General features: G+C 45.3%; 1 protein-coding gene across 1 annotated transcript; it reads left to right on the top strand.

The window, feature by feature from the left end:
• Window positions 1-72,859: 72,859 nt before the first annotated feature.
• On the top strand, window positions 72,860-74,632 carry LOC147751396 (uncharacterized). Its single transcript, XM_086933194.1, has one exon. The coding sequence runs from the start codon at window positions 72,860-72,862 to the stop codon at window positions 74,630-74,632; it is 1,773 nt and encodes a 590-aa protein (XP_086789320.1).
• The last annotated feature ends 69,547 nt before the right edge of the window (window positions 74,633-144,179 follow it).

Consider the following 144,179-nt stretch of genomic DNA (forward strand, 5'->3'; position numbering starts at 1 on the left):
ATTAATCACTTTCAGGGTAAACACATTACGTTTGTCATTCAATGTGGAATGCACGCTCTTACAGTTTTTTGAAGTGTTCACGGGTTCGGGCTCTCTGGGCACAAGATACGCGTGATAATCCCTTAGTTGCACTCACAACTCATTGCGCGTATATCTGGAACATAAAGGCATAAAATGACTACGGCAATTACACTCTGCGGCCAGCCGGTTTAATACTACTGCTGCCGGAGGAGTCTGTGCGCTTCTGTCAGCGCAGGCTGGGTTTCCGAAGGTGGCTCCAGTTCACGAGTCTTGGGACCGTCGAACGGGCTGCCGGAGGGGCCAAAACACCTGCGTGCACAGTTCAAAATGAGGCCGCATCACAGTTCCACAACAACGCGGCAACTTCAGGGGAAGGGACGGCCCACCTCACTTCGGCGGCGCCGGTAAGCGCTCCAGTCAGTATGGCACTTCTCCCAAGGGCAAAGGGGGGTTCCAGGGGCTCCGCGATCCTCCCTCTGGGCTCACTCACGGGGGGGCTCCCGCCCACACACCAGCTCCCAAGTCACTCGGGCCGGGCAGAGACAGTAATCTCGCCTAAATGAAGGCCAGCCTTTCCCCGCCCCAGCGCAGCCCCTCACCTTCTATCCACAAACAGTGCGTTGACGACGGTGGGTTCGGAGACGTCCGAACGCCCGCCAGGAGGCACTTAGGTTGAAGGGGGCACTTTTAAGAGTTGCAGTCGCGATCTCACCACTGGGGGGCGGGGAGGCTCTAACTATGGCCAAAGTCTCTGAGGGGCAATTGGGCACTCGCTGACCAGGCGCTGAAGGCAAGAGGTCACTGCTCACGCTTCTGACTGGAACGCCAGTCAGGGTCCACGCCAGCAACCTCTGCTGCTCTTCTGCCTGCGCTATCAGCTGCCTCAGGGGGTTAACAGGGCAGGTGTCAATCTGGGGTCAAGTCCTCTTCTTCTGGTGTTCTTTGATCATTCACAAAATGGCCGCCAGGGACTGGGCCTTTTATAGCCAGTGCCCTAGGATGCCAGCACGAGCCAGAAGGTTCTAGAACCTTCCCTGGCTATGTCAATGACATGGCCCTTTCAAGGTATCTTTTTGGTCATTAGGAGCCACCGTACTGGTCTTCCTAAGGCAGCCATTTTGTGTACTTGTTACTCCTGAGGGGATTCCTGTCAGGTTTGCAGGTTACACAAAGTGTGCCAAAACCTTCAAAGGGTCAGAGGTCAGAGGGGCTCCAATGGGAGTCACTCTCATAGGGGACAATGGTTTCCACCATTTTAGGGTTGACAACCCCAGTTTGTTATGCCACCGGTTCCGTCAGGCGCCTTGTACATAGGTGCCAGAAACTTGGTGAGCAACTGGGCATCAAGGAGCATCTAGCCCCATGGGACAAGACACAAAAAGGTCCTGGTAGACAAAGAAAAAGCGACAAATTTTAGGAGGCACGGGGGAACAAAATAAATCATAGTGTGAGGGGACTCTCAGAAGCAGACAGGTCTAACACCCGTCCCCCCCAGCTGAAAGTGGGGAGAGCTACCCAACCCTCTTGGGAGTTCTCAACACTAAGGCGGAAATACCTGGAGAGACCGTCTGCATTGGGGTGGTCAGCTCCGGGCCGATGTTCCACCCAAAAGTCCATTCCCTGTAGGGAGATAGACCACCTCAACAGTTTTCTGACCTCCTCCGCGGACTCCGGGTCCACCACTGCAGGTGGCCTATCCATCTCACGGGGCACGGACATCGAGGCAGGCTCCTCCTGTCCTCGAGGCGCTATATCAACAACAACGGGGTGGGCCATTGTTCCAGGCTCCAACCCACGCGACTTCTCCTCCTGAGCAGTCGCAGACCTGGTACTCACACAGGCCCAATCAGGTGTACCCAGCATCTCAGAATGAGTCCGGTATTCCACCTCCTTCCAAGCATTGTGCTCCATATCATTGCCCAGCAAACCATCGACTTGCACGGCGGGGCTTACGGTGACTCAAAGTGGACCTGCAACCCCTCCCCACTCAAAGGGAACCTCGGCCACAGGATAGTGACCCATTCTGCCGTCAGCCATTGCGGCTGGATGAAGTACGCCTGGCATCACCTGCTCCGAGGACACCAGATGACTCCTTACCATAGTCATACTGGCTCCTGTATCTCTCAGAGCTTCCCCTCTATGGCCATTGATGGTGATCCACTGCCCATACTTGGTAGTATTCGCGGGCACCTGGATCTTTGGAACTATCTCCCAATCACCCAGGGACACTATGGTGACTCCCGCCCACTCCCTTCCCTTACTTAAGGACATCTCCTCCCCGAGCGCTACACTAGCGACTCCCGGGGCCTTTCCTCCAGTTGGAGGGGGTGGTCTCTTTGGGCATTTCGGGTCTCCTTTGTAATGTCCAATGCCACCGCACTCAAAGCAATGGACAACCCTTGGCTGCTGACTCTGGCCAGGGTTAGGGTTCTTCTGCAGGTTAGCCTTAGAGTTGGAAAAGGTGTTTTTCCCCTTAAAGTTATTTTGGGGGCCTTTGGAGAACTCTTTCTTATTATCTCCCCCCTCTTTCCTCTGCGGAGCGCCCTGTCCGGACTTCTGAGAATCTCCTCCAGTCCCCTTCGTGGACACTCGGGTACTCGCCCAAATGTCCGCCTCCTCAGCAAGCTTACCAGGTGTTGCCTCAGCTCAGGAAGACATTTCTTGAGTAGATGCTCCTTGAGGATTAAGTCATACAACCCTTGATAGTCCTCCACCTCACTACCTTGGACCCACCCTTCCAGGGCTTTCTTGGCAAAATCCAGGAAGTCAACCCAATTTTGTGAGCTCATCTTGTGGCTGCCCCTAAACCTTTGCCGGATTTTCTCCGGGGTCAACCCAAACTTTCTAATGAGCGCCACCTTCATGGCGGGTAGTCTACCTGTTCCTCCCGGTCTAGGGCCAATAGGGCATCCCTTCCTGTCGGAGGCATGTACCGGTACAATCCACCACCCCAGTGCTTCTCATGGATACCATGGGCTCTTAAGGAGACCTCATAGGCTGCCAGCCACTTGGCTATGTCGTCCCCAGCGGAATAACTGGCGACCACGTCCTTTGGTAAATGGGGCCTGGGATCCCTGGCAATTTCCTTGGACTCGACACCCCCTGGAGTATTATTAATGGTCTTGAGGTCGAGTTCTCGTAGCTTGATCTCATGTTCCATTTTCCTCCCTTCCATCTCCAGCTTGGCCAACTCCCACCTTAACTGTCTTTCCTCCCTCCTGTCAGCTAACTCGGTTTCTGATAACCCTCTTGATGATACACTACTGCCCTCCCGTGAGGCTACCTTGGGGCTGATTGACATCTCACCCACCCCCGAGGGACATTCTGTAATCATCTCAATGACAGTTTCCCTGTCTGATTCCTCCTCCTCCACCGTTCCCTCCGTGTGCGCTTCCACCCAGGCTCGCAGACTAGTACGGAGCTCCTCTCTCTTGGCTCCTCGCCTAACGAACACTCCCCTTTCCTGACAGAACTCCTTGAGCTGTGCCACAGTATAGGTCTCCAGCTCTGACATTTTGAATTCCATTGTTGTAAGTTGAAAGTGTGGACAACCACCCCGAAGTAGGTTCTAAGGATAGGAACTCTCTGAGGGTCACCTCCGCCCACCTCCAGGAAAGAATTTAGAAAAAGCAAAATCGCAGAATTAGAAGGCCGCTGGGAGAATACTCCGGGTGTGTACCCGTGATGCACACTGAATTATTATGAGGTTCACAACAGCACGGCTCGTGATCCCACCCACTGAGCACCAATTTTATGTTGGACCTGCGATGGGCAAGCCCAGCACAAAGGGGGGTAGCTTGGCTTGAGTGACAAGGCAGTAGAAGGCTGTTGTGTTAAGCCGGCTATGACCAAATAATAACTCCCTGCACACCACACAAAAAGAAGGACACCACACCACTGTTATAGAAAAATACGTTTCGTTTATGTAAAAGTTCTCTGGGTTTGAAGGAAGTTCACTTAGGTAATCACATTCACATTTCGTACATGGGTTTGATTAGCTGTGTACTGGTTTCTCAGGAATAAATAGTTGGACTCTAATAAATAAATATTCTGGATAAATATCAGGATTCAATACATTAGAATAAATATCAGCAATGACTGGAATAAATATCAGCAATGACTGGAATAAATATCAGCAATGACTGGAATAAATATCAACAATGACTGGACTAAATATCAGCGATGCAGTACAGTTTCCTAGCAGGTTAGATACTGATCGTTTCACATAAATATCACAGGGTCATTCTGGTCATTCTGGTATCGCTGCCACCAATTAATCACTTTCAGGGTAAACACATTACGTTTGTCATTCAATGTGGAATGCACGCTCTTACAGTTTTTTGAAGTGTTCACGGGTTCGGGCTCTCTGGGCACAAGATACGCGTGATAATCCCTTAGTTGCACTCACAACTCATTGCGCGTATATCTGGAACATAAAGGCATAAAATGACTACGGCAATTACACTCTGCGGCCAGCCGGTTTAATACTACTGCTGCCGGAGGAGTCTGTGCGCTTCTGTCAGCGCAGGCTGGGTTTCCGAAGGTGGCTCCAGTTCACGAGTCTTGGGACCGTCGAACGGGCTGCCGGAGGGGCCAAAACACCTGCGTGCACAGTTCAAAATGAGGCCGCATCACAGTTCCACAACAACGCGGCAACTTCAGGGGAAGGGACGGCCCACCTCACTTCGGCGGCGCCGGTAAGCGCTCCAGTCAGTATGGCACTTCTCCCAAGGGCAAAGGGGGGTTCCAGGGGCTCCGCGATCCTCCCTCTGGGCTCACTCACGGGGGGGCTCCCGCCCACACACCAGCTCCCAAGTCACTCGGGCCGGGCAGAGACAGTAATCTCGCCCAAATGAAGGCCAGCCTTTCCCCGCCCCAGCGCAGCCCCTCACCTTCTATCCACAAACAGTGCGTTGACGACGGTGGGTTCGGAGACGTCCGAACGCCCGCCAGGAGGCACTTAAGTTGAAGGGGGCACTTTTAAGAGTTGCAGTCGCGATCTCACCACTGGGGGGCGGGGAGGCTCTAACTATGGCCAAAGTCTCTGAGGGGCAATTGGGCACTCGCTGACCAGGCGCTGAAGGCAAGAGGTCACTGCTCACACTTCTGACTGGAACGCCAGTCAGGGTCCACGCCAGCAACCTCTGCTGCTCTTCTGCCTGCGCTATCAGCTGCCTCAGGGGGTTAACAGGGCAGGTGTCAATCTGGGGTCAAGTCCTCTTCTTCTGGTGTTCTTTGATCATTCACAAAATGGCCGCCAGGGACTGGGCCTTTTATAGCCAGTGCCCTAGGATGCCAGCACGAGCCAGAAGGTTCTAGAACCTTCCCTGGCTATGTCAATGACATGTCCCTTTCAAGGTATCTTTTTGGTCATTAGGAGCCACCGTACTGGTCTTCCTAAGGCAGCCATTTTGTGTACTTGTTACTCCTGAGGGGATTCCTGTCAGGTTTGCAGGTTACACAAAGTGTGCCAAAACCTTCAAAGGGTCAGAGGTCAGAGGGGCTCCAATGGGAGTCACTCTCATAGGGGACAATGGTTTCCACCATTTTAGGGTTGACAACCCCAGTTTGTTATGCCACCGGTTCCGTCAGGCGCCTTGTACATAGGTGCCAGGAACTTGGTGAGCAACTGGGCATCAAGGAGCATCTAGCCCCATGGGACAAGACACAAAAAGGTCCTGGTAGACAAAGAAAAAGCGACAAATTTTAGGAGGCACGGGGGAACAAAATAAATCATACTGTCCACTGCAATCGACCTGCAAAAGAGAAAGAGGTCAAGGTTAGACTGATCAGTATCTCTTTTCAGCATCAAGTAAGTGCAAACCCTTTTATTACCTGAAAGAACTTTATTGGCGATTTCTGGATTCATGTAAAGACATGTAAAGACAATTTAGAACAAGATATCTCCCACGAACTTTGTGGTTCAAACCCTTTGTTAGAATACTTTGTGGAACTTTTTGAAATAAACATTGTTTTACTTTTTTAAGAATCGAACAGAGGAAACCATTGGCAGCACGGCAAACAGTAACTTGCACAAATTACCTGCTGTATTTTGATGTAAAAGTACAGTATTTGTTTTATAAAAAGTCTGGAAATGTGTGAAAAGTGAGTTTGCTATTAAGAATTTAGGCTTTAGTTATATTAAGGTGAATGTTAGACCTTGGTAATTCTGATAATGATATTCGTTTGATTTTACAGAAGTTTTACAGTAATAGAAAGCACTTCCCAGAACAGTAACACATTCCAAACCTGGAAGCTTGAGACCAGGATCCAAGAGGTACTTTTAGAAGAGAATTTCTAATAAGGTTAAGGTTTAGTCAGGAACGCATTTAGGGATAGGTTGCACTTATCTGTTCTTTGTTTATGTTTCATTAGGCACCAGTTTCTACAGAAGTCAGAGAGGGCTGCAGATTTTAGCAGCTCTTCTACAGAGGAAACGCAAGAAAGGTGTTGTCTCTCTTTTTTTATTTTATCCACTTCCCCCCTTCCCTTGAGCTTCTGGTTCTTAGTGGACTGTTTTAAAACTAGTGTGCTGGAACAAGCAGTTTCAGGGTGGGGTCGGACTGTCTTCAACCTCCATCAGAACTGAACAGAAACTCAGGTGAGCTGGGCTTTGACAGAAAGGTACTGGCTGTACAAAAAAACTTTATATTTACCCTGGATCCTCTACAAGACAGAAATGTAAATGTATTGCGATTTATATAGCGCACGTATCACCCGAAGACATCAAGGCGCTTGCCTTGGGAACCCGTCCTGATATTCCCCTGTGAGATAAACCCCAGCAGGGTATCCACAAGGTGAAAGCCAGGCATCCCGCCGCGAGGGGCCATAGTGGAGATTAAGCAAGCTATTGCCCAGAATCGCAGAGTGTGAACCCATGAGTCGAGTAGGCACCGGAACGAGAATTATCGAGTTCGTGGAATTTTTGAGCCCAAGACCCGCCGAGGCGGGGAATTGAACCCTGGTCCAGGACCAATCCCAGCTTCTAGGTCTGCCGCCTCTAACCCCTGAGCCACACTCCTCCACAGAAAGGAAAGAAAAATACCACATTTACAACCCCCTTGCACAGTTTTTTTTAATAAAAAGAGGCCCCGGGGGAGAGGTGGTCCCTGGAACTCCTGGGGGCCATGAGGCCCCGCAAACATATAGTTAAAGCCCCGGGGGGGGTAGCGTTCCCTGCGCAGGGGGGACACTCTGGACCCCCTTATGAAAAATATTGCCCCCGGGATTTGGCCCCACGTAGGCTAATTAACAATTAAGCAGTCTTTTTTTTTTTTTTTCTTTTTCGTCCAAAACGCGTACCCCGCGATTTTAAAAAAAAAAATCCGCGTGACGTCATGTACAGCGCCCCTTACGCGTACGGCGCGAAAGTTTCTAATTGTTCAAAAGCATATATTTATATATTTAATGTACATATTAAGGGAATACATTATCTGGGATAATCATGAAAATTGTTTTTTAAAACTTTAAATAACCATATATTACTTTTAAAAGCAATTACGGAAATCGTGGACGTACGTCGTAAGAGCAAAGATGGTTTGAAGAGTTATACATTTCATAAAACGATATTATACTGCACGCTAAAGGAGAAAAGTCAGCACAATTATTGACCCCTCTCCCAACATTTAAAAGCCCCTGGGGGAGGCGGTAAATTAATCAAGACTGAATACGTTAGTACAGCCTACTGTGCTTAGGCTACCAGGAAAAAACAACAACAGTACAAGGCCCAGATTTCCATTGTAGTGATTTCTTAGTTTCAGGTCTAGTTGTCAGATCCGCACACACACTCCCTCATGGCTCGTATACAACCACACCACACCCATCCAGCACATTCGTCACTACACATGTGACCCTATGTATAAAAAAGACGAAAAGCACGTGTTGTACGCCATTTTAGAGTTGTTCCCAAAGTACCGAACAAGGGGCCCACTACTACATGCGTGGCCTCTTTGGTCAGTGAGTTAGTAGTGCTCGAAGCACTGAGCGGGTGAAGAACCTGCGATGATGATGGTGGGAGCACAAGTATGTCGTTAGCCATAGAGATATCAAGACTCGGCTGCACATATGAGACTTCTTTGTTGGAGATCGAGACTACATCATGCAGAAGGTGTCTTTTCCACAAAACGGCGAGCAGTGAAGCTTGAGTACGCATCAGAGGGAGTCAGGGTTGTAGCAGGCTAGATACAAAAATGCAGCTTAGTATTTTAGATGAACGCACTCCTATGTAGTGTATTAATTTACATGTATACATTTTTTTCCCAATAGCAGGAACGTTTTTATAATCGCTGAAATGTCCGGAATATTACCAATACAAACAGTTCATAGAAATGTGTGAAGGAACGTGTATAAAAGCGCGATGTTATCTAACTCCAAATTAATATAGTAACAATTACCAATCATAACATCTTTCTTTTATTATCTTTTACATGTAGAGCTTCAAGATGGATTCTGTACGGCACATTGTGAAAAATACCGGTGACAAAAAGGTGAGCTGCGAGTATTGTTTTCAATCACTCTCTTATTTCCTCTCTCGTTTCATAAATAAATTACACACAATGTTATCTTCCTTTTTATCTTACAGGTTGTGTTTTACAAATTGACGACACCCCCCCAAAAGAAACTTACAAAGCTCTACATTTGTGTATTCTGCGATGATGCGTGGCCATTGTAACAAGGACTGAAAAGCCTGTTTCGACAAGTGGCGCTCCCTGCTTGAATGACGGAAATAGCACAAGGTGAGCAAAGAAGCTTGTTTCCGAAAGAACGACAAGTTATCTGTGAAAGGAGAGAATGTGTAGTATTCAGCAGGCAGGCAAACACACATTGGGCTTACAGGGCTTCAGCTAGGATGAGGTAGCTTCCTGGGCCCACACAGTCGCACCAAAGCACTTCACAGGTCTTTTAAAGACATTTTGCTTGTTAATGAGGCTTTGATGTCCCTCCCGCTCACAGCCCATGCAGCTCCACTCTTCTTTTTGCTTGAAGTTAAGCCCCCCCCAAATTTTATTTCTAGCCCCCCCGATATTTTTAACTGTGGTTACGCCTCTGGCTTCAGGCACCCCCCCCCCTGTCATGTGTGTCTCTCCCACGTTTTGTTGTCCTTTTTTCTCTCTTTCTCTTTCTTACACTCTCACATTGTTTCTCTTTCTTTTTTAAAGTTTTGGACGCTGCTATCTCCAGTCTGCTGTATAGAACCTTGAGTTGAAGTGGTGAACTCTCTTGGTTACAGTGAAGGCTTTTTTGACACGTAGAGCACCCTCTTTCAATCAAGCCAATGTTACTAGGTGAGCAAAGAATTTTGTTTCCGAAAAAACAACAAATTATTTGTGAAAGGAGAGAGTGGGTCGTCTGCAGCAGCTTGACAGTGTAGAAATGTGTATAATTACCACCGAGCAGTGACAACAGATAGGAAACAACAGTCTGAGAAACAGATCTACAAGCTTATTGCGCCACTTTTGTGTCACTTTTAACATGGGAAAAGTGGCGCAAGGAGCTTGTAAATCTGCGTCTGACTTTTCAAGAAAAAATCTCAACTCCAGACTGTGTGAGCCAATGGGGTGCAAGAGTCTAGGTTCGCAATATTAAGAACTCACATTAAAATTCCCTTTTGTCAGGAGTTTCGCAACTCAGTTTATGGGGATTAATCAAATGTCCTTTTCTTTGCTTCACCAAACATCCTTCAGAACCAATCACAGCATATATACCATTATTGATGTTTTCTGTAATATTCCGTTGAAAAATATAGTTTTGCAGCACTTCATAGAGACAAATATTCTCAAGATGATGACTTCTATTTGGATAATATGTATCCAACATATTTGTTTTCACAATATCTGTACTTTCTGGCTCTTTTTCAGCTAAATATTCAATTTCTTGTGCAGATTTAAGTACTCAATTTCGTGTTGCAGCAAGACCTAGACTCACCCAAATGATTCTTCTAGATTTGGAGTATAGACTTTCAGATGATAAGCGATTCAAACATTCATACGTTCCAATTTCCCGATGAGATAACATCTTCAAACTGTACCTATATAATTTCCTATTTAGACTCTTCTCGTGGAAAATCTCTTCCCACATTTCTTCCAATTCCGTCTTTTCTGATTTTGTTATGTAGGATGTTACATATCGAGCAAGTAGAGGGAGCACTCTGAAGTAGCACATCCGTGGACACCACAAGGGAGGCAAAAGGTGAGCTATGAGTATTTTCTCCTTTATTAATTGCTCCATCTATAACTTTCTCTCACAGTTTTAATGTTGTTTTCTATCTCTTTCTCTCTCTGTGACATTATTTCTCTTTCTCTTTTAAAGTTATAGACACTGCTGTCTACTTTGACGTGTAGAAGCAGAGTTAAATTGAAGTTGTGAACTCTGGTGGCCGCAGTATTTATACAAGGTAAGCACAGCGGCCTAGATATACAATGCCTCCATTGCAATGCATTAGAAATAAATCAGCGTATTTGCAATCCCGTTGTGCCACTTTTGTGTCAGTAACGCAGTAGGCACTTCCATATAGACACCACTTGAACGCGGGACTATTACAGAAGTGAAATGTACTTGGCACACTCATAGTGTTACCTTCACTTGTAATGCTTCACCTTATTTAGTCACATCTACATAACTTTAAACACTAATTTTCTTTTTTGTTTTGCAGATTACCTATCCTACGTCTTTTGGAGTCCACAACACAATTTGTTTATAATACTGTTTTATTCAAGTTATTTTTCTAGTTGTTTATTATATTATCTTTAAGTTACGTTTGCAGTTCTTGTTGATTTAATAAAAGTTAATTAAAAAACTATATACTTGTTTTTTTTGGGGGGGGTCACAGTTCACAACAAAAATAACATTTATAATTTGAAGTACTATAGTAAGATGATTGTCAGTAGGGATTAAAAGTACTGGCTGTACAATAAGTTATATGTCTCTGGTTGGACTACAACATAGAAAGGAAATCAAAGTAAAACAAAACAATGTGTACCACATTTACAAACCTCTTGCGACATTGTCGTGTGCAAACCTACCCCCCTACAAAATAACTGTGTGGGCCTCAATGACGCCCCTCAAACCACAAAAGCAACCACCCCCCAGAGATTTCTATATTGTGTGAGGGAGGCTGCGTGGCCCACCGCCTGATGCCCTGGAGTCCGCCACGCCCAGACCCGGTTCCTGCAGTGTCCTGGGGGGAAATAGCCATTACAACGTGGTCATAACCATGCATGACCGTCACCACAAATTCATTACCACGCCTATGGCTTTACCACGCATGCTTTTACAACTACTATACATTTACCACGCATGATAAAGACATAAGCACGGTAATGGCTTTGAGGTGACGATCACACGTTGTAATGGCTCTGCCTTATGTGCTTCAAATTAGTTTTAGTTTTTAGGTATGCGTGTGAAAAAGCACATTGTAAATCATAAGTTCTTATATAGCGCCTTTCACCGCAAAGTCTCAAGGCGCTTGCTTTGGGAACCTGTCCTGGCCTTTTCCTGCGAGATTACCCCTACTGGGCATTCCCAAGGTGAAGACCAGGCATCCCATCGCAGTGGGGCCGTAGTGGAGATTAAGCAAGCTATTGCCCAGAGTTGCAGAGTGTGAACCAACGATTCGAGTAGGCACCGAGGTGAGAATTATCGAGTCCGTGGACATTTTGAGCTCAAGGCCCTGCCGCGTCTGGGATTGAACCCTGGTCCCAGGTCTGACCTCTGCATCAGGGACTGCCTCCTCTAACCGGTGAGCCACACTTCTCCACGTCTGATAAAATCGGAGGCCAAGGACAAACACCGTGGTGTCTGTGGCAGGAAATCTCATGGATCACAGAGAAGATAGGCGGGGGATAAATTGAAAGTAGCAGTTATAATAAAAATAACGGAGAAAAACTACTAAAATGGCAGAGGACGGAGTAAGTAATTAATGTTTTGCACCTCGGCAATACGATTCAAATAAATATAGATAGAATATGATTATTAATATATTACAAAAGTATAGCAGCGGATGAGGCACACGATCCAGCAGAATTTAATTCTTGAAAAGAGGAGAGATTTGCTTGGCGAACTTGAAGAAAAACAAAGAAGCATGCGCTTGGAAATGAGGCTGAGCATGCGTAGAGAGTACAACTGGTGCACAAAAAAAACGGAAAGTTTACATACTATCATAGAAATATAGCTCTTTTTTTGACCAGTAAAGTTAGTTCTGAAAAGAACTGTTTTTATGAGCCCCAAAGCCCTCACGGTCCCAGACGGCTCCCCGCGTCCTTCGGGAGCCGGCATTGCTTTTCGTCACCCCTGGCACTGCAGAAGGCGGCACTGTAGGCACCTCGGGACACTGCAGAAGCCGTCCCTGAAAGGTGGTGGTCCCCAGGGCCATCAAAGGCTCCAGAAAGGGGGCCGTGCGGCCTCAATCCCAACATTCAAAAGCCCTGAGGGGTGGTAGTCCCCAGGGCTGGGTGGTCCATCCCCCCTATTTTCTGTATTAGAGCCCCAGGGAGGTGGCGGTCCCCGGGCGTGTGTGAGGGACTTGAAACCCCCCACAAACAGTTTTTTTTAAATAAAAAGAGGCCCAAGGGACTTGCTAATCCCGGGGCTTCGGGGGGGCCATGAGCCCCCTCGCATACCTATAGTTAAAGCCCCGGGGATGGCGATCCCCGGGGCAGAGGGACCTCTCCCCCCATTATGAAAAAGAAATTGGCCCCGATATTTGACCCCCCGGGGGCTAATTAACAATAAAGCGGTCTTTTTTTCCCCTAAAACAAGTACCACGCGATTTTTTTTAAAAAAGGGGTCTAACGATCCATGTGGGACCCCCTGAGCAGGCCTAGAGGGTCAGGATGTTTCTACCCTGCCCCCTTTCCTTATTTTTCAACTTTATTTTACTGTTTTCTTGTGACTCGTTTCTTCCGAGGCACAAGTTGGCTGCCAACACTTCCTGGTTTGGAGTGTTGACAGACAGTTGACATCCTATCAACATGCAGCTCCTTCTCATATTTGTACGGATTTCCGTACGCGTACAGTACTTCGTCTCTAGATATCACCATCTGCGAACCGAACTCTACCTCTTTGCCAAATTTGGTGTAATTGCGTTCAGCCGTTTGGGCTGTAGCCCTGGCTAAAGGTCCCTACTGAAAACTGCATGGGAAAATCACGTTTTAGGACCCCCTTTTTTCTCGGCCCCCACTTGACGAATCACCCCCAAACTTTCAGGGAAGGAGCGGAGTGGAGCAGACCATTTTCTTGGAGAAATTTGTGAAGATTCGTCCGCCGGCGCCAAACTTATTCCAAATAGAATGTTGTGGATTTCCTATGGAAACTAGGTCCTAACTATAACTACCCATCTGGCGACCGCCAGTAGGTAATATATATATAAAACACAACACATCAAAACAACAGTAATGTACATTAAAAAGTTATAAAATTATCCATTTTAAAACAGGTTTAAAATTCATATAAAACACAGTCATCTAATTAGACAAATTAAGGCTATGTAAACACAGTCATTTTCATGGGCTAGATTACACATCTGACATTTATCCGTAGTAGCCAATCATCACAGTCTGGAATAGTCGAGAAATATCCCCCTCTGAACATGTGAACACAACCTTTGTTACACACTCAGACTAGAGCCCTATAGTCTTTTATTCAGTTGCAGGTTTCCCACATGCTCATCGCTGAATTCCTTTCCCCAACATCTATCTATTGCTGTTACAAAAATATATCTATTAAAATATCAGTAAATGAGAAAACTTAAAAAGAGCAAGTCAGCACAATATGGGAGCACAGTGAATTATACAGTGAATTACAGACCTTTGAGAACAATACTAATTTAAGACATTAATCAACAAAGCACAATGAGTGTGCTCATTTAAATATATATGAATATAATATAATATTTATTTAGTAAATTTAATTCCTATTGTATGTCACAATATACAATGAAATTTCACAATAGGAAGTATGCCTAGGAACCAGATTGAATGTACATGCAAGTAACATTAATGCATACATTGAAGAAGCATTATCGTTATCCGATGCACATATAGATCATTTACAGCTAAGAACGATATCCCTAACATCTAAATAGACAATATAGCACACATCTGTGAATTGCAGGTATATAGTGCACTAACATTAATTACACTGTGCAGACAGTCCAGCGATCCCTTATTGATTTACAGTGGCAAAAGCAGATATTACTTCCGCTCTATTTGTGGTTGTGTGGGTGAGCAGTTAGTCTTATCAGAGGGTAGTGATAAGTCTTTGTTTTTCTCACAGATGAATTATGCTTCTTGGTCCCGGAGCACCACTGGTCGAGACATATTTTTGGAGGGAAGCAAGTTAGCTACCTTTTCATATCTTGGTGTCCTTTTTAGCTATAATGATATTTGGACCCAAGCAATCGCCCAGAAAAAAACATCTTTTAATAGGTACACCAGTGCCATGGCCAGCTTTACTAAGAGATAAGGGAGGAAACCCCCCAGTGAACTCATACATATATACAAGGCACAGTGCATTTCTGCTGCGGTATATGGGGCTGGGGTTTGGGGCATTTCTACTCCCTCTTCCTTGCAAACAGTAGAAAATTATTTTTTTCGTTATATTCCTAATGTTCCACCTGGTACGTCTTCTTTTGTCTGCCACGAGGAGTTGGGCCTTTCGTATATTACGGATCCTATTAAACTTGAGCCCATACTTCTTGGGCACAGGATTTAGGTTAGTGACCAGACCCAATTAAATCGTGATATCCTGTATGATTGTATGAAGCTAGATGGAGCATTGAAAATTCCTTCGCTCAGGTATATATTTCAGTTTGTCAAAGACCTTGGCCATCCTGAGTATTATTAAAAACCAAATTCAAGGGGAGGAGCCAAGATGGCGACGGGTGAAGACGTGTAGGCTCCCGGCTCCTACAGCTGCCTTTCCTCCGCGCTGATTATCCTGCACCTAATCCTGTAATTCTGGTGGCGAAATGCGCGCCACGCTGTGCTGACTCGTCTCGACTTTCCCGGGTCTCCCAACTCGCCCGGCAGCCGGAGTAAACCGAGTGATGACATCGATCCTGGCCCCGGGACAACGCCACCGCCCGTCCCCGAGTCTGTACGGCTGAGAGGCGGCTGACCTGTCTGGGATTCGCCGATACTGTGGAGTGGTATTCTCCTCCCGACTCGGACCCATTGTCGCGCAGCCTGCCGAGGAACGCCGCGACCAGCGCCCTACGAGCTGTAACCCCTCAGGAGACATTTCGGCAGAGCGTCTTTGTCTGCGGCCGGTGGAGAGGGAGAAGGAATGCACGGCCATGTTGGGATGTGGTTTACTGTCTGCCCCCTCGGCCTGGTGTGCGGCCGGTAGCTCCGCAGTCCCCCGTGTTGACGGTCCGACCTTCCTTGCCTGTACGCGCTTGGAGCCCTGTATCGCAGCTGCACCGCGCTACGCTCGCATTTAGGTAGCGTTGTGCCTCGACCACTGGGATGGGGTCTGCTGCCTTGGAGAATGGGGGCGAGCACCCGTCCCTGTCTGCCGGTGATGGTGCCCGAAGGGAACTGGGGGCCAGTTTGCTCCTTCCTCTCCGGGAACGGGACTGCGGGAAGCCCCAACCACCGCTTTCTTACAAGACTATCCTGGCCGCCCTGACCGAATTTAGGTCGGAATTGAGGGTGGGTTTTCGAGCGCTGAGTACTAGTCTCGACACAATGGCGGCCGATCTACGGAGGGACCGTACAGTGGATGGCCAGCTGCCCATGGGACTATCCACATTTGAGCCTATGAGGGGTGCAGTGTTGCTCTGTATTGGAGGAGAATCCGTGACTTTCCCTGTTTTAGTGGAAGCCTGCCACCGGCCGACCAGTGAATGTGTTCGTGATACTTTGTTTCCTTTGTCTCCGGCGCTTAACACTCTACCGCCTGCAACTATGTTATTGCCTCATGCCTGTGACTCACAACAGCTGGCCCCTTCGGCGGATTTCCTATTGTTGCCTTCAGCCTGCGCTCCGGAGACCACGTATACCCCGGAAGGACTTGGGAACTTGATTGCTCAGGACGGAGGATTTATTGGTGACGTTCGATGGCCATTTTGTGGGACTACTTTATTCTCCTTCAATATGCGGCCATTTTGGTCCTTGGTCGGGGTGGGGGTGGGCTTTCTTTGTGTGCCTCGTTCTGGGGTCTGTACTAGGTCGGGTCAGGGCTAAATGCTTCTTACGCAGTCGGTTGCTTGGCGGGTTGGACCGGGACTGGGATTGATATATATTTGTTTCAGTCGCACACGATACATTGATTTTCCCCTAACTGCTTTTGTATTAATGTCTGATTTTCAGCTGTCGCGAATTGAGTGGGGATGGTGTTCTTGGTTGAGGGGCTGGGACTGTTTGGATTGGCTCCTCCTCCCGTTTCCTTGGTAGTTTTTGGGGAGTTGCGGATTAGAATGGTCTGGTCTCACTCTCTATATTTCAGAGTTTCTATTCTTTCTTTTCTTCCTTTACTTTTTCTACATTTCGGGTTCTTTATGGGGCGACAGGCACATTGTCGGGGGGGGTAGGCCGTAGCCTCCGCATTGGTGTAGGGTGGGGGGGTAGATTTTACTTCTTTATTTAGTTTCTATGGGCCTTTTTTTCATTTCTCTGCGCTTTCTTGTACTGTTTTCTTTCTGGGTCTGTGATAGAGGTTGGTAGGGAGTGGGTGGCGCTGGGAGTGGCACGAGCTTAGTTCCTGTCGTCTGCTTGCCTTTCTATTGTATTGCTATTCTGTTGGGGTACTTCATGCAATTGTTGCTATTATACTTGCTGCCTACTCATGTGGATACTACAGTACGGGCTCGGATCTCCTTTGTACCTATCCTTTATTGACTTTTGTTTAATTCGGCAAAACCGAAAAAAATTAACCTTTATTTCTCCTTCCCCCTGGCGACATAATTTTCAGTGTAAATGTTCTTAATTGTTGCTATATCGCCTGATGCCATTGGGGGGACCGTATTGTTGACGCCTGCGCTCAAACGTTATGTGGCCGGCCAGACGGTTGTAGGCCCGTATTTGTATTTCTGCACCATGCGCAATAAAGGTTTTCAAAAATTAAAAAAAAAAAAAAAAAAAAACAAATTCAATGACCCAAATATCAAGGAAATCTTTGAAGAAAGACTGTTTGGATATATTGGGATGTACTAGATTAGCCGTTGAAGCCCCCAAACCCACAGTCATTTATCATCAGTTAAGGCTTACAACCTTCGCCATGGAACCGTATTTAAATTTCGTTTCCAAGGGCCATGATATAATGTTATTAACGAGATTCCGATTAGGAATAGTCCATAGAATTTTGTCTATTCCGTTAATGAATGATTGGTCAGTGTATGTGTGACTTTACATCGGAACACTACCATTCATTTACTTTTCTTCTGTAAGTTCTTTAATGAACTAAGGAAATTTTGGATACTTCCCATTTTAAGGTTTTTTTTGGCCTAAGGCAATGTCGTCCAGTCCTCGTGGGACTGCAATATTTAGAGAACGAACTTGTGGCTTGGAAGGTTTCTAGTTTTCTGAAGAAAGCTGTGTGGCTGAGGAAAAGTATGTCTTTTGAACCCTGATGGGTATTTTCCTTTTAAACTTATTTGAATAAATATTTTAAAATGTATTATTCTATCATCCTTTTTAAATCTGTATTTTTATACTGTGACTTATTTATTTTTTAGAATTTTATGTCTGCTTTTATGATTATATGTATATGATCTAATAAAGCTTTATTTGATTTGATTTACTCACAGAGGCAATAAATGAGGCGCACATTCTAGAATAAATCCAAGAACAATTTTCACAGATAATAAAAAAATTATGTAATTTTTCAGACCACGATATTCCTTCTACAGTAAGCACCTTGAAAGTTATGAATTCTTAGAGTTCACAAAATCAATCACATTTCTGCCTAATTGTGCACCATTGAAATCAATGGGGAAACTTGTTCAGTCGACTTTTAAGGTTCACCTCTTGGATTTGGGTAGTTAGCAGGGCCAGGTCCAATGTTCCACCAGTGGATTTATTGAGAATATCTCAGATTCGGCTGGAGCAGGGTGCTGAGGTCATCCTTACGGCTGCCAGTCAGGCTGGGTGGACAGCAGATAGGTCAGCCGGGTAGCATGTGTCAAGATGTCCACACTGGCAGGAGCAGGCAACTTGGAGAGCCGGTTATGTGGCAGCTGGGTCACTCATGAGATGGGTCTCACGGGTCTCGACGTCACTCAATGGGTGCTTGCTTCTTCGGCAGTTGGAGTCCAGGGAGACTTGGACTTGGTGCAGGCTGCAGGTGGTCCGGTACCCGGGGTATTGGTGATGTCCCCAAACTTGGTGGTGGGGGGGGGGCAGACCTGACCCATCGGACTGGTTAACCACTTTTGGTCTGGGTGCTGCATCGGAGAGGCCGGGGAGCGGCAAGTCTATAAGTCTGAAGTCATCGGTTCAGTGCCTGTTGGAGCAGGGATGTTCTTTGTCAATTTGTCAAAGACTGGAGGTGATCCATAGTCCTCACAGTACTAAGGTGAGGCAGCACACTGTGATTGTCGAGTCATTCGGACAGCAGGCAGGGTTTGGCACCATTTTCTCTGTAGCAGGGCTTGAGTTCTCGGGCAGCAGATCTTCTTGGTCTGTTTCTTCATTGTGTCCATCGAATCTAAGGTTCAATGTCCAGGTATGTTACCTAAATACTTAATGTAGGGACGTTAAATGAACAGACCGTTAATAGTCAATGGGCTACCTACCTTTAGGGTGTCTGCACCTTCGAAGTGACCACTTCCTGTGGGTAAGGTCATTATCCTAGATCTGCTAGGTTATTTTCCCACTTTTCAAAAGTAGTGTGTATATTGCCTGCCAAGCATTAGTGGGTGGTGTGGTGCTGGCTGAATGTGGACACTCCCCCTCATATAACTAATATACCCGCCTGTCCTCTCACCAAATTTGGAGCAGGACAAGGGGGGTTGGCACCCCCCTAGTATCTGGGGAAGCCTGGGTTGCTGGTCAAAGGTGGCATTGGCTTTAGAGCTTCCCACTCTGTAAGACCTTTCTGGCCTGGGGGAAATGTGAGGCACCTCTGCCCACAACAGGCTTTCTTTCAGGCTTCAAAGAGCTCAGGCCCTCACCCCATTAGATCAGAAACATGTCTGGTGGTGGCAGGCTGGCTATGACTGGTCATAGACCACACCAGTGCTTGATCAGTTTACTGGGGCCCTCTAAAGGGTTTCATTTGCGCATTTATCAATAAATCTAACACTGACATCAGTGAGGATTTATTAAGATTTGATGTTTGGTACCAAACATCTTAGCGTGCAGTGAAGCCATCATGTAGCTAGGAAACTCATAATGACAAGTATCCAGACTTTATGCCTTCCTCTTCATCCCTTCCCTGTGCACCTATATCCAAGATTTGCATGCTCAGAATATGTAGAGTTATATCTGCTCATGCAGATATGAACACACACGGATATAGTGCACCCTGCCTTAGGGCTGTAAGGTCTGCAGTAGGGGCAACTTACCTGTACCTCATGCTGTTTATGGGGACATGGCACACATGGCGGTATGCCATGTCGGCTATTCCATTTTCTCTGCACCAAGACACGTAGCCTGCAATGGCACTTTGTATTGTCTCAGTGAGGGGTCTAAGGGGTAGCACAATTGGTGCTGCAGCCCCTGGAGAACTACTTGCCCTAGGTACCATGGGTACCATAAACTGGGGGGGTTCAAGGGTTTGCTGAAGTTGTACCAATCTTGGTACAGTTTTGGGAAAGAGATCTGACACTGGGAACCTTGTTAGCAGGGACTCAAGTGCACTTGAAGTTCAAAATCACATCAGGCATCCAGCAAAATGTGGGGGCTAACTTTCATACAACTGCCAAGGGGTTCGGTGGCTCTCCCCACTTTCAGCTGGAGGGGACACTTGTTAGACCTGACAGCCTTAGGGTGGTCTTTCCTCAACTTCTTGCCTGCCCGCTCCATTTCCTTTCCTAATTTTTGCTGGTTTTTTGAACTTTTTGCACAATAGCACTGCTGACCAGTGATAAAGTTCTTGTGCTCTCTCTCCTAAATATGGTAACATTGGCTTAAAGCCCAATTGGCATATTCAATATTCAATTTACATATAAGTCCCTAGTAAAGTGCACTACATGTACACAGGGCCTGCAAATTAAATGCTAATAGTGGGCTTGCAGCACTCATTGTGTCACCCAGTTAAGTAGCGCTCTAACCATGGCTCATACCTGCCATGGCAGAGCCTGTGTGTGCAATTTTAAACTGCCACTTCAACCCGGCATAGCAAGGCAGCCGCCTTACCAGGTCTAAACGTTCCCTTTTTTTACTTATGTAACCCCTAAAGTAGGCCCTACCTAGCCCCATGTCGGGATGCAATTGTATTTAAATGGCAGGACCTGTACTTTTAAGTTTTACATGTCCTGGAAGTGAAACACTCCTAATTTCTTTTTTCACTACTACAAGGCCCATCTCTCCTATAGGATAACATTGGTATTGCCTTATTACATCTTCACATGAAATTCCTGATTGCGAAGAGATAGACTTTTCAAGTTTAGTGTCATTGGACTCCGAATCTAAAATCCCAATTTATGGTAAAGTTGGTTTTAAATTACAGTTTCTCAAATGGCACTTTTAGAAAGTTGCCATTTACTTTCCTTAAACATTTGGTTAACGCCTGTCCTTTTTCAGTCTGGGGTGGGTGATAGCTGGGCTTTGTGTATTTCCGCTAGACAGCCACAGAAAAGGGATCTTAGGTGGATCTTGATGGGCTTCCCTGTGAGATGGGAGGAAGGAGCTGGGTACAGCTTCACACTTACGTCTGAAAGGTCTCTGTCCTGTTCCCACACAGGGCTGTATACCCCAGTAGTGATATTCAACAAAGGGATTCTACCATTATCTACATAAACATATATATATGTGTATAAGTGTGCGCTTCATCTTACTTAGGGTGTTTTAAATGATGGTGTTTGGAAAAACAAAAGACCTTCTCTTATTTGTAGGAAGGGCAATGTTAAAAAAAATTAAAATACCCCTCACACACTGAAACCTGATTGTGTCATGCTTCATCATTGGAGTATTCCCGCCCCTCCATGGGACGGGGCATGCTACTACCTACGTAGAAGCCGGAGCACTTCATTTAGTGATTGGTGTTTATGTGTAGTGCTGGGATCGTCAAATATGTGTCATGATTTAAAAAATTCCCTGGCTAGTGGAAATAATACACTTCATTAACTTATCAAGCTGAGAATAGTAAAAATGGGGAGGTGTAGATGGTGTACTTTAATGGGTCACTTGCTACAAGGCCAACATGTTTCAGATGCCATCCCCTTGGCTTTCTTCCTCAGGACCGGGACGATGCCGGTTTCACCTCACTGGTTGATATTGTAACTGTACATATGCCTACTGGTCACAAGTACTCTTCTCTGTACCCTAATAGGGCAGTTGAAACAATATACCATTAGTATATCCTGTAAAACAACCTGAAAAGAAAAACATAGTGGTAAAAAATGGCTTATATCAGTCAGTCAGTCAGTCAGTCAAATTAACTTTATTCGATTTGTTAAAATCATACAAAGTACATAAAAACAGTATTATTTACAATTTAAAAAGGAATTAAACAGTTTCATTTTTGAGCAAGTTAATGAGACGAAAAATCGGTACGTTAAAATATTTAAGAAACACATTATGTACATCAGATTTCCAAATTCATGCCCCTTCTGGCTCTGGTTGCTGCCACAAGGAAATTGGCCATGGCGAAAGTGATACAGATGTTACCCAGTGATTTTAAATATACCATGGCTGGTCTCACCTGGGAGAAGCCCGCTTCTCTTAAGACTGGTAACAGATATTTTTTCCTTTGGTCGGAGAAGAAATCGCAAAACATAACAAAATGTAAACTGTCCTGAACAGAGAAATTGTCACAAGTGCAAGGGGGAGCTAACTCAGGTTTCATCCAGGTATTAAAGTGGCCCAAATAAAAATGAATAGTGTTAAATCTGAATTTTGTTAGCAAAAATCTATGGAACGGATTAGTGACAAAACATAAATAGGGTTCAATTGCAGGTGACTGAAGTGACAAATAATGCATTCGAACAGATGGTTTTGATAATTCGACTTCTTCTCGCAACATGTATGCCCTAAACATAAACTGTTTTTTTATAAGACTCACATCCTGCTTTGTGATACACGAGGGGGAGGTGAATAAATCTGGACGTCCTAGTTCATTAAAAGATTTGTGCAAATACGCCATCCATGGTATCTTGTGACTGTACTCTAAACTCATCACATCCCTCATGATCGTGTGATTTAACAGAAGTTCAGGGTTTAACCAGGTCTTAAGCCAGTATATTAATGGGGCCAATCTCAGTTTGTCCTGGATGTAATCCAAACCAAGTTCTGTATGAATGGAGAAAACTGGGGAGGATTGGGGGAGGGACAGGACTGAGCGTAAAAAACTATTTTCGGCTACCTGGATTTCTTCTAGTCGTGCGTAACCCCATAGGGAGGCACCATACAGAGCCACGGGAAGGGATTTACTGTTGTAAACCTGGATGATTGCCTTCATGGGTCTATGTCCCAGCCTTTTAGCAAAACTTAAGATGGCCCTAGATGTTCTTGTAACCGCTAGGCTTTTTGCACGTATCTGTGGGCCCCAGGTGCCCCTGCTATCAAAAAGCACTCCCAGGTATGGAAACACGGGAACTCCTGACACAATCTCCCCTTTACAAAAGAAGGTTTTGGTTCCTCTCTTGCCACTTTTCCCTTGTGTCCCTACAACCATGGTGTGCGATTTGGATGCATTAACCTTCAGGTCCAACCGGTCCATAAAAGTCCCAAAAGCATCCAACAGTTTTTGGAGACATACCCCTGTGCGTGCAATGAGTACAGCATCGTCCGCGTATAGGAGAGCAGGGATCTTAACTTCTCCTACACGCGGTACGTCATATGCTGCCTCGAGTAAATGCTTGCCTAGGTCATTTATATAGATAGTAAACAACAGGGGGGCCAATATGCATCCCTGCCTAACGCCCCGTAGAGATCTAAAACTTGACGTGCATCTTCCCTCTTTGGTTACTCTTACAGCAGCGAATAAATCCTGATGCATGGAAGCTATAAAAGCCACCAAGTCGGCGTCGATTCCCATATTAGTTAGGATTTCCCAAAGTTTCGATCTGTTGACCAAGTCGAAGGCCGAGGAGAGGTCCATAAATGCTAAATACAAGGTCCCCTCCTTGGCCACCGTATACTTAGAAATCAGAAGGTGCAGGTTTGAGCACTGTTCTAGCGTGCCCCTTTTTTCCCTAAAGCCATACTGTATGTCAGCCAGGCCACCGCAATCCTCCAGGCTATCTCTTAATCTCACTAAAAGGACTCTGCCCAGGATCTTAATAGCAGAGTCCAGGAGAGAAAGGGGCCGGTAGCACCCTGGGTCATCCCTTCTGCCCTTTTTAAATATATTTACAAAAGGGGGTGGTGATGAACAGAGTGTCTGAATTGAGCAGACCACTCTTACCCAGTCCAAAGATCAGGGCTTGATCCATCACCGTTATTTATCTCACTGCCCCATCCCAGCTCAGAACCTGGCTATATGCAAATCAGTCTGTCCCTGGCCCAGTGCATCATGGGAACAGGGCAGACTAAACTACCAAGCCAATTCTTTACCAGAAAGGAGACAAGCTACCGGGGACCGGTTTCTGGCATTTCAGCCTCTTCGGCCTGGCTTGCTTGAATCCTGATGGAGCAGTGAGAAAGGGACTCATGTCTGAGTATACCCTGCCACACCTATAGTGGCCAAAATCGATTTACAAAAGGGGGTGGTGATGAACAGAGTGTCTGAATTGAGCAGACCACTCTTACCCAGTCCAAAGATCAGGGCTTGATCCATCACCGTTATTTATCTCACTGCCCCATCCCAGCTCAGAACCTGGCTATATGCAAATCAGTCTGTCCCTGGCCCAGTGCATCATGGGAACAGGGCAGACTAAACTACCAAGCCAATTCTTTACCAGAAAGGAGACAAGCTACCGGGGACCGGTTTCTGGCATTTCAGCCTCTTCGGCCTGGCTTGCTTGAATCCTGATGGAGCAGTGAGAAAGGGACTCATGTCTGAGTATACCCTGCCACACCTATAGTGGCCAAAATCGATTTACAAAAGGGGGTGGTGATGAACAGAGTGTCTGAATTGAGCAGACCACTCTTACCCAGTCCAAAGATCAGGGCTTGATCCATCACCGTTATTTATCTCACTGCCCCATCCCAGCTCAGAACCTGGCTATATGCAAATCAGTCTGTCCCTGGCCCAGTGCATCATGGGAACAGGGCAGACTAAACTACCAAGCCAATTCTTTACCAGAAAGGAGACAAGCTACCGGGGACCGGTTTCTGGCATTTCAGCCTCTTCGGCCTTGCTTGCTTGAATCCTGATGGAGCAGTGAGAAAGGGACTCATGTCTGAGTATACCCTGCCACACCTATAGTGGCCAAAATCGATTTACAAAAGGGGGTGGTGATGAACAGAGTGTCTGAATTGAGCAGACCACTCTTACCCAGTCCAAAGATCAGGGCTTGATCCATCACCGTTATTTATCTCACTGCCCCATCCCAGCTCAGAACCTGGCTATATGCAAATCAGTCTGTCCCTGGCCCAGTGCATCATGGGAACAGGGCAGACTAAACTACCAAGCCAATTCTTTACCAGAAATGAGACAAGCTACCGGGGACCGGTTTCTGGCATTTCAGCCTCTTCGGCCTGGCTTGCTTGAATCCTGATGGAGCAGTGAGAAAGGGACTCATGTCTGAGTATACCCTGCCACACCTATAGTGGCCAAAATCGATTTACAAAAGGGGGTGGTGATGAACAGAGTGTCTGAATTGAGCAGACCACTCTTACCCAGTCCAAAGATCAGGGCTTGATCCATCACCGTTATTTATCTCACTGCCCCATCCCAGCTCAGAACCTGGCTATATGCAAATCAGTCTGTCCCTGGCCCAGTGCATCATGGGAACAGGGCAGACTAAACTACCAAGCCAATTCTTTACCAGAAAGGAGACAAGCTACCGGGGACCGGTTTCTGGCATTTCAGCCTCTTCGGCCTGGCTTGCTTGAATCCTGATGGAGCAGTGAGAAAGGGACTCATGTCTGAGTATACCCTGCCACACCTATAGTGGCCAAAATCGATTTACAAAAGGGGGTGGTGATGAACAGAGTGTCTGAATTGAGCAGACCACTCTTACCCAGTTCAAAGATCAGGGCTTGATCCATCACCGTTATTTATCTCACTGCCCCATCCCAGCTCAGAACCTGGCTATATGCAAATCAGTCTGTCCCTGGCCCAGTGCATCATGGGAACAGGGCAGACTAAACTACCAAGCCAATTCTTTACCAGAAAGGATTCAAGCAAACCGGGCCGAAGACGGCTGTAATGCCAGAAACCGGTCCCCGGGAGCTTGTTTCCTTCCCAGTGTAAGAATTGGCTTTTGTAGTTTGGTTTGCCCTGTTCCCATCATGCACTGGGACAGGAACAGACTAATTTGCATACAGCCAGGTTCTGAAACTGGGATGGTGCAGTGAGCTAAAAAACGGTGTTGGATCTAGCCCTGATCTCTTGACTGGGTGAGAGCTTTCTGCTTAATTCAGAGACTCTGTCCCTCACCACCCCTTGTTGTAAATATTTTTGTCCACCCTAAGCGTGGAAGGGTATTCTCAGATGTGAGACCCTTGCTCATTGCACCATCAGGATTCAAGCAAACCGGGCCGAAGACGGCTGTAATGCCAGAAACCGGTCCCCGGGAGCTTGTTTCCTTCCCAGTGTAAGAATTGGCTTTTGTAGTTTGGTTTGCCCTGTTCCCATCATGCACTGGGACAGGAACAGACTAATTTGCATACAGCCAGGTTCTGAAACTGGGATGGTGCAGTGAGCTAAAAAACGGTGTTGGATCTAGCCCTGATCTCTTGACTGGGTGAGAGCTTTCTGCTTAATTCAGAGACTCTGTCCCTCACCACCCCTTGTTGTAAATATTTTTGTCCACCCTAAGCGTGGAAGGGTATTCTCAGATGTGAGACCCTTGCTCATTGCACCATCAGGATTCAAGCAAACCGGGCCGAAGACGGCTGTAATGCCAGAAACCGGTCCCCGGGAGCTTGTTTCCTTCCCAGTGTAAGAATTGGCTTTTGTAGTTTGGTTTGCCCTGTTCCCATCATGCACTGGGACAGGAACAGACTAATTTGCATACAGCCAGGTTCTGAAACTGGGATGGTGCAGTGAGCTAAAAAACGGTGTTGGATCTAGCCCTGATCTCTTGACTGGGTGAGAGCTTTCTGCTTAATTCAGAGACTCTGTCCCTCACCACCCCTTGTTGTAAATATTTTTGTCCACCCTAAGCGTGGAAGGGTATTCTCAGATGTGAGACCCTTGCTCATTGCACCATCAGGATTCAAGCAAACCGGGCCGAAGACGGCTGTAATGCCAGAAACCGGTCCCCGGGAGCTTGTTTCCTTCCCAGTGTAAGAATTGGCTTTTGTAGTTTGGTTTGCCCTGTTCCCATCATGCACTGGGACAGGAACAGACTAATTTGCATACAGCCAGGTTCTGAAACTGGGATGGTGCAGTGAGCTAAAAAACGGTGTTGGATCTAGCCCTGATCTCTTGACTGGGTGAGAGCTTTCTGCTTAATTCAGAGACTCTGTCCCTCACCACCCCTTGTTGTAAATATTTTTGTCCACCCTAAGCGTGGAAGGGTATTCTCAGATGTGAGACCCTTGCTCATTGCACCATCAGGATTCAAGCAAACCGGGCCGAAGACGGCTGTAATGCCAGAAACCGGTCCCCGGGAGCTTGTTTCCTTCCCAGTGTAAGAATTGGCTTTTGTAGTTTGGTTTGCCCTGTTCCCATCATGCACTGGGACAGGAACAGACTAATTTGCATACAGCCAGGTTCTGAAACTGGGATGGTGCAGTGAGCTAAAAAACGGTGTTGGATCTAGCCCTGATCTCTTGACTGGGTGAGAGCTTTCTGCTTAATTCAGAGACTCTGTCCCTCACCACCCCTTGTTGTAAATATTTTTGTCCACCCTAAGCGTGGAAGGGTATTCTCAGATGTGAGACCCTTGCTCATTGCACCATCAGGATTCAAGCAAACCGGGCCGAAGACGGCTGTAATGCCAGAAACCGGTCCCCGGGAGCTTGTTTCCTTCCCAGTGTAAGAATTGGCTTTTGTAGTTTGGTTTGCCCTGTTCCCATCATGCACTGGGACAGGAACAGACTAATTTGCATACAGCCAGGTTCTGAAACTGGGATGGTGCAGTGAGCTAAAAAACGGTGTTGGATCTAGCCCTGATCTCTTGACTGGGTGAGAGCTTTCTGCTTAATTCAGAGACTCTGTCCCTCACCACCCCTTGTTGTAAATATTTTTGTCCACCCTAAGCGTGGAAGGGTATTCTCAGATGTGAGACCCTTGCTCATTGCACCATCAGGATTCAAGCAAACCGGGCCGAAGACGGCTGTAATGCCAGAAACCGGTCCCCGGGAGCTTGTTTCCTTCCCAGTGTAAGAATTGGCTTTTGTAGTTTGGTTTGCCCTGTTCCCATCATGCACTGGGACAGGAACAGACTAATTTGCATACAGCCAGGTTCTGAAACTGGGATGGTGCAGTGAGCTAAAAAACGGTGTTGGATCTAGCCCTGATCTCTTGACTGGGTGAGAGCTTTCTGCTTAATTCAGAGACTCTGTCCCTCACCACCCCTTGTTGTAAATATTTTTGTCCACCCTAAGCGTGGAAGGGTATTCTCAGATGTGAGACCCTTGCTCATTGCACCATCAGGATTCAAGCAAACCGGGCCGAAGACGGCTGTAATGCCAGAAACCGGTCCCCGGGAGCTTGTTTCCTTCCCAGTGTAAGAATTGGCTTTTGTAGTTTGGTTTGCCCTGTTCCCATCATGCACTGGGACAGGAACAGACTAATTTGCATACAGCCAGGTTCTGAAACTGGGATGATGCAGTGAGCTAAAAAACGGTGTTGGATCTAGCCCTGATCTCTTGACTGGGTGAGAGCTTTCTGCTTAATTCAGAGACTCTGTCCCTCACCACCCCTTGTTGTAAATATTTTTGTCCACCCTAAGCGTGGAAGGGTATTCTCAGATGTGAGACCCTTGCTCATTGCACCATCAGGATTCAAGCAAACCGGGCCGAAGACGGCTGTAATGCCAGAAACCGGTCCCCGGGAGCTTGTTTCCTTCCCAGTGTAAGAATTGGCTTTTGTAGTTTGGTTTGCCCTGTTCCCATCATGCACTGGGACAGGAACAGACTAATTTGCATACAGCCAGGTTCTGAAACTGGGATGGTGCAGTGAGCTAAAAAACGGTGTTGGATCTAGCCCTGATCTCTTGACTGGGTGAGAGCTTTCTGCTTAATTCAGAGACTCTGTCCCTCACCACCCCTTGTTGTAAATATTTTTGTCCACCCTAAGCGTGGAAGGGTATTCTCAGATGTGAGACCCTTGCTCATTGCACCATCAGGATTCAAGCAAACCGGGCCGAAGACGGCTGTAATGCCAGAAACCGGTCCCCGGGAGCTTGTTTCCTTCCCAGTGTAAGAATTGGCTTTTGTAGTTTGGTTTGCCCTGTTCCCATCATGCACTGGGACAGGAACAGACTAATTTGCATACAGCCAGGTTCTGAAACTGGGATGGTGCAGTGAGCTAAAAAACGGTGTTGGATCTAGCCCTGATCTCTTGACTGGGTGAGAGCTTTCTGCTTAATTCAGAGACTCTGTCCCTCACCACCCCTTGTTGTAAATATTTTTGTCCACCCTAAGCGTGGAAGGGTATTCTCAGATGTGAGACCCTTGCTCATTGCACCATCAGGATTCAAGCAAACCGGGCCAAAGACGGCTGTAATGCCAGAAACCGGTCTCCGGGAGCTTGTTTCCTTCCCAGTGTAAGAATTGGCTTTTGTAGTTTGGTTTGCCCTGTTCCCATCATGCACTGGGACAGGAACAGACTAATTTGCATACAGCCAGGTTCTGAAACTGGGATGGTGCAGTGAGCTAAAAAACGGTGTTGGATCTAGCCCTGATCTCTTGACTGGGTGAGAGCTTTCTGCTTAATTCAGAGACTCTGTCCCTCACCACCCCTTGTTGTAAATATTTTTGTCCACCCTAAGCGTGGAAGGGTATTCTCAGATGTGAGACCCTTGCTCATTGCACCATCAGGATTCAAGCAAACCGGGCCGAAGACGGCTGTAATGCCAGAAACCGGTCCCCGGGAGCTTGTTTCCTTCCCAGTGTAAGAATTGGCTTTTGTAGTTTGGTTTGCCCTGTTCCCATCATGCACTGGGACAGGAACAGACTAATTTGCATACAGCCAGGTTCTGAAACTGGGATGGTGCAGTGAGCTAAAAAACGGTGTTGGATCTAGCCCTGATCTCTTGACTGGGTGAGAGCTTTCTGCTTAATTCAGAGACTCTGGGGCATATTATCAAGGGGGTTTATCTCCGCTTTTTTGGCTTTAAAAGCCAAGAAAGCGGAGATAAAATTATCTCCCTATTACCAAGCTGTCGCTAACACCAGTTAGCAACAGCTAGTAGGAGATAGCGACCATCTTGGGCCCCACTTTGCATGTCAGTGATATTTATCACTAATGAGATGCAAAGTGGGCGTGCCAAGATGTTAGAGACTGAAAACAGTCGCTAACATCGCTATCTCCTATTACCAACTTTTGGAGATATTCGCGCTAAGCGGGAATATCTCCAAAAGCTAACACCTGCCCTGAGCAGTTCTTAGCCATGTTATCCAATGGGAGGTGGATAACATGGCTAAGAGCATTTGCTCGATAATGCATGAATATCGCTGACTTTTCAGCGATATTCATGCATTTCGGCCGTTTTTTATCGCATTTGCGATAAACCTTGTTAATAGCAAGGTTTATCTGCGATAAAAATCGCCGATGTGCGGCGATAATTTTTGTCTCTAAACAAGTTAGAGACAAAAATTATCGCTAGTTGTTGGTAATATGCCCCTCTGTCCCTCACCACCCCTTGTTGTAAATATTTTTGTCCACCCTAAGCGTGGAAGGGTATTCTCAGATGTGAGACCCTTGCTCATTGCACCATCAGGATTCAAGCAAACCGGGCCGAAGACGGCTGTAATGCCAGAAACCGGTCCCCGGGAGCTTGTTTCCTTCCCAGTGTAAGAATTGGCTTTTGTAGTTTGGTTTGCCCTGTTCCCATCATGCACTGGGACAGGAACAGACTAATTTGCATACAGCCAGGTTCTGAAACTGGGATGGTGCAGTGAGCTAAAAAACGGTGTTGGATCTAGCCCTGATCTCTTGACTGGGTGAGAGCTTTCTGCTTAATTCAGAGACTCTGTCCCTCACCACCCCTTGTTGTAAATATTTTTGTCCACCCTAAGCGTGGAAGGGTATTCTCAGATGTGAGACCCTTGCTCATTGCACCATCAGGATTCAAGCAAACCGGGCCGAAGACGGCTGTAATGCCAGAAACCGGTCCCCGGGAGCTTGTTTCCTTCCCAGTGTAAGAATTGGCTTTTGTAGTTTGGTTTGCCCTGTTCCCATCATGCACTGGGACAGGAACAGACTAATTTGCATACAGCCAGGTTCTGAAACTGGGATGGTGCAGTGAGCTAAAAAACGGTGTTGGATCTAGCCCTGATCTCTTGACTGGGTGAGAGCTTTCTGCTTAATTCAGAGACTCTGTCCCTCACCACCCCTTGTTGTAAATATTTTTGTCCACCCTAAGCGTGGAAGGGTATTCTCAGATGTGAGACCCTTGCTCATTGCACCATCAGGATTCAAGCAAACCGGGCCGAAGACGGCTGTAATGCCAGAAACCGGTCCCCGGGAGCTTGTTTCCTTCCCAGTGTAAGAATTGGCTTTTGTAGTTTGGTTTGCCCTGTTCCCATCATGCACTGGGACAGGAACAGACTAATTTGCATACAGCCAGGTTCTGAAACTGGGATGGTGCAGTGAGCTAAAAAACGGTGTTGGATCTAGCCCTGATCTCTTGACTGGGTGAGAGCTTTCTGCTTAATTCAGAGACTCTGTCCCTCACCACCCCTTGTTGTAAATACTTTTTAAATATAGGCACTATGGTGGACGTAGCCCATGTATTTGGGGGGGGGCGTGGTGTTTGCAGCTGTGAACACATTAGCCAGGATACCAGCCCAGAATTTGGGGGAGTGTAAATAAAAGTCAGCTGGTACCCCGTCTGGGCCGGGGGCTTTATTCTTTGTTGTGGCACAGATTGCTTTTTCCACTTCCCCGCTGTTGAATTGTATAGGTGTGGCCACAGAACCTGCACACTTTTGTGGCAGCGAACAGTCACCAGACTCACCATAAACAGAGCTGAAGTGGGCCAGCCACTTCTCATCGGGTATTACACAATCGGTATCTAGATTTGGAGAATCTGAAAAATAAGGGTGATTTACTACAGCCCAGAACTGCCTGCTGTCTCTCAAGATGTTAATGTCGTTTAGTTGGTCCCATGCCTCCTGCTTGATGCTATCCCTTCTGGACTTTGTGGCGGCCCTATACTCTTTTCTCAATGCTGAAACCAAAGCCCTGTCCCTAGGTTGTGCTTTAAGGGCCATTTTTAAGTCTCTAAGGGCCCTGGTGCAAGCAGAATCAAACCATTTATGCAGCTTTTGTTCACCCCTACCCCTTGATACCGTAAGATTCTCAGCCACTATATGACATATTGATTGAAAGGCGGCCATGGTGTCATTACCTGGCACAGTCGGATCTTGGCAGATTTTGATGTGCTCTTCAATCTTTTGACCGATATTAGTGTAAAACTCATCTGCCACCACATTCCCCCATTTCAAACGCCTGCCTTGGTCTGTTGTGCGAAGGGTGAAGCCCTGTTTAGAATGCCCTGGCATGGGTCCCAAAGCACCCCCCCAGCGGATGGACAGGAAAACAGGATTATGATCACTAAAAGGCGAGAACACAGTACAATAGGAAATAATACATTTAAAAATGGCAGAGGTCACGAAAATATAGTCAATAATAGAACCCATGGGGGAGCCCTTGAACGTTGATGCTCTAGGTACCCCCTCTCCTGCTGTAAATTCAAGGAGGTTAAATTTGGCCAGAAAATCCTCCAGATCCTCACCACGCCTGGTATGTTCGAAGTGTGGACCCTCCTGTTCCCAAGCCTCCGTAACTCCTAGGATGGTGCAACCCAGATTACAGGGGTGAATATTAAAATCCCCCATTAACACCAGTTCATGACTGGAGGGGGAATTTTGGATAAAAGCAGTTAAAAATGCGTCCAGTTGGGTGATGTTATTGCCCCCAAATTCCTTATTGACAGAGTTGTAGAAATTGATGAACAGAATGCTTTTTAATGGGGAGATTTGCCTTTCCACAATTAGACAATTTGGGGAATCATAATCAATTTTTTTCAGCGTGCCAGAGAGGTCTAAAGAAAAAAAGGTCGAGAGACCTCCCCTCGCTCTGCCTGCAGCACTGGGGCGGGCCGCGACTGAGAAGCCTACAAAACCGTCCAACCATTGATTGGAAGACAAGTCCCAAGTTTCTTGTAGGGCGATGACGTCGTGACTTGCGACGAAGGTGACCCACTCGTTGTCGCTCCTTTTTGTACTAATTCCGGCGATGTTCCAGCTAATAATTTTACAGCCTGTTTCTTCCTTCGAAATAGGTGTCATAGGAGAACTGGGGTGTGTAGTGGGCTTATGTGACGCCCTGCCCCCATTGGCCTGGTTAATGGTAATAGCATTTGATGGACCTGGTGGATCATTGAGCGGATACCCCTGGGTACAGCCTGTTGTTAAATTACTGATTGCGTCAGGAGTTCTTTTGTCAGCGCAGGGCAAGGGGATGGAGTTACCGATAGGTGGTTGTCAGTCGCAGTCATCTAAATTAGAGAATGCAGAAAAACGATTTTCCAGCCCCAAGCCCCAATCCACAGACGCAACATCCTTCCTCCCTCTTTTAGTCACAATGTTCCATTTGGTTCTTAGGATGCTTGCGTTTGGGCCACTACCCTTTCTGGGATAGAAGAAATCCAGAGTCAATGGAACTATAGAGGTTGATCTCCTTTGTGGTGGTAGGATGTTAGGTAGGATGTTAGGCAGAACCCCAGGGTCAGAGAAGTGTAGAACGACGCACTCCCCCTGAAACTTTTTCACCCTGTCCCCAATCCACTGGACCCTTCTAGCTTTGACGAGCTCTTGGGAGAGTTGCTGTTTTCCCCATGGAGTGATTACCATGTTGTTGGTTAGCCATGATAAAGATTTATTAATTAGAGAAGATGTTGTTTCCCGCTCTCCTTGAGCCAAAGGAGGCACATTGGCAAGGACAAGTACCAGTGGGGAAGCTTCCACCACAAGCTTGAAAGTCCCTTTTTCTGTAGATGGATCATCAGCAACAGCAGCAGAGATCGGTGCAAACAGGGGGGCGCCAGGAGGGGTGCTATTAGTAATGTTATTTGTTGGTGGTGGGTTTGAAACGGGGGTAGGGATGAGTCCGCTGATGGCTGTGGATACCGATTTATTTAAAGATTCCTCTATCTTAGCAGCGACGTTATCAGGGAGTTTTCCTATCTCACCCATGGTTTGTTGTAATAGACCTTCCAGTCGGTTGACCTCAGATGTTAGCTTGTCTATTTTACTGACCAGAGGCTTAACCACACCTTTGATTTTAGAGTCCATCAGGGCCATAGTGGAAATAATACACTTCATTAACTTATCAAGCTGAGAATAGTAAAAATGGGGAGGTGTAGATGGTGTACTTTAATGGGTCACTTGCTACAAGGCCAACATGTTTCAGATGCCATCCCCTTGGCTTTCTTCCTCAGGACCGGGACGATGCCGGTTTCACCTCACTGGTTGATATTGTAACTGTACATATGCCTACTGGTCACAAGTACTCTTCTCTGTACCCTAATAGGGCAGTTGAAACAATATACCATTAGTATATCCTGTAAAACAACCTGAAAAGAAAAACATAGTGGTAAAAAATGGCTTATATCATTTATCCCCTTATATATTCACATCACCATCATGTTGGGGGGAAAATGCTATTTGTCACTTTGCTATATTTTTCTCTTGTCTCATCCTAACGTGGGTGTTTTACAATGACCTTCACTCATATATCAGCTTTTAAAACACTCCTCGTGGTGTTAGTATCCAGTTTCTCATACACTCAGAACTTTCATACATCCAGTTTGGTGGTTAAATACATACTTAGTTGCTAAACATTCATACATTCATACTCATGAGAAACCTCAATTGTATCGAGTTGTACAGACTTTTTGAAATATCAGATGTGCGCTCGCTCTTTTCATGATGGGCGTTTGAAAGATGGTACTTATTCAACATGTATGTGTATTCGCTCTCTTTAAAATAAGTGCTCCCATGGTGTGCCATTTAAAAATGGGGTTAATGTTCATGTTCTCAGAGAGACGTGCCGTTAATGATTGTTATAAATACATACATTCGTATATCAACGTATCCGCTCCATGAGATGCCACAAGGGGTGTAAGGGAGACTTCACACAGACACTGTAGGTATTGGGAACATAGATGGAAAAGCCAAGTTTTACACCGGAGTGGTTATTTTCTCCATGCTAGATGAGGTCTCTTGGGCTTTTTAAAGACATGCCCTTGTCTTACTTACATGCTGCCAGCTGCTCGATCACCCGGGATTACCTTCTCGTGGCTCTCCAGAAACTGAATGAGGTATTTACGAGCCCGGTGTTATAAGGGGAGTGCCCTGCATGGAGGCGCACTCAATGGGAGACAGCTGAAGCAAAAACAACTAGACCGGGAATAACCAAAATGGCCGCCAGTAAATGGCCCAAAAAGGAACTTTATTTTGGTCCACTTCCTGTTGGAAGTTTTTGTGGAAAACTTCAGTGATCATTTCTTTTGGGGGTGAATGATGACTGAAAAAGATTAACCCCTGTCCTCTGTAAGTATAATGGGGTCTCCAAAGTAGGTTGGGGACAAATATATAATAGGTTGTTGAATAATATATATAATAGGTTGTTGAAAAATATAATGGCGGAACCTATAAGTGTTCTATTAGGCTTCTTTTACTCAAGTTGATTTTCTTTGTAAAGTGCAGGGTGAAAGACAGGTAGTTGCGCTGAATGCTGAGAAATACAGGATAGTTATTCCCCGTCACGTTTTTTTTTTGGCATTGAGGAAACGGTAAACATTTCAAATTTATTTGTTTGAAATGGACCTTTTACTTTTCCTGGTGGCCAAAAAAACCTTCATTCTCAAAGAGTGTGTAGTGGATTTGTTTTTGCTTCTTATACTACACGTAAAACATCATTTGTTGAAGCAAAAGGCTGAAAAACAGGTCATTGCAAAACCTTAAGATGGCTCCTTAGGTGCTCTTTTTGTTGCTGATTTTACCCTACAGCTTCTTAATTGATTAGCAGAACATCTATTAAGGGATCTGTTTGTAGAATCCTCAGTTTTCATTTTTAGAGCTGATTCCAAGGAATCTCATCATTTAGCCCTTTTTCATGAGTTCTCAGACGGAACACCCACCGTTGTTCCTTTTTGAATACATATCTCTTTTTTGGATTTGTTCGATTAACGTCCTTGAGAGATCTTCCCACCAGTGACCTTTCTCCCAAAAATGGGCTGCCATTTTGATGGTACTTTTTTGCATTTTATGTTGCTTTTGTGTTCCCCTATCCTTATTTTGACGGGGCGTGTGGTCATTCATATGTACTCGTTCCAGTCCCAGTAGTGAGTCTGGAATGAGGGCAGGAAGTAAGGACCTTTGTGCACTTCAAAGCTATCTTTGAATTCCCCCCACTTCAAAGGCACAACTGGGTTTAAATACTGGACCTCTGACGCCATGGCTGCTGTACACTTCTGGACCTGTTACTACTCTGCCAGGAAGAAGAGCTGCTGTGTTGCTGAAGGGACTGCCATTATGCTGGACTGATGCTTTGCTTCACTTCTGCCTTGCTGTGGTCCTTCTTGCTGAGCTGGACTGCTGCCTGCTGTACTCCTGCATGGGTGAGGAGGACTGGACCTCCATCACTTGAACCCAGCATGACTCCAAAGGCTTGCTGGGTTGCCTCCTGCTCTAAGTCTCAGTGATATTGAAGACTTCAACTACCTATCTGCAACTGGGCTCAACAAGGTGTGAGTCTGCCCTGCCAAGCAATGCCACCACAGTTCTGGGCCCTTCAAAGTGAAGACCAAGGTTCTCATGCATCCTCATCAGAACTGGTGCATATGAAGGCATTATGCCCTTGCAGTGCACTTACCCACTTACTGACCCCAATGGAGCAGAAAATAGACTCCCTAGCGGCATATATCCTACACCTTCAACAAGACCTTGCCTACCAGATTGAACCACTTTGCTCTCACAATCAATGTTGCCCCTCAACCTCGTCCATGACCCTGCCTGGTACACCTTGGCCCACCATCCCTATGAAGAAGCAGGCTCATCGACCTAGCCGGACTCTGCCCTATCTCAGCACGAGAAGCAGAGGATATCAACAGCTCGTACCTCACAATAAACCAGAACAAAGCCCCTTCTGCTATCCCGGTTTTAGTGAGCACAAATAGAATCCCTAGACATGCTAGCTTGCCAAGACCCCCTGCTCTATACACGTCTATACATACAGAACACACCAACACTGAGGCCCCCTGTTCCCTAACATGCATGCTCCTCAACTGCAGCTCAGCAGTTCGACACGCCACAGATATTGCTGAAGTTTTACTCGCGGAGGAAAATAGACATCGCATTCCTCACAGAATCATGGCTCAAAGACCATTCTACCCCCATCCTTGACCTTCTCAGCCCCCCAGGCTACAACATCATCAGACATGACTGACAAATCAAAAGAGGTGGTGGCTTATCTATTATTTACAAAGAAGAAATACAAGTTACCAGATTAAAGTCCACGGAATACCAAACTCTGGAGTACCTAGATGTGGAACTTACGATCAAAGGCACCCCGCTCATCAAATTTCACACCATATATCATCCTACTGGTGAACGTGTCATCAGTGAAGTAGTGTGGCTCACTGGTTAGAGGCGGCAGACCTGAGAGCAGAGGACGGCCCGGGACCAGGGTTCGATTCCCGGCGCGGCAGGTTTCTGGACCAGGGTCAGCGGACTCGATAATTCTCTCGCCTCGGTGCCCACTCTGATCAGCGATCACACTCAGCAACTCTGGGCATTAGCTTGCCTCATCTTCACTAACGGCCCCACCAGACCGCCGGGGATGCCTGGTCTCACCCTGGAGATACCCATTAAGGGACCATCTCTCAGGGAAGCCAGGAAGAGTTTCGCAGCGGTCGAAGCGCCTTGGGACCCTACGGGTAAGTAGTGCGCTATATAAATGCCAATACATACATACATACATACATACATTGTCACTGAGGAGCTTACCGACATAATATCCCACTTCTCTAACAGACACAGAAGACGTGTTCCTGGGTGACTTCAATATTCACTGGAACAACCTCGAAGACTCCACTACACAGGTCCTCTACACCCTCCTTGAAATAAACAACCTCAAACAACTTTGCAATGGACCAACACACATCAAAGGAGCTACACTGGATACGATCATCACCAAAAATGAGCTGATCTCTCTAAAATCGATTTCTCCCATTGACTGGTCCGATCACCACCTCATATTGTTTAATATTGTCTCTCAGGTCAGAAACCAGTCTATATGTCCTGTCAAACCAAAGCACTGGACCAGGAACATCAAAGGAGTCCCCATAACCGACCTAGAATCCAGAATTCAGGCCCAGCTACTACCCCAGCCCTCCAATATGACAGCTGATGACCTCACAGCCCACTTTAATTCCACAATGACAGAAGTTTTAGATCAAATAGCTCCTCTCAAACTAAACAAATGTGAGATCTGGTTTAATGTTGATCTTAATAACGAAAGGAGACAACTCAGACAATCGGAAAAGACTTGGAGACTAAACCCTTCGACTCTCCACCTAGCGCAACTTAGGTCTATCCGGCTGGCATATAAGAAGCACATCTTTAGAGAAAAGGCCTTGTTCTTTCGCTCCCAACTAGACCAGGAAAAGAATAGACCTAGAGAACATTTCAAAATTCTAAAAAGTCAAACAAAAGTCACACCGCCACAAGAAATAATTGCCACCAAGAATCGATGCGAAGTAATTGCCAGCTTTTTCACAGATAAAGTCACAAAAATTGAGCAATGCTTCATCCAAACCCCTAAGCCTGCCTCCCCCACAACCTGCCCCCTTTTAACCTCTCCTGACCAAGCAGACCAAAATCCTACCACAGACAACCAGGCCTGCTTCCAACAGAAGAATGGCGCTAATTGGTCAAACTTCAAACTCATGTCAGAAATTGAAATCTTCAATATAATTGCCAGCTTAAAGCCATCTTTCCAAACTTTGGACCCCCTCCCATCCTCAATAGGAAAAAATCTCAACCACATCATTACCCCTTTCGGACAAAAATCATTAACTCATCATTCTCATCAGGTTGTGTCCCAGACTCCCTACAACTAGGACAAATCACCCCCATATTCAAGAAACCAGGGGCCGACCCCAACAACCTCAACAACCTCAGACCTATCTCCAACCTACCGTTCCTAGCTAAAACATTAGAGAAATGCGTTCTCCAACAACTCAGAAAACATATGGACGACTTCAGCCTGCTGGACACCTTTCAATCGGGTTTCAGGAAAGGTTGTAGCATTGAAACAGCGATGCTCAATATCTCAGATGATATCCACAGAGCATTAGATGAAGGCGAGGCCTGTCTCCTCATCCTTATTGACTTATCAGCGGAATTCAACACAATAAACCATACAGCTTTACTTGAGACTCTGAATAGACGCTCTGACATTAAAGACTAGGGGGCATATTATCAAGCCTGTGCGCTAAAATTATCGCCGCTTTATAGGCCGAAAACGGCAGATAAAGCGGCGATAATGGGCTTGATAATATGCTCTATCGAATTCCAATCGAAGCACATGTTAGATGTGAAGACATCTAACATGGGCTTCGATTGGAATTCCACAGAGCATATTATCAAGCCCATTATCGCCGCTTTATCGGCCGTTTTCGGCCGATAAAGCGGCGATAATTTTAGCGCACAGGCTTGATAATATGCCCTACAGTTCTTAAATGGTTCACTTCCTTCCTTCAGCACCGTTCGCACAAATTAAAATCAACTCCTGCCTCTCTGCTCCATCATGTGTCAAACTTGTCCCTCAAGGATCGATTCTCTCAGCATCCCTCTTCAATCTCTTCATGGAACCCCTTGCAATTATTCTGAAGCAAGCAGGGGTTCAATACCACCTCTATGCCGATGACTCCCAAATATACCACAAAATCAAATCACCTAAGGATATCCTACACCTCAAAACCACGCTTACCAAGATCCAATCCTGGTTTAACGCATACCATTTAAAGCTGAACCTTGACAAAACGGAATTAATACTGTTGTCTCCGAAAAGTAACCACCGACCTATCCAAGCCTGGCTCAAAAATCTTAATTCTCTAAGCTGATCCTTTGTCCTATCGGATTCAGTAAAATCTCCAGGCATTACCCTGGATAAGAACCTGTCAATGAAAGACCACATCAAGATTTCTGCAAAAGGTGCACTCTACTCTCTAAAACTCTCTAAAACACCTCAAGAAAATTAAACCTTTCATTCCCCAAGATGATCTTAAGACAATTGTACAATCCCTAGTCCTTTTTAAACTAGACTATGGGAACGCCATCCTTACAGGTGTACCAAAAGCTTACCTTGCCCCACTAAGGTCAGTCCTCAATATGGCAGCTCGTCTCATAACTGGTGGAAAAAAATTTGAACACATCACACCTACCCTCAAATCTCTCAACTGGCTCCCCATGGAAGGCAGATGTATTTACAAACCGGTCTGCATCACTCACAAGGCCCTTGACACCCAATCACTCAATTACCTGAACAACAAACTGGTTAAAACAGGAAAATCAAGAACCCTGAGCAGCACTAACTCACTTCTTCTCATCCCCCTGAAACTGAAAAGAAAAGCCACCCAGTGCCGATCCTTCTCTGGCAATGTTCCCAGGATATGGAACACACTCCACACTGACCTCAGATGCAACCCCTTGCTTCAAAAAGGACTTGGAACTGCTGCTCCTCAACCAATACTTCACTGACCAAGTCAACCAACCTAGACATCAATAGACTAATGGTCTCCCCTCTAACTCTGACTTTTTCTTGGAGTGGGGGTCATCTGACTGTTTCATCCACCAGCGTTCTTAATTCCCCCAATGTATATTTAAGTGTGATGTATTAGCTTATATATTTTATGATTCCCCATGGTCTACGATGTAATGCAACTTCTCCCTCTCTTGTGTATGTAAAGCGCTCTGATACCCCCGGGTCTAGCAAGCGCTATATAAAACTTTATGAATAAATAAATAAATAAAATAATATTCACCTTTACATGAGTCAGACCCAGCGCATCCTTGTGGTTGCATGGCGAACGCTCAGTGAATTGCCTTTGGAATCAGCGTATCGCCTTTGGAATTGATCATCGCCTACAGCAGTAGAAGTAGCCGTGCATCGCTTTCAGAACCAGAGCTTTACCCTCGTAACCGACGCATCGCAGCAGTTGCGGGGAAAAAATCCATGTATTTTGTCCACTGAGTGGCCCGACATCGACGCATCGCTTCGGCTACACTTCGCTTTTTGGTCGACAGCGAGGCATCCTGGATCGAGTTTATTTGGTTCAGCGGGCCCAAGTGGGATCTTGTTTCTGCCCACATTGCAGTCATCCTGAACTTTTGACTTTACCCCAGACCAACGCGACCAGATAACCAATTTAAGCACTTAATGGATCTAAGTGATATTTTGGATTTATTATTTGAAAATTCATATCTCAACTTCTATTTGTTGGATTTTTGATGTTTTGGTCTTCTTTTATTTATAAAATGAAGTAAGTTCTATTTCTTCAGCCTGGTGTGAATCCTTTGTGTGGTGTTTTCACTGTGTTGCTGTTTGCAGTGTTGCACAAATACTTTACAATTGAGTCATACATTACGCCTGACTGCTCTGTGTCACGCTACTATAAGGTAAGCAGATGATAATTTAGGGTGTGTTGTGACTTACCCTTACTAGGATTGCTGTTTCTGTTTGGACAGGATACATACCTCTGCCAACCAGAAACCCAATTTCTAACACTTGACACTTATCATCTCTACTGACCCTTTCATTGTGAAGGCCAGATATTCTGTAGGTGGTAGGATACCTTATTATGTGACACATGCTTAGTTACGGGAGTTGTGAGAAGTTGGCCTGGCATATGCTGTCCACTATTCTAGTGGGCGCCTTGTACCAGTACAAATGACCCTTATTGATGATAGGTTTAAAGACAACCTTTATTGATAGCTATCCTAATGGTAGCTACGGAGAGCAGCCTTAGGGCTAACTCTTGAAGGAATGTAAAGCAGCTTGTTTTACCAGTCTATAATCTCGTGATTGACCAAATGAAAGGAGAACCACACCAGGTATATATATATAAACACATCCCACTAGTCTCTTTATGAGGCTAGAGGCAAAAGTACATACAGAAAACTTAATAGCACACAGTAAATTAGCACAGTATATGTTGAGGCCTGGGGCGTACCAAACCTTATATTAAGAAAGTGGTATAAAAACCACGACTTGACTAGACACAAAGCCTAGAGCCTGTAGATTTGCGGGGACCACAAGGAACCACCCAAGGTGGAGACACAGGGAACCCACAGGGGACGTGTGCAGTGTGAGAACACAGCAGCGATTCACCATTAGCTTCTATAGGGAAAGTCGCGGTTGGAAATTTAAAGATTAAGGACACTTAGGAGAGGACTTTGAGCAAACCCCTTTAGACTTAAGGAGTTCTTGGGCCAACATCCACTGGAGCACTAGAGTACTCGAGTTACCTCACCCAGGGAAGCTGTGTGTCTTTTGGTGTCGGGAATCGTCGTTGATTCCAATGGTGATCTGCTGCAAGGTGCTGATGCTGTCGAAGAGGGAGGTGTCTGGGTGGATCCAAGCCTGGATCGAAGATGAGAAGAACCTGAAAGCAGAGTAGACAGAGTCTTGGTCACTTGCCAGTGACCAGAAGCATGATAGGCGGATGCCCACTGATGTCGAGTGATTACAGGTAAAGAAGGTGAAGCTTGACCAGGAGGTGTCTACGACAACCAGGATCTGGAATTGAGCTGTCCCACAAAGGATGTCGAGTACTGCTATGACAGGGACTGGATAGGACCCAACACCCTTGGCAACAGCAGCCCACGCAGAAAGTAAAGAAATGCTTGGGTGTGGACCAGCAAGGTCCGAGGGACTCACCACATGGTGGGGAGTCAGGGCACGCCTTGAGCAACCAGGGAAGCCACAGAAAAATCAGAGTTGCCTTCAGAGGGAACCACCAGTTGAAGGTTCAGAGGGAACCACCAGTTGAAGGACCTGGGATCGCGAAGGAGCCTCAAGCAGAAATGCAAGAAGCGGGCTCAGGGAACACTTGTGGAGTGTAGGCCCACAATCTTCGGTGTAGATGGTACTCGGGTCTTGGACTACAAGTAGCCCAAAGCACAACTTCAAGAGACGACGAGAAGACAATGCACCAACCAATGTGTTCGGCATCCAGGAGTTCCGGTTCCACGTCACTCACGAGTGCTGCGGTTCTCAGCATTGCTGTGGACTCGGGTCGGCTCCTGACAAGTCTGGAAATCCTCATCCTAGGCTTCAGGTACTTCGGAGTCCGTCGGGAGCTTCGGAAATGCAAATGCTTTGTTGGTGCCTGCCAAGCAGGGGAGTCACTCCTTGACCCCAAGGGAGATTCTTCTGTCCTCTAGTCTTGAGTAGAGCATCAAAGTTTCGGGATTTCTGTAGCCGAGTTTCGTCTAGGTTTAATATAAAGTCCTGTTGCCAGGGGTTCCATACTTATACCCAAGAAAGGGGTTGGACATACTCTGGGGACCTACCTATCGGAGGGTCGGGGAGGAGGGGTGGCTACACCCATTTCCTTTGTCCAGTTTTGCACCAGAGCAGGGGCTGGTAGCCCCTTCAATCAGTTTGAACTTGGCTATGCACAGGGACACCAAATGTCCCCCCAGCGCAGACTTCAAAGCACTCTCAGAGTGCACCCACACAGCCCCAATCCACTAAGGCTTGTCTGGGAGGTGGTTACACCTCCCTGTTCAGGAAACCTATTGTCCAGGCCTCCCCTGCCTAGTTTTGGTCAGCAGCAGGAGGCCGGACTTGTGTCTGTGGCTGCAGCATCCATTTTGTGATGCTAGGGCTCTTTTAACCTCTCACTGGGTAGACTGGTGTGTACATGTCTCTCCATCTAGGAGGGTGGAATTCGGGGGGGGGGTAGGATTCCATAGTGTTTGACACCAAACACCGCATGTTTCCATGCAGCCATTCCAAAGTTAGCATTTACCGCAAGGTTACAATGCACTTCAGAGTATATGGTCTGGCTGCATCACAGAACAGCCCCAGAGAATAGACTCCAAAGGCTGCAGAGGGGCCCTGCTAATGCATGGGCACCCTCTCACATGAAACCAAGTACCCTGTCTACAGGTTCGATAAGGCCTGCTATAGGGGTGACTGATAGGTTTCTATATGCAGTGAATTAAGAAAGATATAGATAACCTATATCTCAGTAAGGGGATACATGCACCACCTTACACAGGCTGCAGTAGCAGTCCTGTGGTGTCATTTGGGAAGGCTTCCCAGGGGTGACATAATACATGGCTTACAGCGCCTAGTAAATATGCCTCTTATTTCCGAAATGATGCAACAGATGCACCAATGACCTCCTATATATGTTAAAAACTGTCCTTGAAAGAATGGAGCCATGTAGAATAGCCAAACCACTTTCATTATGTGTTGAAAAGTAAGAAGCATTAGCTTCCCTTGTGTGGCCTGTTGGACAGAAAAGATTTCAATCAGGATAGAGCAAAGCCTTTAATTCTTACTTCAGGCATTCTTTTTAGCAGACTCACATGTACAATGGTGTCAAGGCACATCGAGAGGTCTAGAAACACTACGCTGTAGGATGCCTGGCATCCATCATCCTTCCAAGGTCATCATATACTAAAACAGTGATTAACTAAGTGCTGTGGACGGGTTAAAACTCGGCTTGTTTACTATCAAGCAAGGCATTCGCCTCAGGAAGATTGTAAAACTGTTAAAAAAAGAAATGTAATATTTTTTGCTGAAATGGCAGCAATAAGATCAGACAGAAGTTGCTGAAAATTGGGGTATTTAGTGAGGATTTTTTCAGTAATAGTCGTATAAGATCTTCATTCCAATAAAATGGAATATATCCAGTAATTTGGAGGATTGATTATCATTAAAAGAAATGCCCAGAAATGAGCACACGTATTCTATTTGGATTACAAGTGATAAAGCTGAAAATCGACGAGTGCTTGCCTACCCATTTCCTTGTTAGGGTTTTATCCAATAGAACACGCAGAAATGGATATGTACAAGACAGTACGAACTAAATAGAGAAACTATTGTACTTGCAAGACAGACTTAGAAATATTCACTTCGGCATTGGGGCCAGCAGAGGACTACATGCATTTGATCCACGTTCCCACAAAAGTGGTGAGAACTAGCAAAATGGTGCCTAGTAACGTCTTGTATGTTATAGGGCGTCTTCAGCATGTACATCTCAATTTTATTGTTTTGCTCTCTTTCTGGTTATTGTGCTGCATTTCCCTTTGCCTACTTAACACAGTGCTTACTTTAAAAAAAAAAAAGCAGTGCCAGGGCTCTAGTCAGCAGGCCACTTCTGCTTGCACTGCCCATTGCTGCTTGCAATTACCATAACAGCATAACTAATAAGTCACACTCCTACAAGTATTTCAATTCTGACAATTTCAGGACCCCAAAGTTGAAAGAATGGCTTTGGCAGCAGGTATTAGTCATTCTTAATGTATATTGAATTAATAAACAACAGTAGGTGTGCGCATCTCTCAATTAAAAAATCTGCACCACTAAATAGCAGACTGTCCTACGTACCTGTGCTGAAAATTAAGTGACAGTGCCGAGCACTGGAAACCACTGGCTCAGATTAAGCACTGACTTAACTGCTTTCATACCGCGAAGATTGTTCCGCAAGACCCCGTAATGTTGTATTCTATCTGTGGTCTCACTGACGGTTCTTTCAGGCTCCCAGAGTGTATGCTGATGCTTTTGGGGCTTATAGTGGCAAACTCCACAGCAAATCATTTACTACATTTGCATGCAATGAACATTGCTGGGTTCTGTTCCAAACATTTTCTGATGTTGTACTACTGCTTCTTGTTATCTTAGAACCTATACCAGAACTAGCCCATTATATGTATGGCTACCGAGATGCCCCTCCTGTGGTGTCAGATGACCCTCCACTGCCCGGGACCTTGAGGTTCCGTGACAATTGTAAGTGGTGTTTTCGACTCGCTCGAATATGGTCGAGTCTGGTATCTATGAACCGCAAATGACGAGTTTAGTTGGTGTACGCGTTTTCGCTGTGCTAACCTAAACCGTTCGTCTGTTTCGTGGGTTTCTTCATCTGAACCCACGGGTTCCATTTTAGATACGGCATCCATTTTGTTTCTTGCCCTCAAGTAGCCAGCGAACGGACACTGTCCGCTTCGTGACCCTGGGATTCCCAAACTCTTGCGGAAGACACGTGCTCCTTTGAGGGTGTCTTTATGACAAGGGGGATGACACTGCAAGGCAGATGGCCCCGCTCGAGGCTCATCTTGCCGTGCCGGTCTATTGTCTCAGTTGTGCATTCATTAGGCACGTCTCCTTTGATCCCTGCAATCGTGTTTCTGATAGCACCCCCTTACACTCTTTTCAATCTGTTGACTGTCCTTGTTTTCCTCTGCACCTGTTTCTGACTCTTCCTTGATTCGTTTACTGCTGGAATGGAATGCACTAATGGTGAGAAGATGTACTTTTACAGTTGGGAACCGGCGATGCTACTGTAATTATGTTCCGGGGCCCTGAATACATGAAAGCGACCCCCTATGAAATTTACTGTGGGAACCGGGTTGTAACCTTTTGTTTGCCATGTTGTCGTATGACGAAAAACTGTATAAAAGGAGCGATCCACAGATACAATTCGAAGCAGTCTCCTTGAACCTACATGCTATGTACTTCTTGTGACTTCTGTGTTCCCTGCAGTAAATAAACCTCGAATCTTTGACACCGAAGGAAGTGTCCCGTGTCTCTGTCATTTGTACGCCGGAACAGGTAACCCACGAAGGTTTCAGGTGTTGTCCCTGGCACCGCTGGGTCTTAGAAACACCCAGTCCTTCAGTTGGCGCCCAACGTAGGGCGGCATCAGCGGTACCGGTCCAAAGCCCGACGATCGTGAGGAACTTCGTGTGAAATCTCCGAGGGAAGGTGCAACCCGCTTCATCGAACCTGTTGTAGAAATAAGTGGCCCGAAGACTTTTCCCGTGAAGATCCCCGCCTCCTGACGGCTGCGACGGACTGCTGCCCTGACTGTCGACCTGTTTTGGCGCCTGGCGTAGACCTTGGTACAGCGAGACGATTGACGGGCCTTCCTGGTGACGCCATTGTTCTTTGAGTTAAGTATTTGTGGGTCGCTCCCAGAGTCCTTAGTTGTTGTGGGTGCTTAGTTGTTGCATGGTTCCATTGCATTTGTGGTTCTTCGTATTTTGTTCTTAGTTGTTCTATTTGACGACTGCAGTCGCCAAAAACCGAGGGTTTTTGCACTTTTGCGGGGACATTGTAATCCAATAACCCTTGACGTTTGCGAAACTCGGTTAGTGTGCACGATGCCTGGCCGTACTACTTTGTTCAGTTGCTTTAGAGGTTGTGGTGCGGATTCCCGATTGGAGGACTCATGTCCGATACCTCCGGTTGGAACTCCAATTTATGAATTATATAGTCGCCATGGTGTGGGTCCTATCACATTCAATGATTGCTGGGTCCGTTACACTAAAGATGACGGTGTCCTTAGTTGGCCACCTCATGGTAGTTTTGAGACCCCGATTTTAAATAATCTTGAAGCTAAATTGTTCCAAAGAAAAGCAAGGCCGGCCATGTTTGATTCCTTTTGGTTATGGCGTAAAGAGGCCAAGCAAAAAGAAATCAAACAGCTTAAACGTAATAAGAGAGAAGGTATCGTTACAACGATGAGAAATGCAGAGCAGTTTCAGCGAGACAAAAAAGAGAAGGAAAAGGAAATTTTTTATAGATTACAACGTACGACTGTGGATAAATGTTACCCCGTTTTACCGACGGGTACTGATAAGAAGGGAGAGGAAGCAGTAGAGGACCCTTTGTTGTCCTATCTATTGAAGTCGCCACCTCCGTATGCACAGGATACCACAGCTCCTGTGGTTCCTCCTGTTCCTCACCCTGCTGATCCGGCGGCTGTTAATCAGCCTGCCGCTTGTCCTGTCTTTGCGAATCCTTCTGTCCCTATTCCTCTACCTGCTACTGTCCCTACTGCTCCACCGTCTATACCTTCTCAAACTACTGTTCCCGCTCCTTCCAATCTTGTGACTACTCCTACTGCTCCTGTTCCTCCTGTATTTGGTCCTCCTATTGTTACCCCTTTACTTCTCTCTTCTTCCCCGTCTGTTCGGCGATGAATTCCTAATATTGTTGACAACTTTTATTCTCCTCTTGGACCGATTCTTGGGTCTGCTGATTCTGATGCTCCCCAAAGACGAAGTCAGCTTCCTGGTGGTAGAGAACGTGATACGCTATTTAAAATGGCGAAAAATTGGATTAGATATCCTCTTAAGAATCCTCCACGTATAGTTGTTGACACTTTCTCTCAATTCAATGAGCCAACACAAAGATTCGTGTTTGAAGAAATGTGCAAACTCTTACGCGATGAGATATCAGTTGATGCGGCAGATGATGTACTGGCCGCTTTAACTGAACTTCAGCTTCAGTTTTCGAGTGGTATGATTGTGGGTAGCGATGTTCGACGCGCTGTCGAGCATCTACTATCTTTTCGTCCCACTTTGATGCCTCGTGCACTGTTTAAAGACGAACATTAGGAATGGATGTCGACACCTGGTCAGTATCCCATGCGTGAAGTTCCACCAGTGTGGATGCCAGGTGATGCTACGATTAATCCTGCTATTTAGACACACTTCCAGAGAGTATGGATACACCTTCCATGGAAACGATCGGAAGTTTTGCAGGTTAAGCAAACTTTGCCTGACCCTCGCAAAAATCCTGCAGGGTACTATAAAGAATTGTCTCAGCTAGTGGATGCTACGATAATGAATCTTGCCGACATCAACATGTTGTTCGGCAATGTCGTACCGCAACCGGTATGGGCGAAAATACGTCACGAAGATCATGCAGCTGAATTAGGTGGTGATTGGGCTGCGCTTACAGCGGCTGATGTACGACAAGTTGGTGGGGCTAAACCTGAACAGCTCATTACTGATCTTCCTCAAAGAATAATTACCCTTATGAAGACACTTATGCCAGAAATGAAAATTAACTGGGATAAACTGTCTGCCTGTAAGCAAAAGAAGGACGAGAGTGTCTCCTATTTCTTTACGAGATTTGAGGAGGCATTCATCGATCATAGTGGTCAGGATATGGGCACTGAGGGAGGCCAGAGATTGTTTGTGGATAAATTTGTATCGAATTTGTTGCCTGAACTTAGCAACAAATTGAAAAATTCAGAAAGTGCGTGGGCTGTTTCTACTTCTGCTCAGATATTGGCCACGGCCCAATATTATGAAAATAGAGAGAAGGAGGAAAATGACCATGCAGATAAAAAGACGAAAGAACTCAAAACGAAAGTTTTGTTACAACAAGCGTATCCTCCGCGCTCAAATCAACACGATTCTCAACAGCGGAATAGATCGCAATCGCAGCCCGCTAGGTCGCAATCACGAAATGACTCTTCTTCGCAGAGATCTATTCTTGGGTACAACCAGTGTGCCTATTGTAGAGGTGAGGGTCATTTGAAATTTGATTGTCCGGTTTTGCGCGATCGGAATAATGGCAATTCTTCTAGAGGAGGTCGTAGTGGTTCCCAACAGGCTTCACGAGGTGGAGGTTGTGGATTACACAGAATCAAAATGAGCGTTCTAATATATCCTCTGATTCCAATAATTGTTTTGATCAGCGTGGATCATTGTCAGGTAGATCCGCACAGTACAATGTGGACGATTATTATGTCGACCAGGGTACTGATGGCGGTAATTACCAGGACAGCCATAGACAAGGAGAGGGAGTAGTATCAGTTCCGGTTGATCAGAGAGGGCCTTACGTCGCAGTTGCCACATCGGGCATAGTTGAGCCTTTTCTGTTGGACACTGGTGCAGCGAAAAGTTCCATCATGCATTCGAAACTCCCTGGCGCTCCTTTGTCTGGCTTAACAAATGTTTCCGTTGTATTCTCTGGCGCCCCTGCTAGCAATCCGGTTTCTCGCCCTTTGCCCCTTACAATTGGGTCTCGTGAGCTGAAAGCTCCTTTGATTTTGACCACTGGTTGTGGTGAAAATCTTCTGGGCCTGGATTTGCTGAAACGTTTGTATGCGACTTTGTATTGTTCTCCTGCGGGAGTACAGCTTACATTGGGTGAGAGAGTGATCTCTCCTATGTACTTGTCCATCGATAAGCTTCCACCGGAATTGAGTTCTCTTCCTGCATCTTTGTGGGCAACAGGTCCCAATGACGTGGGCCTGCTTGACATCTCCCCTTATGTTGTCCAATTGAAATCAAATGTGCGGTTACCACGTATTCCCCAGTATCGTATCTCCCTTGATGGTGAGCGAGCGTTGCTAGCGATCATCTATGACTTGATCGAGAAAGATGTTATCAAGGAGACTCGGGGAAACGTGTGTAATAGTCCTGTGTTGCCTATTCTGAAACGCACTGATCCATCTAAACCTCCTGTTTATCGTTTTGTCATTGATTTACGGGAGGTGAACAAAATCGTGGTTCCTCAGTTCCCTGTGGTGCCTGACATTACGGCTTTACTGACTCTGATTCCAGCATCTGCTTCTTGGTTCTCAGTGATCGATCTAAAGAATGCTTTCTTTAGCATTCCGATTGCTGAGGAAAGCAGGGACCTATTCGGTTTCTCGTTAGGTGGCCGCAGCTTTAGGTTTAAACGCGCTCCTCAGGGCTATTGTGAGAGTCCATCGATATATAGCCAAGCCCTGAAGAGTCAACTTGATGCGTTTGTGTTACCGGCTGGCGCGGCCTTGATCCAATATGTCGATGACTTATTGGTGGCTGCGGACACACGAGAAATTTGCAAAACTGCTACGGTGTCTTTGTTGCAACATCTTTGTGACTTACATCATAAGGTGTCACCTTCTAAACTGCAATATTGTTGTCAAGAAGTAACCTATCTAGGTCACTTATTGTCAAAGGAGGGAAGAAGGTTGACCCCAGAGAGAATTGCAGCGATCGCTCGAATGACTGTGCCAACAACTCAGAGAGATGTGCGTGCCTTTTTAGGTATCACGTCATACTGCAGGCAATGGATTCCAAACTTTTCATTGCTAGCGAAACCATTGGTAGCCCTCACATGCAAGGATGTCCCAACTCCTTTGCCATGGACGGAAGAGTGTCAGATAAGTTTTTCTGAACTGTGTGATGCGTTGTGTTCGGCCCCTGTGTTAGGTACTCCTGACTACAGTAAGCCGTTTACACTATACGTTCACGAGAGAGAAGGTTGTGCGTTGAGTATTTTGACGCAGCAATTTGGCGGTAAGCAGCGTCCATGTGCATATTTTTCCTTGACCTTGGACCCAGTAGCTAGAGCATTGCTGAGTTGTCTAAAAGCGACAGCGGCAGCTGCGGTGTCCATCTGACAATCTGCAGGATTGGTCATGGATAATATGCTTACGGTGATGGTTCCGCATGCAGTTGACACTCTCTTGAATCGTACGAAAACCCAACACTTGACAAGCGCAAGGTTGTCTGGTTATGAGTTGACGCTTTGGCAAGTCACATTCAAATAAAGTGCTGCAATGTTCTAAACCCGGCGACGTTGTTGCCAATCAATATGGAATCAGACGAGGTATTACCACATGATTGTTGTTTGCGAACTGAGGAAGAAACGAAGGGTCGTGTTGACCTAAAAAACACTCGATTGGAAGACCCCGATGGTACTTTGTATGTGGATAGTTTGTGTTTTAAGTTGCCGAATGGTGATGTGACGACTGCGTATGCTGTGGTAACGTTGAGTACGGTTGTGGATACTGCGAGATTGAATCAGAATTATGCCCAGGCGGCAGAATTAATTGCCTTGACAAGAGCGTGTGTTTTGTCGAAAGGGAAACGGGTGAATGTATTTACCGACAGCCAGTATGCTTTTGGTGTTGCCCATAGCTTTGGACGATTGTGGCGAGAGAGAGGTTTTATGACATCGCATGGTACGAAGATCCAGCACGGACAGCTTGTGAATGATCTTTTAGACGCACTCACATTGCCCAAGCAGGTGGCGATTATTAAATGCAGTGCGCACCGTAAGGTGACGGATGATGTTGGTCATGGCAATGCGTTTGCTGATGAGATCGCTAAGGAGACTGCGAGAAATCTTGCAACTAGAATGTATGTGACGAGTTCGGTAAGGTGGCCTGCAGAAACTGGTATGTGTGAGGATACTGTCGAAAGTGTGAAAGCGATTCAGAATGAGGCCACCGAAACTGAAAAGACCAAGTGGAAGGAGAGCACAGGAAAGTTGGATGCGAATGGATGTTGGATTGATTTGTCGGAAAATCAAAGATGGATGTTGCCGGATGCATATGTGCTAGCTGTTGTGACCATGGCACACAGTTTGTCACATATTAGCGCGAAAGGTATCTGCAAGTTGTTGTCCCCTGTATGGAAGAATGATGGTATTGCTAAGTGTGCTGAGAGATTGGTTAAGAATTTCATGGTATGTATGATGTACAATCCTGGCAAGGGCACTCCTACACCCCCTAGCCATTTTGCTCCTCCTACATGTCCCTTTGAGGTAATCCAACTGGACTTCATCCATATGGAGCGATGTAATAACCTAAAATACGTTTTAGTTGTGGTTTGCGCATTCTCCCGATGGATCGAAGCCTATCCTCTTAAAGACAATACTGCCTTGTCCACAGCGAAAGTCCTACTGAAGGAATACTTCCCTCAGTATGGAATGCCACGGATTGTATGGTCTGATAACGGAAGTGAGTTTGTGGGGAGTGTGATGAAGAGTGTGTGTAAGGGCCTTGGAATTACACAAAAATTCCACAGCGCCAATCATCCCCAGTCAACAGGTTTGGTTGAGGGGTACTACAATGGTACTCTAAAACTAAAACTCGCAAAGATTCAGGCTATGACTGGTCTCTCGTGGCCCGACGCTTTGCCTCTGGCTCTTTTGTCCACTAGGGCGACTGTACACTCTCGAGTAGGGCTTAGCCCATATGAGATTGTGTTCGGCCGTCCTGCAAATATTTGGGGGGTTCCTAGACCCAGTGTATTCACAAATCTTGAATTTCCAATGCTAATTGATTACCTTCATGATTTGACTGCTAAACTGAGGTTAATTCATCAACAGGTCTTTGAAGCACTGCCGGCACAGACGGAGGGTCCAGGCCACCAGCTCCAACCCGGAGACTGGGTGGTTACCAGAAACTTTGGCCGGAAGCAAAACCTCGAGCCGAGGTTTATTGGACCCTTCCAAGTTCTACTCGCCACGAGGACCGCTGTTCGTTTGGAATGCCGTAAGCATTGGGTGCATGCCACCCACACCAAGAAGGTACCAATACCTTTATCAGCGGACTCGTGGGTGAGGACTGGCATCGCTGCAACAGAAACAGAAGCTTTGCCGAACTTTGTGCCGTTCAGTGACGCTCAGCCTGTGGGAGATACTTCAGAGCAGCCAGATAACTCTGTTGAACCTTTGCCATTGGAGAATTCAAGATCTGAACTATCGTCTGACCGACAGGACTCTGCTCCACAATCCGACCCATTGTTTGAAGAGCAGACTCGTCCTGGAAGAAGCAGATATTTTCTCCGTTCCAATACTAGAGACAAATAAAATCATTTTTTGCTTTTTCCTTTTGAAATTCACGTTACCCCCATTATCACTCTGAACATTTTTGAACAATTGTGGTTTTGTATCAAATTCTGAGTTCTTTTACACATATGTGTGTTTTTCCACAGCTAGGAGATTTTGTATATATAGTTTGATTAAAAGAACCTCACATCCGGGTTGACCGTAGGGTCGTGCGGGCACTTCCTTCTGTTTAGTAGGTCCTGACACTAGGTCGGAGACCGTTGATTCCTGGGAACTCCTGGGGATTGACCATTGCTACGCAGAATGAAGTGCGTCAAGAACGTTGCGGACGGTTTTAGGGGATGGCATTCTCAAAGTTGTTGGAAGTGGAGAAGACTCAAGCACAAAGATTCGAATTGCATAGGGTTGTACGTACCAAATGTTTTATGTTTCAGGTGTTCCTACTGTTCCTAACTGTTTCCTCGTTACTGGTGGGTGGAGTATACTATGCGATACAATCATTATTGCCTTCTGCTTCACCTACCCCTTCCTCTGAACCCAAACCTACTTCCACTGTTTCTCCTCATTCCTTTCACATCTTACCACAACACGAGCAGGTTAGACGTGCGGAATTCATGAACAATTCCTTCGTTCAGCTCCTTCATCAACATAAGTTGGTGATGAACACTACCAATTGTTGGGTGTGTGGGTTAATGCCACATACCACTGATAGGAGAATTCCGTACTTGGTTCTTCCTTATAGTTCCCAGGGTTCAGCTCGAGCATTCCAAACAATGTTTCGTAGCGCACTAGATTCCTACCCCCATCGAGAGCCACGCACTGCAGATCATGGTCCTGGCCCGTATCACAAGCCTTTGGCAAGAGCGATTGTCGATTTAGATAGGGATATCTTTGACGCATCGCTTATCCCGGAGGAAGAGGTGCGAGCATACAGAGATCTGAGTGAGGCTGAGTATAGCATGTCAGTGGGTGATCGGCAGCTTAAAAGCTCGTCTCCGATCTGGATCGTACCCCATCTCGGTAATTTCTGTCTGAAAGGCCTTGGCCGAAGCCCGCGAGCTCAGCTCGGGAGAAGTGCCTGTACCGAAACGTATGTTTTGCCGACGGCCTCTTCCCCTGTTCTTTTGACTGCCAAGGGTACTTACTTTGTTTGTTATGACCGCGCATATACATGGTTGCCTCATGACTTCTCAGGCAGATGTTATATTGCGAATTTGTTGCCGCCGACCTTTAATGTTGGGTCGGATTATCACAAGACTAGAGTTGTGAGAGGCGGGATTAGCGAAGAGGACACTGCCGGTCAAGAAGCAGGAGACTTCTTTAAGGGTTTCTTAGCCGTTTTGGGGACCTATGATCAATAGTAGGAACCTGAGACAGTTGACTCGAGTGGTGGAATCGACCGCTAATATCACTGCGAGCGCCCTTGGTAATATTACAGCAGAGCTTCAGGCTGACAGGCTTATGACGTTACAAAATCGTATGGTTTTAGACGTTGTCCTTGCAGATAGAGGTGGAGTATGTAAGGTGATCCATTCGAGTTGCTGCATTTTCATTCCTGACAACGCTCCAACTGTCTATCAAGCCATCTCGAAGTTGCATAAGATCTCCGAGTCCATACACGTGGACGTAGGGGATTGGACGCTACTAGGCTGGTTTTGGGGCCTGATGTCGACGTGGGGTTGGAAAATTCTGATGATCATTGGGGTTGTTGTAGCATTTCTGTTCGCGTGTTGTCTTTGTGTGCAGTGTGGTCCCGCCTTATGTGGCCTCTGTGATACGACGTGTATAAGACGGCCACCTGTTACCAAGGAAGCATTGATGGATAGAATAATGTTGCAGAAACATCTGGATGGTCTGATGAATATCGAGATTGATTCTGATTCCGACTTGTGCTTGCCTACATGAGGGCAAAAGGAGCGTCTGATGTTCCGTGACAATTGTAAGTGGTGTTTTCGACTCGCTCGAATATGGTCGAGTCTGGTATCTATGAACCGCAAATGACGAGTTTAGTGGGTGTACGCGTTTTCGCTGTGCTAACCTAAACCGTTCGTCTGTTTCGTGGGTTTCTTCATCTGAACCCACGGGTTCCATTTTAGATACGGCATCCATTTTGTTTCTTGCCCTCAAGTAGCCAGCGAACGGACACTGTCCGCTTCGTGACCCTGGGATTCCCAAACTCTTGCGGAAGACACGTGTTCCTTTGAGGGTGTATTTATGATGAGGGGGATGACACTGCAAGGCAGATGGCCCTGCTCGAGGGTCATCTTGCCGTGCTGGTCTATTGTCTCAGTTGTGCATTCATTAGGCACGTCTCCTTTGATCCCTCCAATCGTGTTTCTGATAGCACCCCCTTACACTCTTTTCAATCTGTTGACTGTCCTCGTTTTCCTCTGCACCTGTTTCTGACTCTTCCTTGATTTGTTTACTGCCGGAATGGAATGCACTAATGGTGAGAAGATGTACTTTTACAGTTAGGAACCAGCGATGCTACTGTAATTATGTTCCAGGGCCCTGAATACATGAAAGCGATCCCCTATTAAATTTACTGTGGGAACCGGGTTGTAACCTTTTGTTTGCCATGTTGTCGTATGACGAAAAACTGTATAAAAGGAGCGATCCACAGATACAATTCGAAGCAGTCTCCTTGAACCTACATGCTATGTACTTCTTGTGACTTCTGTGTTCCCTGCAGTAAATAAACCTTGAATCTTTGACGCCGAAGGAAGTGTCCCGTGTCTCTGTCATTTGTACGCCGGAACAGGTAACCCACGAAGGTTTCAGGTGTTGTCCCTGGCACCCCTGGGTCTTAGAAAAACCCAGTCCTTCAACCTGAGGGCGTTCAGTGAGCACATGAGGTGCGGCAGCGGAGATGGATCAACAAGTTGAGACCCTGCTATGCGGTGTAGGATGCCGCCATTGCAGGCTCCCACTCGACTGCCTCTCCTTCGCTGCTGATGGGTGAGGCACTGTGACTGCTGATGGCGGGTCTGTGTCCTGCGCGCTGCTGGCCCGGCGACTCCACTTGTGGCTCTGGGAGTGAAGTGCACAGACCCTGCCGATGGGTGGGCAGCTTTGGCCTGAGGAGAGAGAAGAGTCATCTCAGCTATCCAGACACTGCATTCCGTCTGCTGTCAAGACTTCGATTACAGCATCGGTGAGGACTAAGTACCAGGTCAGGGCGGTACCTACTAAGTGAATCCTGACTACACTGGGGGTTGTTGATTTTCCGGAACCCTTCAGGTATTTTCTTATTTCTTATGATTCATTAGTTTTACTAGTGAACAGCCTGACTTCAAAATGGCCACCAAAAAGACACCCAATGCCTTACACCAATATTTCTGACCTGCCTTACCTTAAGATGGCGACTATCCACAGACTCCTCTTTAAGATTGACTCAAGCCAAGAGGACTGATGGCAGAAACGAGTGGTTGCCCAACAAATCTGCATACATTGGAACTGTCCCCTCTGTTCTAAAACTGTTTTACCATGCAATACACCACTATCCCTAAAGTTACCACCATGGTGTGTGCCCTTTACCAAAGCACTCCTTTGTCCCTTTGTTGGGGAGGGATCCGGCATTTATTCCCTGGAGTCTCAGAGACCCCCTGAGAGAGTCCACAGCGTCAAGGGAGCCATACACAGAGGTGTTGTGGGAATTGCGCCCCTTGCCAAAGCACTCCTTCTCCCTTTGTTGGGGAAGGATCCAGTATTTATGCTCGGGAGTCTCAGAGACCCCTCTGAGGGAGTCCACAGTGTAAAGGGAACCGCACATCGGAGGTGTGGGAATGACACCATTTCCACTGAGATCACAGCACTCCCGACGTTGGACACTGTTTTTCCTCATCTCCCGGTTGCGTTTCCTTTACCCCCCACCTCTTTCCCTCTTTCATTCTTTGTCTACCTCTCCTGCTCCTATCCTCTCTCCCCTTGCCTGTTTTTTCCCTTATGTATATGTTTTTAACACATGTAGCTATGCTCCAGCAACTTGTAACTATGCTCTGAACCTATGTAACTTGTAACTATGTAACTGGTAACTATGCTCTGAAACAATGCCCATCCTCATGTAAAGCGCTTTGATACCTCCGGGTCTAGCCAGCGCTATATAAAACTTCTCAAATAAAGATGACAGGTGGGCTTTGTCCTCTTTTTTGTGTATCATAATATGACTAAACCTAGAAGTAAATATTATCCATAAATATTCCAGAACATGTGTAGAACATATTCTACTACAAACAAAAGTTCAAGGCCATGAGATTGGTTTTAGCCTTCTTAATCTTATGCCCAAAAATGTACCCATTGTTTCCTATATTATCCAATACCTATACCACCAAAGTTTTCTCACAAAACTATCGTCCAGATGTACGGCTGTTTGCGACCAGTAAAATACTTTTTGGCGTGTACCAACCCAATTTTGCGAGTCAGTAACCTATTACCGATTCGCAAAAGAGGGTTTGTAAGTTGCTGTTAGGAAGGAGCGTGCCCCTTCCTAATAGCGAGTTGCACTGGTATGTAGGGATGTTTTGCAACCGGAAAAGTGCAGTTACTACCAACTTCAAGTTGGTGGTAAGCCATTCACAAATGGGAAGGGGTTCTGTAGGTACCCTTTCCCGTGGTGAATGGGGGTGCCAACATTTTTTTCAGAGAAGGCAGTGGTTCCACAGACCACTGCCTGCCCTTAAAAAATTAAAATAAAACGTTTAATTTTATTCTTTTAAACGCAGCATTTGTTAAAATAAGTTGCTTTATTTATAAAGCAAACCTAGACATCCCTGTGTTATTTCCTATTCCCAATTGGTCGTAATTTGCGACCTGCCTCATGAATACTGATGAGGCTGGTACCTTGCAGCCATTTAGGATTTACTAAAACCCAGCACCCACACTCCACCTTCAGAGTGATAACTGCTGCCTTATATCAGGAGAGTCATTCCAGACTCATTTGGGTGTCTCAAACCCGTGTGGAGCTAAAGGGACACACATGTCAAAGAGAGTGGAGGAGGGGAAGAGGGATGTCCTCTACAGGTAGTTACACTGATTTGTTTTCCCACAAGCTTGTTTCCCACATCTGGACTGGACAGAATAATCTCAAACCTAATGAGCAAATATGGGGTCAGGATATACTAATATGAAGCACAGGAAGTATAGCATCCTACCCTTTCAGAGTACCCAACATTACCTACGCGACACGGAGCTTAGAATGACACATCTTGATTTGTCACATTCTAAACCTGCACTTCACTACACTCTAACAATTATGTCATAGTTATACGAAGTCCATCAGGAGCCAAAAGGGTTCAGTTATTGCTTATTCACACAACACCACATCTCCCCCTCTGTTACATACAATTTTTTTTAATCAAATTTATACGATCAAAGCTCTTTAATACGTCTTAATTTTGCTCTGATCACACCTCCTGATTGTGTCATCAATCAATCAAAAAGTTTTTTTCAGTTAATTAAAACCATAACAATACATTTACTAAAACCGAATGCTGCGATTAAAAGAAGTTATTATTTTTTATTTTCCTAAAAATTGTAAAAGCCTTTTGTTTCTACTATAATTATGTATAAAGAATGACATTGTTTTAAAAAAAATAAAGACATTTTAACGTGCATAGTATACAGTGTAGTAAGTCTGGAGAATTAATTAGTCTCTGTAAAGTGCTTTTTTGAAAGCTGGGCAAAGGGTTACTTTTTAGTGCTTGTGCATGAGCTAAGAGGAACTTTATTAGTTGGCAATTCAATGGAGTGTTAGTTGAGTCCAAGGTCGCCATAACTGCCGATCGGCATGTTCTTATGCCTCTAGTGTTCATGAATTTTTTTAGGAAAGTGACTCGTGCTTGGGATAAGTTTGGACAAATACAGACAAGGTGGACAATGTCCTCTTTACTGCTCCCACATTGTCTACAGCAGGGGTACTCAAAGTACGGCCCGCGGGCCAGTAGCGGCCCGGCAAGCATTCAGTGGCGGCCCGCGGAGCTTGAAACACATCGCACTTGTGTGTGTTTTTTTTTTTAACTTATGCAAACACCTCGGGGAGCAACAGTGTGTAATCAGAGAGACTGCTCTGTGGGGGCCGGGCGATTCCAGCCACAGTCAAGAGTGGAGCTGCAGGGGTGCTAAGAGGTGAACAAAGCCTCATTAACAAACAAATGGTCATTTAAAGACCTGTGAAGTACTGGGGTGCCTGGGAACGCTGTGTCAGCCAGGCTGACACACAGGGGAGAGGGGAGGACATCAGGAACTGTGTGTGAGGGCAGAGCAGGGAGTGAGAGCCGGGTGAGGTGTGAGGGCAGAGCAGGGAGTGAGAGCCCGGGTGAGGGAGGTGGGAGGGCAGAGCAGGGAGTAAGAGCCCGAGCGAGGGAGGTGGGAGGGCAGAGCAGGTAGTGAGAGCCCGGGTGAGGTGGGAGGGCAGAGCTGGGAGTGAGAGCCTGGGTGAGGGAGGTGGGAGGGCAGAGCAGGGAGTGAGAGCCTGGGTGAGGGAGGTGGGAGGGCAGAGCAGGGAGTGAGAGCCCAGGTGGGAGGGCAGAGCAGGGAGTGGGAGCCCTTGGTGAGGGAGGTCAGAGGGCAAAGCAGGAAGTGAGAGCCCGGGTGAGGGAGGTGGGAGGGCAGAGTAGGGAGTGAGAGCCGGGGTGAGGGAGGGCAGAGCAGGGAGCGATAGCCCGGGTGAGGGAGGTGGGAGGGCAGAGCTGGGAGTGAGAGCCCGGGTGAGGGAGGTGGGAGGGCAGCAGGGCGTGAGAGCCCAGGTGTGGAAGGTGGGGGGGCAGCAGGGAGTGAGCCGGGTGAGATGGGAGGGCAGAGCAGGGAGTGCGAGCCTGGTGAGGTGAGACGGATAGAGACAGATAAATACAGAGACAGATAGAGACAGGGACAGACTGAGCTAGATAGGGCCAGAGACAGGGACAGGCAGAGGCAGAGACAAGCAGAGGCAGAGACAGGCAGAGGCAGAGACAGGCAGAGGCAGAGACAGGCAGAGGCAGAGACAGGCAGAGGCAGGCAGAGACAGGCAGAGGCAGAGACAGGCAGAGGCAGGCAGAGAGAGAGGCAGGCAGAGGCAGGCAGAGGCAGGCAGAGGCAGAGACAGGCAGAGGCAGAGACAGGCAGAGGCAGAGACAGGCAGAGGCAGGCAGAGAGAGAGGCAGAGGCAGGCAGAGGCAGGCAGAGGCAGAGACAGGCAGAGGCAGAGACAGGCAGAGGCAGAGACGGGCAGAGGCAGAGACAGAGAGAGGCAGAGGAAGAGGCAGAGACAGGCAGGGGAAGAGGCAGACACAGGCAGAGGCAGAGACAGGCAGAGGCAGAGACAGGCAGAGGCAGAGACAGGCAGAGGCAGGCAGAGGCAGAGACAGGCAGAGGCAGAGACAGGCAGAGTCAGGCAGAGGCAGAGACAGGCAGAGGCAGAGACAGGCAGAGGCAGAGACAGGCAGAGGCAGAGACAGGCAGAGGCAGGCAGAGGCAGAGACAGGCAGAGGCACAGACAGGCAGAGGCAGAGACAGGCAGAGGCAGAGACAGGCAGAGGCAGAGACAGGCAGAGACAGGCAGAGACAGAGACAGGCAGAGACAGGCAGAGACAGGCAGAGACAGAGGCAGGGACAGGCAGGGACAGGCAGAGGCAGGCAGAGACAGAGGCAGGGACAGGCAGAGACAGGGACAGGCAGCGAGAGCAGCAGATATCGAGAGCGGCAGACATCGAAAGCGGCAGACATCGAGGGAGAGGCGGACAGAGACAGATGGAAGGAAGGAAGGAAGGAAAGAGGGAGGGAGACATCGAGGGAGAGGCGGACAGAGACAGATGGAAGGAAGGAAGGAAGGAAAGAGGGAGGGAGACATCGAGGGAGAGGCGGACAGAGACAGATGGAGGGAAGGAAAGAGGGAGGGAGACATCGAGGGAGAGGCGGACAGATGGAGGGAAGGAAAGAGGGAGGGAGACATCGAGGGAGAGGGGGACAGAGACAGATGGAGGGAAGGAAAGGGAGGGAGGGAGAGAGAGATAGGGAGAGAGAGATGTGTGTGTATGCTGGTCTGTTGGCTCAGTGGATGAACGCGTCAGCTGCAGGGGCCTGTGTTCAACTTCATGGTCACAGTATATTTCTTTCTAGCCCCTTACCCCTCCCCCACTGACCCCGCCTCCACCGGTGCGGCCCTCGCCACAAACCACACTGTAAATTTGGCCCCTGAGAGAAAGTTTGTGAGTACCCATGGTCTACAGTCTTCAGACCTGTCATGAACCCAAGTTGGCTGGTCCATGGTGGATGGAAATTTACACAGACACAGGGCCATTAATTGTAGTTTTCTGTGGGCCGAGAACGTAATACTTAAGTATAGTGTTTGGGTGAGTGATTTGTAATTGGATATTAGCATCCAGGCATGTTTTTTTGTGCTAAAGGTGTTTTTGTCTGCTAGCAGCGAGTGGAGCTTTACTGATTTATTTATAGCTTGCTTAAAGGCCGGGTAGGGCAGATTGATTTCCCAGAGTTCTCTTCTACAAGTGTCTGTTAGAGCCTTTTTTAGGTATTGGTAGTATGGGGACTTTGCGTCTTCCTCTATTTCGGCCCACGGAGCCTTATTCAGTTCTAAGACTGCTGTGTTTTGTTTCAAACTGTACCATTGCTTGATGGTTCCATACTTCCTTCCCTGTGTTTCATTTGTTACCCCAAATTCTAATATGGTCTGCGCTGGTGAGGCTCCATGATGGATTTGAAAGACTCTTTTGTAGATTGCCACTTGTGCTTTGTTAAGTAGGTCCTCGTCTTTCCCATGGAGAGCTGTACTGCCGTAGGATAGCGTAAGTAGCGTTTTGGCTTTTATTGTTGCCAGTAGGGTTTTGAATGATGGGCCCTTGAGCATTTTTGATAAGGACCTGATGGCAAATGATAAGGCGTTTGCTCTCCGAGAAATGTAGGCTTTTTGCTGCTGATGGTTATGTTGGTTATTGAAGTAGAATCCCAGGTACTTGTAGTTAGGTACTACTTCTAACTTTTTGCCCTCCAGTTGGAATTGTTGATTGGCAGTCCATCGTCTAGTGATAAGCATTGTTTTACTTTTTGTGATCTCTAAGTTATTATTGGCTATAACTTCCGACATCCCCGCAATTGACCTTTGTAAGCCGATCTTGGTTAGGCTAATCAAAATGACATCGTCCGCGTAGGATAAGTGGGTTAGGGTACCTAGTTTAGGTGGATGGGATGTGATCTTCTTGAGCTTTGGTGCAATGTCTCTCATGAAAAGAATGAAACGATGGGGGACCAGAACACAACCTTGCTTGAGCCCTTTGCTGGTTTTAACCTTTCTTGATATGCTTGCTCCATCTGCCAGTTTTAATCTCATCCATGTGTTGGGTACACAGACAAAATATCGATTTTTTAATATCGATAAGCAAAAATATCGAAGTTTAAATATCGATATACAAAAATATCGAAGGTAAGTAATATCGACAGTCTAAATATCGATATTGGTATGATATCAGTAATATCGAAGTTGTAAATATCGATGTTAATAATATCGAAATTAATAACTTTGATGTTACTAATATCTATTTTTAGATAAATTTAGTGTATAATATATTGTATTAATTATGTTTTATAATTTTTTTTAATGTTATTTTATTAAATATTGTGTTTTACTACTGTAGCGGGTTGTGGGTTTATAGGGGAATAGGGTGGGAAGTAATTTAATTATGTTAAATTAATTATTAATTATTAGGAATTATTAATTAATTAATTGAGAATTAATTTTAAATTATTTTTAATTAATTTATTAATTGATAAATATGTTCTGTAGCGGGTTATGGGTTTATAGGGGAATAGGGTGGGAAGTAATTTATTAATAATTAATTAATTGATATATGTTTGTACATATTTTAAATAATTAATTGGTAATTAATTTCTATTAATTAGTTAATTAATTATTATAATTTTTTATCATATTTATAATTATTAATTAGTTGGTAATTATTATTAATTATTTTATTAAATTAATTAAAGTAATTGTTATATATATTATTTATTGTTATTAATTAATTAATTGTGCAAAATAAAATTAATTATTAAATTAAATTAATTACAGCAAATGTGCTAATATATTTATTTTATTGTTATTGTTAATTAATAATTAATTGGTAATTAAATAATAATAATTAATTGTGGGTACAGGGGTATTTTTAGGGTTCAGGGTCAGTTTCAGTTCATGGGTACAGGGGTATTTTTAGGGTTCAGGGTCAGTTTTCAGTTCATGGGTAAAGGGGTATTTTTAGAGTTCAGGGTCAGTTTTCAGTTCATGGGTACAGGGGTATTTTTAGGGTTCAGGGTCAGTTTTCAGTTCATGGGTAAAGGGGTATTTTTAGGGTTCAGGGTCAGTTTTCAGTTCATGGGTAAAGGGGTATTTTTAGGGTTCAGGGTCAGTTTTCAGTTTTTGGGTAAAGGGTTATTTTTAGGGTTCAGGGTCAGTTTTCAGTTCATGGGTAAAGGGGTATTTTTAGGGTTCAGGGTCAGTTTTCAGTTTTTGGGTAAAGGGGTATTTTTAGGGTTCTGGGTCAGTTTTCAGTTCATGGGTAAAGGGGTATTTTTAGCGTTCAGGGTCAGTTTTCAGTTTGTGGGTAAAGGGGTATTTTTAGGGTTCAGGGTCAGTTTTCAGTTTGTGGGTAAAGGTGTATTTTTAGGGTTCAGGGTCAGTTTTCAGTTCATGGGTAAAGGGGTATTTTTAGGGTTCTGGGTCAGTTTTCAGTTCATGGGTAAAGGGGTATTTTTAGGGTTCAGTGTCAGTTTTCAGTATTTGGGTTAAGGGGTATTTTTAGGGTTCTGGGTCAGTGTTGGGTTTTTGGGGTACAGTCGTACAGGGTAAAAATTAAATCAATTTAAATTAAATCAATTAAATGAAATTATAAAATATACAATTACATTACATTATTACGTTTTTAATTTATTTTAAATGTATATGTATTAGTTTTAATTTTTTTATTATGTTTTAATATTTTTATTTAATATTTGTAACATTATATGTATTTTATAATTATTTTAACATTATTATTAATACATTTAAAAAAACGATATTTTTAATTCCGATATTTTTGTACTACGATATTATTTTTTCGATATTTTTGTACTTACCTTGTTAGGGATAGGATTCCGATATTTTTGACTTCGATATTTTTGTCCCGATATTTTTGTATGTCGATATTTTTGATTTCGATATTTAGTCAGACATTCATGTGTTGGAGTATAAGAGCAATATTCCTCTGAGTATTTTATCCTGGACGTTCTAACTGTACAGTTTTCCCCATAGAATGTTAGAGTCCATGCTATTGAAGGCCGCTTTTGGGTTGATGAAACAGAGATGCAGCTGTTGTTACCATCTGATGTATTTATCGGCTATCAGTGAGAGTGATAAAATAGTTGTTGTTGTCCCACACCCTTTCCTGAAGCCTGTTTGATTAAGCAGGATTCGTTTTGTGCTGTCAGACCAAGTAGTGAGATCATCCAAGAGTAGTGAGGCATAGTACTTTGCGTCCAATTCCAAAAGTGCTATCAGCCTGTAGCTCGCTGGGGATGTTCTATCTCAACCTTTGAAAATCGGAGTAATTACTGAACCTTGCCAGCTTGACGGAATTTGATATTCTCTCTCTACTTCATCCAACAGTTTTTTTAGTCTTCCGCTCCAGGAGTCTGGGTCAGATGTATAAATTATTGGGGAGATGCCATTAGGACCTGGGGCCCGCTGCCACAGCTCTTCCTAAGTGTTCTTTTTACGTCTACGCCGCTGAAGCCTGGATGTCCGAATGCGTCTGCTGTCTTATAGCTCCCACTCGGTTGTGCCTCTTCTACATAGATGTGAGTCCCTTGCTCACTGCACCATCAGGATTCAAGCAAGACGGGCCGAAGACGGCTGAAATGCCAGAAACCGGTCCCCGGAAGCTTGTTCCCTTCCCAGTATAAGAATTGGCTTGGTAGTTTGGTCTGCCCTGTTCCCATGATGCACTGGGCCAGGGACAGACTAATTTGCATGTAGCCAGGTTCTGAGCTGGGATGGTGCAGTGAGCTAAAAAACGGTGATGGATCAAGCCCTGACCTTTGGACTGGGTAGGAGTGTTCTGCTTAATTCAGATACTCTGTCCATCACCACCCCCTTTCCTGCCTCTTCTACATAGTACAGTGTAGGCCATTGGCCCGTTCCAGGTGCTTGCACGGCCCTCCATTCTTCTCTCAAGTATGCTTCTTCTATGTTGTGCAATGTAGGTCGTCCACAGGTTGGGGAGCTGTTTGTTGTTTGTGAGACCCTCCTGTTGTTGATTAGCTGTTCCTATGTTTCTTGTAAGGCGTTTATGTCGCATGATGCCCAGTTTCGAAGGGGACAGCCGTCTTCCAGCCATGTCCTGGCGCCGGCTATGTTCCATGATATTAAATGGAGGGTGTCTTGAGAGTTGTTCGTTGGCTGTTTGTGGCACGGTCAATTGTCTTTCTCCGTATTCAGCGTTCTGGCTAACCAGCTCCAGTAATCTCGTCTTCCTAAGTTAGCCACGCTGTGTCTCGCCGGTGGTGGGCTGTGCCCTCTTGAATTCCGAAGTACTGAGTGTACCTGTTCCTTTTTTTCTGGCGTGTGTCCCGCTTTTCCCTTCACCACTGATGATTCATTGAGTGGATCTGGGCAGCGTGCTTTTGCCGGTCTTGAGTCTTATGCCGCATGTGTCGACTTGTTGCTTTAAGGTCATTATTAGCTGAATGATCTCCTCAGTTTGCCATGCCGTAAGAGTTTGTTCCAATGTCTTTTTGTGTTCTAGCTTACAGAATTCCACTGAGAGTAGATGGGATGAGTTTAGGGGTTGTAGCCCTTGGATGTTTGCAAACAGTTTGAGTATGTTGCCCCTATTTAGTGTGTCATGCAACCCCTGGGTTTCATATTCCGAAGTTAATAGCAGTTGTTGGAGGTGTTGTTCATCCTTCCTAACCCAGCTGCCGGCACTGACTTCGCGGTCTGTCCTGCAGTCGGAGCTGGCTTTGTAGCGTGATCCCGTCATGGTGGGTGTTTGTGTTGAGCGCTTTCCACTATTCAGCTTAGTGCTTGTTTCGCCATTTTGTAGTGTAATTGTTAACGGTTATTCTCTGTCCCAATTTTACCATTGGTGTTACTTTCAGGAATTGGTTACCTCGTGTAGACTTGTATATTTATTAATTTATACATGTTTACGGCTTCTAAATTAGCAACATTCTACTGCTCCTTTTCTATTGTTACTATGAGCTGGGTTTCCAAGTGTGTTTATTGCTCTTGTTGCACTGTTTAATAATTTTTTTTTATAGGTTTTTTAACTGAGAGATGCTAATAATTTTATCGGATTTCATCTGTTTTATTGGGACCTGATGTAATGGTTTATGCTTTTATGACAAATTGTCAAATAAAGCTTAATTGATGATGGTCACCTCATGTGGATTGCCTTTGCACCTTCCCAGGGGGCAGCTTCTCCCATGTTGTTTATATTTACACTTCAGCCTCTGTGATGTAGGACAATCTTTATAGCTCAGGTGGAGAGTTGGCCCTTGACTGTCGCACCTGGGGATTTCTTGATGTCATTGCCTTGCGGGGTTTTTGTAGTATTAGAAATTTCCTCTTGGTTGTTACCTGGGCGTTCAAACTGGATTCGGTCCTTGTTCCCTCATACCTTACTTTGTGTCTTGCTCTGTTTAGGGTTTAATGTCTCTTTACCAGGTGAGGTATGTGTTGTTCCTTCCATCCGCCTCTCCAATTTGGCAGAGGGTTTAGGCCCATGCGGCATGGGTTTTTTGTTTTGCCCTTCTTTTTTTCTTGTTGCCTTTCTCTCAATGCTGTGTGGGCAATATGTGTGTTCACTTTGTTGGTGGTTACCCCTATTGCCTTTGCAAGCGCTTATTTTCACGACGCCCTCTGTGAGAGTACTGCTCTGTGGGCTTGGTGTTTGTTCTTTCTGTATTGCAGGGCCCGCACTCGTCTTGGGGCTTACAGCTTTGTCCTTTCTGTCTTGTGTGTACTCTACTGTTCTGTTCGTAATGTGGTCACTTTGGGGCATATTATTACAGAACAGCGTTAAATAGCGCTGAGCTGGCTTAGCGAGGATTTGTCTAATGCCGGCTATCGCCGGAACAGATCGCCGAGCTATCGCGTAATTTGCAACGCTTATCTCCACGGCGATGTGAAATCCAACGATGGCCGTGAAATTCAGGATTATCGCTGGTAATCCAGCGATAATCTTGCAGCAATAGAGGAATACTTGATAATAGAGAGCTGTGCATTTAGCCACTCAATTCACCTCCCATGTACAATATATGTTAGTCAGGAAAAAAGCAGACGTATAATAACGACGATAACCGTTGTTAGCATGTCTTTAATTATCGCTAAGGGTGTCCTGGGCCGTATTGTAAATATGGGGAAGGACAGTAAGCGATAATTTCCCATCTATTTTCCCAGGGAACGCCTCCTTTGCATATCATTAGAGATGCAAAGCGAGGCATCCACAAAACGGGTGTAGAATCAAGGAAGCACGCGCTAGCGTGTCCTTGTAAATTATGGGATAATATTATCACCGCTTTTCGTCCGACAACGGACGCTAAAGCGGTGGTAATATCATCGCCCCACCTTGATGATATGCCCCTTATTTCCTTTGAGATTAGATCGGCCCTTCCCAATTTAGCTGGGGACTGCTTTTTTAGTGCCTCCGTCGATGTGTCCAGTGGGTCCTCAGACGATCTGGCAATATTTAATGCGTGATCATTTTTTTTGAATGTGGTGAATGTAGGGAACATTTTCGGCCCATGCTCCGTGTTCCCTGCTGATAGTTTATTCCTTGCTTTCCTTTCACATTTTTTTTGTCATCTATTTAGTGTAATTTGTTTAGATGAGACAGGTACGCTTGACGTGGGACCTACCTTTTCCGAGTTCGTCGCTTTTTGTTTTTCTTTGTCTGTCTGTTTGAGAGGGATTGGTTGTGTGTTGTTGACAGCTTCTTTGTGCTTAAAGCGAGGCGGGCTTGATTGTCTGAGCGCTAAAATTTGTTCTAAAAGATTAGGAAGGAGGCTCAGCTTATCTATGATTGGGCCGCAGGAACAGGGACTTTGTTCTAGTGTGTATTTTGTTGTTATCAATTTATTCAGTTTGTCCAGTTTAATGTCTATCCCTGCAATGTAGTGAGCTATGGTGTTCATTAGGTCTATTTGAACATCCAGTTTATCCGATTGCCAATTGAGTGCCTTTGCGGATGAGTGGAGAGTTTCTATCACTGATGTGAGATGCTCCGGATGAGCTATTGCTGCACTGTGTCCAATCTTTTGGTATGATAAATGACCAGCTCCCAGATTTTGCTCTCGGTATAGTAGGCTATTACTGGAGTTCAAGGTTGATGTCATTCCTGTTCTAGTCTTATCCAGTATTTTATCATGGTTATCCTCCTAGATGATCGGTTCCCCTTCATTACATTTTTTTTATTTTTTTTTGCCGGAGCTGTTTTGAATTTGATTTTACTTGAGTCTTGTGATGTCTCCTTATTGACTGTTGGGCTTGATGTGGAACTTAGGAACTTCAACCATGAATTTTCAGAGTCATTCAAGTCGTTCGCTTCTGCTATACTTGTCCTTTGCACCTTGTGTATCTGGGCTTCAGTTCTCCATGCCTGATTGACGACTGGTGCATGTCTTGGTGACTTGGTTAGGGCCCTAGGTGATGTGAATTTTGTGATGGAAGTTAGTACAGTTTGAGGGGTTGCGTATGATTTTGGTTATGATAAACTTTCACCATGCATCTCTCCTTCCTTCCTCCAATTGCTATCTGTGAGAAGAGGAGTTGTGGCTGTTACCTTCTGGTTGCCACGGCCCTCTGCTGGTGTCTCCAGCTCAGTTGCTGATGCTGATGTTTCCCATGTACCGACCTGAGCTGGGGTCGTTTTTCTCAACTGCTTGTTCTCTCTAGTTTCCTTGTGTTGTTGTTGATTTACTTTTCTGTCATCCTGATTTGGTTTTTGGCCGCTTGCGGTTATTTGGTCCTCGGAAGAGGCTGTTAAACCCAATTTTGACTGGGGAGTTGAAACATTTAGAGCGGTAGCTGGTCCTTTGTTGTGATATGCCTTCTCAAGGGTTAGAGGGGCGGGCAGACCTGGCAAAACTCGTGGAGATGAGAAGAGTGTAGCCCCTGGGTTTTTCAGGAAGAAGAAGGCTGTTATGATGAGAAGTTGGTGAAGAAGACACGGAGCCAGCAAGTCAAGGTAAGTACTTTTACTGTAAGCAAAACCTGGCGACCAACCACCTCGACGAGACAGCTGCAACTACCAGTCGTCAAGTGCCGTCAGCCGCACATTCTAGAAGTGAGAATGAACGGGGCTTGGAAGCTCCAAACAAGGTAAGAGCTCAATAGTGTATATGTGTATAAGCATCACATCACATCCTCTTTCCTTAATATACAATAAAGAAAATACAAGTCCCAGAAATGACCTGAGTTGGTCCTTGTCTCTTGGAGAGGGGCACTTCTTATGGCTTCCAACAAATTCTTTTTAGGAGAAATGTCACCACTGGATATAGAATACCTCAAGTAATCAACTTGATTGCTGAGAAAATGATTTTTTTTGTATTGACTGTGAGACACTGTTGTTCAAGCTTCCACAAAACCTGTCTAAGAGATGCATTGTGTTCTGGGATGGTTTTCCCTGACACCGAACTGTTGTCTTGGAAATAGACTACACCAGACAGACCTTTGAGCATATTCGACATCATTCTTTGGAAGACACTCGCAGCCGAAGCTAGCCCAAAGGACATACGAGTGAACTGAAAGATGCCTTACGTTGTGATGAATGCTGTAAGGGGCTTAGAGACTGGGTGCTATTTGATCTGGTGATAATCACTACACAGATCAATTTTGGAAAAGTACTTACCACTACCAACCAAGCAACAACTCATTAATATTAGGCAGCTTTAAGCGTCAAAACTACCGGAGAAATCCAAGAGGACGCCTCCACAGGTTCAATGACTCCAGATTTCTACAAATCATCCCACAAATCTTTGAGACCCTACCTCACAGATAGAGGAACCTTCCTCAACTTGTGTTCTATCAGAGAACCATCAGGCTTAAGAATGATTTGATGCTGATAACCTTTGGCACAACCAAGCCTATCCTCAAACACTCTTTGAGAGTCTCTAAGAATGTCATGAACTTGTACATCATCTGATACAACCATTATTTGAATCGGAGCCCTTGGATTAATGACAATATGAAGGTCATATTTGTACATCCACCCCAAACTTGGGGGACCCTCCTTAGCCACATAGACTTTGCCCAGGTTGGTATGTGAACCAAAAGAAATTTTACCAGACATGTACCCAAGAACATCTATAGTTTGACCCTGGTAGCCAAATGGGTTGATATACTTGCCCAACAAAGAGACATTCTCCCAAGTAGATCGTAACAAAGACTCAGGAATGATGGTGAACATGAAATCTGAATTCACTATCAAGGATACTTCTTTGCCACAAACATTAAATACATCAATAGGTCTATTCAATCTTGGAGAGTCTAGAGTAACTCCCACCAACGTTTGATCGCACATCTCTCCCACCAATAAGACCCTATTTACAGTTGTCTTAACGTCATTACAAAATTGAACAACATTCACTTCAGACTTAAACTTTTCAGAGGCATCAGTTTGCCTACACATCCTAGAATAGTGTCCTTTCTTACCACACTTGTGGCAAGTCTGATCGATTGCAAAACATTTCTTAAAATCAGCTAAATGGTAATGACTGTCTCACTGCAAACATTCTCTGGTCTTAGACATAGATGTGCTCCCCCAAACTTTGGTAAATGTAAAACTTTTTTTATACAGCATTAACATCAAAGCGATCATCATTTGATTCAACATCTGATACTTCATGTCAATAGCTTCTTTAAAAGAAGGATCTTTAGCGGCCCACAACCTTTCTTGTATCTTCCTATCACGACATAGAACAATTAACTGGTCACGGATCAGTTCTTCTGTCATAATGACAAAACAATACAACAGGAAATTCACATAGCCTAGAAACAAAATGATCAATACTTTCACCTTCTAGTTGTGGTTGAGTATAAAACTTGTATCTTACCAACACCAAATTTACTTCCTTAGAGAATCTTGTCTAAAGTCTTTTAATCGCTTTCTTGAATACATCGTCTATTGGTTGTCCATTAGGTCCCATAGCTACAGGTAAATATTTAAATACACGTTGTCCTTCATTACCTAACGCACTCAATAACAAAGCTTTTTTTCTGTCAGGGGAAAAAATATTACCATCCAAAGCTACAATGTAATTGTGTAACATTTCATTCCAATCTTCCCAAATTATAGCTGGAGAACCTGGCTGGGAATGAAACAATGGCGGAAAAATTACATTAGATGAATTAGCAGCCATGTCCTACCAAACACAGATGAATGGGTAGAAAATAAGACAGAAATAACAGTTAACTAAATAAGGCAAAGCATTACCTATAAGCGTAATTGAAATAAAGTGAGGTCAGTCTGAACAAGGTGTGCAAATCACCGTGGGTAACTGCACTCGCAGGGAAAAAAAAAACGGGATGTGCAGATCACTGTAATTAAGTGAAAGACTGTTGTACAAATCTCGGTAAGTTACTGCATAGAATGGACAAAAAAAAAACAAGAATGACCACTTGGTGTCACTGTGGTTCAATGTAAAAGGATTAAAATATCAGCACATAGGGAATTCCAATGAAGCAATACAAAAGTGAACGATACTGTGTAGTTGGTGAAAACATGGATAATACCCAATCCAACTGGAAACTCTAGTGTGGCGGTCCGATGAGAATGTCACCGATCTTAAATAAAGATCGGAATACAAAAACAAAATGTCGGCAATGAACGTGAAGTTGCGTGCGTTGAGCAGGAGACATCAGGAATTGTAACAGTGATGTGGGGGAACACGTCACCGCACACGTCACAGCAAACAGTAGCATAGCGCGTGCCTTAAACGGCTGTGCAATGACCGTATCGGTCTAGTTTATTCACGTCCACGCATCCCTACATCCGCAGGCCAGGCGTGGCCTGCGGGGTCCAATAAAAGAGGGACGGGCGCTTCGGCACGTCACTTCCGACCATGACACTGGTGTCGGTTTAATCGTGTGTGCCGCTGTGCGTCCTGCCCCAGCGTAAGAGCATGGGCCCATCTAAGCCACAGGTGGCCCAGAAAAGGCAGAACAGTACATTGGCGACGAGCGGAGGGGGCCCAACCCTCGCCCGTGCACCTGTGCCTCGTCGGAGCGCCCTGCTCCGTTCCACGGTGCCTACCGCGTGTCAACCAACTGCCACTCCCATCCACTGGGACACTGGGGCCTGTATGACCAATCCTGCCTCCAAGCCTGAGCCACAGCACCCTCCCTGGAGAAAAGGAGAGAACGCGGCGCCGGAGTGCGCGAAGCCGACTCACATTATGCGACCACTTGCCGTTTCCCACGCATCTCGCGTGAGCCGCGGACTGGCAATACACCCTGCCAATGCTCACGCATTGCGCGTGAGTCGCGGAAATCGCCGTACAAAAGCTCACGCATTGAGTGTGAGTGGTGGACTTCCCTGGGTGTGTGCCAACTGCACTTCAGAAGGACCTCTACCAGTCGACAGAGGTGGGGAAGCCTCCAGAACAGGCCGCAACACCCACACGCCACCTGGAACCGACGACACCCGGGAGGGGATACAGCCAGCTGCGCAGCCACCACGCGGCGTCACTGAGGCCTGCAGACGTCGCGACAGAACCGAGGTGAGCCGCACAGCCGTCGCGTGGCGTCCCAGAGCCGGCGCAGGAGGGGAAAACAGTCAGGAGGGACCCATAGACAACACCCAGACCCACTGTCACCATGGGGGACGAAGACGAGCCTGCACCAATCATCAACATCCCATTTCAACATGCCGCCACAGGGATGCTACCGCTGTTCAGCGAAGTGGAAGACCCGTCCACAGCCTCCCCAAGGTGGAAGATATGGCTTGAAAGACTGGAAAATTACTTTGTAGTAACAAGAGAGACAGATACAGCAGTGAAACGATCGCTTTTGCTACACTACGCTGGCGACAAAATATTTAGACTGTTCAAATACCTGCCTAATACGGGGGAGGCGGGTGATTATGAGGCAGCGGTCACTGCCCTGAACGGCCATTTTGACCCCCAGCTGAATGTAGACTTCGAGGTCTTCAAATTAGAACTAGCACGTCAGAGGGAAGGTGAGACAATTGACCAGTTCCATGCCCGCGTCAGGGAGCTAGCTAGCTCTACCGACGAAGACCAGCCTAAAGCCATAAGAGGGCAGATAATACAAGGATGTCGAGACAAGGCGCTGAGAGGGTTGATTCTGCGAACACCAGGCATATCGCTGGAAGACATTTTAATCCTTGCCATATCCCACGAACTCTCAAGCGTCAGGGCCACCGCCATGGAACAAGCACTACACAAGCCACCGGTCAAGACGGAGACCATCAAAGTGGAAAGGGCGGATGCAGTGCGGTCTCAACCACGTGGACCACCACAAAAGGAATATAGGAGGGACCCACCCCGAGCACGGTGTGGATATTGTGGGCATGAGCCCCACGCGGCCAAGGACTGCCCGGCCCAAGGAAAGACATGTGCAAACTGTGGAATCCCGAACCACTTTGCGTCAGTGTGCCGCAAAAGGAACACATCAAAATCATTCAGGAAGTCACGGACACCCACCAAAGCCGTCCGTCAACTATCACTAAACGACTCACCACCAGCAAGGGCAGAGAAACACCTACCCACAGTGTACGACGACTCGGAGTCGGAGGACGAGGAAGCGTATATCGTCTCGTTCGCACGAGAGCTTAAACAACGACGACGGCCACAACCCACATGTATCGTACAGATGGCGGGAAATGAGGTCAAGGCCATAATCGATACTGGCGCCACCGTCAACGTGATAGGCCTGCAACACTTCAACAAATTACGTCCACGGCCTGAGGTAACGCCGTCCAAGACCAGGATTTTTGCTTATGGAGCAGACACACCATTACCCCTAAAGGGAAAAATTACAATACCAATCCAGGCCGATGAGTCACAGGTAATGGCAACGATTCATATCATCAACCGAGAGGCCGACACTCTGATAAGTAGCCACACAGCAGAAGATTTGAAACTGATAGCCTTTGCGAATCGTATAAGGGCACATCAAGTAGAGGAGCTATTGGATCGATTCCCTGAACTATTCAAAGGCCTAGGCTGCATTAAATGTGAGCCCATCAAGCTGCCTATTGACAGATCGGTCACTCCCACTGCCTTGCGCCACCGTCGGATACCCTTCCACCTACGCCGACTGGTGGAAAAGGAACTGGAAAAACTAGAAAACCTGGGCGTCGTAGAGAAGGTCACGGGGCCTACACCATGGATATCGCCCATGGTTATTGTAGAGAAGCCCAAGCAACCAGGCGAAATACGCCTGTGCATCGATATGGGGCTACCCAACGCCGCAATCCGAAGGGAGAGGCATCTAACCCTAACCATGGATGACATTGTCGCTGATGTAAATGGGTCGAAGTGGTTCTCGAAGATAGACTTAAATGCTGGAGACCATCAACTGCCCCTAGAGGAGGAAAGCCGTTTTATTACCACCTTTAGCACCTAGGGCTCCGGCGCTACAAACAGCTGAACTTCGGCATCTCATCAGCGGCGGAGGTGTTCCAGAACACCATCCGGAAACTCCTCTCTGGACTGCCGGAAGTCATAAATGTCAGCAATGACATCTTAATCCACTCCGCCACCGCGTCAGAGCACTACAAGCACCTGAGGGATGTCCTGAAGAGACTGAGCACCCACGGAGTGACGCTCCACAAAGAGAAATGTCAGTTCTTCCAGCCCTCCATAGAATTCTTCGGTTATGTCTTTAACCAGGAGGGCATCCAGATTGATCCGTCAAAGACGCTCTGGCACCGAAGTCCCCGACAGAAGTGAGAAGCTTCCTCGGTATGGCCACGTACTGTGGCCGGTTCATACCAGGCCTGGCCACCCGGAGTGAGCCGCTACGAGCACTGACCAAGACAGATGCCCCATGGCAGTGGGGTTCGAGAGAAGAAGAAGCATTCCAGGGAATCAAGGATGCGCTCCTGGAGAAGGCCACCCTCTCCTACTTCGACCCCACGAAGCGTACAGAGGTGATCGTTGATGCCAGCCCGGAGGGCCTCGGCGCCGTCCTGACACAAGAACACGAACCCGGCCAGTGGACGGCACTAGCTTTTGCCAGTAAGGCGCTAACTCCGACTGAGACCAGATATGCCCAGATCGAGAGGGAGGCTCTCGTGATTAAATGGGCCTGCGGCCACTTCCACCTATACCTACAAGGCCACCCGTTCGTAATGGTTACGGACCACCAACCACTAGTGTCCCTTTTCAAGGGAACTGCCCCGCACCCGCCACCTTGCATTGAACCGTGGGTCATTCAACTGCAATCATATGAAATGGAAGTTACCTACCGCCCAGGGGTCAAGAATCCGGCAGACTACTTATCGCGCCATCCCGCACAACAAGAACCTGAGCCGGCGGACGACGACTGTGAGGAATACGCACAGTGGGTGGCACTCGCCTCATGCCCAAACAGCATGACTATGGAGGACATAAAAGAGGCAGACGCCACTGACAATATATACCGGAGATCGCTGCAGGCCGTTCAAGATGGATCATGGGTTGAGTACCTACGACCCCCTACCTCCTCGTCCGCGGAAGACAAAGAATCACTCACCAAATTCTGGCGAATACGACACGAGTTGAGTGCCACAGATGACGGGGTGTTATTACGAGGATCACGACTGGTCATACCCCAAAGCCTGAGACACAGGGCGGTACAACTCGCCCATGGAGGGCACCAAGGCACGACAAAGATGAAGGCGCGCATGAGGGAGAAGGTTTTGTTTCCAGATCTGGAGATCAGGGTGGAAGAATATGTGAGGAACTGCATGGCCTGCCAATTGACAAGCGACCCTGAGAGACCCGTGCCAATAATTACGGAAGAAGCCTGCACATCTCCCTGGACTAAAGTCAGCATAGACTTTGGGAGCTTCCCAGGAGAAGGACACACCTTAGTGGACATAGACTCCTACTCCAAGTACCCCTTAGTGGAAAAGGTCGTCTCCACTGCGTTCGTACATGTAGGACCAGCGCTAGAAAGGATGTTCTCCATGTTCGGCTACCCATCTGAGATACGGAGCGACAACGGGCCGCCCTTCCAGGGGGCCGAATTTGCCACGTTCCTCAGGACAAGAGGAATTCAACACCGTCGCATCACACCGCAGTGGCCCCAGGCAAATGGGGATGTGGAGAGGTTTATGCGGACTCTTAATAAAGTCTTCCGAATAGCCATAGTGGAACAAGCCGATCCGGAGCAAAGGTTGCACGAATTCCTGCTGGAGTATCGGGGCACTCCCCACTGCGCCACCCAAAGAAGCCCATGGGCCCTCATGTTTCAAGGACCACGGAGAGACCTCCTTCCCACTGTCCCGGGCTGGTCACCGCCCCCAGCCGATACAGAAGAGGCCCAGACACGGAGACGACAAGGCAATCAGCGTGCCAGCATACGGATTGGTGTCAGTACAACGCAGATTTTTACGTCGCATTCCGTTACAACGGAATTTTTACAACGCAGGATCCATTACATCGGATGCCATTACAACGCATGGCATTACATAGCAGATGGTATTACAACGCATGGCATTACATCGTAAGTATAGGTAAGTATACCTTTTTTAAAAAAATGTTATTAAGTTAATTTAATTAATTTAATTTAATTAATGTAATTAAAATACATTTTAAAATAGCCATTAATTTTATTTAATAAAATAATATCTATTTAATAAATGTAATTTTAATAAAAAATGGAAATAATTTAATTTAATTAAAATAATTAAATTAACTTAATGAACATATTTTTATAATTTAAATTAAATTAAATTAATTGAAATAATTTATTTAATTTAATTAATTTAATTTAAAAATGTAATTAATGTAATAAAATTAATTTAATTTATTAAATATATTTTAATTAATTTAAAAATGGTAAATATAATTTAATTAACCCAAAACACAAACCTACCCCTGAACCCTAAAAACACCCCTGTACCCCAAAACCCAAACCCTGCCCTAAAACCTAAAAACACCCCTGTACCCCAAAACCCAAACCCTGCCCTAAAACCTAAAAACACCCCTGTACCCCAAAACCCAAACCCTACCCTAAAACCTAAAAACACCCCTGTACCCCAAAACCCAAACCCTACCCTAAAACCTAAAAACACCCATGTACCCCAAAACCCAAACCCTACCCTAAAACCTAAAAACACCCCTGTACCCCAAAACCCAAACCCTACCCTAAAACCTAAAAACACCCCTGTACCCCAAAACCCAAACCCTACCCTAAAACCTAAAAACACCCCTGTACCCCAAAACCCAAACCCTACCCTAAAACCTAAAAACACCCCTGTACCCCAAAACCCAAACCTAAAAACACCCCTGTACCCCAAAACACAAACCCTGCCCTAAAACATAAAAATACCCAAACACCCCAAAACATATACCTCAGTACCCCAAAACATATACTCCTATACTCATACTTTTTAAAAAAATTATTTAAATTGATATATTTAATTTATAATATTTAAAAACATAAATACATATTTTTATTCATAATTAATAATAATTAAATCAATTATATAATATTAAATAAAATAAAAAAAAATTATATACTTACCAATACTTACGATGTAATGGTATGCGTTGTAATACCATCTGCTATGTAATGCCATGCGTTGTAATGGCATCCGATGTAATGGATCCTGCGTTGTAATAGCTGCGTTGTAACAGCATTACGACGTAAAAGTTGCGTTGTAAGTGATACACACCCAGCATACACAGGAGAGCCAATCCAAGAAACCTAAGCTTCGGGACCCGAGTGATTATACGGAACAGACGCCCCGGAGGGAAGTTCCAAACCCCCTATGAACCGGGCACTTGGACAGTAACATCAACCAAAGGCACCATGGTAACCACCCAATAGGGAGAAGAAGAAGTATCGCGAAACACCTCTTGGTTCAAGGCCCTCCAGTCGGGATCCAGACAGCGACCGGAGACACCAGAAGAAGGCAGCCCATCAAGCGGGCAGCGACCCCCGGGGAAGAACACACTCAACCCCCAGAACGCGAAGCGGAAGGACAAGGATCCACAGTGGTATCTCCAACGCCGGCGGCTGCCATCAGAGACACTCATCAGAATATTGAGGGTGGTCGGGGCAATGCCGGGAGATACAATCTGAGGCCCAATCCACCACCGAGCCAAAAACTGAAAGACTATGCCTGCCTGCTGAGACCCTGAGTCTGTCAACAAGGGACACGCAAGTACCCAGGCATCCTGTTTAATATATCATGACTAAGACTCTTTCATCTGTTTGAAAAAACATTTATTGTGTAAATGTAATGTAAATGTAAATTGATACTTGTATAGCGCACTACTCACCCGCAAGGGTCTCAAGGCGCTTGTACGAATACCGCTGTGGAACCCGTCCTGGCTTTCCCTGTGAGGCGTCCACTCCTGGGCACCCCCAGGTTGAAGGCCAGGCATCCTTAGCGTTGTGGGGGCCGTTGTGGAGATTAAGCAAGCTATTGCCCAGAGTTGCAGAGTGGGACTCTATGATTAGAATAGGCACCGAGGCAAGAATTATCAGGTCCGTGGAATTTTGAGCCCAAGACCCGCCGAGGCAGGGAATTGAACCCCGGTCCCGGGCTAGACCTCTGCATCAGGGTCTGCCGCTCTAACCATTGAGCCACACTTCTCCACTAGAAGTTGGATAGAGATGTAATGACCGTATCGGTCTAGTTTATTCACGTCCACGCATCCCTACATCCGCAGGCCAGGCGTGGCCTGCGGGGTCCAATAAAAGAGGGACGGGCGCTCGAGCATGTCACTTCCGACCATGACACTGGTGTCGGTTTAATCGTGTCTGCCGCTGCGCGTCCTGCCCCAGCGTAAGAGCGTGGGCCCATCTAAGCCACAGGTGGCCCAGAAAAGGCAGAACAGTACAGGCTGCAGATAGCCAAATGCCCAATAAAGCACGGAAACAGTACCTCGAAAAGCATGAAAAAAATGAAGTTAAGCGTTGGAAGGAGACATCAAAATTTGCATTGCACAAAGCATTGAGACGGCCAGACAGACCACAGGAAGCAAGAAAAAATGCAGGAATGACACCAGGTTGTGCTTAAGAGGTCTAGGAATGAGAAGATCGTCGCCAAAATTGTTATGATGAGAAGTTGGTGAAGAAGACACGGAGCCAGCAAGTAAAGGTAAGTACTTTTACTGTAAGCACAACCTGGTGTCTGACCAACTCGACGAGACTGCAACTGCAAGTCGTCGAGTGCCGCCAGCCTCACATTCTAGAAGGGAGAACGAACGGGGCTTGGAAGCTCCAAACAAGGTAAGGGCACAATAGTGTATATGTGTATAAGCAATACATCAAAGGACTTGTGTATTCCTGTTGTCCTTCTCCCTTCCTAGTTCTTGTTCATGGTTTCAATTGGAGATATCAGTGGGCTTTTACAGCTGTTGATGTTCCTTTTTTTGGCTGCATTGGGTTCTGGATTGTGATTTTGTTTTGTTTTGTGCTCCCTTGGTCGGTGTTGGGGGTTTTTCTGCTCCTACTATTTTTTTAGGCTGCTTCGGCGTCTTCCTGACCTTTTTGACTTTCAATTTTCAAGTTCTATTTTAGCTGGTTATTTATTTATTTAAATGTTTTCTGTTGACAATCGGGAACTACCTATTGTGGCCCAATGTAGTCCCAGCCAACCCTGGCTTAGTTTTGGCTTAGTCCCAGCTTTTGCCCAGCCCTGACCCAGACTTTGTCCACTCCCTTGCCAGAGGCAAGATATGTTGGGATATTCAATATGATGTATGGCTTGTGCTTGCACTTCGTTGGTCCTACTTTCTGTAGCTCTTAAGGCTCTTAAAGGCTTTTGAAACTCCTCGGCTCCTGACGCTCCTGACTGCATCACACTGCGCCTTAAGGCGCCTTGATGCTACCTTAATGTTGCCGCTGCATGGCTCCAATGACCAGGGGTCGCTGTTCCCCCTAGTGCACCTGCTGGTGTGTCACTGTGGTGCTCCCTAGGACTTCCAGGTCCTGGGCCTCATCCTGGACCTGACCTGGGCCTGGTACAACCTCACCCCTGCTACCGCTCCCTCTGCCACTGCTCCTACAGCACTCCCGCCACCATGAGCTGTCAGGCTGTCAGGCCGTCAAGCGGGAAGGTGTTGTGGTGGTGGTTCCGCAGCTAGATGAGGCTTGTTGGGCTCAGCGGGGCGGCAAGGCAGCTCTTGTCTCTCTGCTCCCTGGTCAGGGCTCATTGCACACCACTCAATGTGCTCAATGCGGCTCTTGTCACTCACTCTCTGCTTCGCTCCTGACTCTTTGAGCGAGACCAAGGTGAGCGAGTTGACCAAGGTGACGTCAGGAATCAAGGACCTCCCTTTACGGTCCCTGATGTAGAACTTATGGAAATAAGAGGGGTTAGGGCCCATTAATGACTGAGGATAAAGAGCGTCATCGTAAACGAAATGCATGTTTTTACTGGGGCAAAGCGGGGCACTTTGCCTGTGATTGTCCTACAAGAAAGTTGTCTATAATCCAGTTGCTGCAGCTCCGGAAAACAAGTGCTTTCGACTAGAAAGGAGATCGCCGAGTCAAAAAAGACTGTTCCACAAATTTCCCAATATTTGGCAAACACTGTGGCAAGAATCTCTCACTATTTTACGATGCACGTTACCCTTATGCTAACTGCTCAACAAAGTCAAATGTTACCAGTGCTGATTGATTCAGGTGCAACTGGAAACTTTGATGACCTTAGTTTAGCTAGTACATTGAGGATTCCTAAGGTGTTAAACGCTGAGCCATAACCTACACTGGCCGTCGATGGATCTGCATTATCATTCGGACTTATCACATATTAGACAATATCCCTCATATTGGTTTTTTTTATCAAATATTTTTATTGGCATTTTGTACAAGCAAGAAGACCATTATCTAGTCCTCACATAATTCTAGGATTACATCTGCTTTCTATACATACTATGTATCTAAGTGTTTCACAATTCAACGTTTCCAAACTGTTATTTAGCTCATACTATTACTATAATCAACAACAAACTTTCCATTTTCTAGGGATGTAGGATTTGGGCCCTGGGTGCCACCTGGATGGCAGGGATAGGAGGAAAAACTCTAGAGGGGCATGTTAGTCTGGGGTGTCTGTTCTGGGACATTATGTCTGTTTAATAACTTTTTGGTAATTACAGTATATGCTTTTTGTGATCTAGATGCATCCACACTTTCTAAGGGGATGGTTTGTGTCACTTTCTTAACAAATGCTGCTAACCCAAATACAGGTGGGGTGTAAGGAACGTTTATGCTGCTACATATATATATATACTGTGTTACTTGATATTGAAAGTTTAATTTATGAATTTTATGAAATGTTAGAGACTTGGCTGTGTATATTTATCCATAATATGAATTTCCATGATTAAAAGCAATAAAAAAAAGAAAATATTATACGACCACTAACTAAAATGCTCTTTTGTGTACTGGTATAATTTTTCAAATTGATAACAGTTAGTCCTAACTTCAACATTGTTTTGGGGGGAGGAGTTTTATATAGCGCAAACTTGACCCATAGGTATCATGTATCAGAACGCTTTACAAAAGCACCAGTTGCAAAAGTGACTGACACATTCATTTTTGTTAGGCACAGGGAGATTAAGTGATTCGCCCAGAATCACAGGATGTTGAGTATCCCTACTGAGACTCGAACTTGGTTCCTCAGCTTCGAGGTCCACCGCTCTCGTTGTTAGGCCACATCCTCTCCCCAACATTACTATTTAAACAATCTGAAATATTTCCCACAGGAGTCAATAAGTACACCAATAGGCCACCTAATAAAATTAACGGCATCATTAACAGTGCCATCCCTACAATTTTAGAGCATCTGCTATTTCCCATCTCCTTCTTTAAATCAAAAAATCCTCGTGGCAATATTCAAAATCAGCCAAAGTTTTCTGTAAAGAATAATATTTTCTTCTGCTTATCCTTTCATTAAACCATAATTAACAACAAAAATCTGGAAGCAAAACCAACATTGTCTTTTTCATTTCATGTGTCAACTTCAAAGCAAATCTGTCATCGATCAACTAGACTCAATAGTTGTTTCAGTCCTTAAAAAACCTCTCTAATTTCTGTTATTTTTTTTCAGAGAGAAGAATAATCAAAGTCACTATTTCACGTAACAAGGTGGCTTTCTTTAGTTTCAGTCTCAGCTTTTTCTCTTCTAACAACAGTTTATATCTCTTTGTCTTCTGTCTTGACCTCGAGCTTGCACTTCAATATCATGTATGTCCATTGTAAATCGCTTTCTTCCAAAAGGGGTCTTTTTTAATTTTATTTTCAACTGCAACTTGTCATTGACTCCATCAGAGATTACTTCTTCTTGCTTCCACTCATGCTTTCCTCTTTTGTACTGTAACTGTTCTTCACTCGGACAACCCTGTAACCGTACTTCAGGAATATCAGATTCTTCATCTGAACTCTCGCTCACCTAAAACTTTTGCTTTTGTTTTTTCACTTTATCTTCACCAGTTTCAGAAAAACGTTCATGCTCCTCTGGATTTACGATACAAACTTGGGGCCTCATTTATGAAAAGTGACGCATCGCTGCGTGAAAACAGCGATGCGTCACTTTTCACTGCGCACTCCTTGCGACATTCCTGATGCGTCCGATTTAATGTATGACGCATCATGTCGCAAGGAGTTACAGATACGTCAGTATTTCTGACGTATCTTCAAGCACAAAAGTGACGCATTGCTGGAGTGTGTCACAAAAGTGACGCGACTCCAGCAATGCGTCCTTTCACATGGGGAAAGCCCCATGTGAAAGGGCTTGTGTCAGTCTTACGCCTGCTGTGAGGCAGGCGCAAGATTTTGACGCAACAGCGTCCGAAAAGTGACGCAGTGAAATCTCATAGATTTCACTGCGTCACTATTACGAGGCTTTTTGCGGGGGAACGCCCCCTCTGCATACATTATACCTGACGCAGGTATAATGTGGCGCAGGGGTTTAAAAAGTGACGCATCTACCTAGATGTGTCACTTTTTAAATATGGCGCAACAAGGCGCATTTTTTACACCGCTGGTGCGTCACAAAAAGTGACGCACCGGCGGCGCAAAACTGACGCAAGGCCTCATAAATGAGACCACTGGCATTTTCTGTACACACTCTGTACTTTGATCATTAGCTTCATCTAGTGTGTTAGCTACTCTTGCTCTCTTCGTGTGTGCAGCGTGGATCTGCATAATTGATAGCACTCTTTTACTGCATAATTGATAGCACTCTTTTAGACCAAAAGTATTTTACAAATCTCTCTCCATCTTTCGTCGACACAGCCTTCACGAACATGTTTGTGAAGTACCACCCAATCATCAGCGTTCCATCCATGTCAGTGTGTATCTTTGTAGTCTTCTGTTGCCACATTCAACTAATGAGAGACAGATTTCACCATATCACCTAGACCTTTGCAGAAATCAAGAATGATGTCATCAGTTATTGAAACTACAGCAGCTGAAGCCACATATGCAAGCCTCATTGCCTTACCCATCACTGTCTTGTGAGGGGATAAAGCTATTTTTCTATCAGGGATGCTTCTCATGTTCAATAAAACAGAGGAAGAACAGGGGGCCACTTGAGATCAGTAGATACACAGACATTTTTTTAGAGTGCCATTTGTACTCTCAACTGTGCCAGAGAATTGTGCTTGATGACTAAAATAAAATCTCTGCTTGATCTGATTGGTTGTACAGGTTATCTTTAACAGTTCGTTCTTGAAGTGTGCACCATGTTCAGTCTCAATAGTTGCCATTCGATCTTATTGATACCCCGACCTTTGGTGTGATTTTGGGTGTACTCTGGTTAACTACTCACAATCCCAAAATCAATTGGGAACGCAGGACAGTCAAATTAGATCCCATGTACTGTCACACTCATTGTTATCAGGAGAACGAAGCAGAATGGGTTGCTCCTCTACATTGTGCATTTTTCTCAGATTCCCTAGCACTCAATCAATCAATCAATCAATCATTGCATTTATATAGCGCACTACTTACCGAGAGGGTCTCAAGGCGCTGGGGGGGGGGGGTCTGCTACTGCTCGAACAGCCAGGTCTTGAGTTGCTTCCTGAAGGCGAGGTGGTCCTGGGTCAGGCGGAGGTGGGTCGGGAGGGAGTTCCATGTCTTGGCGGCGAGGTAGGAGAAGGACCATCCCCCTGTGGTGGCTCTACGGATGCGGGGGACGGCGGCGAGGGCGTGGCTGGTCGATCGAAGCTGGCGTTTGGGAGCATAGAAGTTGAGGCGGCTGTTGAGGTATCCTGGGCCTTGGCTGTGTAGGGCTTTGTGTGCGTGGGTGAGGAGACGGAAGGTGATTCTCTTGTTGACCGGGAGCCAATGCAGATCTCTCAGGTGTCCGGAGATGTGGCTGCGACGGGGGATGTCCAGGATGAGTCGTGCTGAGGCGTTCTGGATCCGCTGGAGTCTCTTCTGGAGTTTGGCGGTGGTTCCGGCGTAGAGGGTGTTGCCGTAGTCCAGGCGGCTGGTGACGAGGGCCTGGGTGACCGTCTTCCTGGTCTCGGTGGGGATCCACCGGAAGATCTTACGTAGCATGCGCAGGATGTTGAAGCACGACGAGGAGACGGCGTTGACTTGTCTGGTTATGGAGAGGGAGGAGTCCAGGATGAAGCCCAGGTTGCGTGCGTGGTCTGTTGGTTTGGGTGCGCTGCCTAGGGCGGGGGGCCACCAGGAGTCGTCCCAAGCAGCGGGTGAGGATCCCAGGATGAGGGCTTCCGTCTTATCTGAGTTCAGTTTCAGGCGGCTGTTCTTCATCCATTCGGCTACCTCTTTCATCTCTTATTGAAGGTTGGCTCTGGCGGTGGCGGGGTCGTTGGTAAGGGAGAGGATCAGCTGGGTGTCGTCGGTGTAGGAGATGATGTTGAGGTTGTGCTGGCGTGCGATGTCTGCGAGGGGGCTTATGTAGATGTTGAAGAGGGTTGGACTGAGCGAGGAGCCTTGAGGGACGCCGCAGATGACTTCGGTGGCTTCAGATCTGAACGGAGGGAGGCGGACTCTCTGTGTCCTTCCGGCGAGGAAGGAGATGATCCACTCCAGTGCCTTCTCCTGGACTCCGACGTTGCTGAGGCGTTGTACTAGGGTACGATGGCAGACAGTGTCGAAGGCCGCGGAGAGGTCGAGGAGGATGAGGGCCGCTGTATCTCCGTTGTCGAGCAGCGCTCGGATGTCATCGGTGACTGCGATCAGGGCGGTCTCGGTGCTGTGGTTGGCCCGGAAGCCAGACTGCGAGGGGTCGAGGGATCCGTTCGTCTCGAGGAAGGGGGCCAGCTGCTTGTTGACGGTCTTCTCGATGACTTTTGCAGGAAACAGGAGCAGAGAGATTGGGCGGTAGTTTTTGAGGTCGGTGGGGTCAGCCGATGGCTTCTTGAGTAGAGCGCTGAGTTCGGCGTGCTTCCAGCTCACTGGGAAGGTAGCGGTGTCGAAGGAGGTGTTGATGATGTCCCGCAGGTGGGGTGCGATGATTAGCACTCATACCTGCTTTATGCCATGATCTTAAGGACGTTTTTGAGTAAAGGCAGCCACACTATAGAACCGATGATTTCCATATAGAGCGACTTCCTGGAGCTGCTCTTGCTTGTAGTAGAGTGTACACACTCATAGAAGCATAGACACAATACTTACAGCAATCTCTGGATGAACTCCTGGCTACACGTTTTATTAGACATTCCACTTCACCAGGGTCTTCCTCTCTTGTCTTCATCCCAAAAAAGGGCAATGAGATTTAAGGGCATGCATTAACTACTGCCGCCTTAATAAGGCAACCATTAAGAAAAAATATCCATTACCGTTGATCTCAGTCCTGTTAGATCAACTCAGACATTCAAATGCGTATACCAAACTAGAGCTTAGGGGAGCATACCACCATATACAAGTCAAAGAGTAGGACGAGTGGAAGACAGCTTTTCGAACAAGATTTTTCCTTTTTGAATTTGCTGTCATGCACTTTGGCTTGTGTAATGCCCCGGCGGCTTTTCAATACTTTATTAATGAAGTGTTATAGGACTTTTTGGATGTCTATGTAGTTGGCTATATTGATGACATTCTCAATTATTCAAACATATGAGGAAGCACAAGTTCAACAGGTGAGGGCTGTTCTCCAATGATTACTTGAAATTCAGTTATTTGCCAATCTAAATAAATGCCCTTTTAATGCCCGCACTGTAGATTTTCTTGGCTCTCTTTTCTCCAACTGGCATATCAATGGACCCAACCAAAGTGGAAGCAATGTTAAAGTGACCAGAGCCCAACAGCATAAAAGACATCCAATGATTGTTTGGTTTCGCATATTTTTACAGATGATTCATCCAGAACTTTTCCGACATTGTAGCCCCTATCACTACTTTTTGCGCAAAGGACAACCTTTTGTATGGTAGGAAGCTGCTTCACCAGCATTACAGATTCTAAAAGGAAAATTCATATCAGCTCCTATACTAAAGTATCCTGACCCGGATCAACCATTCTTTGTTGAAGTAGAGACTTTACAGGTTGCTGTTGGTGGTGTTGTGTCTCAGAGACATCCAGAGGATAGTCAATTACTCCCCATTGCATTTTACTAAAACAAATTGCTCCCAGCAAATCATAATTATACGGTAGCAGAGAGGGAGCTCTTTGCCACCAAATTGGTCTTTAAGGAATGACAACATCATCTTATGGGGCAAAACATTTGGTGACCATCTTCACCGATCATAAAAATGGACAAGTATTTGAATCCCTGAAGGCTTTGACACCACACCAAATGAGATGGCTTGATTTCTTTAGTAAATATGACTTTCTGATTACATATTACCCAGGAGCACAGCAGGTCCAATCTGACATTTTATCACGATTTGGGAATGCATACAACATCAGAGTCCATACATCCCAACATCAATCCTCCCAAAAATATTTTAGCAGCTACAACCGCTGAGAATGATTTTTGTACCACCCTATGGTTACAGAGTCAAGATGTAAACATGAAAGAATGGATCTCAAAACCTAATCATACCATCCTTGATGGGGTGTATTATCCTAGCTCTTGTATATTTCGACCTACTCAGGAGTTGAGAGAACATGTCCTGGGATGGGCACATGACAGTTTTGGTGGATCTCTATGAATCAAGATATCAAAGATTATGTTGCAAAATGTCCTGTCTGTGAACAACAAAAAACCTTGCACCAAACACCAGCAGGACTTCCAATACCACCCAGTCCTTGGCATACTGTTAGTATGTTTGGTTTAACAAACCCACCTCAGCTAAGGGTTACACTACAATTTTAGTGGTTGTAGACTTCCTATAAAAAAAAATGGGTCAATTCCTCCCATTGCCAAAATTACCCACAGCTACAAAGTTTAGTAATATCTTTCTGCAGCATGTAATACGTTTGCACAACTTACTTTCCAAGATCATCTCAGAATGTCGTAGTCAATTAACTTCTCGATTCTGTAAAGTCTGTGTAGGATGTAAGGAATTGAAGTTGCCCTGTCCTCTGCTTATCATCCAGAATCAGACGGCCAAATCTGAGAAGGTCAACCAATCCTTAGAGCAAATACGCCTCTGTCTCTTAGCCACACTCACCAGTGATGGGATATAGCCTTGGGAATAGCTGAGCTTGTATACAATAACAGTGTGCATGCAGGGACTCATTGTATCCCCTTTTTAATTCCTCACAGGATGTCATCCAAGAACCCTACCAATTTCCTTACTTACTCCTTTAACTTCTAGAGTCACTGAGGGTTTGCGACAATTAATCGACATCCAGACACGAGCTAAACTACCTCTACAGAAATATAAAGAGTCCATGAAATCAAAAGCAGATACTAAACGAGAACCTGCTGCTGGTTACAATCCTGGAGACCGAGTATGTGTATCTGCAAATATCTCCAAATAGAAGGATCACGTCAACCTGTTCACAGGTACATAGGCCCTTTCAAGATCTTACAAATAGTGAATCCAGTCTCTCTAAAATTAGAGCTATTTGCTGAATGCCCTATCCATCCAGTATTCCATGTTATCTGCTAAAACCCTATCATCCAGAGATACTAGTCATGACACCCCTACCTCCCAAACCGACATTTAGAATACGAGCTGCAATGCATCCTGGGCTCTAGGTGGTTGCTTGGTCGTTTGTACTATTTGATTTCATGGAAAGGGTATGATACTTCGGAAAATTTGTGGGAATCAGCCCCCCATGTTCGTTTAGCGCAAGAAATTCATGCACGCCATACAGACTAGTCACACCCAGTGGGGTGTTCTTTTGAAGTAAGGACTGTCATGGCCCTACATTCCTTGGGTCACGCACACTTGTCCCTTGCCATAGAGAGGCAGAGGAGATTTCATACATACTGTGTGGTACATGTTGTTACTCTGGGTTCTAGAATGAATTACATACATTGTGTGACATCAAACATGACTATTCGTGTACTCCATAGTATCAAATGTATTGTGCTTTCTTGAATTTGCAAACAACATGTTGTTACATTGTACATTGAATACCATTCTGTATTAAGTTTAGGCATTTTAGGCTTATTTGTTTTGATTCTGTATTTTCTTTTAGAGACATGTCTTTTTCTCACGTGACATTTTGCTTTGAGCACTTTATACCAGTTCACGGTTGATGCACATTTCCAACCGTGCAGGAACGTGTCAGCGTTTCTGCACATGCACATAGTCAATTATTTCCCTCTCTGCGTGCAATCCTGCACGTGTCAAGCTGGCTATAAATAACTGTCAAACAGAGAGCTCAACGCTTGCGCTCTGTTCTCTATGGGACTTACCTGTTCTCCAGTGATGACCCCATCAGTGTGTCCTCTTGCAGCGTTCTTCTGTTCTCTCGCAGTGTACAACCGGATAGACACAAGTCTTGCCTATTCCTGCTGTTTGCTTCTGCCTGACTTCCGATGCCTTCCTGGATGAGGCGGTCTTCTGTCTTCCTGATTCCTGAAATAAAAACAAGCATTTGCAAAGTACCAGGTCTCAAATTTCCGCGAGTTTGAGCTATTGGCATTGTAAATGGCAATGCCTTTTATTTATGTGTTGGTTTTCAAAACATAAATCAAATGCATTGTCATTTACAATGCCAATAGCTTAAACTTGCATAAATTCGAGACCTATTGCATTGAAAATGCTTGTAGTTGAGAAATTGAGATTCGCATCCCCTGAATCTCACTGACTAAGCTACGGGGTGTAAAAGTGCAAAGTCAGCAATTGCCCTGAGTACCCTGGATAAGTGAACACCCCCTCTATTTCACCTATTTCCATATTTCAACCAGTTTCCATCTTCACTACCTACCTCTACATCTGACACCGCCTCTCACTAGTTCATATAAATGTAAGGATTTTATGAGACTCAGGCAAAACATGTTTTAATTGTCTTTTGTAACCTAATGTTTGGTGTATAATTAAGTTTTGTTGGCAGCCTGCGGGCCTGAATTAGCAGAAAATGCGTAATAAAATGCAAAGTTGTTCTGAATAGGGGCCTCTTGAATATGTCTTTACCAGAGTCCCAAATCCTCAAGATGACTGCTGATTTCTTAGTGACCACAAAATGAACAAATACAAATATTTTTCAGATTAGTGTGAACCAGCCACGACTGTTTTGATATCCTTCTTTGGATGAGAGAATGGGCATCCAAACACAACCTGCCTCCACAAGAGGTGGTCAGGGGCAAGGCTGGCCACCTTGCAGTGTTTACTTTTCGCCAGGAAGTAAGGCTGGTAACAACTGTCCAGTAAATAAATTGTGTTGCTGTTGTGTATTCAAAATATAAATGTTTACATTTTTGCTACCAATTGTTAAACTCCAGCTGAGGGACGACTGCTCTCGAAGAATGAAAAAAAAAAGTTGTGGCTGGGGAGAGTCACCTTACCTCCCTCCAAGGGGACCTGAAAAACAAAGCGCTTTCATCACCCACGGTCCACACCCAGATACAATGTAGAGTAGCCAGCAGACGCCATGTTTTCGGACATGAAAGTAAAATTCTATATTAAAAAAAAATGGTGGCAAAACTACGGCGAAGTCTGTTGAAATGTATGCCAAGGGTCTTTGTAAATATCACCACAAGCTAGTAACTATGACTATCTGTATATAGTCTGTGTGTTCTCCCTCTCTGGCTCGAGCTTCAGACAGTTTCACATTCAGTGTGCCCTGAAGGAAGACTCTCAGAGGAGGGGGAAGAGTGCACCCCCGCTTGCCCTTAATGCCTCCTCCCTAGCCACCCCCTGTCAAGGTCTCACTTTGTGTGCCCGCCAACCGCACTGTCCTGTGATGATGCTGAGACAGCAGAAACAAACTTGCATATTTACATATACTTTTCAAACAAAGCGCAGATATCCAGCCCTGACCCCAGCATGAAGCCCTCAAGCGCCTCTGACTGGTCTGAGCTGATGCGCTCATGAGTTCTGCGGGGTCTGGGAGAGGAGGGAGGTGTTGTGGTTCTAGAGATAGCCGCCTCCCTAGCTGCTAGGAGAATGGCTTGCTTTTTTATCCGCATTCTGAAAGACTAGTTAATAAGCACATTTGTTAATGGAAAGGGGGTCCTGAGGGTTGGGTGTATCCTTGAAAAGTCCTGCTGAGGCTACAGTGTTGAAGGAGGGCTGTAAGGGGCCTGCTGGTAGGGCCCTCTGGGCAGTCCTGCATACTACAAAACCTGTTAAACACGTATAAGAGGGCAAAAGGCGGGGTTGGGTACCTGCGGGCTGTCCTGCAAAGCCTCTTCCAGAAAAGCAGTCTGTCAATGGCAGTCATGTTGGGCTGGAGCACCTGATGCTGCTGTATAATTCATCTCCCATCGCTCTTCTGACTACACTGACACGTATTGTTTTGGGGCTGCTCTAATCGCTCTCTAGTCTGCAGCACAGAGCGGCAGAGACTCACTTTTCCTTTTTAACCTGCCCTTTCATAAAACTCTACTCACACTGACATCACACAGTATTCGGTTACTTATGAGTACTTGTTCCTTTTATACCTGCCAGCTACGTTTAAGTTAGATGGATACTTCATTAAGCGGGATAAACAGCAGCAAAAGAAAAATAAGCATTTCCAATGCAATAGGCCTTGCATTTACGCGAAATCTATTGCATTGCATTGATGTACCGGGTTTTTATGGACCCGGCGGTGCCAGGGAGAACACCCAAAGACCTCGAGTCCTTCCTGTTTTGGACCACAGAAACACAGTCTTCTAGGTGATGTCAAGGATCGTATTTATTGGCTGCAACCAGTAACAGGTGTCCTAGAAGTACAACAGCATGTATGTTCTCAGGAGACTGCTCGTTTTTACAGAACCAGCCTCTTCTTTTTATACTAAATAATAAGCTTCAGGCAAGAATTCCTTGTTTTACAGTTTGACCATATACATATTTTCACTACAAAGAAAAAGCAGAGTCATGATGACAAGCCCACATTTCAGTTTGTCCAGTTCATGATAGATTACCCGGCAAGGCCCAGAACTTTCATCAGATATCGACGGACCCCCAATAAAATCGGGCACCTCCTTGTAAAACAAGTCATAAAGAAGAAAGAGGGACAGGTGTGTGTGAGATTAGCCATAGCTTGTATGCGATGAACGGTTTATGACATGTTGTGCCTTGATACTAATCTCGTTCGGCCATTGGGATGGGAACTGCCCGAACAGGTTTGACTTGAGGCAGTGGAGTTAGCTCTCCCAGGTCACAGAGGAGTCAGCAAAGGTGTACGTGTCCTTTCAGATCTAATTCGGCTTTAGTTATTTGGCTATGTAAGGGCAATCACAAAATGGATGCCGCTCACAAAATGGAACCCGAGGGTTCAAGACGAAAACTACGATTTCAGGGTGATTTCGTCACTCAATCATGACGAAAATGCTTAGGTATAGTATCTCAATCTTTACCGGTCTGCCAATACCAAAATCGTCATGATACGATGATATTTTTGACACGAGTGTAGAGCTTCGGTACCACACAATAGCAGGGTCCAGAATTTTCAGTACCAGAGACCCTCCTTTTGCCCTTATATAGGCAATAACCTATACTCATGCTAATCTGAGTCTAGGTCTGTATTCATAAAGTCATTGAGATGCTGCTGTAGCATCATCCTATTACTTAGTTCATCTCGTGATACATGTTTCCTTACACATGATGTAGCACAGAGGCCACATATTGCAGGAGCACACTGCACACACAAACAGAACAGGAAAAGGATGGCTAAGATCATCCCAATGATTATCAGAATCTTCCATCCCCAGGCAGATATCAGTTCCCAGAACCACCCCGTCAAGGACCAGTCCCCTTTATCCACGTGAATGGATTCAGAGATCTTATGCAGTTTGGAGATGGCCTGGTATACTGTCAGAGCTTTATCTGGGATGAAGATGCAGCAACTGGATTGGATCACTTTACATACCCCACCTCGGTCTGCAAGTATGACGTCTAGGGCAACCCTGTTCTGAAGAGTCATAAGGCGGTCCGACTGGAGCTCCGCAGTCAAGTTACTAAGGGCACCAGCCGTTTCAATCACGGTGGATTAAACTACCCTCGTCAATTGGTGAATGTTCCTGCTGTTCACCATAGGCCCCCAAAATGGCGGAAAACCTTTTGCGAAATCCCCAAACTCCTGTTCCGCAGTGTCGTCTTCACTCACAACACCCCTAACTGTCCTTGTCCTATGGTAATCTGCCGCGGCCGCATAGGTGGGTGGCAACAGGAACGAGATAAAACATGTGCCCGAAAAGTCAGGGGCAGCCATGTATATGCTCTATCATGGCAGATGAAATATGTACCCTTAGCTGCTGAGAATGAGGGGGAGGTCTGAGACGAGAAGACATATGTTTCGGTACAGACACTCTTCCCTAACTTAGCTCTGGGGTTTTTGCCATTTCCCTGCAGACATAGGTGACCCTGATGGGGTACTATCCAAATTGGGGAGGATTTCTTTGCTCACTGGTTCTCACTCAAGGCGATTCCATATTTTGTTATATTCCATCTACTGTAAGCCTTCAATTCATCTCTGGGAATCGTTCTATACGTGTCAATATCTCTGCTCATATTTGTGATTCCCACCTCTAGCGCCTTGTTGCTCGAGTTGCTTCCTGTGGAACGTGGGGAATATGGTTCGAGGGCAAATAGGAACATTGTCTGAAAGGCCCACAAAGAGCCACGGTAGCTAAATGGCAGGACAAAATATGGGATACCCTTATCTGTCGTGTGTGGCATAAGTCCACACACCCAACAATTTGTCGTGTTCATTACAAACTGGTATTGGTTTAAGAGCTGAACGAACAAGTTATTTATAAATTCTAATCTCCTAGAGGACTCATGTTCGGGCAGGGGGTGAAAAGAGTGCGAGGAAACAGTAGGAGGAGGTATGGCTGTGTAGTGGGTGCAAATGATACTCGAAAGGTGAATAAAGCATAGCCTATTAAAAACACTACTACACAACATGAAAATGCATATTATTAAAAATCGTGTTTTTGCCATCACAGTGCATATTCTGGTTTCAAAGTTCGTTGATCTGGCAGGTCTCTCCATCTCAGAAAACTCCATCCTCTCTAATCTGCTGCCCGCGGTGGTAGGGTGTTTCTGCTGAAGAGTGCTTCCGTTAGTCCAGGGTGACTCCCTTGAACCAACCGGAACTGTCGACCTAACCGTCTCCAGCTGCACTCCAAAGACTGTGGCAACCGCGACCCTAGCAGCAGAACCGGATGGCAGTTCGAAAAACAAAAATGAGCAAGTTCCCTGGATGAGAGAGCTGCACAATCAAAAAGAAAAATAATTTATTTGTCCATAGTCATAGGTCTCGGCCTCAAATTATAACGATTTCTACCAGGTGATGTGTGGTCTTGGAATAAGAGTTCAGGCTCTGTAGTGTTCAATCGAATTGACGGAGGCACAGCTTCTTGCAAAATGTTGTTGCTCTCCTTTTCAGAAGTTGTTCCTTTTAGACGTGCATCGCTAAAAGGTAGGAACCGAGGCACAGTCACAGCCTCAGAGTCAGCGATTCCCTCCTGGACCCACCGCTCATACGGAAGAGGCAGTGGGACCCTCTTACAATGGTTGCCGTGGACCCAATGTTTCTTTCCTTCTACTCGGACGGCAGATCTGGTCGAGAGAAGAACTAGATGAGGGCTGGTCCACCGGGGCTGGTCATTCTTTGTTCGCTGGAAATTCTTGACCAGCACGTAGGATCCAGTATCGATAGGATGCCCTGGAGCTTCAGAGGTCTGGGGTAGAATGTCGTGGACCTGTTGGTGTAAAACACGCAATTTAGCCGTCAATTACTACAGATAATCAAGCAGTACAGGGTGCTTTATTTAGCTAAACCTGGTGGGCCTTGGCACTCCCCATATGTTGGCCGGGCGGCCGAACACAATTTCGTGTGGACTAAGTCCCACTCTAGAGTGAACAGTCATTCTTGTTGATAGGAGTGCCAAGGGCAGGCCGTCAGGCCATTCAAGACCTGTGCTTGCTTGAATCTTGGCCAATTTCAGTTTTAACGTGCCGTTATAGCACTCTACTAATCCAGCTGATTGGGAGTGATTTGCAGCGTGGCACTTCTGTTGTATGCCTAGCCCTTCACACACTCTCTTCATCACTCGACCCACAAATTCACTCCCCTTATCACTCCAAACCATTCTAGGCATTCCGAATCTGGGGAAGAATTCCTTGACAAGGGCTTTAGCTGTGGATAAGGCAGTGTTGTCCTTAAGGGGATACGCCTCCACCCACCTGGAAAAGGCACAAACAACAACGAGTACGTATTTCAAATTGTTGCACCTTTCCATGTGGATGAAATCTAGCTGCAAAACCTCGAACGGATACGTTGGAGGCGAAAAATGACCAGCTGGAGTTGGGGTTCCCCTACCAGGGTTGTATTTCAGACACACCATACAATTCTTGACCACATTCTCTGCACACTTAGGGATCCGAGCGTTTTGTCATACTGGAGCTAGCAACTTACAGATCCCTTTCACACTGATGTGAGCCATTCCATGAGCCATTGTCACCACTGCAAGCACATACGCATCGGGTAACAACCATCTCTGATGCTCTGACAATTCAATCCAACAACCATTCGCATCCAATTTACCCTTGCTTTCTCTCCATTCATTCGACTCTTTTTCTGTGGCTTCAGCTTGAATGGACTTCACACTCTCAATCGTATCTTCACACATACCAACATCACCAATCCATCTCGCAGGGCCTGCAACATACATTCGACTATATTCCTTGCAGTTTCTTTTGCAACTTCATTCGCAAACGCGTTTCCACGACCAACATCATCAGTGACCTTTTTGTGTGCACTGCATTTCACAATCGCAACTTGTAACGGCAAGGTCAGTGACTCGAGAAGCTCATTCACTAACTGACCATGCTGGATCTTAGCACCATGCGACGTCAGGAACCCACGTTCCTTCCACAATCGTCCAAAACTGTGGGCCACACCAAATGCATACTGGCTGTCTGTGTACACATTCACTCGCTTTCCTTTCGCCAACACACACGCTCTTGTAAGTGCAATCAACTCTGCTGCTTGTGCTGAATTGTGTGGGATACGTGCAGCTTCAACAATCATATGCAAAATCATCACAGCATATGCTGCAGTCGTATCACCATTCGGCAACTTGAAACATGAACCATCAACCCATAAAGTATCATCACATTCAGGAAGAGGAGTGTCTTGTAAATCTACTCTCCCTTTTGTCTCTTCTTCTGTCCTAAAACAGCAGTCATGTTCTTTACCTCATCTGTCCCTACTGAAATGGGCAATAACATGGCTGGGTTTAGTGTGTCGCACCTCTTTATGTGTACATGACTCGCTAATAGTGTCAGCTCATAACTTGACAATCGAGCACTAGTTAAGTGCTGTGTCCTTGTTCTGTTTAACAAAATGTCTACTGCATGTGGGACCATGACGATTAACATATTATTCATTACCAACCCAGCAGACAGTCGGATAGAAACAGCTGCTGCCGCAGTGGCCCTTAAGCAACTCGGCAACGCCTTAGCTACCGGATCTAAAGTGGCCGAAAAGTACGCGCATGGACGCTGTTTGTCCCCAAAAGACTGTGTCAGGACTGATAATGCACAACCTTCTTACTCATGGACATACAATGTAAAAGGCTTACTGTAGTCGGGAGTACCCAACACAGGAGCCGAACACAATGCATCACGTAATTCGGAAAAACTTTTCTGACACTCTTCAGACCACGGAATGGGTTTCGGTGTACCTTTACAAGTTAATGCCACCAAAGGTTTGGCCAACAAGGAAAAATTCGGTATCCATTGCCTGCAATATGATGTAATGCCCAAGAAAGCACACACTTCTCTCTGTGTCCTTGGGACACTCAATTTTGCAATTGCCTGAATTCTTTCTGGGGTCAGTTTCCTTCCCTCCTTCGATAAGAGGTGACCTAAGTAGGTCACTTCTTGTCGACAATATTGCAACTTTGAAAGAGAGACTTTGTGGTGCAGATCACACAAATGACGCAACAATGACAATGTAGCTTCTTTACAAATATCCTCAGTATCTGCAGCTATTAGCAAATCATCGACGTACTGAATAAGGGTAGCGCCGTCGGGTAAAACAATCGTATCAAGCTGTGTTTTCAAAGCCTGACTGTATATTGATGGACTTTCACAGTAGCCCTGAGGAGCGCCTTTGAAACGGAAACTTCGGCCTCCTAAATTGAAGCCAAAAATATCTCTGCTCTCCTCGGCAATCGGGATGCTGAAGAAGGCATTCTTCAAGTCAATCACTGAGAACCAAGTCGCTGAAGCTGGAATGATAGTTATTAGGGCAGTGATATCAGGAACAACTGGAAACTGTGGCACAACAATCTTATTCACCTCTCTAAGATCAATCACAAACCTATGAACAGGTGGTTGGGAAGGATCAGTGCGCTTCAAAACCGGCAAAACAGGACTATTACAAATGTTGCCTGTTGTCTCTTCGAGGACATCTAAGCATTCTGTTGTAATTATTAATGCTTACATTCCCCCCGAAGAATGTTTTAATATTTTACTGAAGCAAGTGTTTCTTTATATTAAGCAGATTAAAGAGGTATATCCACCCCCTGAAGTAATATTAGTTGGGGATTTGAATTGTAAAGTTTCTAATTCAAGTATAGATTTATTTAGAAATAGATCTAAAGAAGAGGCCTACCTCATTCCACAATCACTCTTCCCAGATAAAATAAAAACTAACAAAAGAAGGAAGATATTGTTGGAAGAACTGTCTGCGGTTGAGGGGCTTATTTTAAACAGTAGGCTCCCCTCTGATATCCCTGCTAAATTTACCCATAGGTCCGCTCATAGCGAGTCAATTCTAGATTACGTGATTTCTGATTATGGTATTTTCTCGCTTGTTCAGGATCTAATGGTATCCCCAACAGCATTGAGTGATCACAATGTGATTAGTATAAGCATCTCTTTACAACCTCCTCCCTCTGATTCCTGGTCATTTAATAACAAAGGTGTTAATTTCCATAAAGTCTCGGGTAGATGTTTTTGGAATCCAAGTGCCAAGAATGGTGTGCAGGATATTCTTCATAAAACCATACTATAATTAAGTGATTGGCTGGGTTCTGAAAATATGTACTTTGAAAAATTTATGAGGGAGATTACCTCGGTTGCAAAAAAGTCTAGTTTTCCTAGGAAAAAGTTCTCATATTCTAGTGCAATGCTCCCCCTAAATAAGGAAATGAATAAATTAGTGCGGGAGCAATTTCTATGTAGATCTAGTGAATTAGCAAATAAAATATCTCTGCTAAAAAGAAGGAGAAGTAGACTGAGAATGAAACTTAAAAATGAAAAAGAAGACTCACTGTGGATAAGTCTAAGGGAGGCCGTTGTGCATGGTAAGGCTAGAGAATTTTGGTCTATAATTGGCAAGGGATGTGGAGTAAGAGCTAGCCCTCTTCCTATCCCCATTTCTGAAGAGGTATGGACCTCTTTTATCTCAAAGCTATATGCTGGGAATGGCACAATGGTAGAGGATAGTGGGTTTGTTCAAGAAGTTGAGCTTCCTATTGACTCCCCTTCGGAGAAAACTATCGCAATGGCTATTAAGAACATGCGCTCCTCGGGAGCAATGGGACCTGATGAGTTACCCATATCGGTTTTGAAGCAGGATCCGATTCTATGGAGTAAGATACTTTTCCCATTGTTTAGATCTTGCTTCATCTCTAAAATGGTGCCTGCTTCTAGGAGGGGAAGCATACTGGTCCCATTATTTAAGAAGGGAGATAGGGACAAGCCTATGAATTACCGTTTGATAGCCCTCCTTGATTCAATCGGAAAAGTTTTTGCAAAGTGTCTTTTAATAATAATTAATGATTGGGTTGAAGTAAATAACATTTTACCATTGGAACAGACTGGTTTCCGCAAAGGGCACGGTACACTAGAAAATCTCACCGCCCTTCAGGTGATTTCGGACAAATACATACATGTTCGAGGGGGGGGTGTTTGCGGCTTTTATTGATTTCTCCACAGCGTTCGACAAAGTAGATCGTCTTACGCTGTGGAGAAAATTAGCAGCACTGGGTATGCCATCTCATTTATTGGATCTTGTACGGTCTCTTCATACGGATACCTGGTGTCGTGTGCTTCAAGGTGGAGAAAGGGGTCTTTCACAACTAATTCCATCCTTGAATGGACTTACACAGGGTTGCCTTTTGGCCCCACTATTGTTCTCCCTGTACATTGCTGATCTCCCAGCTTCCCTGTCTGCTTGTGCAGGCATTGCCCCGGTTGTGGGGGGTTCTCCTATCTCCTGTTTGCTGTATGCAGACGATATCCTCATCCTAGACCTAACACCTAAGGGCTTGGCTAATAGTCTGCAGGCTCTACATTTATTCGCTGAGTCCCATTTTATGAGGCTAAATGCTTCCAAAAGCAAAATTATGTGCATTTCAAGAAAGAAGAAATCCAGGTCAGAAAACTTTGGATGGTCTATTGGTGGCCAGAAATTAGAGGTAGTTAGATCTTATACTTTTTTAGGTAAAATATTTTCGGCCAATTTGAGTGAGAAGCCCCATATTGATCATAACTCGCGTAAAGCCCTTGCACATGGCAAAGGTTTGTGTTCCCTTTACTTTGCTACAGGGAAAAGACATTTTGCTTGTTTACTGGAGGTGTTTAGGGCAAAAATTCCTGCAACGCTTCTATATGGAATAGAACTTGTAGAGCTGAAGCATTGGGGTTTCTGTCACACAGTTGAAGGAAAATTATTAAGATCTTTATCTACTCTTAACACAGCTTGTTCGCTGGCCGCATGTAAGCTTGAATTCGGCCTTAGGAGTAGCTGGGTTCAGGGATTGTGTGCTTTGGTTAGATGGGTGGCCAGCTTGGCCAGAGGAGAACCGGGATAATTGAGAGCTCTTCTTAAAGGAGAATTGTTGGGCAGCTTTAAAGAGTTTTCTCAAATAGTTAGGAATTTTAGAAAAGCTGTGACACTTTAAGAGTTGGATGAAAGTACTCTTTTTACAAATTCTCCGACTCAGCTAAAATCCCTGCTGAAACAGGCTTCGTGGGAACTCTGTTTCAAATTGGATAAGAATGCTCTACAAGAAAAGAGGGGATGTGATCTCCTTTTTAATACTTATTCAATAAAGTTAGCCCAACCGTATGTCACCTGGAATATACCACATGGAGTTCGAAGACTATGGTTTCTCCTAAGACATGATTTATTACCTTTAAATCTCCTTCTATCAAAATGGTATGGATCTTCTTCGGTATGTAACCTATGCAATATGGCTGTACAGGATCGAACTCATGTGTTGTTTTTATGTCCTGCATTGTGCTCTTTGCGGTTGAAATGGTTAAAGACGATTTGTCTTCAACTAGGCATTTTTAATGTGAACATATTTTTACAGGCTTTGTATTTCCCCCCAAATGAAATGTTCTGCTTCTATATTTTTAATTTTTTTAAAGGTTTTTATCTATTTATTAATGAAATATGGAGGTGTTTGCTGCTGATTATCTTGTCTGATGTTAATTGTTGTAAACTGTCTTTTGGTTTTTTATGTATCCTATCCTATTTCCATTTGTGTATTTGTATTATGTATTTTATGTGGCCCTCTTTTGAGAGCCAAAACATAATAAATAAAATTGAATTGAATTCGAGGACATCTTTCTCAATCAGATCATAAATGATCACTAACAACGCCTTTTCACCTTCGCTAGAGATCTTGTATTGGGGAATACGCGGCATTCTAACATTGGCTTTCAATGTTACAACATATGGCTGTATTTCCAAGAGACCCACATCATTAGAGCCAGTAGCCCAAAGTATATCCGGAATAGAAGACAATTCTGTCGGAAGTTTTTCCCTTGACAAATACATTGGAGAAACCACTTTCTTACCCAGTGTAAGTTGTACTCCCGAAGGAGAACAGTACAAAGTCGCAACAGGTCCAATCCCAACAGGCTTTAACCACAACCTGTTGTAAGAATGAGGGGTGCTTCTAATTCACATGGCCCAACAGAAAGGGACATAGGACTAGAGATCGGGTTCCTAACCGGGGCGCCAGAAAAACCTACTGAAACGTTCATTTCGCCAGACAAAGGTGCACCAGGGAGTTTTGAGTGCATAATAGAACTCTATGTAGCACCAGTATCCAACAGAAAAGGCTCTGACACACCTGATGTAATCACCTCAACGTAAGGTCCATTCTGATCTACTGGAACTGAAACAACTCCCTCTCTCTGTCCATGGCTGTCCTAGCAATCATTACCCTCCATATCCTCGTTTTCTGCATAGTAGTCATCAGCATAGTACTGAGCTGTCCTAGAAAACGCGTTATATTGCTGGTCAAAACTATTCATAGAATTCTGAGGTGGGAAAGAAGGAGCATTCTGGGGGAAATTTCCACGACCCCTTCCTCTAGGGGCCTGTTGAACAACTCGACCTCTTGCACCAGAAACACCATTCATACGCCGTAACAAAGCCGGACAACTAATCTTGAAATGACCCTCTTCCTTGCAGTACGCACACTGATTCGGACCATATGGTAAACGTTGTTGAGAAGGCTCGTTCCTTTGCGAGCTTCTCGAATACTGCTGGGGTTGCTGATAATCGTGCTGACTAGAAGTACGAGGTGGATAAGCTTGCTGCAGAAGGACTTTAGTTTTCAATTCCTTAGTCTTTTTATCCGCTTTCTCTAACTCATCTTTACGCCTATTCTCATAGTACTGGGCCGTGGCTAAAATCTGCGCTGATGTAGAAACTTCCCAAGCACTCTCAGAATCCTTCAATTTATTACATAATTCGGGAAGCAAATTATGTACAAATTTGTCAACAAACAATCTCTGGCCACCCTCAGTAGCCATATCCTGACCACTATGATCGGCGAAGGTCTCTTCAAACCGCGTGAAAAAGTGAGACACATTTTCATCTTTCTTCTGTTTGCACGCAGACAACTTGTCCCAATTCACATGCAATTCGGGCATTAAAGTCTTCATATACGCAATAATTCTACCAGGAAGCTCTGCTACTAAAGGCTCAGGCTTAGCACCACCAACTTGTCTAGCACCAGCAGCAGCAATATTAACCCATGTGTCGCCTAATTCTTGATCATGATCTGTATGACAAATCTTTCCCCATAAAGGCTGTGGAACAACATTTCCAAACAACATGTTTATATGTGATAACTCCTTATAATATCCTGCAGGATTTTTACGAGGGTCAGGCAATGTCTGTTTGAGAGCCAAAACCTTAGATCTTTTCCAAGGAACATGTACCCACACACGCTGAAAATGCGGGGGAATGGCTGGATTCGCATTTGCGTCACCTTCTCTCCAAACTGGGGGAACCTCTCTCATGGGATACTGTCGCGCCTTTTTCCTACCTGGTGCGTCATGCTCAGATAGTAAACGAGAATTGCTCCCCTTACTCCTATAAGACAATAATGTCGCAACCGCTTGTTCAACATCGGTGCCCACAATCATGCCCTCCGAGAACTTGAACCGCACACGCAATAATTCAGGCATGTCGTGTTCCGGATCATTTCCCTCCAAATCTTCACAGAGAAATACACACATTTGTTCAAAAACTTATCTCTGCGTAGATGCTTCCGACTGACAGAAGACTTCCATGACGGACTGAACGTCATATCTTACAGTATTGATAACCCATTTACGCGCTAATTCATTCAGTACTTCCCTCTCTTGATAGTTAGGCAGTCGACTCCGCAACTGTCTTCGTTCTGTGTTAGGGGTCGTATTAGGCGACCCAAAGAAAGGTTAGAAAAGACCAGTAACAGTGTTTGCCACTCTCTGCCAAACAGAAGGAGAAACTGACGGAAAGGCAGATACGCCAGGAAAGATAGGCTGATGTAAAGCAGAGGTGGAGGCAGTAGCAGAGGGAGTATTAGGATAAGCAGTTGGAGGAGTAGGCGAAGTCGTAGGAAAAACAGATGGAGTAGGTAGCAAAGGCGGCGGCCCTTGAGAGGGCTGCGCCGGAGGAGTAGGAACCAGCTGAAGAGGAGCTGGTGATTGTGGTAGAACCTGTGGTCCAACAATGGGAGGTTGCACAACAAAAGGTTGCTGTGGTGCTGTAGCACTTTGCGCATATGGAGGTGGTGAACTCAGTAAATGACACATTAAAGGATCCTTATCAAGTTCTTCTTTTGATCCTCGTCCTTTACGCGGCAAAACTGAGTAGCATTTATCTACCGCTAACTTCCTACTTCTAAGCGTTTGTTCATTCTCTTGCTCTTCCTCATTATCCCTGAACGCAACGGCAGCTTGTACCATTGACATACCTCGTTTATTTTTCTTTGCTAATTTCATTTCTTTCTGTTTTGCTTCTTTGCACCATAGGCGAAAGGAGTCAAACATCGCCGGCCGGGCTTTCTTCTTAAAAAGTTTTACCTCTAGATTATCCAAAATCTCTGTGTCGAAACTACCATTTTGGGGCCATTTTAAAACACCATCCTTTCTGGTGTATCGGATCCATACTTCATTATATGTGATAGGGCCTACGCCATGCTTCACATAGAGCTCATATGTTGGAGTTCCAATCGGAGGAACCGGACACGAGACCTCCAATCGGGAGTCCCTACTACAACCAAGACAAAACAAATTTCCAAGTCTGCTAAGACCAGGCATCTTCGCTCTCTAGTCTAGCTTCAAACTTCAAAGGATTATCGAATACGATAGTCTCGTGAATACACAAGTCCTTCGGCTTTGGCACTTGCAAGTTCCAAACAAAGTGATCCCGAAGGATACCAAACTAAGAACCAAACTAAGGACTGGGAGACACTCCACTTATACTTAACTGAAGTATTGATGATCGATGATGTCACCAGAAGACTCGTCTATCGTTTCGCTCTACCAATCATCAAGGGTCCAAAACAGGGCGATAGTCAGGGCAGCAGACCTTCGTAGCCGTCGGGACGCGGGGAACCTCGCAGCAAAGACCTTCGGACCACGTCGACATACAGGGGTAGCTGAAGTGGTTGGCCGTCCTCTGAAATTTTCACACGAAGCTCCTCATGAACCTCTGGCTTGGACCGGTACCATTGATACCGCCCCGAGTTGGGCGCCAACTGAGGTACGGGGTTTTTATGGACCCGGCGGTGCCAGGGAGAACACCCAAAGACCTCGAGTCCATCCTGTTTTGGACCACAGAAACACAGAGTCTTCTAGGTGATGTCAAGGATCGTATTTATTGGCTGAAACCAGTAACAGGTGTCCTAGAAGTACAACAGCATGTATGCTCTCAGGAGACTGCTCGTTTTTACAGAACCAGCCTCTTCTTTTTATACTAAATAATAAGCTTCAGGCAAGAATTCCTTGTTTTACAGTTTGACCATATACATATTTTCACTACAAAGAAAAAGCAGAGTCATGATGATAAGCCCACATTTCAGTTTGTCCAGTTCATGATGGATTACCCGGCAAGGCCCAGAACTTTCATCAGATATCGACGGACCCCCAATAAAATCGGGCACCTCCTCCTTGTAAAACAAGTCATAAAGAAGAAACAGGGACAGGTGTGTGTGAGATTAGCCATAGCTTGTATGCGATGAACGGTTTATGACATGTTGTGCCTTGATACTAATCTCGTTCGGCCATTGGGATGGGAACTGCCCGAACAGGTTTGGCTTGAGGCAGTGGAGTTAGCTCGCACAGGTCACAGAGGAGTCAGAAAAGGTGTACATGTCCTTTCAGATCGAATTCGGCTTTAGTTATTTGGCTATGTAAGGGCAATCACAAAATGGATGCCGCTCACAAAATGGAACCCGAGGGTTCAAGACGAAAACTACAATTTCAGGGTGATTTCGTCACTCAATCATGACGAAAATGCTTAGGTATAGTATCTCAATCATTACCGGTCTGCCAATACCAAAATCGTCATGATACGATGATATTTTTGACACGAGTGTAGAGCTTTGGTACCACACAATAGCAGGGTCCAGAATTTTCAGTACTACAGCATCACGATCAAGGGGAGGGGGAATCACGAACAACGGGAGGGGGAAGCACGGACAACGGGAGCGCAGGCGGGGGAAGGGGTAAAGAAGGCACAGGCAAAGTAGTGCTCACAGTCTAAATAATAAGTACTGTTCCGTGTAGCACGTGAAGTAAAGGGGCCAATAGACATGAAAGGGTAGAAATGACGACATGGCCATAATAAGGAGGGACTATCAAGCATCATAATCAATCAGAAGGCCACATTTATGAAAGACTATGACACAAGCCAATTATAAACATGGGTGGAGAGTGGGGGAAGCTTCCACTCTATACTACATTACTGCATGCCTCGAAGAGCGAGCAGCGCATGTGCGTTGCCGCTATAGTATCGACCTAAAAAAGAACACAGGGAGTTTCTCTTAATTTTCGCTCGTATCTGGCCAGCACAAAGAGACGTTTGCATCGGGTATTTACTTTAAACGAACTATATGAACTTATTTGGCATCTTCCCTAACAAAAGGATTGTAGGAACTTTTTAAGGAAAACACCGAATTATACCTGGGAGTCAAAAGAAAAGGTTGTTCACCATGGATCAAGAAACTAATACCATACACATAACACCCATGGGAGCACACCATACGCACATTTAGGTGATATTGGCCAAGTTAGGGCTCAAGGGCAGCTGGAAAAAATTCCCATCAGAAGCCACACTGTACCGCCCTCTTTAACATCACTTGGGTTCTCCTTGCCCAGGAGACAAAACAAAGTGGCCGGTCAGATCTTACCGTGCCCGATGTTGGATGTGAAAGCATGTGAGAGGGAAGTAATAATGTTCAAAGTGTTGGCAAATGAAAAAAAGCAGTGTAAAGTGAGGAGTGAAGTAGTGAAGGGTAATAAAATTAGGTAAACTGGGTAGAAATGAACAATTTATTAGTGTCTCCCAGTCCCTAACGCTAAAAGACAAGTGCAAGTGCGGGTTTGAAATAATATCCGCAGTCAGTAGTGGTCAACATGTTTCTGCATATCAAGAAAAGGTTTTCATGCATTCTTCGGGACCTGTTATTTCAAAACTACTGCTTTTCGTGAAAAAAATATATTTAAAAGATATCACCTGTAGATTCAGGTCATGTGCTCAACCACATACCAAAGTTGGTGGTTGAGGCGCTTCACCCCACCTGGCTGCGGCTCAGGTATGAGGAGCACCGCTCTGTCCGTCGATGTCTCCCGACAGTCGTCTGTGCTGTCTGGGGGGCGGTACAGTGTGGCTTCTGATGGGAATTTTTTCCAGCTGCCCTTGAGCCCTAACTTGGCCAATATCACCTAAATGTGCGTATGGTGTGCTCCCACGGGTGTTATGTGTATGGTATTAGTTTCTTGATCCATGGTGAACAACCTTTTCTTTTGACTCCCAGGTATAATTCGGTGTTTTGCTATACGGTTTGGGGCGCATGCCTGGTTAGTCGTTAAACTTGCCCTTAGACCCCCTTTTTAAGTGTTGTTGTTTACGGGAACTGTTTAAGGACCCACAGACAGTTGAATGTTTCTTCTTACACAAGTGTCAGAAATTACAAAAGGACAATTCATTAAATTTTACAACTGCTTAATATTTGGACTGATTTCTTTTATTGGTTAATGAGTATGAGAAGACGTTAACAGGTGACTAAGCAAAACGCGTGTTAAGTAACATAGTCAAAATGTTATAATTTTCATAACTGTGTTTCATACGGCTTTACTTTTTTTTACAGTTCGCATTAGATAAAAAGAACTGTAATTCCAGGAATCAGACCATAGCAGAAAGATAACATGTAATTAGGCATGTACAGTTAATTGATTTAAGATTAAGACGTTGCAAATCTTACTAATAGAGAGAATGCATGTGCATGTGTTAGTGAAGTAGAGTGATTCGATTAAATATTGATTATTTATCAAAAGTCTATTCCAGTGAACAACATAGAAAACAGTCCCAGACAAAACATATAGGGGCATATGAACAAGGCGGCGTTAAAAATTTATCGCCGTTTTTGCAGCTGTTTTCGGCCGAAAAGCAGCGATAATTTTAACGCCCTATTGGCAAGGACACGCTAACGCGTGAATCCATGCTTCTTCACACTTTCCCTCAATGCCCAGCTTTGCATCTCTAATGAGATGCAAATTGGGCGTTCCTCCCCAGGATAACGGGAGAAATGTCGCTAAGCGACATTTCTCATATTATCAAACATCACGTAAAGCAGCATAGCGACAGGAGAAGTAGCAATAACCTCTGTTATAGCTACTTTCCTTACGCCTGATCTGAAACTGGCTTAGCCATGATATCCTATGGAAGGTAGATATCATGGCTAAGTATGTGTAGCCCATTCAGCAAGCTATCTCCTAAAGTTGTGCGATTATCGCTGGATTTCCAACGATAATCACACAGTTAGGCAGCTTGCGCTCTGAATGTTATTGTTGTAGAGATAAGTGTTGCTGTTAGCACTCAATCTCCGTGATAAAATTCAGAGTTGGGTGGTGATTATTATCCTAGCGCTAAGTGCGCTTAGCGATAATTATCACCCCCTCTTGATACTATGCCCCATAATGACCTGACCTTTAATCCAGAGAGAGAGATCAGCTTCGAGAGTTCCTGTGCTATTTGTTCTCTTTCCTCGCTCTCATCCCAACCCTTTTCCCCTTGATGCCATTTGCAGTTCATTGGCATTAAAAGGCATTGTAGCTGGGAAAGGTTTCAGGGGCTATTCGATCCAGTCATCTCCCTAAAGGAAAACCTGGAGTTCAGGTGAGGGGCTCTTGATCACAGTGGAAGGGCTTCGGGGATAAATTCATCCAGGCCTTTAGTTTTTTTTATAAGACACCTAAGGCTATTATTCGGATAATGGGACTAGAGTCTGGAAGTATTACCATCTCCAGGGAGACTAGACAAGGGTGTATGTGCTCCACATTTTATTTGCCCTTTATTATGAATCCCTTTTGAGAAAAATTTGAGAACAGCGCACATATTAAATCTGTGGTTGTTAATCAGATGGCAGATAGGTCCTTTGCCTATGCAGGTGATATAGCGGTCCTCACGACTGATCCATCTACTGCACTTCCTGAGGTTAAGCTTTAGCTAGGCAGGTTGGGACATATTCTGGGTATAAGCTGAATAAAAGTAAAATACACATTGTTGTACAGATGGAATCGGATTTGACAACCCATGGGTGGTTACGGAGGCAGCATATCTTGGGGTGAAACAGCAGAAGTAGATAGGGTAGTAGAGCTGAACTTGACACAAATATTGGATAATATTAAGTGCAATTTGGATAGAATTGATCATTTACATTTTTCTTTGTTTGATATAAATAACATACTAAAAAGACCATTTTACCAAAGATATACATCTTTAGGACAGTCACATTAGAAATTAAGTATGGTTATCTAGCCTAGAGAGACTCTGTTTTAGATTTCTATGGGGGTATCGAAGTCCCAGAAGAGACGCAAAGTGTATCATGTTGCCAAGCATGCCGTGGAGGGGTCAGTCCATAGCTTACCTTTCTAATACAGAGCTTGTATATTACAACATATGGATATTTTGCTCACTGATATCTCAGAATGGGGAGACAAAAATTGCAGAGGCCCCTTCTACTTATGAATTGACTTGGGGTATGAAGTTAAAGGTTTTCTAGCTAATAATATTTAACATAGCTATTACAAAAATACGAGGTTTAAGGTTCCAAAGTCTGCATATAAGGTTTGGCTACAGGTTAAACATATAGCGGATATCCCCAAAGTCACCATGTACACTCCTATGATGGCTTCATCAATTTTCTCAGCACTGTTTCAAGATCACGGGACATGCAGTTGGGTACAGAGAGGTATGAAATCCCTGGAGAATCTGTATATAAATGGACATTTTTATAAATGGACATTATTTTTCATTTGTTGAATTGCAGGAACAATATGGATTGGCCAAGGGCACTTTTTTAAAGTATTTATTGCTTCTGGATGTTCTTTTTAAAACTATGAAGGATTTAAATGTGGCAATTCTGATCCTTCTGATTGAAGCAAAACAATGGAAAGCTACGATTGGTTTAATATATCAGCTATAAATACAGTAGTTACCAGATGATTTGGTGGAACAACATTTCAAGTGGGAGACTAGATGAGGGGTGGAGGGGCCCAACATTTATGAATCTTTGAAGTTAGGGAACAAGATCCTTTTAACAGCCAGTTTGAAAACCCAGCACTTTATGACAGTTTTTAATCTATACCATACCCCAGCAAAAGTTGCGAAATCGGAGGTGGCTTTGGGGTAAATGCAATACGTGTGGGGCTCAATTGGCAGATAGCTTCCACTTGTTTTTTTTCATGCCCCATACTGGATATTCTTTTTACAGGAGATAGAGAGGTTTCTGGCAAAGATGTTAGGTGCCCAGATTCAAATAACTCCTGTTTTGATGATTGTGGGGGTTAATGATCATATGCGTAACAGTGAAATGGTAATGTGTGGAGCAAACATAATATTTCTGGCTATGGCAGCTGCCCAGTCATGGATCACATCTCAGTGGTTAAGCCTGGATCACCCCATCTTTGAGATGTGGAGAGCCTGGTAGTTGGCAAACTCTAACACTAAAGTCTCTTTGTATGATCTCAAAGCATCTAGGAAAAGAGGCTTGGGATGTTGTATTTGGGCAGCGGTTACCACCTGGATGGAGGGGATAGGAGGATACAGTCTAGAGGGGCATGTTAGTCTGGGGGGGGGTCTGTTCTGGGATGTTATGTCTGTTTAATAACTTTTTGGTATTTACAGTATAGGCTTTTTTTGATCTAGATGCATTCACACTTTCTGAGGGGATGGTTTGTGTTTCTTAATAAATGCTGCTAACCCAAATACAGGTGGGGTGTAAGGAAAGTTTATGCTGCTACATATATTATATATTTGACATTGCATTACTTGATATTGAAAGTTTAAATTATGAATTTAATGAAATGTTAGAGACTTGGCTGTGTATATTTATCCATAATATGAATGTTCATGATTAAAAGCAATAAAAAAAGAAAACATTATACGACCACTAACTAAATGCTCTTTTGTGCACTGGTATAATTTTCTTTAATTGATCACAGTTAGTCCTAACTTCAACATTGTTTTGGGGGTAGTAGTTTTATATAGCGCAAACTTGACCCGAAGGTATCATGTATCAGAGCGCTTTACATGAGCACCAGTTGCAAATAGAGACGGACACATTCATTTTTGTTAGGCACAGGGAGATTAAGTGATTCGCCCCGAATCACAGGATGTTGAGAATCCCTACTGAGACCTGAACTCGGTTCCTCAGTTTTGAGGTCCACTTCTCTAGCTGTTAGGCCACATCCTCTTCCCAACATTACCATTTAAACAATCTGAAATATTTCCCACAGGAGTCAATAAGTACACCAATAGGTCACCTAACACAGTTAATGTTATCATTAAAACTGCCATCCCTACAATTTTAGAGCATCTGCTATTTCTCATCTCCTCATTTAAGACAAAAAATCCTCTTGGGGCAAAATTCAAAATCAACCAAAGTTTTCTTTAAACAATAATATTTTCTTCTGCTTATCCTTTCATTAAGCCATAATTAAAAGCAAAAATCTGGAAGCAAAACCAACATTGTCTTTTTCAGTTCATGTGTCAACTTCAAAGCAAATCTGTCATTGATCAACTAGACTCAATAGTTGTTTCAGTCCATAAAGAACCTCTCTAATTTCCGTTAATTTTTTTTCATCCGAGAGAGGAATAATCAAAGTTACTATTTCACTTATCAAGATGGCTTTCTTTAATTTCAGTCTCAAGATCTCAACAACTTTAAAAACTGCATTAGCATTTACTGATTCGAAATGAATCTTCTTCAATTGCAGCTACTTCTTCTTCTGATACTGTGGCTTAATGTACCCACTGAGCTGACGCATATTTTTAATTTTGGACTCTCTGGATCTTTTAGCAACTGGTGATTCCGTCCCACTAGTTTCTGAATTTAACTGCCTCCCACTGTCTCTTTCTGGCTCACAATGTTTCCATTTGCAAGTTCTCTTTATTGGAATTCATCAGCTTATTCTCTTCCTATAACAGTTTATTTCTCTTTCTCTTTCTTCTGACTTGACCTCGAGCTTGCACTTTGATCAATTTCATTTATGTCTTCTTTTTCCATTGTGAATCTCTTTCTTCCAAAAGGGGTCTTTATTACTTTTATTTTCAACTGCAACTTTTCATTGACTCCATCAGAGACTACTTCTGCTTTCTTCTTTTGTACTGTAACTGTTCTTCACTCTGACAACTCTGTAACCGGACTTTCAGGAATATCAGATTCTTCATCTGAACTCTTGCTCACCTAAACCTTTTGCTTTTGTTTTTTCACTTTATCTTCACCAGTTTCAGACAAATGCTCATGCTACCCTGGATTTACACTGCAAACTTGGCATTTCCTTTGAACTTGATCTTGTGCAAAGTCTGTACTTTGATCATTAGCCTCATCTAGTGTTTTAGCGACTCTTACTTTCTTTGCGTGTGCGGCATGGATCTGCTGAGGCACACCTGCATAATTGATAGCACTCTTTTTCACCAAAAGTATTTTAAAAAAGCCCTCTCCATCTTTTGCCAAGACAGCCTTTACAAGCATGTTCGTGAATTACCACCCAAACATCAGTGTTCAGTCCATGTCAGTGTGTATCTTTGTAGTCTTCTGTTGCCACACTCACCTAATGAGAGACAGATTTCACCATATCACCCAGACCTCTGCAGTAATCAAGAATAATGTCATCAGTTATTGAAACTAGAGCAGCTGAAGCTACATATGCAAGCCTCATTGCCTTATCCATGACTGTCTTGTGAGGGGATACACCTGTTTTTTTTTTCTCAGGGGTTCTTCTCATATTCATGAAAACAGAGGAAGAACATTGGGCCACTTGAGATCAGTAGATACACAGTAATTTTTTTAAAGTGCAATTTGTACTCTCAACTGTGCCTGAGAATCGTGCTCGATGACAACAATGAAATCTCTGCTTGGTCTGATTGGTTGTACAGATTCTCTGTAACACTACGTTCTTGAAGAGTCACGGTACAGTTTAAAATGTTTATTTTAACTAACGTGCTCAATGGTACAGTACACTTGCCATTACTAGCAGCAAAATGCATAAACACAATATCGTCAGCATTGTCACAATTCCATAGAATACAAACGGGGATATAATTTTATAAAGACAGTGGCTATTGGACCTAACCACCCTCCCTGTGACAAGAAATAGTTTAAAACGAAAAAGAAGACCTCTGGACTTTGTCAGCAGACCCCATACCACAAGGCCTAGATGAAAGATTTACATCTGAGGACCAGCACAGCTCTTCTCTCTGGAAAGGTCTCTCTCCAAAGTGTATGAACAACATGATTCGCTGCAATATTAAAGCGCAGAACTTTCAGTAGTGCCGCTGTGAGTCATGTTATGTCTAGGTGCGAGGGACTGACCAGAACAGAATAACAAGGGACATTGTTTATCGACCTTGTACATTGTGTGCAGACTAAACCTCAGAGAACAGCAGAGAATGCAAAGAGCAGATAGTTCTCATGTGAAAGGCACCATCAAAGTCTTGCAAAATCAAGGCATGTTTTATCGTGCGCAAGCAGCCTCCTGGCAGCAAAGCTCATGCTAACTTAGCAATGTTGACAATTAACCCAACATCCATATAACACCCTCCCCATGGTAAGTCCATAATATGTAGACATAGAAAGGAAAACAGAGTACAAAAGTGCGAGCTGAGTTCAAAAGCGCTTCGGTTTGTAAAAAACAAATGAAAAAAAAGAAGAAAAAACATTTAGGGAGAAAAAAAAATCGAAGAACTACCTCCGAAATCTAAGAATCTGCGAGATGCCTGTGGTGCATTAGCAAAGTTAATCCATCAGAGTGTATGAGCAAAAGAATGCAACACCCACCAAAAGGACATCATCGTCATTGGGAGAAAAAAGGGATGCCATCCAATTCAGCAAGCTGAAGGAACAAGCGTGCTCCTCACAGTCGGGTGTCTCCTTTAACATCACTGGATAACTTGTGTGCTATTCGATGTAACTTTGAAAGTAGGCAATTCTGTGCAGCTTCAAAGACATCTCATTGAGCCAAGACTCCACGTGCAGCCACACGCGCCATAAGGCCAATCCCAGAACAGTCCTGCTCATGGGCCATTAAGGGACCGATCAACTGGCTGTAATCCGGGGACCTCATTTATGAGGCCCCTTGCGCCATCGGAACTTCACTTTTCATGAAGTTCCGTGGCGCAGAAGACTGCGTGGTATTTATCAGGCAGCAGTACGCCAGTTTTTGTGGCGTACTGCTGCCTGATAAATATCAGTCTCTTTAACGCAGTGTTCTGCGTTAAAAGGGCGTGCAATGGGTGTTGCTGGGGGCGTTCCCAGCAACATCCATGGCCTTTTGACACTGCTCCAGATTTACGAGAAATCGTAACTCTGAAGCAGTGCCAAAAGCTTACGCCTCCCCAGGGGAGGCGTAAGGGAGGCGCAACAGGGAGAAATGTCTTTATTTCTCCTCGTATTTCCTTTTTCTATGTGTGCTGCATTCTACAGTACACATAGAAAGAGGAAAAGCCTCTTGTGATTATTTTTGTACAGAAAGGTTTCCCTTCCTGTACAAAAATAATCTTCCCCGCAACGCAGGCACCCTTGCACCATGGTGCAAGGGTGCCTGCGCTGGCGCAGGCAGCCCATTGTGTGCTGGCGCAGAGGAAAAGGACAGGAATGCGCCGTATCTTATAGATACGGCGCATTTCTGCCCTTTTCTTGTGCCGTAGGGAAGCGCAGCAGGAAGGCCTGCTGCGCTTCCCTATGGCAAAAAGTCATAAATGAGGCCCGAGTCTGAACATGACGTATTGGGGAGGCATAAATCCAACGCCAATGTAAATGGACATCGTAAACAAGAAAAGACTGAGTGCATGCAAATGAAGCACGCAAAGTGGAAGGACAACCCTTAAGTCACACTGTGTGTTGCCAGTGGTTATGTACCAAAGCATCCAAACATACGGTCACAGAGTAATTGCTGCCGGCCCGGTTTGTGCAGTACTACAAGAGGAGCAGCCATTGCACAGCAGGCACAGTAGAAGCAGGATTCCAACAGCTAATGCCAGTATTAAAGGGAATCCACCAAAGACGCTGGTAAAGATAGAATGGATGAAGGCAGGTATTACTCCAAATATTGTCTGAAAAGAAGTTACTACGACAGAGCCAACAGCTTTAACAAAATGTGCAAGGCTGTGTGTATCAGATGCATTCAAAATGCGGTGTATAAACGCCCCAAAATGTTGTAGGAGGTTAGTGTTCAGAAGGGACTGAATCTTGCTAGATGTTCTAGGCACCTGTAAATCAAAGGTCTCTTGTGCTAAAGTGAGGGGGACTATTGTTGGAATAATAGCGCGTTTAGTCTGCTCAACTTGTTGTAGACTTGTTGAAGAGTATAGATTAGGTTGTATCTTTCATGGACATAAACTGCTGTTTGTTGGTCAAATTAAATGGCAAAAACAAAGCAGATGCATTTAAATAATCCCATGGTACTTTTGCTATTTCCAGAGTCTGTAAAGTCCATGCGAATTGCATCACAGAACGCAATTGATTTTGTCCATGGTATAACAAAGACACATCTTCTTGTACAATATCAATAACAGAAGAAACTATATTATCCAATGTGTAAATGTGGGAAGACAGTGTGTTAATACTGTTGTCAACAACTGCAAGAACCTTTTCTAAGTTTGCTTGGTCAATTTCCCGCAGACGTGATGCTGCTTCAATCTGTGAAAGTTTCCATATTTCATTGTAAGCTGCATAAACGAATCTCTTTGTTCTAGGAACCCTGGGTCCTAATACAAAATCTGCTAAACTGATTTTACTGGACAAAATCGATAAGTGTTGTTTAATGCACAATTGTGCAGAGTGCTGCAACCACTGTTGACATCATTTCCCAAACTGAATAGGTTGTTACTGAATGGGTATCTGAAAATCTTGGGTCTGGTCTATCTTGTGTATAACCCGAAGTAGTGTTCTAAAAATGGAGTTGGCAGGCATTCAAATTCGTCTGCCATACCAGCCAACCTAAAGAATCCACCTCAGAGACATTAAAAGTGTTATTTTGAAACAAAACTTGTAATTCATCGAGGGCAAAATTTATGTTTGAGTGCCAATTATTATGTTCAGCTAAAGAGGGAATGGCAGGGGCGTTCCACTTCTTTGCAGTTGCCAAACCAAAGCAAGTTGTTTGGTACACCACTGTATCATTTAAAAACAAAATTTGCGCTGGGATGAGGCAGGCATAATGTAAGGCTTCAGTGCCTCACAACTGCCAGTTCTTAGTACCCCAGATTGATTTCAAATCAACTGTGGCCTTCCAGTGATCATAACCCTTCAGTGACAGATCATGTCTGAAATAGATTAATTTTTTATGGGTCAACATGATCTTTCGAGTTGAAGAAATGTTTAATTTAAAATAATAGGAATCAGGTGTTGACCGAGCAAAATCTATGAAGTATGTACATTGATTTCTACGTGTTTTGAACTCCCCTTTAATTTTCCCATTGCAAGTAATTAAAAACAGGTCGTAATGTATTTGTTTTATGCAGGAAATGATGCCCATAATGTTGCATGATGTTGATAACAGAACAAATCGGCATAATTGGCAGAATTGAATATAATTCTTCAGCATTAAAAGCAGCATAATACTTCAAATTTGAAAACAATGATTGTATTTCATGCACATCTCAGTCATCTGAACGTATGTCCTGTGTTACCACATCACCCATGGAGACACGAAATACGTATGGCACGTTGAGGATTTCCGTCGGACCATGTACCTGGAAATCTCAAACGATGTCATCTGCAACTGGGAAGGCTTAAATGCTAACAAGAGTCTGATCACGTTTCATGATGTGGGAAGATGTATGGGGCCCAAAATACCATCTACCAACTTCACAGCAGAGCGTTCGGGCAAGTAATGACCATTGATGAGTAAGAAAAACACTGAAAACCAATTGAAATGAAGAGAAAAATCAGGATGAGTATCAACCAGATGTATGTCCAAGGAGGGACCAAATAAAATGTTTAAACCAGGAGACAAAAATAGTCAGTTTGGTACGGCCAATCGAGGTTGTGGAGGACGAGTCATAAAAAAAGCTGCCATGGTGTAAAGGACTTTCGGGCAACCCATACAAAGACTCTCTAGCTGGATATGCATATTCAACTTCCTTGTTGCAGGAGAAAGCAGGAGAGAAAGGCAAATGGTCAACAAAAGGGTCTACCTCAACGACAGTGTTGTGTGTTGTGTTGAAAGATGCACCAACCCCAGGATTCCTAGAAATTGTGGGGCACGAAACAGCAGGCGTCACACCATGCAGAATCGGCCAAACGTTGTAGCTGGACATTGTCCACTGAGATGTATTGGTTGTCTTTGCGACCAGGAAGCAGTGGTTAAATGACCATATGAGTACCCTTCAAGCCAAGGACTGGAACCGGTGCATGATTTGGGAGACCAAATTCTACTTTTGTTCTCCAACTTCTCTCGGACCGGATCACCAACTTTTAGAAGCGAGCAGACCACCGGAATCAGCAGTGCAGCATCAGTGGCAGAGGGCAAATGTTAAGTTGCAAGGCTATCCAGGTCTCTTGTAGGTCCTGTAACATGGTAGAATGATTATCTACGTCAAAGGTTGAGGCAGCCATCGCAACATGTAGACCATCAAGGTCTGGCACAAACAATTTGATGCCAAAGAGTATCTCTTATGTGGTCTGCCCACCCATAGGTCTTCTAGTGAGAATATAAAGTGCATGTTGAATTCTATACAAAAGGGCTAGCCAGTTCCTGTGTACCTAAGACTGTAGCTATCAAGGATTGCTTTGAGTCATAGTTTATCCGCTCCACAATTGAAGTGCCCTCAGGCCTGTATGGAGACAAAACCTGCACCTGTACCCCCAAAGACTTCATTGGGTCCTTGTACGCCTTAGAGGCGAACGCTGGATCTTGGTCTGAATGAAAGGTGCCACAGGCAAAGATCCCTACAAATAAACGCAAATTCCTGATGCCATTTGGAGCATCAGCACTACATTATGGCCAAACACAAAGGAATCTAGTGTGCAAATCAACTGCAACAAAAATATATTTATATGCAGTATCTGAAGAAAATGGACCACAGTGATCAAGATATATACAACCAAAAGGCCGATTAGAAATGCATAGCTCTGTTTGTGCTGGATGTGTTACTGTAGAAGGCTTGATTTCCTGACAGACATCACAAGAAAGTACATAATTATGGGTCTGTTTATATAAACCACCGCACCAGTAACGTTGCTGCAAGATAGAAACTGTTGCAGACTCTCGGGCATGGGCCGAAGCCATGCCTCCGTATGCGGCTTCGATCAAAGAGTATCTTTGGTCTGTGTTGGGAATCACCCAATCACCAACGTCTGTTATTCTTGCAAAAGGAACTTGTTCGGGAGTCAACTAATAAGAATACTTTGAAGGGAATCCCTGTGGGTAATTGTTGCCCTCTGCAGTAGCAGCTATTGCTGCCAAAATCTCGTTATCAATCTTAGTCATGTGTCAGGTCCCAGATTCTTCGCAGAGGCAGAACTGATGCTGGCTCCCAATGCCCTATCCCCAGTGACGCCGCTTCACGAGCAACGGCACCAGAGACAGGGAAAGGGGAAGTGGACAGAAAAGAGAGACACTCCAACGACAACTGGCACCCACTAGTCCTTCTATGTTCTACTAGCTTTCAGGACTGCACTTGGGTTCCTAATGCACAGAGGAAAGAGAGAAAGACAATGCAGAAACTCCAACTACGCTTCCAGGACATATAATACTCAAATCTAATTTATCCTACCAGTTGTCTTTAGAGCCTTGCCCCTTTCTGTATATGGTTGCGAGTGGTTACCATGAAGGAGTGGACAATTACTGAAAAAAGGAGAACACCCCGTTAGTAACTGAATTGAGGAAATGTTCCCTGACACTAAACCAAGTATTTCCCCCCCTACCTTCTTCAATGGCAACGTTGCTCTCAAGTTGGGAGTCTGTTCACAGGTTCTAGTAAATGGTCATGCTGCTCATGTAGACAGTCTTGAACACTTGGAAGATACGCGCAAAAAGGAACCAGAAAGGAGAAAGAGGGAGGGAAGAAAAGGGGCAGCGCAATGGGGGAGCTCTGGGGGGAACTGGAATGTCTTCCAAGGAGACTGGAAAAGTCTTACTTTGTCCTCCGGTGATTGACTGTTTGCTGTCACAGCCGTTCGCAGCCTTGCGTAACTCTGAAGTGATGGAACTGCCAAGTTGAGGATAATTCTCCTCAGGAAAAGTTCAGAAAGTCTTTCTCAAGCAAAGAACTCCTCAGACTCTTCACTGGAATTACTGTAAAAGCGCAACCTTCTTCCGACGGTCTTTTCTTCACTGACACGTCGAAAGATTCAAACCTTTCACTGTCTTGGTTCACGATGCTTTAACACCCACATTCGACTCTGAACTAAGATATTCGGAAACAGGACTATGAATTATTCTCACAGAAAACACTGAAACTTGAAATTCCTGTGAGCGCCTTGAATGACGGCCACTCACGGCAAAATCTATTTTGAAGTGCGCAGTTCTCTGCGCTCTCGCTCCTCAAGATTACTGGAAACTAGAACGTCGCCGATATGTCACCACGGCAATAGCGGCGACCATCTTGAATTTCCAAACTATTTCACATTTACCCAGAAACTCACCATCCTAGGTTTCACCACAACCCTGGATGTCTTTTTGGAACGAAAATGTCCTGTATTGTATAGGGAACTGACTGAATGATTCCTGACAGTACCCCCTCTCAAAGACCGAGACAGCTGTCCTGGCTTGGATGGAAACTGAGAATGAAAGCGTTTTACTAACTGAGAAGCATGTACATCTTCAGCTTTTTCCCAGGAGCGATCTTCCGGACCATATCCTTTCCAATCGATCAGATAAAACAACGTATTGGAACGGATCTTGGAGTCCAGAATGCCCTTGACCTCATATTCAGAATGTCCCTGAACGAGAAGCGGAGGAGGAGGCTTCTCTATTCTAACCTGAGGGGAGGTTTTCTTCAACAAGGAAACATAGAAGACGGGATGGATCTTCATGTTAGGAGAAAGCCTCAATTTCACAGTAACTGGACCCAGAGCCTCCTCAATTACGTATGGACCCACAAACCAAGGCTGAAACTTCCTATTCCCCTTGAGATGCAAATGCTTAGTGGACAACCACACCTTATCACCTGTCTGATACTCTGGAGCTGGTTTACCATGTCGATCTGTATGTTGCTTGTACTTCACTTTTGCCTGAATCAAATTCTCTTCTGCAGATTTGTGAAGGGAAGACATATCTTTCAATAACTCCCCTGCTGCTGGAACCCCCAATTCCTCCTGAACACAAAAAGGGTTAGGATGTCTACCATAATTGACATAGAAAGGAGAATAGCCCGTAGATGCACTTTTCGCATTATTACATGCGAACTCAGCCATCCACAACTGATCAGCCCACTCTCCTCCCTGATCCATAAGAAACAGTCTTAAATATTGTTCAAGTTCCTGATTTTGACGCTCAGTTTGACCGTCAGTCTCTGGATGATAACTGGTAGAATACCTAGTCTCAACCCCTAACCCATGAAGAAAATCCTTCCAGAAGTGAGAAACAAATTGAGCCCCCCTATCAAAAATTACTATCTTGGGAACTCCATGTAACCTCACTACGTATTCCCCAAATAGTCTCACCAACTCTTCTGCAGAGGGGAGTCCAATCAGGGGGACAAAATGACACATCTTGGAGAAGGTATACACAAAAACCAAAATGGTGTTAAATCCTTTGCTAAGGGGAAGATCTACAATAAGATCCATGGATACAGTATGCCACGGACAGGTAGGAGTTGGTAAGGGTTGCAACATACCCTGCGGGACTTGTCGTGTAGCTTTACTTCGGGCACATAAATCACAAGACAACACATACAGCTTGACAGAGGAAGACAGCTCAGGCCACCAAAAATAACGCCGAACCAGATCTAGAGTTTTCATAATGCCCTTATGGCCAGCTAGCGGTTGATCATGGCACATTCTCAAGGCCTTTTCTTGTAAGGACAGGGTCGGGAGATATAAAGCTTCTCGATAGTATGGCAATTGCTGGTGACACTTGCGTTCTGGATCTTGAGCTACCCAGGCCTTGATTTCTTCCATAGACAGACTTTTCTGGACTTCTTTTTGAAAACCATCCAAGGTGACTGTGCAGATAACTTGAGTCTCCGGAATAACAGGTTGAATTTCCACCACATGCTGCATTTCTAAAGTATCGATTCTCGACAGTGCATATGCCTTCCCATTCTTGCTGCCTGGTTGATAAGTAATAACAAAATCAAAGTCAGAAAAATAGAGAGACCAACGTAGCTGCCGGGGGGTTAAGGTCTTTGCCGTTTTCAAGAATTGCAGGTTCTTGTGATCCGTGAACAAGGTTACTTTATGTCGAGCTCCCAAGAGATAATGTTTCCAGTCTTCGAAGGCATCCTTTACTGCCAAAAGCTCTTTTTCAGCAATAGTGTAATTGATTTCCACCGCATTCAGTTTTCGTGATCGAAAAGCAACGGGATGCAGTTGTCCTGTATCTGGATGTCTCTGCGATAAGACCCCTCCAATCACCTGATCAGAAGCGTCTGCCTCCACAAAGAAAGGTTCAGCTGGATCAGCATGACGTAAAAGTGGAGCGGACTTGAAACTTTTCTTCAGGGTAACGAAAGCATTCTCTGCCTCACTGGAACACTGGAATTTCACCCCTTTCTTGAGTAGTCGAGTAATTGGCACAATCAATTGTGAGAAGCCGGAGATGAATCGACGGTAAAAGTTAGCAAAACCCAGAAATCTCTGAATTTCCTTCACATCCTTTGGCGACGGCCAATCCTCAACAGCTCGTACCTTTCCCGGATCCATCATCATACCCTGCGGAGATAACACGAATCCTAAAAACTCCACTCGATTGGAACTGAATATACATTTTTCCAATTTTACAAATAGGTGATGAGTTTGTAGTCGATGCAGCACCGTTTTCACATGTTCTGGATGTTCTTGAGGGTCTTTAGAGAAAATCAAAATATCATCTAAATAGATTACAGCAATCTTGTCAATCAGATCTCCCATAACATCGTTAATAAAATGCTGGAACACAGCAGGGGCATTGCAAAGGCCGAAGGGCATCACGCAATATTCGAACAAGCCGAACTTAGTTCGGAATGCAGTCTTCCATTCATGTCCCTCCTTCATCCGCACCAGATGGTAGGCCCCACGCAGATCCAGTTTGGTAAAGATTTGAGCATCTTTGATCTGATCCAACAAGACCAAAATTAAAGGCAAAGGATATTGATTCTTGATGGTGGCTCGATTTAACGCTCGATAGTCAATACAGATTCTTAAGGTTCCCTCTTATTTCTTAGGAATGAAAAACAATGGCGAGGACACTGGGGATTGGGAGGGTCTGATGAATCCATTTGCCAAATAACGATCCAGATATTCCTTCAAATATTGGTTCTCTTTCTCAGTAAGAGCATAAATTCTACTACAAGGAAGCACCGCTCCTGGCTCCAAATCGATAGTACAATCATAAGAGCGATGCGGAGGTAATACTTCAGCTTCCTGCTCATTAAAGACTTCCTTGTACTCTTGATATTCCTCCGGAATTTCCACAGACGTAATCACACTGATCGTCTGCCCCCCATGCGAAAGCAATTGTGATTGAGTCGGAATGAGTCTCGGCGGATCCTTACTATAACAGTGTTCATGACAAAAATCAGATTGCATCTTCACCGTCCGATTCTCCCAATCAATTGTTGGATTGTGCAAGGCAAGCCGCGGTAAGCCTAAAATCAGCTGAACTGCGGCGCGTCAATCAGATTAAATTGCACCTGCTCGTGATGACCATCTGCTTGATAAAGCTCCACAGGTTCGGTGTGACAAGTGATTGGGCCTGAAGACAGATTGGTTCCATCCACCGCTCTCACTGGTTCACTTTTACTTTTTCGGATGGATTGTATGCCCATTCGCTCTGCATACTTAACCACATCGATGCTAGTGTTATTTTTCTTTTGTGCTGGATCTTCTCATTTCCCATTGTTCATGACGAGCTCAGCTCGTCATGAGTGTATGGAGGTGTACACCATGACGAGCTGAGCTCGTCATGAGCGTCCAAGGAGTTAATATAGCAAAAATTGCCCGTAGCCCCTGAGTGTAGCATTACTGCCACTCCATGAAATTCTTGACCTCGAAACTTTAACGTCAACTGCAAGATAAGATGAGGCATCAGAGTTTGCAACGTGTTCGAAAGTGAATGGCCTTCTGGGATCGTCTTCTCAACTTCCGCCATCAGAGCGACCCCCTCTACTGATGGTTCATGGCGTTTCCCTTCATCTAAATCTTGGGTCGTTTTGTGCACTCTTTAACAAAATGCCCCGGCATTCCACAATACAAACACAATCTTTTCAATCTTCTCTGTTCTTTCTCCTCCTTGCTCAGGGGTCCACAAACTGCTCCAATCTGCATTGGTTCGACGTCAGATTGAGCACCAACACTCTTAGACACTTCAGTCTTCATTCTATCAAAGCGTGGAATGCTGACTCGAAAATCTCTTTTCTTTTCACCCTTCCTTTCCACACTACGAAAATCCAGTTCCAGTACCAAATCTACCAAGGCCGAAAGCTCCGTTGGCCGATTAGGTATCTGAGCAAGTAAATCCTTCAGTTCATCCCGAAGTCCTCGGTAAAACAAAGCTGCTCTTTTCTCTTCAGGCCATTGAGTTTCGACAATGAGTTTGTTAAACTGTGCCAAGTACATAATCAAATCTCCTGACCCCTGTCTGAGCTCAAGCAATTCATTATCAGTAGCCTGAGATATCCTCATTCTATCAAAAATGCGGAGAAACTCCGTTTTAAATCGGTCAAAATCATGCAGGAAGGGATCATCACGTGTTACCAAAGGCATTGCCCCATTTGCAGCATCCCCCCCCCAAATATGACAAAACAAACGCCACTCTAGACTGGGCATCAGGGAATAGGGTAGGACGACACATAAAATGTAACGAACATTGGGTCAGAAACAACTGGGCCTTTTGAGGGTCCCCATGAAATCGCCTCCGGAGCTGCTAAAGGAATTAAAGGGGAAACAGAATGAATAACTTGCGCTACTGTTCTAGTATCAGATTCTGTGGTACCCTTGCTAGAACTTGGGGAAGGCCCTGCTGGATTACTCATTGCCAATCCATCTACCTTCCGGGACAACAGCAAGGTTTCCTGACGAGAAACTACTAACTCCTGTTTCAAGTTTTTATTTTCCTCCCTCACAGCTCCAATCTCTCTCTGAATCCCTGCTAACATTTCCCCAAGGGACTTTAAACTAAACTCTTCAACCATTCTGCCTGGGCGAGTGAACCACTTGGGCACTTCAAACTGTCAGGTCCCAGATTCTTCGCAGAGGCAGAACTGATGCTGGCTCCCAATGCTCTATCCCCAGTGACACTGCTTCACGAGCAACGGCACCAGAGACAGGGAAAGGGGAAGCGGACAGAAAAGAGAGACACTCCAACGACAACTGGCACCCACTAGTCCTTCTATGTTCTACTAGCTTTCAGGACTGCACTTGGGTTCCTAATGCACAGAGGAAAGAGAGAAAGACAATGCAGAAACTCCAACTACGCTTCCAGGACATATAATACTCAAATCTAATTTATCCTACCAGTTGTCTTTAGAGCCTTGCCCCTCTATGTATATGGTTGCGAGTGGTTACCATGAAGGAATGGACAATTACTGAAAAAAGGAGAACACCCCGTTAGTAACTGAATTGAGGAAATGTTACCTGACACTAAACCGAGTATTTCCCCCCCCCCCCCCCTACCTTCTTCAATGGCAACGTTGCTCTCAAATTGGGAGTCCGTTCACAGGTTCTAGTAAATGGTCATGCTGCTCATGTAGACAGTCTTGAACACTTGGAAGATACGCGCAAAAAGGAACCAGGAAGGAGAAAGAGGGAGGGTAGAAAAGGGGCAGCGCAATGGAGAAGCTCTGGGGGGAACTGGAATGTCTTCCAAGGAGATTGGAAAAGTCTTACTTTGTCCTCCGGTGATTGACTGTTTGCTGTCACAGCCGTTCGCAGCCTTGCGTAACTCTGAAGTGATGGAACTGCCAAGTTGAGGATAATTCTCCTCAGGAAAAGTTCAGAAAGTCTTTCTCAAGCAAAGAACTCCTCAGACTCTTTACTGGAATTACTGTAAAAGCGCAACCTTCTTCCGACGGTCTTTTCTTCACTGACACGTCGAAAGATTCAAACCTTTCACTGTCTTGGTTCACAATGCTTTGACACCCACATTCGACTCTGAACTAAGATATTCGGAAACAGGACTATGAATTATTCTCACAGAAAACACTGAAACTTGAAATTCCTGTGAGCGCCTTGAATGACGGCCACTCACGGCAAAGTCTATTTTGAAGTGCGCAGTTCTCTGCGCTCTCGCTCCTCAAGATTACTGGAAACTAGAACGTCGCCGATATGTCACCACGGCAATAGCGGCGACCATCTTGAATTTCCAAACTATTTACCCAGAAACTCACCATCCTAGGTTTCACCACAACCCTGGATGTCTTTTTGGAACGAAAATGTCCTGTATTGTATAGGGAACTGACTGAATGATTCCTGACATCATGGACCTTGTAACGGCTTGTAACGGCTGCTACATAACACATGGCTTCTGCAGATTTGGCCGCCTCATCAGCCAAAGAATTACCAACAGCATGCGCTCCCACACGCTGATGGCCAAGAGTATGGATAACCTGTGTGAGTGGGAGATGTGTTTTAAGTTCTGCCACTCAAACCCAAAGCTATTTATGCTTTATTGCTGCCTTTAGAATTTAAATAATTATTTTGAGACCAAAAGAATAGGTTGTCATTGAAAGACTGAACACAGTAAAAAGAATCACACACAATTAGAGTAGACACTTTTGGGTCTGCAAACACAAGAGCAAAAAACAGAGGGTGCAGCTCAGTCAATTGGGCGGTACAGTTTCCTAGAGCCTGTGTATGCACTACATTAGACTTGAATTCTCCATTCACTATTGTACCAGCCACGATAGCACAAGCCGCAAAATAAGCTTGTTTAGAGCTGGTGGCCGGTTGCGCCAAACCATCATTGTAAATAATACATTTGTACTCCTCTAAAGGAAGCAAAGACAGAGGAGGTGGATGAACCTGTTCATACTGCAAGAACTCCTGTGTTTGAAGAGAGGGGTCAAATATAAACGTGACATCAGGAGACGTCAAAGAAGTAGCCCATTTTATCCAACGGGCATGTGATGCTTCAGAGTTTGGCACACTCGCCTTAGTTAATGCTTCTATAGCAAGGAAAGGTGTAGCCACCAAAATGCGTTTCCCCTGCACCAGTGCGCGTTCCTTCAGAACCTCCATCTGCACAGCTGGTAAAACTTTTTCAACAGTGGAAAACCGCATTTCGCTGAAATGTACAAATGCAATTTATATGCAATAGGTACTGTGTGACCTTCATTGTACGTCAAGTAAGTGAAACCCACGATTCGTATCACCAGGTTTGTGTGGTTATCACGTGTCAACAAGTACTTAGATTCAAGTAGATCAGAATACAAAGTTTGCAGTAGAGCTGAATGTTCCAGAAGCCAGCTGGCTTTTGACAATGTAGATATAACAAAGCATAAAGAGGCTTGATACACTGGGCATAATCGGGAATATAAGACCGCCTGAAATTAAAAAATCCCAGGAAAGATTTAAGTTTCTTCAGAGTAGACAGAGACTGCAAACATGTGCATTTCTCCAGAAAGTGGGGTGTCAAGCCCCTACCTTCATTATTGAGCTCATATCCGAGAACGAGCACCGCATAACTAGCAATGTGTGATGTACCAAAATTGAATTTGTATCTGTACTCCGCAAACATGAGTATGATGCAGTCAACACTGCATATATGTGGCCATAGTTCATCGTCCGCGAGATAAATACCATCAACTTATGAGTATGCATCTGGGTCAACGCTGTCTAACAAAGAGACACCATGCGTGGCGAAACCCAGGCACTATTCCCACGCGCCAAAATTGTTTCTGTTTTCCACCAGCCATAAATGCTGTCCATTGACTGCATTCAGGGGACAGGTTATGACTATAGAAGCCATTGGAAATGTCAAGTGTCATTTTATATTTTTTGCGAACAAGACTGTCTACAAGTGCTGATTTATGGGTATTCTGTACTGCAAAAGTACTACAATGGGAGTTCAAATATCGGAAATCCAACACTATGCGATAAGACCCATCTGGTTTGGATACAGTAAAAAGAGGAGTATTCATCGTTGACACAGACTTCTCAATCACACATTGATACTCCAACTCAGTTAGAAAATCAGAAACAGGACCTTTAGCTTCCCGCTGCTTGGGATATTGGGGTTGAGGCTGTGCATAGACCGCAATGGAATCTCATGTGGTGGAGAATCTTTATCCCACCCCACTTGATTACGGTACACTGCAGGTGCAAGGGCCAAAGCCCACTCCGATGCAAAAGCCTTTGCATGCTCCTTAGGGACGTAACACGAAGAACTATCACGTCCTCCACTCTTGATGCAGCCAGAACAAAAGGTGGGGGCCAATCAGCCTTCGCCAACAAAATGTCATAAAAAGAGGTCAGATTCTCCCAAAAAATCCATGGGAATACACGTTCAATGTCATCCTCAATTTGAAAAACTATGCTCTAAAATCTTTCAGGGGGGCAACTCGGTTGTCTGCTGTCTCTACAGTAATGAAAGATTCAGTTGCTGTCGCCTCCAGACAAGGATGCAGTGCCTCCCACACTATGGTAACTTCTGCTGCGCTGTTGAGCAGAGTCACCGCCCAAGTCCAATCCAGCAATCGGGTTCTCACCGTTTGAGGCTTATCTCACTGTCAAAGCCGCAACTTTCTTCTTTGGAAATGGTGGAAAAATTTGAGGCAGCTCCTCTGATTTGGCCTTGACATCAAACTGCTATGGCTGATCCCATCCCTGTTGCATAGATGGTCCTTTGCCACAAACTTACCAGTCTCCAGCACTGAGTTGTGAGCCCGATGTGTTCTGTAAAGAACGAAGAGAGCGTTGTAGAGTGACTTGAATTAGATCGGGAGACTTAAGTTTTGCGCTGTCACGCAAATCATAAGTATGTTCAGAAGTCTCAGATGTTGGTCAACCTGCACGCGACCCTTGCTTCTGTTGTTGCTGCCCCTGTTTCTTATTTTTCAGTTCTTTTTAGGAAAGTTTGGACACCCGTCTTTATCAGACTGAGCTTTTTGTTGTGTTTGAGATTGAGTTTGCCTTTGAGTAAAAGGCTTAACTCCCAAACTATTGCGGCCAATGGTCTAATAAGATTTAGCAATAATCTTTGGTAATTCACATGGCTTTTCCACATCAGGGACAGCCTCCAAGCGGTTTGCCACTTGAAAGTTTACTGCATCGCCCTTGACATTGGCAAGTATCATATCAGTAACCACATCAATTACCCCCACCAGTCTCCTAGCTCAACAGCCGCTTTAGCTTTGTGTTCAACTTGAACACTTTTATTCACGGAGGGGAGTACCGTCATGGAGGGAGTGCCTAAACAGTTTGAATACACATATGCAAACACCTTACCCCAGGTGATACAATCAGCTAGCTCAGGAAGTAATTTTTAGGTAAACTAATCGTCAATATCCTGTGTTTCTCCACCGGAGAGGTATTCAGAAATACAGCCTCTAGTTGTCCAATTTTTTCAGCAAGCCAATAAGGTAATTCATCATTATTCTGTGGTCGCTTGCCTATTACCGAATTAACCATAACAGGACTGATAGTCACACCACTAGTTCCCGCAGGATGCGCTGGAGTGCCTGGTGGAGCCACCTGGATGTTGCACGCCACGTAATGTATAACTGCTCCAGGCATGCATATTAAAGATGTATGTAAGACCCTAAGTTCCCCAATTGCAAGAGTTAAATAACGTGGGTGTGAGAAGTACCCTGCCAAAATGGGATAAGTGGCCCCATCAATCGATAAAGGACCTAAACGGACCAGCGATACTGGGTGGGGAAGAGCTGTAAGCGGAACCTCAAGAGTCTTATATGGCTGATAATTGTGAAGAAGGGTCATGGCAGTGTATGTATGAAACAGACCATCTGTTCCATCCTCCGCCAGAAAGGTGACCCAAGAATAAAACACCTCAATGCAGGAGGTTACACCGTCACAGCTGTCTCCAGAAACAGAAGTAAGGGTATTGTGGAAAAGCAGATAAGAACCAGACGTAACGTTGGTGGCGCCATGTTGCAGGGATTCTGCACATATACAGAACTATGCACAAGAAACCAGGACTTCGGTGGATAGTGGTGTACCAACCAATTACCTCAGTGCCCAAAATCGTCAAAACCGACTAGCTATAGTGTCTCCTTCATTCTCCAACTAACAGCAAAGCTACCAATGATTAGACAACCCAGAACACAACATTCCCGACTCTCTCAGGAATCGCGGTAGCAAGACAACTCTTTTGCTTACTCACTCATACTTGTCCACAATAAGAGTAATCAGAGACACGGTATAGTTTAAAATGGTTATTTTACCTAACTTGCTCTATGGTACAGTACATATGCCGTTTCTAGCAGCAAAATGCATAAACACATTATCGTCAGCATTTTTACAATTCCATAGAATACAAACAGGGATATAATTTTATAAAGACTGTAGCAAAAGGGCTATTGGGCCTAACTACCTTCCCCGAGATGAGAAATAGTTTATTATGAAAAAGAATACCTCTGGGCTTTGTCAGCAGAACTCAAGACCTAGATTTAAGGTTTACATCTCAGGACCAGCACAGCTCTTCACTCTGGAAAGGTCTGTCTCCAAGTGTGTGAACAACATGCTTAGCTGCAATATTAAAGCACACGACCTTCAGTAGTTCAGCTGTGTGTCATGTTATGTCTAGTTGTGAGGGTCTGGCCAGGACAGAATAACAAGGGGCATTGTATATCGACCTTGTACATCTTGTGCAGACTGAACCCCAGAGAACAGCAGAGAACATGAAAAGCAAGACAGTTATCATATGAAAGGCACAAACAAAGCTTTGCAAAACAAATGTATGTAGTATCATGCGCAAAAGCAACCTCATGGCAGCGAAGCTGTTGCTAACTTAGCAATGTTGACAATGAACCAACCATCCATATAACAAAACCCAAGGACGTTATAAAGCCACTTTGCAACCTGAGCTGTCCATAATCATGAAAAACACTAAATCTAAACTGACTATTTATGTAGATAGTTACATTTAAATTTTCTGATAGATTGCAAGTTCTCTGTAAGGCAATGCATTCTGCCACTTGCGCTGTTGCCACTTTTGTAAAGAGTACACTCCTTAGGCAGCTTTTGGTCCTCCATCTTGGTCTCTTAAATAGCAAGCATCCACAAATAATACCAGATCTGCCAATTCCAATGGAATTGGAACTCATAATCAATTCCCTGTTTTCACAATTCTTGTCTGAATTTGGAAGCAGTGTTGCTGGATTCAGGGCATTGCATCTTTGAATAGAAGTATTATCTGCCCCAAGAAAGGGTTGTGCATAACGTGTTGTGTGCTGAGTTCTTGTTAAGAGAATCGCTACTGAATGATAGACATAGTTCATTAAAGCATTACCCATCACAATTCTTTCACTTTGTTCAGTTGCCAAACAAACAGCTTGAAACAGTTTTAAACAACTCCAAAGATTCTGAAAGATACTCCACTGGGCCACAGAAATCCTCCATGTTTCTGAGTGAAAATTCAAAGTGCACATCCATATTTTCCATGACAGAATAGGAAAAACATCATATTGTAATCTCTTTTACTTTCTAAAATGCATCAAAACACTCATCATCAAATGGTACCAGAACTTGTATATCACTACACATTCATCCTACTAAAGGTTTTGTAATCATGAAAAAATTTGGAGTCTACTGACGACGGTAGCCTAAAATTCCAAGAAATATCCGAACCGCTTTCTCGGTGGTCGACAGACTCAATTTCAAAATTGCAGAAACACATTCTTTAGAGGATTTCCTCACACTCTTTTCAATATGGTGTCCAAGATAAATGACTTGTATTTTACAATACTGCATTTGGACTGACTTTATGTGCATTTTTGGCCAAATGGTTCAACATCCGAAGTGTACAGTCTTCTTTTATCATGGATACAGTTAGCAAATCGCCAATAGTTTGAACTAGGACTGACTTACATTGCTGTTTAAGACTCTCTAAGGGGCAGATTTACAAGCCCCTTGTGCCACTTGTGTCATTTTTAATATAGGAAAAGTGACGTAAGGGTGGTGCAAGAGGCTTGTAAATAAGCCCCTAAATCTTTCCTCGGTATTTATGAGAAAATTGAAGGACTGTCAATATACCATTGTAGAATTCTACATCACACAGGCACTTTATCCAAAAATGTAAATTCACAGAGGAACTGTGAGTCTTCATGTGATTGAATTAGGAGGAATGCTTGGCATAAGTCAATGACTGTATACCATTCTGCTTCTGATGGAATTTGCAACAATTTTTCTGCTGGATTCGGTACCGCTAGAAAACAAGGAATGACCATGGAGTTTATCATTCGGTGATCCTTTATAATTCTCCATTTGCCTTTTGGCTTTCAATTCCCATCACTGGAGAACTGCATGATCTACAGCTGTGGGGTGACAAAACTCCCAATACTGGAATAAACACATGAACTGCTGCGACAGGGAGGAAAACACAATGGACTGTACCTCAGTCCTGCTTAGGCTATCTCTGTGGTTTTTCTCAAATGCCTGTTTGCAGATAGGCTTTTTTATACAAATCAATACAATACTTTTTTACACATTGTAAATATTAGTTGACTTACAAGTTACAGATTTAATATGGCAAAGCACTTAAAGCCATGTGACCTCATAACCCTGAATTCCTGAAGGAACCCATTACACATTATTCATTATACTTCTGACAATGCTTAACAGCAGAGCATTCTTAGACCTATAAATGCGTATATTTTATGGTATATGCAATTTACTTGAAGTGTGTGCTGGCAGCATTGTGTGGCTAAGAACTTTGTGTGTGCTGAACTTAGTTTGTTCCCTGTACCCATTGTTTAATCAAGCACCTGTGCGCTCTGGACTAATTTGATTATGAGCTATTGTCTAATCAGGGCACAATCTGAGTTTCTTCCCTGCACCCATTGTTTAATCAAGCACCTTTGTGCTCTGGACTAATTTGATTACGAACCCATTGTCACATCAGGCTACAATCTGTTTTAGGCACGGTGTTTGCTGGGGGACTTTGTTGCTGATGTCGTAAATGCTTTCAAGTATGTTAGATATGAGTTAGCCTTTAACTGAAAACTCTTTCAAGTTTACTATTCCACTACATTCTTGAGTGAACTTGCTTATGTCAGTGTGGGAGTTGGGCCTAAACTGGTAATTAACCACAAACAGCTGTGTGGTTTCTGCTTGGGCTTGAGGTTTTGCGATATTTTCATGTTTCATATTTTCTACAGCATGTTACTACAAAACTACCAAGCTTCTCAGAGAATTCCCTGCTCAACCATCTTTTCAATCACTAGTTTTATTCCTTCTTTCACCTCTTTTGTAAGTTTATACTGCCTAGTTCTAGGAAATATTGCATATGGTTTAATCTTTATTTTCACTGGTTCTGCTCTTTTAAAAAATCCAATCTTTTTATCAGGGTAATCCTATACCTCTTCTTTGCCAGTATGCCTTAATTCCAGCGGTAGATCATCATTTGTCAAAACTGGGTTCAATTCAACTTCCGAATCTTCCACACTGATTTTAAAAACTGAATCTTCATCTTACATTTCAATTGCAACAACAACTAGTGTACAATAGATCATAGAATTCATTATACAAAGAAGATCCCTTCCAAGTAAATTTACAGGTCTCGAATAAGGGTAATATCAACTGATGTTTATTCTTCATCTAACTGATTTTAACCCCATCGCCGCAGGGCTAATTTCCCCGCGGTGCAGGGGAGAGGGGGCCGCGCGCGTTGCCGCGGTGCTCATGATGAGCTCGGCTCGTCATGCAGCACAGTGGCGCGGTGCTGAAGACAAGCTGAGCTCCTCATGACCATGCCCGTTCCAATGGAACGCCCAGCACAGCAGGGGAATTATCCCTGCATGGGCATTCCACGGAGGTCAAGACGAGCTCAGCTCGTCATCAGCGCAGCGCCACCATGCTGCATGACGAGCTGAGCTCATCATGGACACCCAAGAGGATAACTGGAACATCTGCTGTAACCTGATCAAAAACTAGGTTTATGGCTGAGCTCTAGAAAAGGGCTTCTCTTTTCGAAAGGGGTAGGTTCGGGACTTCCACAGAACAAACTGTAGAATGGGTAGTCCCCGTATCAATCAGAAATTGAACGAGATGGCCATTGACTTCTCCATCAATATGTTAGCCACTATGATCTACCACTCTAAGCAACCACTCCTCCTCCCACCTCAGGCACTGTTATTGTGTTGCTGCATTATGGGGGCTGTTGGCATGGGCATTAAACATGTTTTTTGACTCTGCATATTCTGCACGGAATTCTGCATACTTGACATCATATTACCTCTTTGTGTCTATTTCATTTGATCCATACTCAACTGAATCCTGTGAGAATTTTGTGGACGTTCCCTTTTCCAGTGTCAAGTCCTCCCACAACAATGGCACACTGTATTCTTATTCAGCATTTCAATATACAAACTTAGCAAACAACAGTCAGTAACAGTGCGGTTTTTTGGAAGCTCAACCTCACCGTGTGGGTATGCCAGTAACCAACCAATCAGAGTACAGCTTTGTGGTGAAGTCTCACCCATTCCAGCATGGCTTCCTGGCTGAGCAACCAATCACAGCACAGCTTCTTCCTTATCAGGAAAGCAATTGCGGAACCACATTAAACTACATGAAATAATAAAAACCATTGTTTCTTTATCCTAGAAAGTAATAATAGGGAATATAGTAGAACAACTCAATCGCATACCATACAAACTCAAATGTGAGCAAAATGAGAAAATAAAAATCAGAGACAGAAATGAATCACAGAATAGACCACAGCAACTTGCAAAATGTCTTGCTAGACAAACTCTGGCCAGTAGAAACCTACCTCTAAGTCAATATACTCAACCCCATGCATTCAGAGCACAATACCTCAAGTTAAACTTTCAAACCTGAAAAGAGAATTGTTCATTCAGAGTCCCTATTAATGTGTATGCCTCACTCTACATACAACAGTAAAGACAAATAATAGATGTCTCAAGATTCTGGATTCTCAACCAATCCAATAACCAACTCAATTCAACCCATTTACAAAACATTCTTTAAATAAGGTTACAAATATGAGCAATACATTGTAACAACAGTAATCAATCTACCATTTGAACCTTACAACCATAATCACCTACCCAATCAGCTCAGCACAGAAACAGAAATCCTTCATCACAGGCTCAATCTGCAAGACACATTCACAAACTGAATTTCTCCCTATTTATACATGCACTCAACATACAACCAGAAAGGTTTCTAAATCTGCAAAAACTCTTTTCTCCGATGATTTAAGCATTAAGAGCTCAGAGGCTGCAGAAAATTTGGTGCACCATCCATTAAAGAAGATGTGCTCTTTATCCAACCATCCTCTGCTACCTAAATTTGTGGGAGCCCAACCTGAATAATTTTCGGAACCCCAATATTGTGTTCAACCCAATTTGTTTTAGGGCAGTTTCGTTCCTCTCTTCCCTCATTGATCTATTGGCAAGATACTGCCCTCCCCATCAATGACGTAATAATTTAGCACAGTAGGATTTGAATAGGACGGCAACCACAGAAGAACTGAGTTCTAGATCAAAAAGAAGTGTAAAAGAATTAACACAGAATTATTAAGTAAACAATACAGAATAAATGCATTGCTTGTCATGACAGCTCAGATACAGATTCACAAAAACATTATGTAATCCCTATTCAAGCAATTAAATCCCTCAAAATTCTAAGTATCAAACTCATTAAGAGGACTAACCGCATCCTAAGTGACGAAGAAAAGATTCAGACAAGGTGTTGGGAGGAAAATGAGAAGTCATCCCAATCCTTCAAAACCAGTGTTTTTTATACACCTTATATGCATAATAATTAGCAAAATTGCAGATTTAGCATTGTATGATAATGATTAGATCGCATTGGCAAATCAAAAACAACCTTGAATTAACCACATGGCTGCTGGGCGTTCCCCCCCCCCCCCCCCCCCCCCCTGTGCTGGAAAATGCCATTTTAGTGGCACCATGACGAGCTCAGCTCGTCATCAGCACACAACACCCGTGGGTGATGACGAGCTGAGCTCGTCATCAGCATCGAAAGGGTTAATTCAATTTTCCTAGCACTAACCCATTTCATAAAGGAAGAGGATTGTTCCCCTTCCTCAGCAACAGTACTCTGGAGATGTAGAGCATAATATGAAGCATTTCATAAACTATATCTCCTAGAATTATCTTTTTCTTCATGCGTGCATTCTTCAAAATAATACATCAGGTATACAATGAAAAGTTTCATTCACATGCTTTGTAATCGATTTGCTCATCTGCATCATAGCATTCTGTGCTCTATGGAAACTGTGGAGAGAGGAGACTTGCAGCGGGTCACTAATTGGGAGGGAGTAATGAGCAGGAGCAAATGAGCAGAACACCAGAAACTGCATGTATTTTAAGTAAATGGAGTCTCACACAAACCTGTGGCATAACTATACTACATTATTAATCACACTTCTAAACAAAATAAATAGTTTTCAGTACAAAATGACTAGTTCACTGGTTATGCATAATTAAAATATGCATAATTTAAATCGCTCTGCCATGGGAGAAAACTCCAATGGCAAGGGAAGCATTATATTTTCCTTTTCTAAGAGAAAATCCTGTTTCAGGATTTAGTTTTGAAAAATAAAATGAAACACTCACCCAACAGGGCTGCATCCTGCTGATGCAGCCCAGTATCAAAGAGTAAAATGCATTTACAGGAACTGATGTCACGGCGCTTCCTGGCCATGATTTTATGAATGACCGCCTGGTAATGCTTTTATAAATGATTTCCTGCCTGCCAGTAATTTATAAATCTGGAGGTCCTTCCACCAGGGCAATGGAGTAATATAGTCCATTGTCCTATTGGACCCTAGGGCCATCTGCAAGGATTTAAATCTGGCTCTAAGTTACAGAGGGGCAGATTCTCAAGAACATGTGATAACCATCGCAAAAGTAACTTAACATAACTTCCAACATCGTAGTCTATCGCATGAAAATTACACCGTGTTAATCAAGCATTCTCAACACAGTGGAACCATGCAATAGTATCCAAATAACGCGTCAAATGTCCGCGTTAAAATCAACAACACGCCGCAATAATGCGAAATGCAAACGCAAAAAATCTTGTGATGAGGCCAATCGCGGTACAAAAAGCAGCAAAAACCAGTGACAGGTCTGCAAATCCCACACGTCTGGCGGGAAAATGCACCATAAAATCTACAGAAACAACACACCAGAAACAATCTAAAGTGCTTAGCAACATCGATGCACCCTGACCGAGCGCAGAGGCCAACATGAACCCCACAACCCAAACAGACCACCAGCAAGGAAAAATAGGGATGGCCAAGGAGAAGAGGGAGAGGAAGATGGAGTGCAGTCTGCAGCAAACCAAATCAGCGTCACGGAATGACAGAACACTACCATTAACTGATCCATAAGTAGACCACCAGGAATGCAGTCAGAGTGCTGAGGAGGCCAATCGAAGAGGCCAAGAGGCGCTGGCCTGATGTGACAACCTAAAACAGGCACAAACCGTGTGCCAACAGGAAGGCTGCAATGGTGACAGGAGGAGGTGGGAGCCCTGCACCACAGAAGGAGCTGGAGGAAACCAAGGCCACAGTCGTAAGTGTGGAGACGATGCAAGGAGTAGGGAGTATGGATACAGCTCAAGAGGACCTGACACAACATCAACAGGGTGAGTAACAACCAGGGACTGGGGGGACAGAGGGGAGATGGGCACAGTGGCAAACATGCACAATGAGGTGTATCACACTGCACACCCACATTTACCCTGAACCATGTCCCTGATCCCCGTGGCACACTGCAGCACACACACATAGCAAAAACAGCACACCCACATTGACAACAACATGGTCACATTGACAACAACATTGTACAATGTGCAAAGCTTACACTGCAGAACAGAGTCAAAGTCAAAGTCAAAGTCAAAAGATTTATATAGCGCGCTACATACCCAGAGGGTCTCAAGGCGCTTGAAGGAGGAGGGGAATTACTTGTCGAATATCCAAGTTTTAAGTTGCTTTCTGAATGCTAGGTGGTTCTGAGTGAGGCGAAGGTGAGTGGGGAGTGAGTTCCAGGTTTTAGCTGCCAGGTAGGAGAAGGATCTACCTCCCATGGTGGTTTTGTTGATGCGAGGTACGGTGGCAAGAGCTTGGTTGGAGGATCGTAGCTGGCGGGGGGGGGGGGTGTAGAAGGAAAGTCGTGTGTTGAGGCACTCGGGTCCAAGTTCGTAAAGTGCTTTGTGTGCGTGGGTTAGGAGGCGGAAAGTAATCCTCTTATTGATGGGGAGCCAGTGGAGGTTTTTCAGGTAACTGGAGATGTGGTCTTTACGCGGGATGTCTAGTATGAGTCTGGCTGATGCGTTCTGGATGCGTTGGAGTTTTTTCTGGAGTTTTGCAGTCGTACAGGCGTATAGGGTGTTTCCGTAGTCCAGGCGGCTTGTAACCAGTGCATGGGTGACCGTTTTTCTGGTTTCGGTGGGGATCCAGCGAAATGTTTTTTTGAGCATGCGAAGAATGTTGAAGCAAGATGATGAGACGGCGTTGACCTGTCTGGTCATCGAGAGTGAGGATTCGAGGATGACGCCCAGGTTCCGTGGGTGGTCCGTCGGGATGGGTGCTTTTCCAAGGGCCTCTGGCCACCAAGAGTCATCCCAGGCGGAGGGGGAGGTACCTAAGATAAGGACTTCTGTTTTGTCTGAGTTCAGTTTCAGACGGCTATGCTTCATCCACTCGGCTACTTCTTTCATTCCTTCATGTAAGTTGGTTTTGGCGGTGTTAGGGTCTTTGGTGAGTGAGAGGATCAGTTGAGTGTCGTCAGCGTAGGAGATGATGTTGAGGTTGTGTTGGCGTGCGATGGCCGCGAGAGGGCTCATGTATACATTGAAGAGGGTGGGGCTGAGTGAGGATCCTTGTGGTACGCCGCAGATAACTTCCGTGGCCTCTGACTTGAATGGTGGGAGGCGGACTCTCTGGGTTCTTCCAGTGAGGAACGAGGTGATCCATTCCAGTGCTTTTCCTTGGATTCCGATGTTTCTGAGGCACTGTAGAAGGGTGCTGTGGCAGACTGTGTCGAAGGCTGAGGAGAGGTCAAGGAGGATGAGGGCGACTGTGTCTCCATTGTCCAGTAGAGTTCGAATGTCGTCTGTTGCTGCGATGAGGGCGGTCTCGGTGCTGTGTTTGGCTCGGAAGCCGGACTGTGAGGGGTTGAGGGATTTGTTGGTTTCGAGGAAGGCGGCAAGTTGACTGTTGACGGCTTTCTCAATGACTTTGGCTGGGAATGGAAGGAGCGAGATGGGTCGGTAGTTTTTGAGTTCGGTGGGGTCAGCTGTAGGTTTTTGCAGAAGGGCGCTGAGTTCGGCGTGTTTCCAGCTTTCCGGGAAGGTGGCGGAGTTGAGGGAGCAGTTGATGACGTCTCTGAGGTGTGGTGCTATGATGGAGTCTGCTTTGTTGAAGATGTGGTGGGGGCATGGGTCTGTGGGGGATCCTGAGTGGATGGAGTTCATCAGGCGGATGGTGTCCTCAGTGGAGATTGGGTTCCAGTCGTTAAGGATGTTCAGGGGGGGTGAAGGTACGGCCGAAGGTTGGGTGGGTTGGTCTCCGTGTTGGTTGTCGAAGCTGTTGTGGATGTCTGCGATTTTGTTGTGGAAGAACGAAGCTAAGGAGTCGCAGAGGGCTTGAGAGGGGGTGATATCGTTGGAGTTGGCAGAGGGGTTGGTAAATTCTTTGACGATGTTGAATAATTCCTTGCTGTTGTGGGTGTTGTTGTCTAGTCGGTCTTTGAATGCAGCTTTCTTGGCAGATCGGATTAGTTGGTGGTGTATGCGGGTGGCATTTTTGAAGGCGTCCCTGGTGCTGGTGATTGGGTCTTTTTTCCAGGCCTTCTCGAGGGAGCGACAGAGTTTCTTCGATTTCCTAAGATCCTCGTTGAACCAGGAGGCGTTTTTGTTGCCTAGTTTGATTTGACGTTTTTTCAACGGTGCTAGGATGTCAGCGCTGTTTGATAGCCATTGGGTGAAGTTAATGGCTGCTTGGTCGGGGTTTGAGGAGTGGACAGGGGGGTTTTGAAGAAGCGATGAGGAGATCTGGTCGATGGTGAGTTTGTTCCAGTTTCATCGCAGAGAGGGTTGAGGATGGTTGTGAGTAGTGGTCTTATTGTAGATAAAGTGAACACAGCTGTGTTCCGTCCAATGTAGCGTTGTGGTGTGACTGAAGGAGACATGTTTGCTGGAGGTGAAGATAGGGTCAAGTGTGTGTCCTGCGATATGGGTGGGGGTGGTGATGAGTTGTTTGAGTCCAAGGTTGGCGAGATTGTCCAGAAGGGTGGTGGCGTTGCTGTCATTGCTCTTTTCCAGGTGAAAGTTGAGGTCTCCCAGTAGAATGTATTCTTCGGAGGGGAGGGCGTGTGGGGTGATAAAGTCAGTGATGTCGTCGCTGAATTGTGCACGGGATCCTGGAGGTCGGTAGAGGAGGGTGCCTCTGAGTGTGGTCTTGGGGTCGGTGTGGATCTGGAAGTGAAGGTGTTCGGCGCTGGCGAGGTTGATGTATGAGCTGGTTGAGATGCGGATGGAGTTCTTATGGACGATGGCGATGCCTCCTCCTGTTTGGTCGGTGCGGTCCTTACGGATGATCTTGTATCCTTCCGGGATGGCAATGGCGATGTCTGGGGCTGACGAGGTGTTCATCCATGTTTCTGTTAGGAAGGCGACGTCGGGAGAAATGGTGTCTAGCAGGTTCCAGAGGTCGATGGCGTGTCTGTGGACTGATCGGGTGTTGATCAGGATGCATTTTAGGTGGTTGGAGTCAGATATCTGTTGTGTGTTTGTGGTTGAGGAGTTGTACTTAATGCCGACGAATTTGCAGGAGTTACAGGAGAAGGGTCCATGGGTGTGTCTTGGAGCGGCTTGGACACAGTTGGGGAGTCGACCGGGGTTAAGGGCTAGGAGGGTGGAGGTGTCGTATGTAATGCGGGTGGGGTGGGTGGGACGGGGGCCAGGGGGTCTGGCGCTGGGCGCGGTCCAGGCGCGGACGGGCATAGACGGGCTTACCTTTGGCGCACCTTCGGCGCGGCCGCAGCGCGTGGACGCTGCACGTTGGGACATTGGTCATAAATGGAAAGTGGAGGGGGCGGAGCGTGGGAGGGGCAGCAGCTGGGAGGCGGTGGCGGTAGGAGGGGCAGACCAGGGGAAACAATCAATAAAATGGAGGGTCAAAGGTGAACAGAGACAGGGGCAGCAAATGCTCAAATGCGCTGAGTGTGCAGGCTAATGAAATGTAAGCACACCAGCCTCAGTGTAGCGGTATTAATTATAACAGTCTCAGCAAGGTTGCGCTATTAATTAAATAAGATAGTGCGGCGCTACGCGAGCAAAGCGCTACAAGGCTGCGAGGATCAGCCAAATAAAGCTATAAATGTTACAGAAATAACGATACCGCTAAGGCGACAGAGCGTGGCAGCTGCAAGTCAACAGGAGCGTGGGGGAGCAACCGATCTGAAGGAAGGTCCAGGCGGTCACAGTCTGCTCGGGGGAGAGGAAGGTTAGAAATCGTGGGTGGGAGGGGCAGCAGCTGGGAGGCGGTGGCGGGAGGAGGGGCGGACCAGGGGAAACAAACAACAAAATGGAGGGTCAAAGGCAAACAGAGACAGGGGCAGCAAATGCTCAAATGCGCTGAGTGTGCAGGCTAATGAAATGTAAGCACACCAGCCTCAGTGTAGCGGTATTAATTATAACAGCTTCAGCAAGGTCGCGCTATTAATTAAATTGGATAGTGCGGCGCTACACGAGCAAAGCGCTACAAGGCTGCGAGGATCAGCCAAACAAAGCTATAAATGTTACAGAAATAACGATACCGCTAAGGCGACAGAGCGTGGCAGCTGCAGGTCAACAGGAGCGTGGGGGAGCAACCGATCTGAAGGAAGGTCCAGGCGGTCACAGTCTGCTGGGGGGAGAGGAAGGTTAGAAATCGTGGGTGGGAGGGGCAGCAGCTGGGAGGCGGTGGCGGGAGGAGGGGCGGACCAGGGGAAACAAACAACAAAATGGAGGGTCAAAGGCGAACAGAGACAGGGGCAGCAAATGCTCAAATGCGCTGAGTGTGCAGGCTAATGAAATGTAAGCACACCAGCCTCAGTGTAGCGGTATGAATTATAACAGCCTCAGCAAGGTTGCGCTATTAATTAAATAAGATACTGCGGCGCTACGCGAGCAAAGCGCTACAAGGCTGCGAGGATCAGCCAAACAAAGCTATAAATGTTACAGAAATAACGATACCGCTAAGGCGACAGAGCGTGGCAGCTGCAAGTCAACAGGAGCGTGGGGGAGCAACCGACAGAGCTGGAAACTGTGAAATGGAAATGTACACGTACGACCTCACTTCCGTTATGTAGTCCAAATGTACACTGTACCGCAGCAATATTCAGCACCTCCCAAACAGTATCAATGTACATTGTCATACTGTCTGCATATAAACAAGAACAATGCGCCAACATACATGTTAACGCAATGTCAACATGCATCTCCCATTCACATTGCAGAGGGGCACACAACACCTCCAGCAGAGCAAAGAAGACAACACATCTGTGAGGCTGGAGAGGACCACCACACCTTTGTCACCGACACCCTACAACAGCCCATGGACATCCCATGCAACCCGCCACCAGGATCCGGGCAGCAGCTACTTAGAGGTGTGCATAGACCCTGCAACAGACCACACAGCAGCAAACACCTGCAAGAACAGCTGGCTCACAACACTTCACCCACCCAACATGGCATCTAAATGTCAGTTGTCAGCACACCAAAAGAAGGTGGGCGAACATGTGTGGGTGGGGTCCAAACCCATTGAAGGCGAACTAGATCACATACGTTGGTGTCTATTATCCTTCAGGGACCACCTACACCCCCACAAAGGAGACCCACACTGCCATAGAGACACATGCAGATGCACATTCACGGAACAGAACCATGCCCCCCTGGGGCACACAAGTAGCAGTCACACACCCATGCTGGCTCTGCGTACGACGGCCCAGGCCACTCCCCTTATGAATTGAGTGGGTGATGACAAAGCTACATATCCAAGCTCCAACCCGCTGCCTACGGTGACATGCTTGCACCCGCTGTGCACAGCACAATGTAATGTTGTAGGGCCCAGGGACCTCATACCCACAACAAGACCACAGGGACACACGCGAGCTGGCTATGGGCAAGTGCGCATGGCCCCTTTATTTGTCAGGGCCACACGCACAGTGACGCCTGTGCTGGATGTGTGTGGGGTGAGTGTAAGCCAGCCCGCACAGAGTGCTTGGTGCTGGTAACAACTTGAAGTGGACACCAGTGCAATGGAAACTGAAAACATCTGCATAACAGAGTCGAATGCTGAGCAACATGGAGGAAGCAGGAGCAAGAAGCAAGAACAGAGGTCACCCAAAATACAAACAGAAGTGTTTGTGAGTTACAGTGCATGGAGATTGGGCACTAGAGCTGAGCGCGCTCATGTGAAGAAAAAGTCTAGGATTGTGTCCCTTCGAAATATTCCGGATGCAGATGCAGTGGGGTATGTTAGACCTGCCTCATCTTCATCATCAACATCCCAGGTCTCCCACACTGCTTGAGGTGACATAGCTGCGCAACCTCTCCACAGCACAAAACTCAATCAGTAAAGGTCCATGGGTTGCGGTGTCAGTGGCACCTGGAATGCTGAGCAGGGGATCAGGCAGAAGATGGCATCCATGACAGGTGCGAGCAACTCCGTCAGTCTGCCAGTACGACCATTTGGACACTGACAGTTGGTGGTTGGAGTTGGTCCTGGCAGTGGTGGAGTGTGCCTCCTACGGTGATACGACGTCTGGGCTGGTCAGGACTCGAGTTGATGAGTGAGCCCTGGTGGGCCGCATTTGAGGCCGGGGGCAGCGGACAGCACAGGGACACAGACACATGGCGTTGATGACCCCAAGGCCATCACCTCAGAAGCCATCCAATATCTCAAAAGAAGGGGCTCAGACCTGACCAGCACAGAGTCAGCGGCCCCGGATGCACAGCCGCCGGCACAGGCACCCTGCCATGGGACGGTGACTTGCGGTGCACTGAGGTAGGGCCACACGGACTGGGCGGGTCCTTATCATTGTCAAAGGTGAATGTGGGGGAGGGTTGCGGGGGACAGTGGAAGGTGTCCTCCAGGGCATGATGCGTAAGGTCTGATGATATCCAGAAGCAGCAAATGGTGGAGTGGAAAGCGACAGCCTCGTTGCCAGAACCAATTAAGTATCAGCTACATGAGGATAAAAACTACCCCCTAGTCCATAGACTCAGATGCCACCAATGTACGACCAGTGAGTGTCCATGAATGTCAGAAAACAGACTTATTGGCACCGGAGCTGAGAGGGGATGCAGTCTACGATGCTGGTACACTGATATGATCTCAGCCATTGCAAAATCTAGACTCTGTGACCTACTGGACCGCAGTGTAGGCCAAAGGCAGCAGTCAGCAGTGGCCCACAGCCTCGTGTCGTTGGCTTGCGATACACAGACTTAGTGACACCAGAGCAGTTGTCAGTAGTGTTCGATCTCCTCCGTAACGATGATCCTTTTTTGCTCCTGACTGCAACGCATCATCCTCTTACACCTCTCCTTGTATGCAATATGTACTTGAAAAATCAAGACTCAGTTCCAATTTTGCGACCAACTCAACCACATTGTAGGCGGTAGGCGTTTCCAGCAAGAGTCCACAGAAATGTGTGGTTGTGATGCTATACATAGACTTGGTGTCACCACATCGAAGGGAGTATAGTGATTTAAAGTATGCATTGCCATGTGTACCCGGCCGTTGTATGATCAAGACACAGTTTCAAATGTGTGACCTACTCGAGCTTAGTGTGGCCCAGGTATTTACAACAAGGGGTGGTGAGGGACAGAGTCTCTGAATTAAGCAGAAAGCTCTCACCCAGTCAAGAGATCAGGGCTAGATCCAACACCGTTTTTTAGCTCACTGCACCATCCCAGTTTCAGAACCTGGCTGTATGCAAATTAGTCTGTTCCTGTCCCAGTGCATGATGGGAACAGGGCAAACCAAACTACAAAAGCCAATTCTTACACTGGGAGGGAAACAAGCTCCCGGGGACCGGTTTCTGGCATTACAGCCGTCTTCGGCCCGGTTTGCTTGAATCCTGATGGTGCAATGAGCAAGGGTCTCACATCTGAGAATACCCTTCCACGCTTAGGGTGGACAAAAATATTTACAACAAGGGGTGGTGAGGGACAGAGTCTCTGAATTAAGCAGAAAGCTCTCACCCAGTCAAGAGATCAGGGCTAGATCCAACACCGTTTTTTAGCTCACTGCACCATCCCAGTTTCAGAACCTGGCTGTATGCAAATTAGTCTGTTCCTGTCCCAGTGCATGATGGGAACAGGGCAAACCAAACTACAAAAGCCAATTCTTACACTGGGAGGGAAACAAGCTCCGGGGTATACTCAGACATGAGTCCCTTTCTCACTGCTCCATCAGGATTCAAGCAAGCCGGGCCGAAGAGGCTGAAATGCCAGAAACCGGTCCCCGGTAGCTTGTCTCCTTTCTGGTAAAGAATTGGCTTGGTAGTTTAGTCTGCCCTGTTCCCATGATGCACTGGGCCAGGGACAGACTGATTTGCATATAGCCATGTTCTGAGCTGGGATGGGGCAGTGAGATAAATAACGGTGATGGATCAAGCCCTGATCTTTGGACTGGGTAAGAGTGGTCTGCTCAATTCAGACACTCTGTTCATCACCACCCCCTTTTGTAAATCTAGTGTGGCCCAGGAGCAGTAGTCCGCTTGGGCCCACTGACACCTGTGATTGTAATGCTATGCACAGACTTTATTGCATAGTCCTTCTTTTCTCACTGCAGATTCGTCAATGGTGATAGGTCTATCAGTTTGAACCTCTTGGATAGTAGCTAGAGGAGTGCCTCTGCTACTTGGCCAGAGTCCACTTGGCCTACTTCTTAGTATCAGCCACATAGTGTGGTTTGATCAGGTCGATAGACACAAATCTTTTCTCCTTTTTACCAGCAAGGGGCGGCTCCAAAACTGTTCTTGATCCGTGGATTACTAGGACAGGTACTGGTTGTCTGTAAGAAGGCCCAAATTCCTTCTTGTCCTCGATATTTTCCCTGCCTAGATCACCAAGCTTTGGGATCCAGGCAGGCCTTGTTGGGACAGTTGGTTTTTCCCCAGTGGTGGTTGGCTTCAGGAACACGTTGCT

Source organism: Lissotriton vulgaris, chromosome 1_1, assembly GCF_964263255.1.
Source record: "Lissotriton vulgaris chromosome 1_1, aLisVul1.2, whole genome shotgun sequence".
NCBI lineage: Eukaryota > Metazoa > Chordata > Amphibia > Caudata > Salamandridae > Lissotriton > Lissotriton vulgaris.

What these genes read in the sequence shown, in the direction of transcription:
- LOC147751396 (XM_086933194.1), top strand. Translation starts at nt 72,860, where the DNA reads ATGGGGGACGAAGACGAGCCTGCACCAATCATCAACATCCCATTTCAA.